General features: G+C 31.6%; 15 protein-coding genes, 1 long non-coding RNA gene and 1 other non-coding gene across 23 annotated transcripts; 7 read left to right on the plus strand and 10 right to left on the minus strand.

Moving 5' to 3' along the window:
* Positions 1–1,915: 1,915 nt before the first annotated feature.
* LOC8285503 (metal tolerance protein 1) lies at positions 1,916–5,908 on the minus strand. 4 transcript variants are annotated; one of them, XM_002515038.4, is made up of 3 exons: positions 5,691–5,906; positions 4,837–4,919; positions 1,916–4,022 (listed from the first exon to the last, which is right to left on the minus strand). In XM_002515038.4, exon 3 carries the CDS (start codon positions 4,020–4,022, stop codon positions 2,808–2,810), a length of 1,215 nt encoding a protein of 404 aa, XP_002515084.2. In that variant the 5' UTR covers positions 4,837–4,919; positions 5,691–5,906; the 3' UTR covers positions 1,916–2,807. The 4 variants fall into 4 exon arrangements, with proteins under 4 accessions (XP_002515084.2, XP_015572426.2, XP_015572424.2 ...); XM_015716940.3 differs by having other exon boundaries at positions 5,683–5,906; XM_015716938.3 differs by lacking the exon at positions 4,837–4,919 and having other exon boundaries at positions 5,691–5,908.
* An 80-nt stretch (positions 5,909–5,988) lies between these two features.
* LOC125370599 lies at positions 5,989–8,144 on the plus strand. Its single transcript, XR_007216621.1, has 2 exons — positions 5,989–6,115; positions 7,082–8,144. It is a non-coding gene; the product is annotated as an uncharacterized LOC125370599 (long non-coding RNA).
* Positions 8,145–9,778: 1,634 nt separating this feature from the next.
* Positions 9,779–10,976, plus strand: LOC8285501 (brassinosteroid-responsive RING protein 1). Its single transcript, XM_002515036.3, has one exon. It carries the CDS (start codon positions 10,312–10,314, stop codon positions 10,834–10,836), a length of 525 nt encoding a protein of 174 aa, XP_002515082.2. The 5' UTR covers positions 9,779–10,311; the 3' UTR covers positions 10,837–10,976.
* A 3,717-nt stretch (positions 10,977–14,693) lies between these two features.
* Positions 14,694–15,667, minus strand: LOC8285499 (NDR1/HIN1-like protein 12). Its single transcript, XM_002515034.4, has one exon. The coding sequence runs from the start codon at positions 15,494–15,496 to the stop codon at positions 14,816–14,818; it is 681 nt and encodes a 226-aa protein (XP_002515080.1). The 5' UTR covers positions 15,497–15,667; the 3' UTR covers positions 14,694–14,815.
* Positions 15,668–18,836: 3,169 nt separating this feature from the next.
* On the minus strand, positions 18,837–19,456 carry LOC125370504. The gene is made up of 2 exons (XM_048376281.1): positions 19,315–19,456; positions 18,837–19,233 (listed from the first exon to the last, which is right to left on the minus strand). Exons 1-2 carry the CDS (start codon positions 19,423–19,425, stop codon positions 18,934–18,936), a joined length of 411 nt encoding a protein of 136 aa, XP_048232238.1. The 5' UTR covers positions 19,426–19,456; the 3' UTR covers positions 18,837–18,933.
* Positions 19,457–19,616: 160 nt separating this feature from the next.
* On the minus strand, positions 19,617–24,982 carry LOC8285498 (two-component response regulator-like APRR9). Of its 2 annotated transcripts, none has more exons than XM_015716928.2 (9): positions 24,789–24,982; positions 24,402–24,611; positions 23,423–23,584; positions 23,188–23,318; positions 22,933–23,034; positions 22,350–22,461; positions 21,850–22,243; positions 20,453–21,248; positions 19,617–20,046 (listed from the first exon to the last, which is right to left on the minus strand). In XM_015716928.2, the coding sequence occupies exons 2-9, from the start codon at positions 24,598–24,600 to the stop codon at positions 19,933–19,935; spliced, it is 2,010 nt and encodes a 669-aa protein (XP_015572414.1). In that variant the 5' UTR covers positions 24,601–24,611; positions 24,789–24,982; the 3' UTR covers positions 19,617–19,932. The 2 variants fall into 2 exon arrangements, with proteins under 2 accessions (XP_015572414.1, XP_015572413.1); XM_015716927.3 differs by having other exon boundaries at positions 22,933–23,076.
* Positions 24,983–32,559: 7,577 nt separating this feature from the next.
* LOC8285494 (conserved oligomeric Golgi complex subunit 4) lies at positions 32,560–41,830 on the plus strand. The gene is given in 3 exon segments (XM_002515029.4): positions 32,560–34,082; positions 37,576–39,161; positions 40,848–41,830. Coding segments are annotated over 3 exon segments (3,654 nt in total). The 5' UTR covers positions 32,560–32,644; the 3' UTR covers positions 41,478–41,830.
* LOC8285495 (31 kDa ribonucleoprotein, chloroplastic) lies at positions 35,246–36,872 on the minus strand. The gene is made up of 4 exons (XM_002515030.4): positions 36,402–36,872; positions 36,124–36,225; positions 35,739–36,044; positions 35,246–35,660 (listed from the first exon to the last, which is right to left on the minus strand). The coding sequence occupies exons 1-4, from the start codon at positions 36,783–36,785 to the stop codon at positions 35,607–35,609; spliced, it is 846 nt and encodes a 281-aa protein (XP_002515076.1). The 5' UTR covers positions 36,786–36,872; the 3' UTR covers positions 35,246–35,606.
* Positions 41,831–42,910: 1,080 nt separating the features above from the next.
* Positions 42,911–45,561, minus strand: LOC8265173 (pyruvate dehydrogenase E1 component subunit alpha-3, chloroplastic). Its single transcript, XM_002515028.4, has 3 exons — positions 45,053–45,561; positions 43,944–44,721; positions 42,911–43,390 (listed from the first exon to the last, which is right to left on the minus strand). The coding sequence occupies exons 1-3, from the start codon at positions 45,296–45,298 to the stop codon at positions 43,113–43,115; spliced, it is 1,302 nt and encodes a 433-aa protein (XP_002515074.1). The 5' UTR covers positions 45,299–45,561; the 3' UTR covers positions 42,911–43,112.
* A 773-nt stretch (positions 45,562–46,334) lies between these two features.
* On the plus strand, positions 46,335–46,406 carry TRNAC-GCA. The gene has a single exon. It is a non-coding gene; the product is annotated as a tRNA-Cys (tRNA).
* A 722-nt stretch (positions 46,407–47,128) lies between these two features.
* LOC8285492 (vacuolar protein sorting-associated protein 8 homolog) lies at positions 47,129–57,658 on the minus strand. The gene is made up of 19 exons (XM_015716884.3): positions 56,138–57,658; positions 55,452–55,763; positions 55,095–55,334; positions 54,851–54,971; positions 54,628–54,785; positions 53,841–54,474; positions 53,471–53,535; positions 53,234–53,335; positions 53,002–53,144; positions 52,212–52,267; positions 50,926–51,590; positions 50,632–50,822; positions 50,226–50,532; positions 49,535–49,819; positions 49,291–49,400; positions 48,653–48,983; positions 48,101–48,508; positions 47,531–47,774; positions 47,129–47,446 (listed from the first exon to the last, which is right to left on the minus strand). The coding sequence occupies exons 1-19, from the start codon at positions 57,488–57,490 to the stop codon at positions 47,421–47,423; spliced, it is 5,751 nt and encodes a 1,916-aa protein (XP_015572370.2). The 5' UTR covers positions 57,491–57,658; the 3' UTR covers positions 47,129–47,420.
* A 472-nt stretch (positions 57,659–58,130) lies between these two features.
* LOC8285491 (pentatricopeptide repeat-containing protein At1g05600) lies at positions 58,131–61,262 on the minus strand. Its single transcript, XM_002515026.4, has 2 exons — positions 61,008–61,262; positions 58,131–59,785 (listed from the first exon to the last, which is right to left on the minus strand). The coding sequence occupies exon 2, from the start codon at positions 59,765–59,767 to the stop codon at positions 58,253–58,255; it is 1,515 nt and encodes a 504-aa protein (XP_002515072.1). The 5' UTR covers positions 59,768–59,785; positions 61,008–61,262; the 3' UTR covers positions 58,131–58,252.
* A 2,518-nt stretch (positions 61,263–63,780) lies between these two features.
* LOC8285490 (60S acidic ribosomal protein P1) lies at positions 63,781–65,132 on the minus strand. 2 transcript variants are annotated; one of them, XM_048370401.1, is made up of 5 exons: positions 64,976–65,132; positions 64,727–64,803; positions 64,307–64,430; positions 64,209–64,255; positions 63,781–64,087 (listed from the first exon to the last, which is right to left on the minus strand). In XM_048370401.1, exons 2-5 carry the CDS (start codon positions 64,793–64,795, stop codon positions 64,034–64,036), a joined length of 294 nt encoding a protein of 97 aa, XP_048226358.1. In that variant the 5' UTR covers positions 64,796–64,803; positions 64,976–65,132; the 3' UTR covers positions 63,781–64,033. The 2 variants fall into 2 exon arrangements, with proteins under 2 accessions (XP_048226358.1, XP_048226357.1); XM_048370400.1 differs by having other exon boundaries at positions 64,209–64,430; positions 64,976–65,130.
* Positions 65,133–66,437: 1,305 nt separating this feature from the next.
* On the plus strand, positions 66,438–68,984 carry LOC107260928. The gene is made up of 2 exons (XM_015716820.3): positions 66,438–66,590; positions 68,465–68,984. The coding sequence occupies exon 2, from the start codon at positions 68,554–68,556 to the stop codon at positions 68,788–68,790; it is 237 nt and encodes a 78-aa protein (XP_015572306.1). The 5' UTR covers positions 66,438–66,590; positions 68,465–68,553; the 3' UTR covers positions 68,791–68,984.
* Positions 68,985–70,187: 1,203 nt separating this feature from the next.
* LOC8285487 (RNA-binding protein 38) lies at positions 70,188–73,844 on the minus strand. Its single transcript, XM_002515023.4, has 7 exons — positions 73,366–73,844; positions 72,360–72,542; positions 72,103–72,235; positions 71,649–71,766; positions 71,496–71,532; positions 71,155–71,398; positions 70,188–71,057 (listed from the first exon to the last, which is right to left on the minus strand). Exons 1-7 carry the CDS (start codon positions 73,417–73,419, stop codon positions 70,921–70,923), a joined length of 906 nt encoding a protein of 301 aa, XP_002515069.3. The 5' UTR covers positions 73,420–73,844; the 3' UTR covers positions 70,188–70,920.
* A 9,333-nt stretch (positions 73,845–83,177) lies between these two features.
* Positions 83,178–84,721, plus strand: LOC8285489. Of its 2 annotated transcripts, none has more exons than XM_048371301.1 (2): positions 83,178–83,263; positions 83,572–84,721. In XM_048371301.1, the coding sequence occupies exon 2, from the start codon at positions 83,832–83,834 to the stop codon at positions 84,441–84,443; it is 612 nt and encodes a 203-aa protein (XP_048227258.1). In that variant the 5' UTR covers positions 83,178–83,263; positions 83,572–83,831; the 3' UTR covers positions 84,444–84,721. The 2 variants fall into 2 exon arrangements, with proteins under 2 accessions (XP_048227258.1, XP_015572311.2); XM_015716825.3 differs by lacking the exon at positions 83,178–83,263 and adding an exon at positions 83,276–83,480.
* Positions 84,722–87,355: 2,634 nt separating this feature from the next.
* LOC8265172 lies at positions 87,356–88,426 on the plus strand. Its single transcript, XM_002515020.4, has one exon. It carries the CDS (start codon positions 87,679–87,681, stop codon positions 88,303–88,305), a length of 627 nt encoding a protein of 208 aa, XP_002515066.1. The 5' UTR covers positions 87,356–87,678; the 3' UTR covers positions 88,306–88,426.
* Positions 88,427–101,082: the final 12,656 nt, after the last annotated feature.

Genomic DNA, 101,082 nt, shown 5'->3' on the forward strand with positions numbered 1-101,082 from the left:
TGATAGGCCCGAATTTCTTTTATTAGGTGTCTTAATACAGTGATAAAATAGAAGGTTGATACTAATATGATGCTTCTTTGAGTTTGAAAAGAGAAGAGGACTACACCAAAAAAGAAAAAAAAAAAAAAAAAGAGAAGAGAGGAGGAAATCTTCCCTGCACTGTCCATTTAGTATGCTGCATCCACTGCCAAAAGAAAAGACCTTTTTGTAGAGCTAGGCTACTCAATCTAACCATTTTGCAGTCTCCTATGCAAAGACACATCCTTGGTTTCACCAACTTTCTGAATAGTTTATTCATATGAATAAACTGTACAAGTGACAACTGTACTTTTACTATTATCTTTACCTTAATCCTTTGTTTGGAAAATAAATTGCAGTGGAGGGAGAAATTGAGGGGAAAGAAAATGAGATTAGAGAAAATCACATCAGAGAATATCATTTCTGAATTATTTGATAATAAAAAAAAGTGAGTGAGTGAATATATAGTATTTTTTGCTTGAAAAGGTAAAAGTAGAAAATGGAGAGTTATATATTTGTTAAAAGGTTTTTTCACTCTTTATTATATAATTTTGTTCTAAAGAAAGAAAGTTCAAAGAGGTTAAATTAGTATGTAATTAAGAATAGTCTTAAAAGTTGGTATAAATTATGAGCTTCTTCTCATTTTCTTCCTAAAATTTGAATGATTGAAATTGGTAAACTCAGAGAGACTTCAACTTCTACTCTCCTCATTTTCTTCTCTTATCTTCCAATCAGGTCAAAACTTCACCTTTCTACTGCCATTTTCTCCCCTCTTCACTTTCTTCTCCTCATTTTCTTTCTTTCCCAAGAACCTAATTTGTTAGAGTTGCAAATTGTCATAAGATAATTATACATCCATAATGGGGCAACATGGTTAAACAAAATACCAAATTTCACGCGATCCTCCATCCTTTATCAGAAAAATGAGAAGGGCAACCTTTGATTACTGTGTTAGAGTAAATGGTCGGGTGTCGAAACCTGCTCTCATTCTAAATAATTGATAGTTTTTATTGGGTCCCATGCCACTGTATACAGGCAAAAAATTTATTAAATGTGTCGGGAAAGAAATTTTTGTCCTAATATAGAGCACGTATGGTTGATGCTTATGAGACCAAAGATTCGTATCATTTCCACTTTTCCACTGAATTTCCTGTGTTGTATCGATCCTCCAAGCCTTTTCTACAATCTTTTTAGATTCCAAATTATGACTTGATTGATGTGTTACACACAAAATAATCATGCTGCTTCTCCCTCAATTTGTTATGTAGTTTGATTATTCAATGATTGAATGCTTTTGGGTTATCTTGATTATCAGAGACTAACACATATTAGATGAATTTTTGTGAATTATAACACTCGGAATGAAGCTTGACCCTTTTCAAAGTGAGGTAAGTAGATTAAATATGAAAGCTGATTTGTTGTTTCCATATTTGTGGAAGTTTCATATCGATCCATACATTACAGACTTGCGTCTTATTATTTCCACCTAAGCTGGCAATCTCAGCTGTTTGTAATTAAAGAAGAACACGGAGAAATTTGATAAACATCTATTTACAGCTTCACAGGCAGGGTCCTTTAAACTGCCAGGTAGATTACCTAATAGTCAAGGAACCATGTCTCTTAATTTCAGAGAAGCCTACCAAAGACAAATCTTTGAAGGGCCACCTCGGAAAATAACCCTTGTTGTTGCTGTCAGACCATCCATCTTCAACACGCCGTCACCAGTTTCATCAGCGTCGACCATGTCCTGGAAGGTGTTATTTGTTTTTTCCCTATGTTACTCCTTCTCAATGATCATCTCTCACATGGCAGCGTCCTTCTCAATAATCATTTCAGACATCTCACCCATTTGACAAATTATACCCGGAAAAACATGCATAATGATAGACTTCATCAATGGAAGAAACGAGCATGGAACTTGAAATTTACAGAAAGGACAATGGCAATGCGATAAGAAAAAAAATGTTCTCCTGCTTGAAAAACACCAAATTTAATTTGACAGTATTTAAGAATCTTATCCATCTTGAAACTGTGCCATCTATCTTTCCCCCACAAAACTATGGCACACCTTTTGCCACAACCACAGGCATTCTCTGAAGAAAACTGCAAGTATTTGAAATTGTCCTGTAGCTGACTGGTGAAATTGTATGTAGCCCACCTAAATAAAAACATCAGTGATAGTGCAACCGTTAACCCAATGGCCCCTTAAAACCTTATCCTCACCTCAGAATCTTCCCTACCATCAACCGCAGTGGCGGGTTAATTTACTGAAGAGTTATACACATCATTTCATGGTAAAAGGTCGAACCCATGGTGAGCAACAAGTCTGTCTTGCTTCATTGGATGACAAGTGCCCCCACTTCCCAACATCATGCCCCCAGCTCTAGTTTCCACCGATCCGTGACACTTGATTATTAATGGCAGACCCCAAATCCCAGTGGCAAGGGCTTGGTGAAGATGTAGCAATTTCCAAGCATGACAGAAATAGCTTCTTCCTAGAGGAAAATATAACGTACGCATCTATTCCTCAACTTCTCAAGGATAAGCAAAAGCAAGGATTTCAAAACACTCAATGGAGAGACATTTTAATAGCAAAATTTAAGATATTGATAAAAAAGCAGCACCCATTCAAAGTAATGAAAACATTTTCCTATCTGCTGCTCACATATCAACTTCAAAAGCTCAACACCTGCGAGCTATCAAACCAAAGATTATATGCACCCACATAACAGAAGAATTGTACGTTTAAGAAACAAGAGGCCCCAATACGAGACAACCCATTGCCTCCACTAACGCTCTATCTGGATGGTAACATGACTTATATTGTACTCCCTTCTGATGTAGTCAATCACTTTGTCCAGAACCATGTCCGCATTTGCTTCTGGTCTGATTTTAACATGACAAGCCAAAAGGACCTTGCCCACTGTGATGGCCCAGATATGCAGCTCGTGAATGGCCACCACTTCATCCATCTCTAACAGTCCCTTCTCTAACTTTGTTGCATCTATCTCTCTTGGAGTACTCTCCATCAAGACTTCGAGTATATTTCGCAGCATTCTAATGGTCGTACCCAAAACAACAACTGAAAAACTGAGGGTGCAGATCAGGTCAACTATCTTCCACTCAGGCTTATACCATATGATTCCACCTCCAATCATTACCCCGATACTCTGGATGGAATCCCCAAGTACATGAAGGTAAGCTCCTTGTACATTTATGTTCCATTTCTTTTTTCCTGGCTTGCCTTTTTCTTTTTCCAGCAATGGCTCAGAATTTTCTTCAGAAGCAGGATAGTGCTCATCTTTTGAGTGCTCCTCATGATAATGGTGCTCATCTCTTGAGTGCTCCTCATGGTGATGGGCATCGTGGTGGTGGTGATGGTAATGATGAGTGGTAATTTTCTTTCCATGGCTGTGTCCAATCCCATGATTGTGATCATCATGGCCATGCCCATGATCATGACCCAACAGAAAAGCCATGATGATATTCACCACAAGGCCAAATGCAGCAACTATAAACATTAGAAAGCCATTTACATTGCCTGTATCATGAACGAGTCTAATAATGGCTTCATACACCAAAATCCCAGCAAGCAACCATATGAGTTGTATGGAAACCAGAGCTCCGAGAATCTCTACCCTAAAAAATCCATAGGACTGACGAGGTGTGGCTTCCCAGCCAGCTGCCCACAAAGAGAATAACGAGATAGCAAAGGCTGCAACATCTGAAAGCAAATGTGCAGCGTCAGTCAATATTGCAAGACTGTGGGCTTTTATGCCACCAACTACTTCAACACTCATGAAGACCACACAAAGTGCCACTGCCATCAAGAGCTTGCGCATGGAGGCTGATCGTTCTTCGGCATCCTTGGAGGCAGCTCCAGCATCTGAGAATCCACAAGGCGCATCCCCACATATCTTACCACCAGCAAGACTGTTCCTTCCATCAGGAACATCAACACTTATTTCAATAACTTGCCCATGTTGAGGATTTAGTGCTTCCATCTGAAAATTAATTTCAACAGCACCATCAGTATCACATGAATACTTACGTACCAAAAGTAGAAATTGCAGGCAATATTTGTGATTTGTATCAAATGACTTCCCATTTGGACATGCAAACATACAGTATAAACTTATCAAAAATCTAAACAACTTTTTGCGCACCATTTCAAGATACTTTTCTGTCAAGATCACTGGTGCAAGCACATTAGCATAGTATGACAAGAAGCAACAAATAAGAAACAGAAAACCAGCGATAGAACAGCTAGAATCTATGCAGATCAGGGTGGTTGAAAAGAGTGACAACCATTGATAATGGCATGTTACTCCAAACTGGGGCACTGAAGGCTTTTAAGACTGGAGCTTATGGATAAGTGGAACTCTGGCAGTCACCCCAGTAAAAAACATCTCTGGAGACCACCAAACAAATGTGTGGTTTCAACATTAGACTATGCTGTGGCAACATGCCAACATCCTCAAGCTCTAAGCTTAATAGATAAATAAAGAAAATCACAGGAAGAGGCCTCCAACTCTCTATATTAAAAAGAGAAGTTGATAAAATAGCTGGCAAATATTCACAATTATATGCTCCATGGAACTCGGTCCTCTATTTCAATAACAAGATTAGTCCTTCCAGATGCAAGGAGCTTCAGCCGTAGGACGGTTTTCTTAAAGAAAAATGATGATTTATCTTATTCCATTACCCTTAAAAGCAGCTCAACTCAACTGCAAAGAATCCTCAAATAACACAGATTCAAGTTCATGACGAGACAATTAAAAAGAAAATAAAGAAGATTGAGGTAAGCTTGAAGGTTACCTTTAAAGGCACAAAACTTTTACTGCTAGAAGCCAACAATTCAATTCACAGTATCAACTCCCAGCATACGTATAAGAGGTTACCTTTGAATTCATTAAGTTAGTTAATTGTCAAAAAAGGATCTTCTCATTCACAAAGGAGGGAAATGATACGTAACAATAGGGATCATAGAGCTAAAAAACAAATATCAAACAGTAAAAAAACAGGCAAATAAAAAATTAAGGTATCTGGTCTCACATTGAAGCAGAACAGCTACTTATATAAAATTCAAGCTATCCATAGACTAGCACTATGTCAGGTTAATTGGTAAAGTTACAAACTATTGCAAGTGGGATTCATGACCTTGACACTGGGACCTTCCCCAAAAAAGCAGGCATATTTGTCTAATCATTTCTGTGAATAAATCATTACTTAGGTGAAGGAACCAACAGAAAATGCTTAATGCTGAATCAAGACCAAACAAAACAGAGACGTGTAACGCTTGTATTCAATTCAATATCAAGTTTAATATTGAATCAAAGGATTGCCGTCATTAAAAGAAACATAAAAGTGACATTGCAACTAAAATGAAAACAGAATTTACATAAAGACGAACACAAAGAACAAAATGTTTTCAATAATTAAACAAAAAACAAAGACATTAGAGAGAATTAACGCGCAACAAATCATAAACATTAGTTACAACTAAAATTAAAAAAAAAAAACAAATACAGAGAGAAAAGAAAAATTCAGCTGTGGCTCACCGAAGCATATCATATTCAACAAAAACAAACAAATGCAAATTCATATTGAGCATTCATTATCTAATAAGAAAAAATGTAAGCCACAAAAAAAAAAAAAACTTACAAACACACCATTGAATCGTTCTCCTATTCGACCAGTAAACTCCTCTGAGTTACGAGTAAACGCCAGGAAAGAAATCTCCAGTGGCAACAGCAGCAGCAGCGACAACTCTTCTCCTTTTTAATTGTTTCTAGTTTTTCTTATTCACTAGTCCCGCGTTCTGGAGTTATCATTGAATTTCTAGTGATAGAAGGAAAATTACTAAAATGGCCTCATCAAATGGCACAGGAAAATACAGCCAGGGCGACGTTTAGTTTAGTCACGGCTTTGAATGGAAAATAGAGCAATTCAATTAATGCCGATGGCAAAGTGCACCGCATTTCACTCGTCATCAAATGTTTGTTTCTTTTTCTTGATTGGCGATTCTGCACGGCCGTTCGCATGCTTAGCTTCATGCTACCTGCTACGAAGCAAACTTATTAATTTTTAAAATTAGGTACGGTTTAATTATAATTTAAATCTTATATTTTATATTATTTAGTTATTTTAATATTTTTCAGTGATATTTTAAAATTTTAAGTTAAAAAAAAAATATAAAAAATTAATTATGCTTACTAAAAGAATAACGATTATGAATCAATAAAAACAGTTTATCTCAAACTTAATAATATGAATATTAAAAATCTAACATATGTCTATTCAATGACATATTTTATATTTAAATATAAGAATATTTTATTAATTTATTAATTTTTATGTTAATAAATAAAATTGACTTGCTACGTCATTTTTCTCATTATAAGATTTTAAAAATTGTTATCAAAAAATATTTTTATAAATAAATTAAATGCATGTATATTTATTTTAAAATCTTGATATCATAGAATAAAATTGTTAAAAAATATAAAGTTAAAGATTTAATTAATAATTATTTATTTTCAATTCAATAATTTTAAATACATTTTCTTTAGTTAGAAAATTATATTTATCATATCATATATGATAAAAATAAATATTTTATTATTAAATATTTTAAATTGTGAAAAAAATAAATATTTCGTCATTAAAAAATTATATTCATCGAAATTCAATTTGAATCAGTAGTTATTATTATTATTATTATTATTATATTATTATTATATTACTCTTAATTACTCCTAATTTTATTATTTAATTGTTATATAGAACTAATCAAATTAGTGCCTAATTCATCAAGATTAGCGGTTAGAGAACAAAGTTAGAAATTATTAAAAAGTTACTAATTGAGACTTTTAATAGAAAAATAAACTTTTATGATAAATTTTATCTATTTTTTTTAAAAAATTACATATTTAAAATTGTAAAAAATAAAACTACAATATGGCTTTTTTAATCTTTCCTTATTTCTTTCGTGGCAAAAAAAGTAAAATTAATATCCATGCTTTTTACTTTGACGTTATAGCTATGTACTTTTTGATATAAGGTCCAAATATTTGCGGAAACCAAGGACAGGCTCTTGAAGGCTGGAACGAGAAAATACTATCCTTGAGAGGTAAGATGCATTATTGATAAAGAGCAATACGACAACAGTGCCTGTGTTTTTCAATGGCATGTTTCAAGTTGCCAAGTTTCCTTTGTAATTAAGGTCATCAACAACATGATGATAGCTAAGTATTGATGGAGTCGAAAGAGTGATAGAAAAAGGACTCACTGAGTGTTATGGGCTAAAATGTGCAAGAGAAAACTTATGGAGTGCTCTATGTTAGGAACTTGAACTGTTAAACTTGGCACTATTACTCAAGCAGGGGTGGCGACTATTAAATTAAGCCTCTCCACGACATTAAAATGCTACATGGAACTGGAAAAGTTTACTCCATGGTCGTATTATTCTTGGGAAGGGAGTGAAGTGGCAGGTGAGGAGTATAGTGAGATGTTTGGCTTTCAAGCTTTGAGTTGGCAAAAGATATGTGTTTATAGTACATGAGTTTATAGATCTTCCCTGGGTTAAGTGGAAAAAGGAGCTTGGAAGAGAATGTTTCCAACAAAATGAGGCTGATGCTATATTGCAAACGCCACTTAGCAAGTTCAGACTAAATAAGAGACCGATTTGGCAAAATCAGGCCAATTCGGTGCCAAATGGACGTATCATTTAGCTTAGAACCTTTTATTTCCCAATGCATATGCTCTGGTCAGTTTGAAAAAGCAAGGAATGCGGCAATGTTTAGAAGTGAATTGTGGTGACCTTCTGAGATTGAGGCTCAAGCTTTAGTTGATACAATAACTGTGGCCGGTTAATTGTTTTAAGGGAATCTTTTATCCTAGCTTGCAAGAGGAAATGTCTTCGGTTACTATTGAGGAGGATGTTAGGAGCATCATTCAGACTATTAGAGGCATCAGTTCCTGGTAGATACACAAATCACCATTAGAGGTTGCAAGCTTCTCTTGCAGCAATTCACTAATCTGTATACTAATAGTCTGATACAATAACTGTGGCCGGTTAATTGTTGTTATTCTTCTTTTTAAGCAATGAAATCCATTTATAATGATATGCTATAACTAATATGAAGTCGGTAGTATATAGAAGTATTTTATATTTTAATATTAAATAATTAATATATATCTAATTATTTAAAATTAATAAATATATTTTAAATTATTTATCGATTTTATTTATAAATAGAGATATATAATAAGTTTAAATTGAAAATACACTATCAAATTATAACATAAAAAATATATTCGTCAACAAAAGAAATTAGATAGTGTCTAGAAATTTTTTAAATAGATGCATTGCTAAATTAATAATTCAATTTGATTTAAGTTTATTTATCAGCATAAAAAAATAAAATTAATAAAAATAATTATATATGGTGTATTTGTTTATATTTCTAACGTCTAATTGGAGGAAGACACAAATTTATGGCGTAAAATGGAGATATTACGAGTCGTCAATCATGCGTGAGAAGTCGCGAAAATCAAATGCAATTAGCTGGTTGTTCCTGCGAATATGCGTACTGAATCACCACCCTTGCTTTTCTCGGTTACTTTGCGTTACGAAGGACTAGAGAGTAGAGACCAGTCCACAGCGCATTTAAATTCCGTAACAAATGATTTTATCCATCAGTTTTATGTTAAGTAATGAAGGTAACAGGTGTCAAAACAAGTTTGACCTATAGTTATGACATCTTACACTGGGCCTTCTGGTAACGGAAAAGTTCAGTGTCGTTACTGGACTAACAGAGCCCATAACTTGTTAGGGTGAACTGGATCTTGGCCTGGGAACTGGCTTTCAGACCTTTAATAAATTAAGAGGCACTGGTGCGAATCGGTTTCCATTATCTTTTTTATATAATTTTTTTTTAATTTTAATAAATTTATTTATAAATTTTTTATATTAGTTGAAAAATTAAACTGATAATTTAATATTACAATTTCATTTTTAAATTTATTATCAAGTATTAAATTCATTCAAAATTATTTTTATCATAAATTTAATAAAATTTTACTTTTAGCACAAAATAACTTTAATATCTTATTAAATTAATAAATTTGATATTCTTTTTTTAGTCTAATTTTTTATTTTAATTAAATTTAAATATTTTTAAACTAAACTATTTATATTTATATTAAAATTATTAAACTATTAAATTATTAAATTTTAGTTACTAATATAAAATAAACATTTCTAGTTTAAAAGATCAATATATTGTATATTAAAAGTAAAAATTAAATTAAATAATCATGTTTTAATCTAGCGAAATAATCGAGGCATTAAATTGATAAGTCATAATAATAAAAAAAACTATAATAATCTTATATTTTAAAAATAAATCTTTTTAATCAACTATTCAAATGAAATTTTAATGAGTAAGATTTTTATTTTTAATATAATTTTATTTTTAATTATTTATATTTAATCTAAAATAATAACTTTTATTTTTAAAATATTTATTTCTAATATAATTTAATCTAAATGTCTAATAAAAATAATGACTTTTAACTATTTATTTTATTTAAAAATTTAAAATTAAACTACATAGTAATTTAATAATATGAAATAAAAAAATAAGTATTTTTAACATGTTTAAAATTTTTAAAATTAAATTATACAAAAAAAATAAAAATAAAAATAAGTGAAAAAAATATGAAATTTATTATTTTACTTAGACATTAAAATTAACTTGTGTTAAATATAAGATTTTATTCTAATTTGATAATAAATTAATTTTGGATGAATTTGATACTTAATAATAAATTCAGGAATCAAATTGTAATCTTAAATCACTAATTTAGTCTTTCAATTAATACAAAAAATGGTAATAGTTAGTTTTATTAAAATTCAAAAAAAAAATTAATATAATAAAAAAATACAGAAACTGACACATGTATTAGCCGAAACTTTAATGATAAATAGTATTTAATTTTTTTTAAAAATCGAGTTAAGAATATTGGTATATAAATTTAAAATTTAAAATGTTAGTGCTAATTAGCCGGTTATCAATCAGCCGATAAATTTTTATTTTAATGATATTAAATCTTAAATTCTTTTCATAAAATTGCTAATGTCAACTCTTTGTTTATACCTAATATATATGTTCTGATCGAATCACTTCAATCTTTCTTCCAAGCTTCTTCAGTAAAATCTCCCAACTTTTCTTATTTTCTTCTCTCTTCTAATTAATCTCTAACTCCTTAAAAGTACCCATCATCAAGATGCCAAAATTCTCACCGCACCTCATAATGTCCTTGCTCGCACACATCAAACTGGCAATTCTTGGAGCACTGTCTTATATCCATCATCACTCTGCAAGGTTGTACAAAGGTTACTGCAGAGCCAATCACGCCAACCATGTTCAAGACTCTGTTGATCAAGAAGCAGAAGAGAGCCGGCCATCCCCTTCACTGGTTCCAGTACCATACATGAGCCACGTCATGTCCAAATTGATAAAGCATAAGCTGCCAGTCATAGCATTCAGCGAGACTGATCCAAGAACAGCAGTACATGAGACATGTGCAATATGCTTGAGTTGCATTGACAAAAGGCAAGAAATAAGATTGCCAGGAAATTGCAGTCATCTGTTTCATAGAGAATGCATGGATGAATGGGTTGATCATGGCCATGGTACTTGCCCTTTGTGTAGACTTAAGTTATTGCCTGCTCAGAATGGGAAAGATCCGTGGAGAGAGGAGAGGATTGCCTATCTGTTTGGTGAGGATTGGGAGCTTGATGGTTTCTAGCTGTACTTGGCCTTCTTTATTTTTAGAGGATGAGATTATGTTAAAGAGTAGATTCTGTACAAGTTTAGCTATTCAGCAATGTAATCAAGCTGAAATTTTAGCTATATTAATTATAATGATCAAGAATCATTCATTACAAAGCTCGAACTTGTTATGCAATTAATTTCACTAAACCGACAAACAAACAAGAATTTTAACGTACGCACTGAATGTATTTCTATAATTAATGTCCAAAATTCCTTTATTTAAGGCTTAACTCCCTTGGAGAAACAGTCCAGAGACTTGTGATGTTGTCATCTTTTGTTGGCTTCTGAGGTTTTCAAAGGGTTCCCCGTACATATGTAATTAATCTATACTCATATCTGACTAAGTTTTGTTACTTCTCCTGCACTTAATGTATATTTCCAGATACTTGATATACAATTTTATATATTTTCTTTTGGGTATTATTATCAGTGTATTTTTATGAAATTTGACATGCCAATCCTGACATTATCCAAAACTTTGTCCTTTAAAGAAAACTCTAATAATCACGATGTATATATATATATATATATTTGTTTTTGAACAATTCTAATGAAAGCTAAGCATACTCTAGTTGTCAATATAAGATACTCAAATAACTGTATTACCATAATAGCCAGGAATACAAGTTGTATAATCAGTGAACGTTACTATCTGTTATAACAAAAGTGCCAATTTGAAAGAAGAAGATAATTAGAATATTGAGAAATGAATTAACGATTCTAATGGTAATTCGCATGACACCACTACATATTGTCCAGTAAGACTGAGTCCAACCGTCGTTTCTCCGAGTCTGGAAATAGGCTTTGACTTTGAGCTTGAGGTTGAGGATGGTTATTGGCCAAACCTGCTGCCGTTGACAACGGCGTGTATATGGGGAATTATCTTCAGAAATTGCATGATCCTCCAACTTCAAATCTTGGAAGGAACGGCTATTCAATTAATACTTTTAAATATTGAAATTTAAAAATAGAATATATTTAATAAATGATTTTAAAAAATTTTATATAAGTTATGAGATATTTAATATAAACTTTTAAAAAAAATTTAAAAGTTGGAAGGTATTCAATTACAACTTTTATAAAATCTTTAAAAATAAGTTAGTGTTTAAAATATCATTGATTTTTTTATATATTTAAAAAAAAATTATATATTGTTATTAATAAAATTTCTCAAGATATCTCGTTCAATTTTCATCAAGAATTCAATAGGAATTTTTTTTTGAGAAAACTCTTTTTTTTTTTTTAAAAAAAAATTTAATTTTTTTTTACATTATCTTCTTCATTTCTCTTTACTATATTCTCTATTTTAAAAGATATAAGAAATTATGAAACTTTAGAAGTTAAAAATTATTTACTAATTATATTTTCTTTTATTCACACATATAAAAAAATTAATTAAAAGATTTTAATTTAATTTTAAAAGGGTCTCATAAAAATATGAATTTAAAATGAAACCTTTTAATGACTTTTTTTGAGCAAACAACCTTACCAAGATTGTTTAGATAATTTTTTTTTTATAAACATAATTTTCGGTTTAAGTATTAATCAAATAATTTAGTAAGCATGATTATTATTGGTTTAAATATTTATCAAATAAGTAATAAACAGAATATAGCGAGTATGACATGAATTTGATGGTTTAATTGGAGAGAAATTATAATATGATAATTTTATTTTAAAAAAATTATTCTCTTGATAAAAAAATAGTATTCAGGTTGTGAGATAAAAAAAATTGAAATTGGAATGAATTTAGTACAATAATGAAATAAAGTCTGTTATTTTACTTATAACATTATGAGGAATAATATTTAAAGTAAACAAAAAAATAAAGAAAATAATAAAAGTAAAATGATTAAATTTATTTTTAAATAATTAAATAATAGATAAATAATGGCCTGTGAAAATCAATAAAATTCTATTAATGCCTATAAAAATATTTTTAAGTAAAGTCTGTGAAAGTAATTCATGAAATCATAAATTCTGTAAAAGTCATTAAGAATTTAAAAGCATTTTAAAAGTAATTTATTTAAAAAAAATCTATAATTTTTTCTTTAAAAGTCTTAAGAATCTCTTTAAAAGTAATTCATTTAAAAAATTCTATAAAAATCTTAATTAAAACACCCTCCGAATTATCCATCGCCCTAGAAGAATAAATAGTCAACCTTGAATATATCAAATTTAAATTTCACACAAGAATTCATAATGAAAAAAATAAAAAAACCCTCCAAGAATTTCAGTTTACTTGAAAATAAATGGAAAACTATACTTTATTTTTACAAAAAATTTAGTTTAAAAATGAAGTAATAAGTTTTGTATAATTAAAACGATTTCATGTCTCTTTCTCCTTCCCTTTCATGATTATGAGCAGAGATTGCTTCTACGACTTGCGTGCATTTGCACTCCAAAGTCCAAAGTCCAAAACAAAAAGTGGATTTGGTCCAACTCCAATTAGAAATTTGTTTTAAAACATATATCAAAGCATAATGTTCCCAACCAAACTAGTACAAAAGTTAACCTTTTCTTTTTCCTTTTTTTTATACTAATTTGTTTTTGGGGTCTAAAAAATGGAGATGATCAAGTGATCAACCCACTTGGTTCCCAACCTGGAAGCTCGAAATCGACAGCAACCTTGATTAGCCATGTCAGTTTCAAGTTAGACGAAAATTCCAGCAAAGTTCATGTCTTATATAAGAGTGTTATAGAAGCTTAATCTTTTTCCTTTTCTATTCCAAGGCATCTATATATCCTGTCATAGACACATGTATAACACATAAAAGTTTGTTAATCTGATACCTCGTGCGAAGCATCCACATAAATATAGGAATCCAAGACAACATATTGGTGAAGATGCGATGCCCAACAAGATGGCTCACAAAGGAAACATTTGAAACAGGAATACAAAGTTAGTGCCTGCCTTTTGTTACCTCTCTTAAGGGAATAAAGGGTTTTATCGCTGAAAGCAAGATGCTTTTCTTATCTTTGAGATTTTACACAAATTCCATTAGAAAATAGATGTTGATATATGTAATGGTAAATCGCCCCCAAACTGTGAGTTCTGCTTGAAGATCATACAGCAATTTTATTTTATTTTTCAATGTTTTAACTTCTGTTTTTATTTGAGGCGAAATTCATCCATATAATTTAATTTAGTAAAATTTGAATAAAAAGTATTTTAAGAATATACTTCATATTAGAAGCTACGACAATATACATTTAAGAAATATTTTAAGAATATACTATATATTAAAAACATTTCATCTGGATTTTTCATATCAATGTTCACATAGGCAAGTTTCTAAAATAAAGCAGATTTTAAAATATTGTTACTCTGAAACCATGTCAGTAAAAGTTAGACTAAATTTAGGAACAACTGTGACCTCAAGTCTTAAGTTGGGTTTTCAACAAGTAATTTTACCCCACATGAAACCCTTTTGCATGTCCCAGTCAAAGCACTTCAAATTGAGTTGATTATTTTTATTTTTATTTCTTTTGGAAGAAAAATGAGTTGATTAATTATTACATCGTTTCGATAGTAAAAAATAGATGTTGGGGCATCACTGGCTGCATGCAGCGCCACGAGTCTCAATCCGAATTTGCCTTGTGGTGTTGTTAATGGAAAGCCATGACATTCAACTCACTGACTATTTGTCAGCATACTATGCTGACAACTATAGAGGCGGAGGAGGAGGAGGAGGAGGAAGAGGAAGAAGATCATTGATCAGTGTTTCGTTATCTTTTGTTGTTCTTCCTTGAGTTGAAGTGCCCGCCTTTGATCTTAAATTAGTCATTTTACAGAAGAGAAGAAATTAAGAATGTACATGGAAGATCAAATTAAAAAACGATGAGACTGAATTTCATCAAAAAGGAAAGCCACCCAGAAAGAAGGCCAAATTTAAGAAAAAGCTTACAAAGCCTTATTACTTTAGTGTCCCTATATGCATGATTAGTAACTTTCATACATCAACTTTACACTGTGGAGAACCAAGCAAAGGCACTTGACCTACAAGACCTCTCTTCAGACCAACCCAAATATCACACTTCACATAAACTCCATATCTCCCTGTTTTTATAACTCCAGCTTTCCATCTCAACCTTCCCAACAAAACCACCCTCAACGCCACCACTCCATAACTCTCATCCATCACCAACCCATTTGCCACCTCTACCGATACCGGCACTTGGGCGCCACCCAGAACTGGAGAGAGCGCCACCGTGCTTTTCTTGTCATGATAAAGTGGAGGCAACACCACTGTAGGAGTTATCGCTTGGTTTCTATATGAAACATAAGCCGAAAGCTTATCATATATGATTGCGACTCTCTTGTTGGGGTTTCTAGTGACAATAGTGAATTGCATGGAAGCGGAGACGAAGGGTGGAGATGTAGTGTTAAGATCATAGATGGCTGCACCGAGTACAGTGAAACGGGGCTTATGGGGTCGATAAATTAACCAGACTATGAAAACTGCTAGGCCTGCTAAGAGGAGAAAGATGGTGATGACTGTACAGATAGTTCGGCGAGGGTCACTTTTATATGATGGTGGTGGAGACATATGCTTTTGAGGTTGATGGTGTTTTTCATCAGTCACTTGGGATTGGGTTTGATGGTTCTCCTCTGGTTTCTGGTCTTCTGCCATTTTTATATGTATATTACAATAAATAAAGAGAAGAGATGTGAAGGAAAGGAGAGGTTAGGTTAGGTTAAGGGAAAAGAGGGTCTGTGTGGTGAAAGTGGAGAGTGAGTGCGTCTAATAATTGATATATAAAATAGAAAAGTGGAAAAGATACGATGTGTCTGTGCAGTCTTCTTTCCTTTCCGAAGGATCTTATAGAAAAAAATTAAGTTTCCATGTCTGAAATGAGTAATTACCAATTACCAAAATAAATTTATACTGTTAATTGAAAATAGCAGTGCCAGAGGATAGTTTTAATAGTTAGCCTAAACAAATCACTTTCCACGTATTCTTTTAGGATTTTTGTCCAAATATTTTTATAAATATTTTTATCCAAATTATGGTTATTTATATATTATTTTACTGTTATTATTATTTCGACTGTAAAATTAGATTTATATTTAAAATATTTATTTATTAATTTTAATTTTATATAAATTAATATTGTAATTATTATTATTATTTTTTAAAATTAAAAATTAATTTATTAATAAATTTGATATTCAAAAATATTATTTAAATAATTAAATTATTATTTAATTAAAAAAATAATTTATTAATTAAATATAATATTAAAATATAATTAGTATACTATTTTAAAAATTATTATTATTTAGTTAAAAATTAATTATTATTTAAATAAAAATTTATTTATTATTAATATGTTATTTTTTAAAACTAAAATCAGTGTTTAATTAATAATATAATTTAATTAATAAATGAATAAAAATATAAAATTTATATATTATTTTTTAAAAGTAAATATATAAAACAAGACAATTATTTTATATATTAAAAATTAAATATATTATTAAAAAATAAAATTTTAAAAATAAATATATAATATAAATATTTATTTATATATTAAATTAATAAATATTTATAATAATATATAAACTATTTAATACTAAAATATAAATAATTAAAATTTTAAAATAAAGATATTTTTATTTTAAAATGGAAGTATCAACTATGCAATTAATACGTCCATATAGTTTTGTGGATATTTTTCGGACGAAGTGAAAAGTAGAGAAAGCCGTGCATTATAAAATGGATTTGGTTCTTATAGTTTTGTAGATATAGGGTCCATTCGGCACTGTTTTGTTTGTCAAAAGATTTGCGTGGTCTATACGATAGGCACTGACCCACATCAGACGTTGTTGATGTAATTTTAAAAAGAATTTATGTGTATTAATTTTATAGTAAATATTTATTAATTTATATTTATTAAACATGTGTTGAATGTTTATTTTTTAAATATAAAATATTTATTTTGTTAACTTAATTTTGTTAAAAATAAATGAGCTACAATATAAATATTTGTAATTTAATAGATGGATATCTATTAACTAACTAATGAATATTATACCTATAAATGATGAATGTTTATATTAATTATAAATTTTTTTAATATGCATCACAAAATAATAAATTTTTTATAAATAATTAATATTTTTATTTAAAAATATTGATGAACATTATATATATAGATAAATAAATATTAATGAATAATAAATCAAATAAAATGAACACGAACATTAACCATAATGAATATTAAATTCACTGATAATAAATATTTTAATACAAAGAAAATCAATTATTATAATCGACATTATACATATAAAAATTGAACATGTTAATATATGCAAATGATCAAAAATTATTAATATGTAGATGGTCTAATAAATTTTTTTTGATGTGTTACTATATTCTGATACATATAATTTTTAATTTTAACACGTGTACTTATTATTGACACGTAAAAGTTAATTTTATATATAATTTTTAATATAATATTAATTTTTATAAATTTATTTTATTATAATTTAAAAATTTAAAAATAACAAAGGAGCGGTAACAAAAGTTCATGCGTTATACACTTTAAAAGTAATACCCATACAACTTAAAAGAAAATGCACCACACATGTGTTACGGGCTCCGGTCCGTATAGATTCACGGATCAGGGTCCATGTTATAACAATTGAAATTTGTATACAAATTATAAAATAGACCCCTGTCCATATAGTATTACGAACTTAGGAGTCCATCCAACATCATTTTACTTATACAAAAATTTGTGTTTTACGTTTTACACGTGCCTGACGCGCGTCAGATGCTTACACAATCTTTTTTAAAATATATTCATTATTTATTAATTTAATTTTGTTGAAAACGTTAAATGTTCATTATTTGTTAACTTAATTTTGTTAAAAAGATATGTATAGTACAATATAAATATTTGTATTATAACTTTAGTCTGATTTTTCTTGTTCACCAATTGTGTAAGAACGATCTTTATTATATCTATATTATATATGTACGTTTAAATGAATTAGTAGATATGATTTTGATCAATGATGAATACCCATTGACAAAATAATGAATATTATGCCTATAAATGATGAATGTTTATATCAATTATAAAATATTTTTAATATGTATCATAAAAATAATAAAAACTTTCATAAATAGTAAAATTTTTATTTGAGAATATTGATGAACATTATATATACAGACAATGAACATTAGAGTACTAGATAATGTATATTAATTTTGACATTGATGAATAATACTTTAAACAAAATGAATATAAATATTAACCGTAATAAATATTAAATTCATAAATAATAAATATTTAAATACAAAAAGATTAATTATTATAGAATACTACATCTAATAGATATTATACATATAAAAAATGAACATTTTAATACATGTAAATGGATAAAAAAATATTAATATGTATCTAGTATAATAAAAACGTTTTGACATGTGTTACTATATTTTAATACTAATAATTTTTAAATTTGACACATAAAATTTAAATTTATGTATAATTTTATAGTTTTTATATTAATTTATTTATAATTTTTATACTTTTGTAATGATAAAATTTTAAAATATAAAAATTTAATAAAAATAATAAAAATATTTAATTTATTATTATTTTCAAATATTTTAATTAATTATAAAATATTAAAAATCTATTTAATTGTATTATTATTTATAATCAAAATAATTACGATGGTCGTACAATAGGCGATTGAACGATTAATTTTTATAAATATATAAAAAAATATATTTAAAATATTATTTTTAATATAATATTAATTTTAAATTCATATTATTGTAATTAAAAGATAAAAATATTAATAATAAAATAATTATAACAGTCATATAATACGTGAAATAAATAATACTTACGAGTATATAAAAAATATTTAATATAATATTAATTTTTTATATTATAATAAAATTTATTTTATTATAATCTAAAAAATCAAAACGATACAATTTAAAAAAATACAAAAAAAGCGAAAAAAAGTCTATGTATTTATATAATTTAAAAAAATTTAAAAAGAAGTGAAAAGTGTTATAGTCTCTCCTTTTTGACAAGCGTGCTATTTATAGACTCTAGTCCATTCTGGTACATATGGAACAATGGACAGTCCGTGTAAGCATTGGAGAAAGGCAGTGTCGTTAACCGACATTTGGATAAGCATATGACCCGACTGTTTCTGCATGGAAAAATGAGGTGGCCCTTCTCTTCCTTTTCGACTTGCTCCATTATTATTGGTCACTGCCTCGTCAGATCCAACATTTATATACAAGCAAGCCCAAGCCCCACGCTTAGAGATTATGCTTCCCTTCCATGCGGATTGTCCCCCTTCTTTCTGTTTTTCTTTTTCTCGTTCAGTTACCTGTTGGCAATTCGAAATTCAAAAGTTCCTACTGATATCGATAATATCAAAAGAATAGAGAAATGAATCTGGGTTCCGAACCTCAAATGCGAATTGCATTAGATCCAAAAACCGAGTCCAACCATCTTTTTTACCAAATCTGGAAAAGACTTCAGCGCTTGATGTCGAGGGACGATTGGGCACACTTTGCATTGGATTGTTCAAAAACCCACTCTACTCAGCCTTCGCTCCGATGATGTAAATCATTTGTACTTTTAACATTCAACAATCAACCAATACTTCTCATAGAAAAAGGAAAGACTTAAGCCGATATAATATTTGGTAGCTACAACAATCAAAGTGGATGGAAAGTGCAATCACTTGATATAAGAGAGCTGACCAACTCAAGAAATCAACCTATCTGGGAATTGAATAACTACCCATGCATATCATCAATATCATTAAACCTTCCTAAACACTAGGAGTCGGTCATCTACTAAACAAACCAAACAAATTAACCAGAGTAGCGGAGGGGTCGGACAACCTCGCTACACAATTACAATGCTATCTTTTCTTTTTTTTCCATAGATACAAAAATTTTAAGTTATAGCCCATAGCAAAGCAAATATTAAAGAAGCATGTCCAGATTTCACATCGTGGTCGCTATAGTATTTCCAATTCCTGCATCTGACGGCCACCAGACATGGACAATGGAGAGTTTCAAACATCATCATTCGCATCAGCTACCGGGGCATCATTTTGCACTTGACGAACAAACTGCCCTTTCACCCTTGGACGCAGCTCTGCTAGTCTTTTCCGGCTTTGATATCGAACCTGTATAAAAATTGTCCACATCAAAGAATTCAAGATGATGTTTATTTAAGGGCCACCAACATTCAATTTTCTACTTGCTTGTAAAGTCATAAAAAAACCTTTTTGAAATCATCATCTTATTTTATAATTAGATATTTAATTACTAGAGAATGTATGGCCCTTCGTCCCTTTCTACTCTTATCAATTAATATAAATTCCTAATAGCAGTGCAGGAGAAATAATTGCTGAAAGGAAAGCTACAAGAAACGTGATATAGGTGCAGAATCAGCTGCTGATGGAAGCAGTCACCTCTTACTTAGAGGATTGTGAGCCTAACAACATTCATGTATAGGGCATTGTTGTAAACGTGGTTGCGTATCCATTTGCATAGGTTAGTATCGACATGCAATGGCATTGACTATTATACCTTTTTCTCATAGCAGCGATCTTTCCGCTTCAGTCGGAACTTTGTCAAAGCTGCTTCTCTTTGGCTGAAGCGATCCGAGTCCATCCCTCTAAATCCATCACAAGCAACGATACCCCCATCATTCGAGCTCTCTGGAACCGTAGGCTTCTCAGTTGGTGCAACAAAAGTGGCATTTCTATGAGTTCTGCTGCTAAAGCTTCCATATGCGCTGCTGTTATTGTGATCTGCAAAGCTATTGCACATGCTACTGCCAGTGCTCTGACCAGCAGCAGGTGAACCATGCTTCAGTTCCTCGGGATGCTCCATATTGTTCTGCTGGTGCATATTCTGCTCCACGGGAGCAGTAGCAGTTTCAGCAGACTGTCTATTATTTCCTTCCGAGTCCTGAATTTCAGGATTTGAATGAATTGAGGTGCTAATAGGAAATGGAGACTGTTCTCTTTGGCTGGCCAGTTTGGGACTAGATGAAGGTAAACCTGTCTGTGCATAATATAAAGGAGAAAAAACATGCCCATATCCATTACAGATATTTTCGAGCCTCAACCCTGAGACAGCAATCAATTTCTGAGAGTCCGGATATGCTAGTTCACATTTCCCAGATTGACCAATGACCAGGTTGGTGATAATATCTTGACTGCCATTCGGATTAGAACCTTGTTGTTGAGAGACGCTATTAGCATTTTGAGAAATTTGATTGGATGACAGCTCAGGCGACTTACTTGAGTCTTCCTTAAACTCTGTATAATTACTGGTTGATGTTGGAAAAAGTGGTTGCAATATCTTACTACTACTATACCTGCACAATCAGAGAATCATTTTAACATATCTTGTTTCAATGACATATGGAACTGAGATATTTGAGATTTTAGAGATTGGGAACAAGGTAGATTGCAAATACAACAAATTGTCCTCCAAACTAATGAGACACATCGGTTCTCTTTTCTTTACAGTTGGGGAAAATTCAAGAAGTATAGAATGCAGCGGACATGCATTCTGGATCACCAAATCATTAAGAATATGAGATAGGTGTACGATTCCTTTAGCCATGAATGTAGAGAGAACCTCTTGATAATCCGTGTCCCCACCTCCACCAAAACCAGAGTCACCTCTATTCCACCACCCTAGCTCTGCTACTGTTTTCTCAGTTATATCCTTATGCTTAATCTCTTTTCATGTATAAAAATATATCTTGAATAGGCATCTAAAATAAGTTAATTTTATATGAGTGAAAGAAAAAGGTAAAGCCCCCAAAATTAGAAATAGATGAATAGGCGGGAAATAGGAAGATATCAGATGAGCTTTATGCTTCTTATTTTTAAAAGAAAACCATATGCCAAAGTTTCACCAAGTCAGAATCTTGAGTTTAAAGTATAATCAGGCTACTAGAAAAGATTTACCGTGAAAAAGCTGAGGCATTAGAATGATTTAGTGCACGCCTTTCCTCAACCACTTGGTTCTTCAAGCTATTTGGAAAGAACCTTCTGAGAGAAAGTTCCAGTTGAGAAGGGAATTCAGACTTGTTCGCACTATCATTTATGCTTATGTCTCCACATGTACGCTTTGGGCCATTATCAAATGTACCAATCAAGTCAATAACTCCAGCAGAAGATCTAATATGTTTGTCATTGTGCAACTGAGTGGTACTGGCATTGCTCCTATCATTCTCTGGTTGTGCTCTCTCATCTTGAATATTTATCTTAGTAAAATCATGTTCTTCTTCAAGTTTCAGAACAGTTGGATTGTGAGCCTCGTTGCATGTTGCATCCACTGGTTGCAATCTGGTTGACCATTCTGTAACATATACCATTTGAGATACTCTATTGCTAAGTGAAGCTGATAAAAGGAACAGTGTTTTTATTAATCACAGAAAACGTAAAGGACATAAGAGACCACATACCTCCAGTTTTACTCTCAGGGATAGCTGACTTTTTGTCCAATGTGACATCTTCATACAATTCTTTCTCCATATTGCTTAGATTTGAAGAACTTCTACACTTTGGCTGTGAACCCTGCATATTATGAATGTTAACACTTCCAGCTTTCAATTAAAGGGTCATATAAGAGCTTTGCAGAAGAGGTTGCAAAACACGTAGTCTCTAGTGGAACTTCATTAAGTCGGCCTATTCTAGACAGACAAATTATCCATGCACTATAACGCTGCTTAACACTGGCATTTCTTTTTGATAAAAAAGAAAATACTAGCATTTCTTCATGACTCCCAGATACATTTCTAATATGCTGCCTTACATGTAGGTTGTAAAATAAATGAGCCAAAAAGAAGAGGGATAGAAAGATGAAGATAATGATTGATTCGCAGCAGATTCAGGAAATGTCAAATTAATTATTCCTTCCCTATTGTGTATCACATTCAGTTGAGGTAGCCATTTAAAAAATTGATGGGCAAACCAACTCCTGTTAACGAACGCTTTTTATCCAGAGATTAAGGATACAAGACTGGTTATAATGTAAGCATTACTTACTTGGGCATCACTTCCTTTGTTGCTGCATTCCTTTCTTTTATGTGAAGAAGTTGCACAATCACTTGAGTGATCACTTGCTGAAGATGCAGCTTCAACTCTATGCTGTGCATTGGGTGAATTTGGAGGGATATTTCCAGCGGTTAGCTGATAGAGAATTTTAAAAAATATATATTCGATTTAATTAGTACAAAACTCAAACCAAGACACAGACCAAACCCAAAAAACGCAGAAGATGAACTGGAGGATGAAACCTACAGTTTGCCTTCTCCAAACGTGCTGCCAGAGGTTCTTCAGTTCATTTCTCCTAACAGGCTTAATGAGAAAGTCAGCTGCGCCTTTTAACATGCACTTCAAGACTTTACTAATTGAGTCATGTGATGACATCACTGCACCCATAAGCAAGTGAAACAAATGTTAAATGCTCAGTTCCATAATGAAAAAGGGGACAAGGTTGTGAAGATAACAAAACATTTTGTTGATATTCACATACTTATGACTGGAATGTTTTTGCAAAAATCATGCTCCATGACCAGAGTAAGCAGTGCATATCCTGATATTAATGGCAAATCTACTTCTGTTAATATGAGATCAATGTTGTTGGGTCCATCCTTTAAGGTCTCCCAGGCCATCAAACCATCAGGAACAGCAGCAACTGCTTGGATACAGAAAAAGAAGAATGCATAGGTTCAGTTAAAGATCATGATTCATAAAAAGACAAATAATGAAAGAAAAAAATGCCATAGTCTCTATTCGTTTACTTTAGGCAATCAACATGTAAAGTTTAATGTCAAAGAAATTAATAAAGAGAGAGATAGGTAAGAGACTCAAATTTAACTCCACTAACTGCAAAACCTAAGTTAAAATTGACAAATAAAAATTACAACAATGAGCAGAAGAACAGAGGATAAATTGCAAAAATATTTTATCTAAAAATGCCTTGCTGAACAACAACACGAACAATAGCTCTATATCCGATCTCGCTGTAACCACTTTAATTTGGTCATTTTGACACTCATGCAGATTCAACATTTCTGTTTCCATATTTTGACATCCTTTCAAGTATTTTAAACTAAAAAAATCCAACTAACTGCCACATATGCCTCAAAAAATATTGAACTTCGATGCAATTTTTGCTATAATTGATTTGAAGATTACAAAGATTAGCAGGGGGGATGAAAACAACTAACAATACATCAAATCTTTTATCAAATTTAAGACTAACGAATCGTGAGGGAAACAAAGACTGCTGATGATTAATTTTAAGCACAGAAAACTGATAATTAACAAATGGAAAATATAACTGAAAACTAATAAATGACAGAATAAGGATAATAAAAAGAGAGAAAAAAATGGCTTGGTAAAATAAAAGAGAGAAAAAGAGCTATATGAAAGACATAAGATGCAGAAAAACACCAAAACACAACATTAAGGAGGAACAAAGAAAGAGTAAAAGTTGAAGAAGCAGTGACCTCTGTAGCTGCATTTACGAAGAAGAGCAGAGATAATCTGGCGAGTAGAATAATCAGCTTCAACTAATAAAACTCGAAGCACCATATTTGGTAGAAACTTCTCCCATCGAACCACCTCCGATGATCCTTCTTTCTTCTCTCTCTCTTTGTCCACCTCCATCCTTCCTCCGCTACTGCTACTCACCACCACCTCAGCCATTCTCAAACACGCTATTATTATTATTTTCAGAGCAAACCAAAAACACAAAATCAAAATCAAAACAAAGCCCTAACTGTTGTAAAATTCCAAGTCCAATTCAATAGTAGCAAACAGTATTATAAGCTAATTGAGAGATATGCGTGTTAAATTTTTTTTCTAATAATTAAAGAAAAAGTGAAAAAATTAACCTCGTCCTTCAGGAAGATTTAAAAAAAAATGAAATATCTGAAATTAGAGTGAGAGAGAGGCAAAGAAATCAAAACTTGATATCCAAACTTTCACTCACGACCGTAGAAACCTCGAAAAATATCTTTAGAGAGAGAGAGAGAGAGAGAAGAGACTTCTTTTTTCCCAAATTTTGTTGTTGTTAAATCTCTACTAGTTGGAAGTTGATCAAAAGGTGGCCCGCTATTGGCTTATGTAGGGTGGCGCTGACGTGGCGAAATATGGGCCACTGTTTTTTATTTTTCTTGTATATAGATATAGAGAGAGAGGCAGAGGCGGAGTATTCAGGTATGATGTTTTCATGCTGTGGGGTCCATGTACGGGGACACGTGTTGGGCCATATTAGGATTTGTTAAGGAGGATATTTTGTTGAGGGTTCGCCATGTTGGCTTTGCGTGTGACCCTATATTTGAGATCTTATGGTAAGGAATAGTGACACGTGGAGTGCTTTGGAGAATCTTCGTTTGTTTTCAACCTTGGCTTTGCCCCCAACTATTTATATCTGTCTGCGTATTATTTTTGCTTTCTTTTCTTTGCTTCAAGTCTAGTTTTGCTTCCAGCCATTACCTTTCAAACTTGACTTTTATAAACTCTTTCTTTCTTGTTTTTTCTTTTTTTCTTATTTACGTAACAGTGATAATAAAAAGATAATTTGACGGGCATAGATTCTTTCACTGCCCGACTCTCAAGCCTTGAGGGTTATGTTGCAATCCGGTAAAATAATTAAAAGAAATTATTTAATTTAGAACATATTTATATTTTTATATATTAAATTTGAATATATATTTTTATTAATTTAAAATAATTCTGTAGACATAAATTATTTAATTTAAAATATAAAATATAAAATATAAAATATATATTATTTTTTACTTATACTAAATAAAATCAGATTTTATATTTGCGTAGTAAATTTTATGAGTGAAACTAAAAAGTAAAATTCATATGAAAATAAGCAGCAGTGTAAAATCACTTTAATTAATTTTTTCTGTGTTGGATGATATGTAATTTTGCAAGATGTATAATTAGTAAAGATAACACAATTAGGTGGATAAATTCAAGAAGTCCATTATGATTCATGGCTAATAATTATTAAATGTAAGAAGGTGAGTGAGGTACTGTCAATACTGGAGTCTAGTTGGCCCTCAGTCGTCTTATCCAATATTCAATGACGAAATCCAAAATTGCAATAAAGAAAATACATACACATTAAAGAAAAAAAAAAAAAAAAGCACGTGAGACTGATCACAACTTCACGGATCAAGGCTCAAAAGACGAACTTATATGGCTGGAAGGATTACAACCCTTTTAGTTTGCCTTTTTTATTTTTAACCAAAGATATATTGCATTACTGAGGAGAAGAGAAAACGCTTTTGGCCTCATTGTGTGTCAAAATGTTACATGCACGAGGGCAGTAAGACACCCTAACATTAGAAAAAGAAGGCAGTGAGGAGAAAATCTCTTGGATGATCATCATAACTGAAGCCCGAAATGAGGAATTTTTGTTCACCATTTGCACTATTGCCAGAGAATCACCCTCGAAAAAGACCTTGTTCCATGCAGACTCGAGTGCCCATTCCATGCTATCTCTGAGGGCAAGACTTTCCAAGACCAAAGGATCCAAGATACCAACGTAAGCTTTAGCCATAGACGAAAGAATTTGATCGCAACCATTGCGAGCAACAAACCCTACACTGCCCCGAGCAAGACCTGGTCTACTCGCCGCATCAAAATTTATTCTAATCCAATCCTTCTGCTGGAGATGGCAAAAGCTTGAGACCTCAGCTGCCTTCGGAGAAAACTGTACTGTTTCGAAAGTTACATCTTTGTACTCCTTCATCTCCTTTATCATGAGAGTGATGATATCCTGCTCAGACTTCCATTGCTGCTCAAAAACTATGGCATTTCTGGCCTTCCAAATATGTTACAGCGTAAATAGCAAACAAGAGATGGAGTATTCATTCCCACCAAGGTGCTGGATATCTTTCAAAATTTTCCCCTAAGCTTCCACAATGTCAGATAAATGAAAAACCCCAGGAATGAATCCTAATTGGGGATATTCTCCAGATTCTTTGAGAGAAAGGGAAAAGGAAGAATATATCTAAGAGCACCCACAGGGAGAGCATTAGAGAGAAGTTTCTAGAGAAATACCTTAACATTATAGAAAATTCTTGTCAAGCTTCTGCTGCTGTAGGGTAAACTGATAGATTATTAAAACAGGTTCGTTAGTTGTAAATGATGAAGTATGTTTTAATCATTTAATATTAAGGTAAAAAATATTTATACATATTAGTTGTGATATATACAACAAATCAAATAAGAATTTCTAAATAAAAATCTCTCTAATATTATTTAGAGCTTTCGTTTTTTAAAGATGCTTCACGTCTCTATCCAACTAGACGGAATTTTGATTGGATATTAGAAGTAGATATTATTTTCAATTTTTGAAATAATATGTCATTGATGGATATATAAATATTTATTTTGGTTACCAAATATCATTAATATTATTTGGCAAAACTCATTTTTTGTTTTTGTACTATATGAATTTATTCTATGCAATCCATGTATATTAATTGTGTCATAAATAGTCTTTTTTTTTTATACATAATTATTCCTTACATAACGGTTTAGTAAAATTACTAACATTCATGTTAAAAGATCAAAACCCTAAAAATTTCATAATTCATTTGTAAAATTACTTGTGCCCAACATCCATATTTATATCTGAGTAGCATGTGACTTTTAAATTAATTTTTCTAAACACTACATTATTATTATAGTAAAAAAAGATCAATATTAATAAAAGTAGCATTTAATCCTAATTTAGCAGATTCAGCAAGAGCTAAACTAACTAGACCACATCTAATGACTGCCGAATCCAATATATCATCTGCAATATGCATACACATTTCTTTAAAACATTTCTTCATACATTATATAGACAATAGAGAAATAAAAAACAAAGTAGCATAAATAGAAAGAAGAAAACCCATAAATCCATATATAAAAAGAAAGGCTACAAAAGAACACATTGGCATTTGAAAAGCAATAGAAGAGAAACAAAGATGTGTTAGTGAGGCTTTATTTATGATAAACGTAACCGAAAATTGAGAGGTTGATAAAGCTACGGAGAAGAGTGAAATTGAGAACAAGAGAATGAGATTGTCGGTAAATTCTAAATTGAATTTACATAGTCTCTCTGTTCTTCTAATTTTATTTTTTTTCAATTATTCTTTTGTTTTTATTGAGGAATGATATTTTGCAGCTCTATGTATATATAAATAGTTCTTCATTATAATTGTGTATTAAATCTAACCATGAAGGTCAACAACACATATATGATGTGTTATGTTGAAAAAAAAGCCATAAAAAATAAAGAAATAGAGAAAAAGCAACGCCGGCAAGTTGGATCTATATGCAAATAACGATGAATATGGGTTATGGCAATTGATGTATAGGGACCAAAGTGAAACAAATTCGAATACTACACAGTAACTAAAATATGGTTTCTGCCATATAATTTCAAGTAAGTGCAGTTTATTCCTTAAAACTTGCAATGCAACACCGGTAAGACTTTATTTTCAATATTACACTAATTCCCTGTTTCAAGAAGAAAGGAAAGAATAGAAAATGCAAAAAAGAAAAAAAGAAATACTATTTCTCTTGTTTGGAAAAGTGAGGATACAAATTATGAATAGGAAACTTCCCTGAGCCCACTGTTTTTTATTCTATTTTTCTTTTCAAACATAGCATAAATCTTTTTTATAGTTTATAATAATATGCTGGTCCTTTTTTTTACTGCTGATGTTGCCATTAATTTTAAAATAAAATAATAAAAATATATTTAATTAACTAAAAATTATTATTCTTCATATAAATTCTAAATATTACATTAATCGGACTCTCTATTTTAAAAATATATTTTTTCTTATTATATTAAACCTTCCCATAATTTGTAATAATTATATTAGTCTTTTCATTAAGAAATTATTTTTTTGTACTTTAGAATTTATAAATTCGATTTATACTGTAAACTCTTTTAGATTTGATAAATATTTTACATTTCTTATTGAAATACTATTTTTTATGAAATATTTAATTAGTTATGTTATATTCATAATGTTTTATAAATTGATTGTACTATTTAAGTTTATAAAAATAATATAAATAAGTAACAAATATCTATATTTCTTCTAAAAATATAATATTATACTTAAAAGATATAAGGTAATTACTAGAATTCTAATTTATTCAAATCTATGCCTATTTAAAGGTTAATTACTAACTACTTAAAGGTTTTGGTCAATAATTTTTAAAATTTATAGTTTTAAATATTATTGACATAGCAGTTACTAATGTGTCTAAGTTAGTACTCGCAAGTGCACAGACCGTTTTTATAGTAAAAATGATAAAACACCTTGGAGTCAATCTTTTAAGAAACTTTAAAACCATTATTATATAAACTAATAATCATGAAGAAAATACTAAAAATAAATCTAAAAATTCTAAGTCAATAATTTGAGAAAGTAGAATATTCATAAAATAAATATACAATGATATGATTAACTAAAACTATATGATAAAAATAGTATTTAACCTAGCCAATTACTTAGTAATCTCTTTATTTTAACCTTGAGCCTATATCTAATGAATGAGATGGTGATGTTTCTTTTTCTTTAATTACTCAAACCAATGATGCAATTAAAATTTCTTGTACCCACATATATAAAAGTAAATATGATATTTCTAATACATTCAATTAAAAAAAATTTATAAGATTATTATTATTAAATTAATATGATATCAACCAATAATAACAATTAAAATTAATAAAGATATGAAGGTAAAAAAATACTCATTAAATAAAAATATAACAAGATTCATGCATAAGTATAAATGCTAAACTAAACACTTAAGAAACTAGCTTATTTAACCTAATGATCATGGTTATTAAATAGAAAGAAATTAAAATAAAACTAAAAGTAAAAATCTCTATTAAAATTCAGAATCCTCCAACATATGAAAATGACTAATATTCACATTGTACTTCTTGAAAATCTCTTTAGATGTTGAAAGAATAATGAACTAAAAAACTAAATTATCTTAAATAATAGACTATAAAGAGAACTGCAAAAAAGAAGAATAATAACTATATAGTTGTATATCCGGTCTCCAATACTCGTAAAGATTTCATTTGCAGAGTCCTCCTCTAAATATAAAACATCTAAGAGTTATTTTCTAATAATTCTTAATTATCTTAAATAAAATAAATAACTAATAATGATCCATAATTATAAAAAGACTAATTCATTCTCCAATTGGGACTTATAATTTTCGGCTAGGCCTATACTTAGCCAATTTATGTGTCTTATAATTTTGAGTTCTGATACAAATATATCCAATTAAATTATTTTCTCAGTATTTTTTTTAATATTTTTTTTTCTTGGCTAATATTATATGAAAATAAACAATTAAACTGAAGTAATGTAAAATTATGTATTTTCATCATATTATATATAAAAAATATACTATTAAAACACTAAAATATTCTAAATATATACATATAATGAGGATCTATCAGTTACTAATTTATATTATTTCAGTAATATGTATAGATATAAATAATTTAATTAAAATTGAAATAATTTAATAAATATAATACAATAAATTGATAATTTTATTTTATGAGTTCAAGAATATTTTTATTCTTTCACTTAAAATAAATTAGTAGAGCCTAGTATATTATAGCACACTATATGAGATATTAAATAAACATTAAGAATTAAAATATATTTTCCTAGTATAATATGATGACCTTTTCTTTAATCAATGCATTTTCCAATATGATGACCTCGACAGGCAAACTTGCTTAATAGAAAAGAAGAAGTAACACGAGAAGCTTATATCTCGGACCAGGCGACGCTCCAGCTACCCCTCACGGCAATAGCATAATTCTGAATAAAGCATGCATTTTATTTGTTTTCTATCGAATGAAAGTCCTCTTTTCCTTTTTTTTTTTAATAGATTTTAATGAAGTCTAAACCGTTGATGATTTCTTTTGATGAGTTTTTTTTGTTTTGTTTTTTTAATGAGGGTTTTAAATTAGCTTAAACTTTTTTCATGGTTAAATCAGATATTACTCACACTAATATCACATATTAATTAATATCTGCTTTTTCAAAGCTAAGAATAAAATAAAATATATAATTTGTAACTAAATTACTTTCAGTAATCAACATGTTAAAAAAAGTTATAATAATACTATGCCACATAAAATATAATTTTATAACAATCTTTTACATAAAAATCTAATACTCAAATATAAATCACAAAAATATATTATTACTATTTTATTATTATTTAAATTTTCCAAAAAGGAGATATCCTTAAAATTATAATCTAATCGAAGTCATTAAATTAGTAGGATTAATCAACTACTCATAATTTATTTTGACAAATCTAAACTATTTAATTAGAACAACCGATCTTATTATTCAATTTAGTCCATTTTATTTATTTATAATTAGTGTGATATTATAATTGAACATCATCCATAAAAATTTAAGTATCCTACTATGATAAAATTAATTTTATTTATTATTGACCTATGGGTATACTCTAGAGGTGGCCAGTCATAACAAATGTAATTGGATAATATAAAAAATAAAAGAATTAAATATTATTTATTTTTAAAATTTGACTCTGTATCTTTTGATTACATTAAAATTTTTTTCAGTTTTAATAAAACTAGTTATCATTCCTTTTGTGTTAGTTTAAAGACTAAATTAGTAATTTAAAATTATAGTTTAATCCTTAAAGTTATTATCAAGTGTCAAACTCATTCAAAATTAATTTTATTATTGAATTAAAATAAAATATTATTTTTAACACAAGTTAATTTTAATAGTTAATTAAAATAATAAATTTAATATTTTTTACTTGTTTATATCTTTTATTCTTCTAGCATAATTCAATTTAGAAAAAATTTAAATGTACTAAAACACTTATTTTCTTTATTTAATATTATTAACTAAACTACATAGTTTAATTTTGAAATTTTAAATAAAATAAATAATTTAAAGTTATTATTTTTATTAGATATTAAAATTAAATTTTATTAAAAACAAAAATTTTATTCGTATTAATCTCTTTTAAATGTTGATAAATGATTTTCTTTTTAACATACAAGATTATCATGATCTTTTTTATTGATAGTAAAATTATCAATTTGATATCTTAGTTATTCCACTGAATCAATATATGATTATTTAATTTAATTTTTACTTCTTATATAATTAATTATAATATATAATAAAAATAATAATATAATGATATTGTTGATTAGAAATTTTTATTTTATATTAATAATTAAAATTAAATTATATAGTAATTTAATAATATTATTATACATAAATAATTTTAAAATATTTAAATTCGTTTGAATTAGATTTTATTAAAAAATTAGAATGAAAAGAAAAATATTAAATAATTATTTTAATTAAATATTAAAATTAATTTATACTAATAATAATATATTTTTTTAATTTAATAATAAAATTAATTTTAATTAAATTTAAAAATCAAATTATAATAAGATTTTACTATGAAAGATAATGATAGTAGTTTTATTAAAACAAGAAATTTTTTAATAATAGTAAAGATGTATAGAGACCACCTTAGATCGAACCACAGGGCTGAATAGTATTTAACCCAAAAGAAAAAGATCACACTGTAAGGATAGGTTAATGATTGGACTTCATTATTTCAGCTGTTTCCATCGCCAGCCAGACCAGAGTAGCACAGTGATTCCAAAAGAATGCACCAACCACTTCTGCGTTCCTCCATCAAAGTCGCTATAGCTGTCACTCGCTCAGTCGTCTTCCCGCCTAACCCAAAACCGGAATTACTCTTCTTCTACTCCTCATCAGCATACCAACGCCACCAAGGCCGAGAACAGAAAACGAAAAAATTATATCAAGAACTTTCGGATCCCAACTCCAATTCTCCGATTGGGTCACCATGTCGAGTCCAAAAACTCATAGCTTCCCAGTCAGATCCTCTACTGGCCAAAGAAATCTTCGATTACGCCTCACGGCAGCCAAATTTTCAACATTCATACTCTTCATATCTCGTTCTCATTCTCAAACTTGGTCGATCGAAATACTTCTCTCTCATTAATGATTTAATTCTTGACCTAAAATCCAAACATTATCCAGTAAATTCCAATCTATTCTCTTACTTAATTAAAATCTATGGAGAGGCAAATCTGCGAGATAAGGTTCTCAAAACATTCTACACGATGCTACAGTTTAACTTCAAGCCTTTGCCCAAACACTTAAACCTCATTCTTGAATTTCTTGTTTCTCATAGAAACTATATCAAACCTGCTTTGGATCTTTTCAACAATGCTCATAGATACGGTGTTTTCCCCAACAAGAAATCTTACAACATCTTAATGCGTGCGCTTTGTCTTACTGGGGAACTTAGTGTTGCATACAAGCTGTTCAATCAAATGTTTAAAAGAGACGTGTTACCGGATATTGAATCTTATCGGATTTTGATGCAGGGGTTGTGTAGAAGAAGTCAGGTGAATGGAGCTGTTGGTTTGTTAGAAGATATGCTGAATAAAGGGTTTGTGCCTGATTGTTTAACTTACACTACTTTGTTGAATAGTTTGTGTAGGAAAAAGAAGCTTAGGGAGGCATATAAGCTTCTTTGTAGAATGAAGGTTAAAGGGTGTAACCCTGACATTGTTCATTACAATACTATTATATCGGGGTTCTGTAGAGAAGGGCGTGCAATGGATGCTCGTAAGGTTCTTGGAGATATGGAGTGCAATGGGTGTCTGCCGAATTTAGTGTCTTACAGGACTTTGGTTGCTGGGATATGTGATCAAGGGATGTTTGATGAGGCAAAAAGTTATTTGGAGGAGATGATTTTGAAGGGCTTTTCTCCACATTTTTCAGTTTCTCATGCTCTGGTGAAGGGGTTTTGTATTGTGGGTAAGATTGAAGAAGCTTGTGGAGTGGTGGAGGTATTGCTGAAGCATGGAGAGGTTCCTCATGCCGATACTTGGATCATTATATTGCCTAGGATATGTGAAGTAGACGATTTGGAGGGGATACGTCAAAGTTTAGATAAGGCTATGATGGTAGAAATCATGGGCGATACCAGAATTGTTGAGGCTGGTATTGGTTTGGAGGACTACTTGATCAAGAAGGCACAACCAAAATGGCGAGCTTGAATTCTTTCTGGTTGCTTACTGATTAGTTCCTTTCACCTTTAAACAGAAGGATTTTGCAGCTTTTCACTTTCAGGTTACCTGTTATTCACTGCATTGAATAGTTTTGTATCGGAAGAAATGGAAATATTATTTGTTCTACAAGCTGAAATTATTTCCCAACAGAAGGCTATCCAATGGTTACACTGCGGGATGGCTAGCCTTTCCTCTTTCACTACTTAGGCTCCATTCTTGTACTTTGAAAACACGCAAAATGTTTAGAAACATGCGAAATGCCCAGAGGCTGTGCCATTAGACCGAAGGGACATTGAAGAAACTCAGAAATTGTCCGCTCTTCTAAAGAAGTTGTATTGTACCATTTTTGGTTCACGAAGGTGGTAATAACAGTTATTCGGCGCACGAATTATTAGCATTGCTCATTGGATTCCCTGCAATTGGGTTCTGCTGGTGGATTTGCATACATAAGCTGGAGGCAGAGAGAGCAGGTATCGATATATACTAGTAACAGAGGATCACAGCTTATGTAGTAGAAGACAATCAGGTTGGTGCAGCAGGAATGAATTCTCAAAGGGGATAATCCAGAAAATCGAAGATATTTATTGAAACTTAAAGAGAGAACTCCTTCAGCTGCAACTGCCCTGTCAATTTTGGATCTAAATGTAACCTTCACTACGAGCAATATGCTTCTTGTGTAAATGGTTGCTCAACTATTTATTTTGAGCATAAACTTATTTATGCTAAGATACTTAACGATGCTCAATTCTGTGGTCGTACAATTTACCATTTTCAAATTATCAACCTTCCCTTGGTACATAATCAACAAACTGTTTAATAAGCAAGCATACTACAATAAGATAAGCTCTTGATGGAGTTTCAAAATAGTATGCCAAATTTACAGAAACAAGCATTGAATAATTTCCTTGTGCAATTAGATTCTAGGCAATAACTAGCATATGTTTTATGCTACAAAGAATGGTAATACCATTTAAGCAACTGAGTAGTAAATTGCTCAGGAAAGTTGCAAGCATGCGTGCAATATCAACATACCATTCCACTAATGTGAGTCATCTGCTAATAACAACAATACAGGTAATGCATCTAGTTAAGACGTTTTTCCCTTTAGTCATCTTTTGTAACTCATAGCTCTTTATGGTCATGAAAACAACAAAACATTACTGATTTCAAACTGAAAGTAAATTAAGCAACCATAACAGGATAACAAAAACTTGCAAATTAACAATCACCAATCTAGCTAGAATTCAGCAATGAGTATCTAAAACTCTATTGGATCAACCATAGCCCGTCTCAGTTTGCAATGGTATTTTAAATCAAAATTGTCTCCTATAAAAATTTCAAGGGTAACTGAACTTCAGTGCAAGACACAAAACTTTGAATTTGTAGAAATGGGGATGATATAGAACTCTTCTGCCTAAGAATTTCGAGCCAAGAACGCTCAAGCTACCATAATTCTAATAAAGAAAAGATGTTGCTCCATTAGCCATTACTGATATGCAGAAAGAAAATTTTTCTTCAAGGCTCAGTCTTCTCTTTCAACACCTTTTCTAACTACTAATATCCGACCACGAAAATCCTGCACGAAAGATTCAAATGAGTAACATGCAAATAAGGAGGAAAAGTAAAAATGAAATGAGGTTAAAAATAAAATGACCTTTCCATTGAAAGAAAGTGCAGCATCACGCTCTTTGGTAGAGGAAAAGGATAAAAAGCCATAGGCACGGTTTTTTCCAGCTTTACGATCATACAACACCCTTGCACTGACTACAGTGCCAAACTTGCTAAATTGATCCCTCAGCTCCTCAGGTTTTACTGTCCAGGCAAGGTTGCCAACATATACCTTAAATGGACTTTCGTAAAAGAGATTTTTTGTGGGTGCTGAACTCAGTGGTTCAGGATTTCTTCTACCGGAATTCATATCGACTGAAAATTTAACCCGCATCTCTCTGCCACCGATATCCTACAAAGTACAAAATTTTTAGGCAAAATGCTAAAACAAGAAGGAAAAAGAAAAAAAGATAGCTAGTTTGAAACTCAACAGATCCATCAAGCGCAGCTATTGCATTTTTTGCAGAATTTATAGAACCCATTGTGACAAAACCGCATCCTCGACTAATACCAGTTTCAGGGTTCCTGGAGACCTGCCACAAAGTCACCAAGCAGTTTTCCAATTGATAAAAAAGATAATCACTAAATATCATTTGAACTAAGATAGAACACATGGATGGCATTATGTTAAAGCAATTCTGATACAAGTTCTTCATACTCTAAAATTAATCAAACACCAGATTATATACACAAAAAGAGAGGATATGACCTCAACCGAAATAACAGTTCCATAAGGCTTGAACAATTCTACAAGCTCCGCAATGTCACAGCTCCTTGGAAGATTACACACATATAGTTCACATGGTCTTGGCTGCTTCTTCAATTGACGCCCCAATTCATCTTCTTCGCTTTCGTTCTCATTCTCCTCCCTGTCAACCTCTTCAGCAACCACTGATTCCTCATTTACAAGAGCTAATATTGCGAAAACCCTTTTACTTTTGTTTGCTGGCCACAAGGAAGAAGAAGAAGAAAGAAGAGGGATTTCACGAGAGTGGGACTGGAGAAAGCACGAGAATTTTGGGAACGGCAACGAAGGTAACGTCGGCGTTCTAAAAGATGAAGGAAGGGAGGGTACTAAGCGAATGGTAGCCATGAAGCAGAGAGAAGTTCTACATTTGAGACGGATAATGTTTCACTCTATAGCCTACTAAACCAAACTGATTTATTTTGGGTAATTGCAAATATCATATTACTATTTGGTATAATTTATATTTGAGTCCTGCTCTCAGTAAGAAGAACAGACAAGAACATAAAAGATGGGCAAAACACAATATGATATAGACATTTAATATTTTATCATTTAAACACTTTAAATTCTTTTATACTAAAATAGTTTGGTAAATCATTTTTTATCTTTACCTATTTTCTTTTTTTTAAATTATCTTTATTTATTTTTTGATATGTAATTTTTTAAGACATTTACCGATATTACATCTAAATTTCTAGATATTACAAAAATAAAATCTAAATTTATTTGCCAAATTAATAAAATATAAAATATAGAGATATTATGAATAAAATCTAAATATTTATTAATTCAAATTAAAAATTAAAATAAATAATTAAATTAATTAAAATTCAGGTTTGTAATCCACCATCATTTTATTAAACTTTAATCCTTTTACAGGAGTAATATACAAAAGCTAAGGAGGTATCTGTCAATTTCATCAAATATGAGTACATTCGTGTAATTTAGCCTTTCTCTGAAATCGGGTTGAATAATATTAACGGGCCGGACATACAAAATCCAAATAAAGGGTTCATCGGGTTAGAACAACCATCTTCGTCTACTTTTGCCTCGTTCTAGTTTACAGATTCGAGTGCAGTATCTCTTAATTCACTAAAAAAGAACTGAAAAATGCCATCAACACCAAACGGATCAGTACAAAGATCTCAAGCAGATGATGAATCAACAACAACAGTATCCTCTATAAAATTCGGCACACGGGAGGCTCTAGATCACGTGCGAAACCTAACCGACGTCGGAGCAATGACGCGTCTGCTCCATGAATGCATCGCATACCAACGCGCTCTCGATCTCGACCTCGACAACCTACTCGCTCAACGCACCGATCTCGACAAGAACCTAATTCACCTTCAAAAATCAGCAGAAGTACTTGACATCGTTAAATCAGATTCCGATTATATGCTTTCTAATGTGCGTTCCACATGTGACCTAGCTGACCATGTTAGCGCCAAGGTTCGTGAGCTTGACCTGGCACAATCAAGGGTTAATATCACGCTTTCACGAATTGATGCGATTGTAGAAAGAGGGAATTGTATAGACGGAGTTAAAAATGCTCTTGAATCGGAGGACTATGAGGCGGCGGCTAATTATGTGCAAACGTTTTTGCAAATAGATGCGAAATATAAGGATTCAGGGTCAGATCTGAGAGATCAGTTACTGGCGTCGAAGAAACAGCTGGAAGGCATTGTGAGGAAGCGGCTTGCCATTGCAGTGGATCAGCGCGATCATCAAACGATTTTGCGGTTTATTAGATTGTTTTCTCCTTTAGGATTGGAAGAGGAAGGTTTACAGGTTTACGTAGGTTATTTGAAGAAAGTGATCTCTATGAGATCTAGACTTGAATTTGAGCAATTAGTGGAGTTGATGGAACAAATTAATAATAACAATCATAATAACAGTAACAATCAGGTTAATTTTGTTTCGTGTTTAACTAATTTGTTTAAGGATATTGTTTTGGCTATTGAGGAAAATGATGGGATTTTGAGGAGCCTTTGTGGTGAGGATGCGATTGTTTATGCTATTTGTGAGTTGCAGGAGGAGTGTGATTCGAGAGGATCTTTGATTTTGAAGAAATATATGGAGTATAGGAAATTGGCTAAATTGTCCTCTGAGATTAATGCACAAAACATGAATTTGGTTAATGTTCCTGACCCTAGAGAGGTTGAGTTGTATTTGGAAGAGATATTGACCTTGATGCAATTAGGTGAGGATTATACAGAGTTTATGGTTTCAAAGATCAAAGGGTTGAGTTCTGTTGATCCAGAATTAGTTCCACGAGCTACCAAGTCTTTTAGAAGTGGTAGTTTTAGCAAAGTAGTTCAGGAGGTCACTGGGTTTTATGTGGTTTTGGAGGGATTCTTTATGGTTGAAAATGTTAGGAAAGCTATTGCGATAGATGAGCCTGTGCCTGATGCTCTTACTACCTCTATGGTAGATGATGTGTTTTATGTTCTGCAGAGTTGTTTGAGAAGGGCAATATCCACGTCAAGTATTAGCTCTGTCATTGCAATACTGAGTGGTGCTAGTGCTCTATTGAGTAACGAATTCAATGATACTTTGCAACAGAAAATGAGAGAACCAAACCTTGGTGCTAAGCTGTTTTTGGGTGGTGTTGGCGTACAAAAGTCTGGGACAGAGATTGCAACTGCATTGAATAATATTGATGTGAGCAGTGAGTATGTGCAGAAGCTAAAACATGAGATTGAAGAACAATGCGCACAGGTAAGAACTAATTCTAATTTGTTTAATGTCATGGCAATTTCTTGTTTGTGACATGAGAAGGTAATATTGAGCTTCTTATGTGGTAATATTTATAGAATCATATTTGTTATTTCCACTCTTTAAGATAGTGGTTCATGTCAAGATATTTATGCTCTTTAATAGCAACTGTGTTTGTAACTAGTTGCTTCATCCAGAAAGACTAGCAATTTGAATGCGCAGGTGATAAGAATGATCTGCATAGGTGAGTGATTATTCTTAATTCATGGAATACTAACAGCAGCATCAAGCCATAATAGACTAATGTGCTTTAATCAATATCTTGTAGCTGCTAGCAGTTTACTGTTTGTCACATATGTAGATTTGTTTTTTATGTGGTAGGTAGTTTTATACATAAATTTGTGAGGAAGTTGCAAATTTTTTCTTTGCTTTCTTATATTACTTATTCTCGTTAGGACAACATAGTAGAATATCTCAACTCTGTAGTTGCTTAATCTACAATGACTTGCAAAAGGATTGCTTCAGCCATAGGCACTTTATACACTTGTAATGGAAAATGTTCTCTTCATTTTCCTAAAGAAACATAGAGGGTAGATCGGTTGGTAGCGTTGCAAGCTGGAACCAGAATCTAAAATATGGGTGGCTTGAGAATGCAGGATTCAACTGAAAGTTCAAGTCTAAAGTTGAGTTTGCATAAGGTTCTTCTCCTGCCTTCTCCTTTTCACAAAGGCATCACCCAGTTATGGGCTTCCTTTGACTAGATTATGGTTGTGCTGGATATACAATTAAAAAAGATTGATCTTGGAGCCATATCCATAACCTCACAAGGGTTGGAAATTGGAATGCCCTTTTTCTTTCATTGATTCTTAATATGTCAATCTCTATTAACCTAAGGGAATGTTAGAATATCTTAAACTGAATAACCCTGGATGTGCTGGGAGCATGGTCTTCATCTGAAAGGTGCAGTGGTGATTGATCAACATCTTATTAGAATGAGTTTTCACGGGCTTAAGCTAGGGTTAGATATGTCTAGCTGGTGTCTTGATTACCTTTTCATCCAAACAGGGGCTTTGTTGAAGATTGTAGGGGATTGTCAAGCTAACTTGATAATTGGCAACTTGCCATTCTCTTTGAGATTCTTTCTATCCTTAACTAGGTATTGGAGACCTCCTTCCAAACTCAGCTTAGGCTCCTTGCTTCGTGTATACTAACCCCACAAACACCTCCCCTACCCCCCAGCTGTTTGAAAAGAACCTAATAGCAGATGTGTATAGCATGTATATAAAAGAACCGTGCAGTTATATGTTTATGCTCTCATCTATTAAAATTAGCATAGGACATACTGTTAATTTGTTTTTACCTCCTTATTAAACTAATATTTGAATAGCAGACAGACATGCATAACATGTCATATAGGTGATTACCTATAACTTAAGTGGGTCAAGTGATACAACTGCTTGTCTAATTATTTTTTGGCATATGAAAACTCTGGGTCTTAAGGGAATTGAACAGTTTGAATTTGGCACAGCCGACTAGATGTGCTCGGATGTGTTTCCTGAGCCAATTTCTCGTTCTTTTTCCTTTATCATGACGTGTCTAATCTGTAATAGCCATTCGGTTGCATCCTCTGCTGATTTGTCAGAAAATTAAGTCTTTGGGCATTTAAAAAATTGCCATCATTTTCTGCAGGTATTCCCTGCATCAGCAGATAGAGAAAAGGTGAAATCTTGTTTGTCAGAGTTGGGTGATATGAGCAATACCTTCAAGCAAGCCCTTAATGCTGGCATGGAACAACTTGTGGCTACTGTAACACAACGCATCCGTCAAGTGTTGGATAGCGTAACAACCATTAGTTATGAGTTATCTGAGGCAGAATATGCTGATAATGAGGTGAATGACCCATGGGTCCAGAGGCTTCTTCATGCTGTAGAGACAAATGTTTCATGGCTACAGCCAGTAATGACTGCTAACAACTATGACTCCTTTGTACATTTGGTCATTGATTACATTGTGAAGAGGCTTGAAGTGATAATGATGCAAAAAAGGTTTAGTCAGCTTGGAGGCCTTCAACTTGACAGAGATATAAGAGCTCTAGTAAGCCATTTCTCCAGCATGACTCAGAGGACAGTTAGGGATAAGTTTGCTCGACTAACCCAAATGGCAACCATTCTCAACTTAGAGAAGGTGTCTGAGATTCTAGATTTCTGGGGTGAAAACTCGGGACCCATGACATGGAGGTTAACCCCTGCTGAGGTCAGGCGTGTGTTGGGTTTGAGGGTTGATTTCAAACCTGAAGCCATTTCTGCTCTTAAGTTATAATACCAGAATTCTCTTTATGCTCTCAACCTGCTTGGCCAGTGACAAGAATCAAAGCCGGGGCGCTGTCCTCCACAAGTAGCTTCTTCCCTCGAGTCCATTGCTGGCATGATTGTTATCTGATTCTTTCATTGTTCTTATTTTGATCTGTGTAATCATCTTTACCCCAAATTGAACAACCTTTGGTTCTTTCTCTGCTATGTTCCGTATCATTCTCCTCGAGTTTGTTTGATATTTGTACTTTTCAACCTCTGGGAAGAAGTGTAAAATTACTGAGACAAATAGGAATTTTGATTGTACACACTTAAAGAAATTTCAATGTTATATAATAAGATAATTAATGTGTTTTGGGATAATGGAGGATCCGATTTTGTTATTACTAACTCTTTTACGTGATTCCTTCAAATTTATAATCTGATTATATTGTCTATAAAGTACTCTTTTATCTTAATTATTTTGTTATTAAACTTAATTGAATAGTGTATGACTAATTTATAGTTAAACAATGATCTTTTCATCTGAAATATAATCAAACTCTTCGGTCAATAACCAACTAAGTTTTTTATTGAGGTTATACTTTTAATGAATTGACAAAAGTAGACTTATTTTATCTGTTAAAATTTTTAAATTTAAATTCAAACAAAAAAATTTATAATTTAAGCAGTTTCAAACATAAATAATAATTATACTGTTTAAACTTTTACCTTATCTCATTAGTCTAAACTTTTTAATTTTTTGGAAAAAAAATTTAAAAATAAAGCAACACATAGTTTTTTTTTTTTTTTTTTTTTAAAAAAAAAAACTTAAATAGTGTGACATTTAACACACTAACTAAATATTAAAACACATGAAATACGATTTGATTTTTTAAGAATATTTTATATATGTTTTTACATGTGACAGAATAAAAATCACGAACTTTCTTGAAATTAACATATGCAATGATTCTCATTTTATTTGAATATCTATAAAATTAAATAAAAGTACACAGAGGACAGCAGACGAAAATTATTAGAAGTCCTCACTAATTATTATCATTAGTCATATTTACTAATTAAAAATAAAAATAAGTTATTTTTAAGGATAAGAATAATTGTTTAATTGAAAAGTAAGTCATTTAGTATTTGAAAGGTACGTCTATAATAAGGTGATAATAGCGTGGTCGGAAGACATAACACATATATAATTGATCAATCCTGACTGAATATGAAAACTACCCACTGTACCCAACAAATAATATTTAGCCATGTTTTGGAGTTGCTAGAAGTGCTGCTTGCAGGTCCAAATATCGAATTGCTGCAACTTCAAAAATGGATTGAGGAGTGCCATAGTTCTAAGCCAAGCAATTCAAACTAATTTTAGTTGAATAGAAATTTCGAAAAGCATGAACCGTGAGCCATTTGGGCATTTTTAATTGATTCCAAACACTAGTCCAATAAACAAGGAGAATTAAATTAGAGAAGAGCAGAACCAAAATTTAAGTAGAAAAGCAACCTAAAAGTAACAACATATCCTGCTTACATAAGACATGCATTGCATTATAATTAAGGGGCACAAGTAATTGCTAGCAACAACACTATTATGGACTCGTGAGACCAACAAATAGCCACAACAGATAAAGTTAACCTGAAATGAAACCTAGACGTGAGCAGTGCCTTGGGTGAATTTGGGATCTTCGCATCTGTAGCGGCCATCAGGTCCAATTCCAAAGCCTTTAGGATCTGCAAATACATTCTCGAGTAGCTGACTGCGAGGTGGAACAGGGCTTTCATCAGCAAACTCGACAGAATCCTCAACCACTTCATCTATCTTCTTCTCAATAGCCTTCAACTCTGCTTCACTGGCTAGACTATTCTCAATAATATACTTCTTCAAGGATGTGATGGGATCTCTAGCAGCATAGTGAGCCTTCTCAGCTGCATATAGAATCCAAAAGATATAATTTTCTTTTTAAAAAAATGCAAATAGTAATGTGGTCTCCTATAACTTGGTCAATCATTTTCACAATGCTCTACCAATAAATCTAAAATATTAAATGCTAAACAAGCAAAACATTTCTCGAGTCGTAAGGTGTCTTTTTATATATCGTAAAACGAGCTGAAAAATTACAATAATTGGCAACTATCAAAGACCATCATTTCATGGTAACTTTGTTCATTTGGTCGGACCATCATATTATAAAAGTATGTCAGTATATGAACACATCAGTAGAAGTAATTCTGACAAATTATGTTGTATTCCACATTCTCACAAAATTGACGAGAATGTGCACCCTAGTGACTAGCCTTTGGATACTATCAATGACTGGAATAAAATGCAGAGGTTAGTGTCAAACATATCAGCTAAAGTTACATAGGCAATAGGTAAGTCACAAAACAAACAGGTGAAGCAAATAGAATGCAACACATTAATTAATAACCAAATAACAAAGCAGATATCCAAACTAGAATAATTAGCTCGATTGCTCACCAGGGTCACGAAGCTCATCAGGATCAGCCAACGAGTGTCCTCTAAACCTGTAAGTCTCACATTCAACCAAAGTTGGTCCTTCTCCCCTTCTAGCCCTTCCAATTGCCTCCTTGGCTACCTCCCTGACCTTCAAAACATCCATTCCATCAACATGAACACCTGGCATCCCAAATGCTGGACCCTTCTTCCAAATCTGTGGATCTGAAGTTGCCCTCAAGTGTGACATTCCAATGGCCCACAAGTTATTCTCCACAACGAACACAATGGGCAATTTCCACAAAGCTGCCATGTTCAAACACTCAAAGAACTGGCCATTATTACAAGTTCCATCTCCAAAGAAAGCTAAAGTGACATGATCACAATCCTCCTTCAGAACCTCCCTTCTATACTTCGAGGTAAAAGCTGCACCGGTGGCCACTGGAATTCCCTCACCAATAAATGCAAAACCACCAAGCACATTGTGATCTTTGGAGAACATGTGCATAGATCCACCTTGGCCGCGGCAGCACCCAGTGGTCTTGCCAAAGAGCTCACTCATGACAGCACGAGCAGGGACTCCCTTACTCAAGGCATGGACATGATCACGATAAGTACTGACAACGGAATCCTCCTTCTTCAAAAGCTTAATGAATCCAGTTGAGACAGCCTCTTGGCCATTATAGAGATGAACAAAACCAAACATTTTACCCCTATAATACATCTGGGCACACATGTCCTCAAAAGCTCTGCCCAACACCATATCCTCATATAGCACCAACCCTTCTTCTTTTGTAATCAACTACATGAAAGAAGAAATAAATAAACGTCCTTTTTGTCTCTATTCGGTTGATAAAAAAGAAAGCATATTCAAAGAAAACTGAAGTTTTATAATTTAGATGCGTGTAACGGATAAAAAAAGATTAATACAGAATTACAGTGTGATTGCATGTATAAATGTGCAAAAGAAGATAGCTACTTAAAAAAGAGAATAAATAGGGCTAAGCTTAGGAAAGGGCGAATTGTCAGCCAACCCAATGGCTAATAAAAATTGCAAATGCAAAGAAAGCAATAATCTTTGAATTGAGAGCAAATTGAGAATAAAGAAAAGAGAGATACAAAGATAGAATTACCAAATTGGAGGTAGATTTGAGCTTCTTTTCCTTAACAGCTTCAGAAACAGCGACGATAGCAGATCGACGGAAAGAAGAGACATGATTCAATTTAGGAAGAGCAGAGAAACGGAGCTTGGAAGTAGATCCAATAAAAGAAGAGGTGGTTTTGAGAGGATCAAAGAGAGGCTGATGCTTATTGTAAGATCTGGTATTATCAACAGGCAAAGGCTGAATCAAGTGGGTAGCAGAGAAAGCAGTGGCCATTATCGTGCCTTCTTTCTAGTCCTTGAACTGGAAGAAAATAAAAAAAAAAAAGAAAAGAAAAGGAGGTTAGAGATAGAGAGAAAAATGGAGAAGAAGAGGAGTATATGAAAGGATTTGGAGGCGGAGGATACGAGGGAAAAGGGTGTGGAAGTAACCGCCTGTTTGAGCTATAATAAAGAACTTGAAAACTAGGCCACCCAACTCTCAACTGTTATATAACATGTCCATTTGGCTTTGTATTTTCTTGTTTCTTGTACCATTTTTCACTCTCTCCTCTCCTTCTTGCCTTCTTTTGGTGGAGTGGATCCTTCATTGCTCAAAACCACGTCGTTTTCCACGCTTTAAGGGCACAATATTCTTCTTCTTTGAGGAGGCTATGTGAACCTTGTCCTCATTTAGTTCAAGACTAACTCTTTTACATGATTTCTATAAATTGAATGGATGCCTTAACTTTTATTGAATAATACAGTCAATTTGGTTCCATAAATGTTAAGAATTTGGAAAATTATATAATTTGAAAACTTTATTACAAGAAAAGGTTAGGAAGAATAAATGATTTCAATTTTAAGATATTATGGTGGCGGGAGACAGATATTATGAATGATATTTATATTTATTTCAATTATAAATTTTCAATTTATTTCATTTTAATTATAAATTTTTAGTTATTTAATTTTAATTTACTTTTTTTGATGCGGAATTGGCATATTGTATATATCTTTTTATTTCTTTTATTAGTAACTTATATAATATGTTAATATTTTTTTATAAACGTTCCTAAAAGAATTAAATTAAAATTTTGGGATAAAAGAAACCAAATGCAAAGTTATTTATCATTATAACAGGGATTATGGCATCCAATTGAATAAAAATACTACAATCCTTCCAAAATCAAGGTCTCCTTTTCTAACATGTTCGACCATTAGTGATGTTGAGTTGTGGTGACATCGATGCTTATAGGGATCAGCCTTGAAACGTGGCACTGGGTGAGCTGGATACATTAATTTATAGATAAGAATAAGAACATTCAACGTGTGGGTCCATAGCTCAGTGGTAGAGCATTTGACTGCAGATCAAGAGGTCACCGGTTCGAACCCGGTTGGGCCCTTTCTTCTTTTAATTTTTTTTTTTTTTTTTTTTTTTTTTAAAGTCTTTACAGTTTGGCGCTAAGCAAATAGGATAATGGCTTTGGTAGAGTGATTTCTATATGGGTGCATTGGTGTTTTTCATGCCAATGGAATTTGTCAAGTACGAAGATGGTAATGTTTATTTTAATGCGGTGCTAATTTTGGGGTGATACTAGCGGCAATGAATTCATCGAATTTGGTATTAGAAAGTTGCAACATAATCATCCCTTGGCATTGATGTATGTAACGTTTTGGCATTGGCATTGACATATATTCATCAATAGATCAGTTATGCATATAACTTCGATAGATTTATGGTACTCAAAAATGACTCGGACTGACATTCAAGAATGATTCGGACCAGTAATTATCTCTTGATGCACATTTTGAATAAACTGTAAACAAAAAATTTTAGTATCTCACTAAATGATTATCAGTCCAGATTACAGAAAAGAATTCTACCTCGCCCAGTACAATCTTACTTTCAATCAATTAGAAATTACAGCTAAATTACTAGAATTGAAAGTGGCTTCTGCAAATATGACAATTATTACTCCTTGAATGAATTATAATTTCGTTTCCGAATCTAGTTTAAGTAGCAAGGGCGATGCCTTTAAAAAGTTCAGATTTCCCATGTGCACTGCAAGTATAAGAAAATGATTGTTCCTTGTGTGTAGTTAACGGTAGATTATGCGGCCCTAAATAAAAAAATAATAATAATAATTTTATTTACGAAAGCCATCTGCTTGCCACTTGCAAAATTTATTAAATGACCAGAAAAGACTTATTATACATAAACATACATGGTGAATATAGCAACTCTATGGACAAAAGGAAAAATTATCTTCTATACATGGAAAAAAAAAAATTACTAAATGAGAGAACGGTCAAAAACTCAGCGAGGTCAAAGGTGCAGTTCGGATCAACAGATTCATCAGCTATTGGACGGCTGGTATGGAATCTCTACAATTGTTAGTCTGTACAAGACAGTCGTATCACCGTTTATTTATCTTCTCTTTGCCTACAAAAACCATCATCCACATGTCAAAAATGGGAGGCAATTGCAAAAGAATTTAAAAATCAAAGGTGTAATCATGAACCTCACCAAATATACTTGATTTTAATGGGAACCGAAGAGATGATCCTGTCACTTTAAGCTCCCTGAGTTGCCTCCTTTTGCTCGATTTTTCAATTCTTTTCGCAATAGCACTGCTACTCTCTCCTGTCAAAACCTCAGGTCCTTTCTTTACCCTTTCATGATAAACAGCTGGTGGGGCAAGTCTCAACTGGGGCATATTTTCTATCTGGACTAATCTCTGGTCTTTCTGAAGATTAGTCAATATCTCAAACTGCAGCATCCCAGTTTAATTTTATTATTCACCAACAACAAAGTATCCTTTGTTACTATAAATGAAAGATCACAATCAGGAATGACATATTCATTCAAATTTCTGGAGTGTTTGGTTAATCAGAAATCAGAAAGAAGAGAATGAGAAAGAGATACTAGGAACGAATTATTATGTTATAAAGTTCATTCCCATAAGAGAGTTAGGTATTTGGAATTAAGAATAGGAAAAAGTCCACATTCCTGTTCCCTTCCTTTCATTGTTGGTAACCAAACAGGACCTAATAGGCAAATGATATATCAGCACTAATAAGTACAGTAAGGACTTACCCGTGACATTTGCTGCAGCCCATATGAATTGTCTGATGAATCTTCATGTGAATGTAAAGTGCCAGTTCCATGTGCTCGTTTCGCTCTTGATGAAACCTTATTCACCAAACCATTCTCACCAAGGACTGATTTATTTCTAGGCCTCTGAGTATTTGTCTTAGGCATACAAATAGGGCATCCAGACAAGGAACCTTTACTTGATGTTTCACTTTCGAGCAGTTCACACTGAAGATGAGTAGCATGACCACAACTGAAAACTCGAATCCGGAAACTAGGGGAATCCTTAGTGAGAGGACAGTTACATATACAACATACAAGACTCCGCGGGGCATACCCATGAGATGCCCCCTTCTTAAGTAAACTCATGGTATAGAACGTATCATCCTCTATCAAGGACTTGGCAGTATCCTAAAACATTGAAATGCACAATTTGAGTCGCAACTCCTGATTGATTTACAATACAAATAAGAAAGAATTACAGATATCACTCAATTGTTAGCACAAATAAATGGACCCTTGGCATGGATACATAAAGCATATTCAATGACTTACCAGAATTCTCCTCTCAAAGCCATATGTTCCCAGCATCCCCAATATTGTAATTTTAAAATCACCAAATTCCTGGTTACCATTATCAGAGAGGAGTTTTGACATGATAGTTGGAAGGTGAACATATCCTATCATTCCTTCAACAATCTCTTTGATGAACTGAGATAACAATTTTCTCAAGATATGAGCACCTTTGTGAGACTTGGAGATTTTCCACTTAATTATGGCCTCGTCATCCTCGTGTTCACCCAATGCTTCAGTTAGCATTCCAGCATGATCATCTCGTTTCGATACCCTTTTGTCAGTAAATGAATCCATCAAAGGCGCACAAAACCTGTATTGGTTGTCAAGGATTGTCAGGGATGAATAAGTCAATTAATTTGTTTATATCAGATACCATTTCTGGTATTTGCTAGAAAATGAAAGGAAAAAAAAAAAAAAAAAGTTCAAAGAAATATGTTGCATGTCTGGGTAAATACAATGGTAACAAAGCACATCAAACACAATGGGAGAACACATCCATCACTCATCAACATTTTCTATAGATATCAGGTGAGACAAATTAGGATATTCAAGAATTACATGAGAACAAATTAACTGACACATGCAAGAAATTAAATCACTGCAGTGTATTGACTCACGAATCAAGTAATTTGAACCAGAGTGTTTCTGATTCCTCAGGTTGCAAACGAGGGGTGTTTCGCTGACACAATCCAATACACACATTCAATATACTGTATATGTCATCAACCTGTGAGATAAAGATTGCAAACTTGCGTAAGTTTTCCAAGAGCCCTAGGATCCCACAATAAGAAATCAATAAAAGAGAAGGGAAAGGGGAAAAGGAAAAAAGCATAACCATAGACACAATTCAGATCTGCTGACCTCTTTTATTCTTAGAACATTGCCATACTGATCTGTGCCAATAGAGCTACTCAAAGATGTTGAAATCAGACTTTCCACAGCTATATCAAGGTTAACAAATTTATCATTGAGCTGAGTAAGAGTGAGCAAAAGGGCGCTCCCAACATCACCAACCCTTTCTAATAAAAAAGCAGCAGCATCTGTTATCTCATATTCCTGGCATAGGCGTAAACAGTTTTCTACCCGGTAGCTTTCAAAAGTCTCCAGGAATTTGAGAACTGAATTACGCTCATACTGACATAACAACTGCAGAGTACATAAAATAATTTAGAATTTTGATACGTGTAAGATGTTAGACAAAGTTTCGTGAAATCAGGAATCAGTAACAAGAAATGCAGAGAAAAAGCAAAAATTGTCAGACATGCAAAGATTTGTCACCCATGACAAGCAAAACAAGCCCAAATATTGAACACACAAACACCCAAGGATTATTTGAGCTTATTTATTTGGCTGATGCTTTTTCATGTTTTGTGTGCATCAGAACAGGACATAAAAAAACACACACACAACACAAACACACAATTAACTTTACATTTTTATTCTTTTGGTTGGGAGGGGGGCTGGGCAGCTGTAAAACTTGGGAGGTAATGTGGAGGGTCACTTGATGGATTGCCACCCATGAAGCAACAATGATGGTGATTCAAGCACTTACCTCCATATAAAGCTCTATCATATCATCAGTCACGTTAACAGGGTTATTCCGAATAAACTTGGGAAAATCAGATATTCTTTCCAAGTAAGCTTCAAGTCCTTTCAACTGATCTTCCACTCTTCTTCCACTAAAAGCATCAACGCTATCATCCTTTTTCAAACGAGAAAAATTGAGGGTTCCAGATAAGTGAACCTCAATAACTGTCTTCAGATACAGAAAAAGGCTCTTTGGATGCGATTGTAGTCGAGAGAGGATGCGTGGACTATCATTCTGAAAATGGTCCCTGATCAGCAAGAATGTCCCCTCTCTACGAAGATCATAAGATTGATTAGAGAAGCGAGAAAAGAAAGTCCAGCAGAACATTCAAAAACTGGAATAAAGAAAGATCTCAATTAATAAAATTTACCTGCTTAAGACAACCAACTCTGGAATCTTAGACATAATAGCTGATTGAAAAGCATTGTGTTCATTGTTAGTAAGCTGTCTCAATATGTTGTAGATATAGGAGAAAGTATGAATGGGTTCATCCACGTCTTTCATATAGCAATCCAATGCAGCAAGATGCTGGTTTCTGATGGTATGAATAAAGCCACAAACCTGAAAACCAAGTTAAAAACTCACAGTATGAAGGCATTAAAAAGGACATTCAAGAAGCAATTTCTCTAAGACAATAACTCAAATTTGAACATGGCATAGATACCTGGTGAAATTGAGCTTTCTCACATAGCTGTAACACATAAGATGAATTCCAATCAGTCTCAGGCACCACTTCCAGAAGCGCAAGCACCTGCTTCTCCCTCCTTTTTGAAGTTTGGATATCATGTGCATGAATACTTGCATAAAAATTGCTCTCTGATGTTAAGTATTCCAAAATCTGACTCAATACACTGCCCGAAACACGAGCTTTTCTACATGCAACATGATATGCTATGAATTCAAACAGGTTCCCTATGTCTTTCTTTGAAGGCCATGCTTCTACTAATCCAGTATCATCAGCACTAGCAGACTCAGCTGTTTGAGGTATATCTTTTTCAATGATTTGAACAAGAGCATCTACAGCATTTTGAGCCAATAAAATTTGACTTTCATTTGCAATATTATCTTGCTCAGCCTCAATATCTACATTGGCATTTTCATCTGAAGAGAAGTCAGACTTTGGATTTTCATCATCTAGAAAAGCCAACCTCAGAACATCTAAAGTAGCTTCTGTATCTAGCTCTAAGAGATGATACAGGTTCAGGTATGTTCGTCTCGATGACAAGGTTGAATCTACTACTGAATTCAGGGCACTGGATTTCTCCAATAGAAACTGAACAAGGTCTGTCCTAAGGGATGGCAAACGTTTTGGAGGAAGAGCTCCCTGTCCTGCAAATACAATCCTTATCCAGTTACAAATCAAATGTGCATTAACAAGAGAAAACAACTTATAATTCAAGTTCAATGCCTGTGCATATTCCAGAACCCAGGCAGCACAATAGATGATGCCTGTTCACTACATCAGAGAGTCATAAGACAGAGTTCCTTATAGTATTATCTCAGTATCTTACATCCTTAGTATAGCTGTGCTTGTAAGGTACATCAGGGAGTCATAAGAAATAAGTTTCAGACATCATTATTTTCCTTTCCTTAAGTTCTCAATTCACAAAGTTCCCAATTCACAAAGGACCAGATGCAATGCAAGGTTAGTCTAATAATTATCCTTATTAAATAGACTATTGAAATAATGTGAGATCGTAAAGGAAGTAATAATTAAAGACTGCTCAGTATTTCACAATGTTCAAGTGTGTAATCCAAGGTTCCAAACTCTGTTCTCACATGCATTAATCATGTAGCATCTTTCAAATAAAGAGCAAGACGGTAATCTCAGTCACTAAAGATTTATTTATTAGAGAAGTATTGTAGTTATCCACATCCCTAGTTGAATCACAAAAAGGTTCTGTAGTAATAATTAAGTTAAATTAAGGCAACGACAACTGGAAAGCATACCTGGCGGGAAGGCAAGACCTGAAAAGCAATACTTCAAGTAAACAAGCATCCTATACCTGCTTATAAGAATTAGTAGTAAAAGGTGACAACTCTGATTCATCAAATAAAATGAGGTAAAATGACGGGAAATAAACTTTTAATAGCAAATTATGGCTAAGATTAATGTGTTCCTTTTTCTTTGGGAGTCAGGGAAGCAGTATGAGGCAGAAAAATAAACAAATTAGTACTACAACAACCCAAATGTTTTTCCTTTGATTTCCACATCCCATAGTGGTGTTAAATATAAGATATAGTACTAGAAGCACCCAAAGGATTCTTCCACTGAATCATTTCCAGGTCCATATAAACTCATAGGTAAAGAAAGAAGTAATGTCAGATGAGATTTCAACTAAGCTATTAATTTTCTAAGGTACCAGACTTCTGTTACATGAGATTCTTCAGTCAAGGTGACTTCTCCTCAATAGCATCGCTCAAAGAAAGGCAGCTAACACCAGGTGCATATGATTCAAGTAATAAAATCACGATGCAATCCTGTGCTTTCACCTCATTTACCATTTTTACTCAAGAAGCTATAATCTTTCACAAGTAAATTTTCTACATAAAATCCTGAAACATGAAATCCCCCTCCGCAGTTTTTTTTTCTTTAATAGGAAAAGCAGAAGTATCATAACTTTTTTTAGAAAAATGTATCATCATTGCATGATAAAATATTAAGAAGAGAGCATATTACTGAAGAAACATTTCACCATTAATTTACTAATACACAGTTAGACATCTCAACACCAATTACCCGAGGGCAGCAGCACTCTCTTTATGACTGTTCCGTGAAGCAATTAGTAACTCCTCCAAAGGTGCTCTGAAATCATCCAATCCTTTATTGAAAAGATACACCAACGCCCCATATAATCCATGCTCCCGGCACAGCCTGACAACCTAAGAGACAAATTAGAATTAGAATTCACAGTTCTTGGTGGAAAAATTAAAACAAGCGTCACTTGAGCAAGGAAACAAATGACAGAAACCTGATTGAAATCCAAGGAAGAAATGTCCATGTGAAGAACACATTGTTCAACTCGCTGCAACCACCCTCTGCTGCTATAATGCTCTACTAGCGCTTGCATAATCTTTTAAAGGAGGAAAGGAGGAGCAGGAAGAGAATAGAGAAGACAAAACACAATTGCTTAGTTAACCATGGTTCATTTTTTCCAACTTTCACTTTTGAACAATCAATAAAGTTTACATTGAGCTTTAAGCAATACCTCAGGGGGTAGGGATCCAAGCATATCCCTCAGTATATATGGCTCCAGAAGCTCCAAAAAGGTATCTAGAAAATAAGGGGTAAAAGAAAACATAATGACTGACAGCCACCCCAAGGAAAAAATTATGTAGCATCACTAAATGGTGCATCGTATAATTAATAAGTAAATCTGAAGCAGGCATAAAAATGAATAGAGAAGGAAAGGCCACTTATACAACCTATAATCTTTCGATTATCAATTTCCAGTATGTTTTCTGTCACTGGAGGTGAAATAGAATGCTGTAACACCCCTCAGTACGAGCATATTGTTAAACATTAATCTAACATGAATATCCAACTAAGCATAAATTCTGAGGACATTGAGATAGTACCTCTGTGTTGAACAGCCATAAACTTAGAGAAGATTTCATCGAAAAGGATGTCAGTTCGATGTATATGAACACAAAATTCTACTGCAACACCACCAACGCGAGTGAATTGTTCTTTTATTTCAGAGTGCACAGAACTGCCTCCGGTCTTTGATTCATCTTGCTGTTCTACTTTTCCAATTTGGTTGCAGAAAGCTACTGATATATAAGAAAATACTTCATCTACATACGACAATAGCAGCTCTACCAGATAGGGCATTATGGTTTCTTGTACAGCATCCACAGATTTAGGAAGGTCAATAACACCATGAGCTTGTCCGTCATAAAGTGTCATTGCCATATTCAAGGCACCCATCCAGTCACCTGCTCTCCGCAGAACCTGAATTCGTTCCTTCCACGGAAGAAGCCGGGAAACGACAAGATGTGTGGGTCCAAGTATGTATACAGAAGCACCTCTTACTGCTAGGCTATTGTGATAGGCTTTCTCAGGATTCCCATAGATATTTATGAAGTGAGTATGATATGCAACAAGATCATCTCCACCAGAACCATCAACAGCAAAGCTAGTCTGGTGAATCACAGTACCATCCTTTGCAAACAAATAAAGCTGTCCTGTCAATGTGAGAACCACCAGCATCTGGTCAAGAATAAAACCCTCATTAGCCTCAATGTGTAGAGATATTGAACTGATGCACAGGGATAACAAGGATATAACTATGTATACACGGAGACCTGGAAGTAATGAATTTATATTTTACAGGTCATTTAGCAATAAGAAGTGAAAACATACATGAGCATCCAACCAAGTGACGCCTATGGCTGCACTGTCAAGAGACCATGTTCCATATACTTTAAGCTCTGATTTTATCAACTTTGCAACTTGGACTTTCCGATCCCATGCAACTGCAAGCAATGAAACTCGTTCTGCTGCATCTGCACTAATATTTTCTGCAACAAATTCATTTATTCAGGGAACTGCTTACTATAAATTAAGAAATTAAGTCACTGCATACCATATTCTGAGCTGTGTGATTGTGAAGTGCATTTCCATGCCGTGTAAGGCATGGAACCCTCTCTGACTCCATCTGGCTTCGAAAGTTGTGCATAGACTTCTAAAGTAGGAGTGAGCCTAACCTGTAACAATGGCATGGTTTGAACACATAGCATAAATTAAATGTAACTACAGAAGCAAACATTAAATAAATTCATAATACAAAAGATACATGGAATTTGGGCAATCGTCCAAGGACTTCATACCACCAAAGCAGTTTGATGGGTGACAAAAATGACCACACCTTCTTCAACTGGAGAAGAGCCTTCATTGAATAGCTTCCATCCTGCATCTCCCCCAACTACACCTCCCATCATGTTACCAATGCTGCTGGATGAAACTGAAGCGTTTCCCTGTGATGATGGCAAAGCACCTCCAGAGGATTCATCAAAAAGAAGGGGTGAAGCTGATAGTACAATACCCGTCCTTTGCCCATCAAGAAGACACTATTACAATCCATTAACAGTAATTAAATTAGCAATTATAGCACCATAATAAAGTATGCCATATGAGACTAGAAAATTCCAGAAATAGACATGCAACAATGAGGAGTAAGGGTTTGCCTGTGTCTTGATGGTGAATCTGTTAAGCAAGGGAACCACTGAGAACGAATGTAAATAAACGTGACCTTTACTATCACCAGTAACTGCTTTAAATTGACGGGTAACTTGAGAATCCTGACCTAGAAATAGTGCATGTACCACTGGTGCCGTATGCTCTCCAGTTATAACTTTGGCTACTGACGCTCTCTGGATATCCCAAACAGTAATGTGACCATCACCATAACCAGCCAACAGGAGGTCCCCTTGCTGATTGAAGCACATGGAAGTTACTGGGGCATAAGATCTATCCCCTTGTAAACCAAGCATAAGCATCTGAAAAAGGCTTTTTATATTTCAGTAAATAATATATCTTTACTAACAAAAATATAATCTAAATAAAGAAGCTTAACATAGTTAGTAATGATCGTCCTACTGAAAATATTAGACACCATACTTCTAATTATGGAAAAAAAAAATGATTTTAACTTCTGTAGCAGTGAAATTTTTTAGTAGTATGATCCGACACTAAGAATATCTGTCAAAAATTCAAAAAAAAAAATAACAATTTTGAAATGTAAAACAGGCCATTATCCCCAATATGCATTTCTTAATAAACCCTCAATTTGCTTTTCTAATCCATCAGGCATGAAAAAAGAATAAATGAAAGCACATTAAAAGCAACAACAAACAAGTAAAAGCAATAGAACCTTTGAATCCATATTATCACCATTATAAGGCGAGTATCTACTTGGAACAACGGCAATGACACCTTTTCCCATTCCTACAGCAATGTGGTTAAGATGAACGGCCAGAACCTGTGGAGAACCATGATCCCGCCGAAAGGTTTGAGACATAATTGTCCGTGTAATGGCGTTATTAGCATCAATATCAAAGTAACCCAAAGTAGTAGACCCTCTCCGAACACCCTCAAGCTTCATCGGCTGAGCAGCTGCACCTTCTTCCAAATGCAATCCAGTAGAAGCTTGTTTCTTCTCAAGCTCTTCAGCCAATTCAAGTGGCTTCATAGTATTTTCTTTGAGCTTCTTTTCAGCATTTTTAATTATCCTCTCACTCTCCAATTTCCCAATTCTCTCCTCAACAAGGTCCGAAATGTCACTTAAAGAACTAGCATCACCATCACCAGACTCATCATCTTTACCTTTCTCCAAATTATCTCCATCTTCCAGTGGCATCTCATTACTTTCATAATCATCATCCCTAGAAGAAGCCGGAATATCCATTGCCATGGCTTCATCTTTTCTATCATAGGAACCTAAAATCGAGTCATCATTCAAATCTAATTTAACATTTACATTGGAGGTCGAAGTATTGTTATTTAACAGATTTTGATCATTATTTGTGATACTTAATCCCTCAGTATTAAGTGGAGCTGCTTCTGTATCTTCTACTTCACCTTCCAAGACTTTACTATTACTATCAAAAACCTCACCCGTTGTACTATCCAAATCATCAATTTCTGCTAATTTATCATCTGACTCCATTCTCTCCGAAGCAACAAATGATGAATTAGAAACAATTTCATGATCATCGCCACTATCCATAACCTTCTGAAGAGTAACCGCCCTCCTCGATTTGATCGCAGCAGCATGAGGTGTCGGTACGGATCTCGATGCTGCCGCAGCAGCCGCAAGAGCAGCACCTGGCTTCGCATTCGATCTCACACCACCGAAAAGAGACGGTAACGGTCTTGAAGAAGACGAAGAGGGAGCTCTCCATACCGGATCACCTAAAAACCCGCCTCGAGTAAAGGAACTATGTCGTGCTTGGTCAAGCCTGTCACCTAAAAGTTGAGATTGAGTGCGATTAAGAGATTCTGTAGAATCCTGTGAAATGGCGTCGTTTTGAGGGAGATTACTCAGGGATGCGGGGGATGAAGGAGGAGAGAGTGACGTGGAAGAATCGGAGTCGTTGAGGATTTCATCGAGTGTACGGTGAGGGACAGCGGCGGAGTCGTCGTCGTCGAAATCAGAGTGTAAGCCTAGGAAGGAATCGAGGTCGAGTTCTGTAGGGAATTTGGTGGTTGTGAGTTTTTTAGTCATTTTGTCATTAGTGCAAAGAGGACTATCGTTTCTTCTTCCTCTTCTTGTTTGTAATTGTGCTTGACGAAGAAGAGAAATGATGTTTTCATACACAACCCACTCTGCTTCTTCTTCTTCTTTGCTCTTTTTTTCAGCTTAGCAATGCTATGCACTTAATTAATTAACATACTTCCCAATGGGCTTTGGTCTTATACACTTAAAATTTACACACAGTAACTCAGTAAAATTTTACATCAAGGTAGTTTTCATATGCCAGTGGGTAAGAAATTCATCAAAACGAAACGCAATGACTAGAGATTTTCTTAAAAGAAAATTTGTCTTCTTATTTACTCGGTCTTGATTGAATCATTTAAACTAGTGTTGCTCATTCATACAATTTGTATGTTTAGTTAATAGAGTATTATGCAAATTGTTCAAGAATATTTTTATAATCAAGCATGTCACACAAAGCGAGTTCAGAGTTTTCTGTTTCCTCAATTAGAAGTGTATCATACTAATTTTGATAAGATGAGATAATTTGTTCCCTTAATCTCATTACTAATGTATGATCGCTTTCTTAATTCAAATGCTTGAGGTCATAAAATAAAACTCATTCCTGTACACAGCCGTGAACCATCAAAACCCTGGGAAAGCTGTAAACTACTAAGAACATATCTTTCAATTTCCCTCTCATGAACACGACCTCTTTTTACATTGAACTTCTCCACTTTTTATATTGGAAAAAAGGATATACACACATGAGAACACTGCAACATAAATAAACTATGAACAATTACTGAGCCGCTTAAACGTCTCACAGCAAGCATCAATGTCAGCTGTGTTGGAACACAAACAAGTTACCAGGGAGTTCCACACTGAAAGTTCTGGTGCCTCATCCAAGCTAATCATCTCCTCTAACCACATGGTAGCTTCATATTGCCTGCCTATGGAGCAAAGCCCTCGTATAAGCATGTTGAAAGTGTCAACAGGAGGCCAATATGATTTAATTAACATCTCTTCCAAAATCCGACTCGCCTCAATAAATCCACCATCTTGACACAACCCATGAACTAAAATGCAATAGGTTTCCTTGTTGGCAACACAACCTGTTTGCTTGGCCATCCTCTTCAAATACTTAACAGCTGTTGCTGAGTTCCTTGCATCGCACAAGCCTTTCAATAAGATATTATACAATCTTACATTTGGAACACAATTTCCCTCCACCATCTCCACTTCCAACACATTAATTGCTTCATGAACTTTACCTTCCTTGCACAATGCTGCCACCTTGGCTTCATACGTTAACAGAGACGGTCTAAAGCCTCTATCTTGTGTCTCATCCAGCACTTTATCAGCTTGACTAAGCTTACCTTCGGCATAGAAATCAACAGCCATAGCAGTATAACTACTCAAACTAGGGATAGCACCTCTGATTAGAGCTTCATTAATCAGATGCTTAGTGGTTTCTATGTTACCATCACTATTGCAATTACTGAGATCAAGACGGGGGTGACAGCGTTTAGGAGCCTTCAGCCCCTTCCTTAAGATCTTGCCGAGAACTTCTAAAGCTTGTTCAACCATACCAATATCACATAAAGCATCCAAAAAAATTCTATATATTACAATATCTTCACCACTTCCCTTCTGAGAAATCCTCCAAAACATCGAGTATAGTAAATGGGTAGCCTCATTTAGCCTTCCATCTTTACACAAACCCATCATAACAATTCGATAACTATCCCTATCAGGGTAGCAACCTTGATAATTCATCTCTTGAAAGACTTGCAATGCAACGTCAGAGCGATTATGCTGACAAAGAACATCCATAAGCAAGTTCAACGAACGAACACGAGACTTCACTTCCCAACCATACGAGCTCTCCAAGAAAAGACGGTGAGCTGCTTCAAGCTTTGATTCTTTGACCATTATTTGTAAAAGGGTATTAAAGGATTCAGTCCAATTCACACAATTGAACTGTGGAATGTTCTTGAAAAGAGATATAGCTTCATTAAGAAGGCCAACTCTTGCATAAGTCTTGATTGCATTTGCAAAGATTGAATCTTTGCACTCACAGGAATCTTCTCGCATTTGATCAAGAACTTCCTTCATCTCAGTGATTCGACCAGAACTTCCAAGGATGCCAATCATGGTGGCATACACTGGACCATTATGACGATAATTCGGATATTTATCCTTCGCTTCCTTAAAGATACGTAGAGCTATTAGTGGATTCTTTTGGTTCCTTATGATCTGAGAGAGATGTGTTGGTGTTAGAAGCCTTGGCCATCTCACAGTCATGGCTTACTTTGTAGCAAGCTGAGTATCAAATATAAAATACTGTCAATCAAAAACCATTACAAGAATCCAGATGTTACATAAGAAGAAAAGAAAACCAGCAGAACAGAAAGCAATCCTCACATTATTTCGTTAACTTGTAACTGATAGATACTGGAAAATGCATGATAAAATATTAATTCAGTCGCATCGAGGATGGATGTCCACACTAATAATCACAAAAGGCTGCTAAAACTGATTTCTCATTAAGACATAGTATCATTTATAATTCAATCAAAATTGTTTTAGAAAGTTTCTTTAGGAACTAAGCCAATTAACCATCTAACAAGACGTTCGTGGAGTACCATCTAACTCTGCCAAATATAGCAGTGGCAATTATAATTTTCCCATTTCAGTCAGGCAATAAATCAAACATCTAGCGAGCGGAACAGTGAAAACAAAACTTAAAATCCCAAAAAAAAACGGCAGAGCTAACCAGCAGAGAGAAATCAATCTACTACACTGTCTAATATAACAGCCAATGTCCACCACCACCAGAACCAACATTCTTTGCGAGATCTTCAATATTACGCTTCTCTGCTAACTTAGCTAACAAGCTTGGCCAGAAGACTCTAATTGGACATTGGCTGCTTTCACCATGCGTGCTATCTTTTCTGCCTATTACCAAGAGTTAAAAGGAACAAAAGTACTATCTCCAACAATAGACTATTCTATTCAAGGTGATAGTAATCAAATTTAAATCAAAATAAAGGTCAATTAAGGAACTCTATATCAAGGCAACTAAAGACTAAATAACAATATCCAGTTTCCAATCTATCAGGATATAAGACAAATTAATGTGGACAATATATCAACATGAAAAAGAAACAATTCTGATTCATGTTTAAGAAAGCAAAACAGAATCTTAATGACCATTAAATTACCTTATAAAAATCTAGAGTAAATTAAACAGTGACCCGAGTGTCTAAAGTATGAAGTAAGGTTATAGCGATGGGATACCATCATAATAAAGAACCATAACAGCGTAAGAGCAAGCAAGTTCTCTCAAATAGAACGCTTATGACAAATAGAACGAACAGCCTAAAACCCCCCAGTAACTATAAATTCCTAACAACAATAATAACAGCTTGACATTATATTTCAAATGTGAAGAAAGGTCGCGTGGCACGAAATAATTGAAGATAACAGCAACAGAAAATGCAAGCATGGGAGGGTAAAACAGAAGACGGAGAAAACCCGTCACCTTGAGATAGAGATCTGTGAATGGAGATGTGCAATTGGCTGCACTGCTGCAAAGAACTTTAGTCCAAGGTTTGATGGTATAGAGCAGAAGGGTTTTAAAGATAGGATGACTCGTGCTTAGAAAGATGTTTAGGGTTCGTCGGAACAAGGGCTATGATTCGTTCCATTGCTCTAGTACGAGAGCGACGTGATTACCGCCCAGAGTTGCAAATTTCTGTTTGAATTACATTAGAAATTACAATTATAATTACAATGTTACACAATTTATAAATTTTCTGACAGAAGAATATATAAAAGATATGTAATATGATAATCAATAAATAAAATATAGGATTAATATATAAAATGATAAAAGCATAATATATATATAATAAATGTATATATAGGTAAATTTTTAGTAAACAATAATTAATATATAAGAAAATAATAAAATATATTATTTAATAAATAAAGATTAACCAATTAAATATACATATATATAATATGTTGATAAAGAATCATTTTAAGCCACTGTTGTGAAATTGAGTTTCAATTCTAATTCTGATTCTAATAAGTGCACCAAACAACAGAAAGTTACCGGGGGAAGTCCCACGCTCAAAGATCTGGTGGCTCATCTAAACTAATAATCTCCTCTAACCATATAGTATCTTCATATTGCCAGCCTATGGAACAAAGGACTCGTATAAGCATGTTGAAAGTGTCAACAATGAGGCCAATCATTATTCAATTAACATCTCTTCCAAAATTCGACCGCCCTCGATAAATCCACCATCTTAACACAAAGTGAGTTCAGAGTTTTTTTTTTTTTTTCTCGATTACAAGTGTAGCAATACTATTTTTGAACTCGAAATACTTTAATCTTGGCCCTTCTTTTTATTATTTTTAATTTTTAGTGATCGATTGTATTTTAATAAATTATTATACTTCTACTTTTGTTATTTTTTTGTCATTCCATTAAGGACGTGCTTAAGACATCGTTAAATATGCCAATAAAATATATAATTTTACTTCCATAGGTTTTTTTTTTTTTTGAGATATCTCTAAATTTTTAAGTTATTTCATAAACGTCGGTTAATTTTAAGAATTTTTTTTAAAAGAAAACTTTAAAGATAAACAATAAAATAAAATAAAATGTGAATAAGGCAAAAAATAAAAATAATATAAAAATATTAAAGTTGAGAAACTAAATAGCAATTTGTCTCTAGCTGCAATATCATCTTTGTATGATATATGCAATTCAAAAAATCACCTCCTAAACTGATATACAACTTATTTCAAAAACAACCTCACTATATTCTTTTTTGACGATGTATATCAGTTTATTAAATTGATAAGGTCGACATTTATTAAGAAAAATTAGCTTGAAAATAAAAATAAAATAACACTATTGATTTGATATTATTATATTTGAAATTTTATAAATTTTTAAAATGCATTAAGATAAAGGGAGTTTTTATAAAATAATCTAAATTAACGAATAATCTTGTATTGCAATTTTATAAAAATTATTTTTCGCATTAAATAAAAGAAATAGATAAAATAAAGAAAATGAGATAGAATAAGTGCACGACAATTCTCTTATAGAAATTCAAGATTTTTTATATTTAATCTAATGACATATAGCAAATCAAAACCCAATTAATGTTTGGAAGCGGAAAATATAATAAAATATTATATAAACTTTTAAGAACCTAATGAAGCAAAATTAAAAATTTCAGAGATTTTTTAAAAAACACAATGAACTAAATTTAAAGTTTCATTATTTTGTTGGTATAATTTTTCTATACCTACTCGCATTAACGGCGTTTGTATGGACGCTCTTAGCAGAAGGATCTAAAAGTTATAAAAATAAAAATATAAAAATTTATTAAAACGCAATCGATTATCAGGGATTAAATAAAATAAACTCAAAAGGTACAGGGACCTAGAGATGGGTTTTGCCATTCATCAAATATGGTATAACTGGTCTTACAAGATAAAGAAAGAGCAATTACTAGGTGGAGAAGAACAACTTGACATCTAATTGAACTAGCTCTAGTTTCGATGGAACCACCCACTCGCGTTTTCTTTCTATTAAAAAGAGAATACACCATGCTTGAGATTTTTAGAAGGGACGATGGAAATTCATATATATGAGATAATTTACGAATGTATGACTGTTTTCTTAATCCAAATACTTGAGATCATCAAATAAAACTCATTTTTGTATACTGCCGTGAACCATCAAACCCAGACCTCAAGAATCTATGGAAGCCGTAAACTGCTAGGAATATACTCTTCAATTTCCCTATCGTGTTTTAGCTCATGAAGTTAAAAACCCGACCTCTTTTTACATTGACCCGACCTCCAAGAGATACACAGCAACCATTATAGCAATGGAAGTAACGATTATATTTACAGGTTCTCTACTGTACCTACTAGCACCAGCAAACAATATTTCCATCTTTACCATAACAGAATTCCTAGTATATATCTTTGAGAATTGTATGACTGGGAGAATCCGCATAAGCCTAACAAAGCAATTGAAATTGTAAATGCAGGAAAATGGAGACTTAACATCTAGCAGTGATGCATTATCACAGAATGAACTCCAACCCCAGAAAACAACAAAAGAAGGAGATAGAAAAAATCCATGACCCCAAACCACCATATGCATCGCAGTGTTAGTCCAAGGCATCTAAATTTAAATGCCAATCAACTATCTCCTTGAGTTTCTTAGCTGAAACCAACCAGACATAAATTATATTTTTGCAGACATGTACACACATATGAAGTGGCCAAATTTAAATCCATTGCACGGTCAAAACACAACATCACAAAATTCAGTAACAAGTGAAACAATATTCATCTCAAATACTAATTTATATCTAAAATCGGAAGGATATGATGTTTAAAATCATTCTCTCCAAGTCTACATCCACAAAAAACAAGTATTTATACTGACACAGAACTGTAAAAAGATCCAAAAATAAACTACTCTTGAACTAGTAACACCAACATAGGGCTTGTGCATACTGAAAGGAGCTCTTAATCAAACAAGCTGAATCCCATGTCGTCATCACTCTCTTCTTGAGGCTCTTCCTGTAAAATCCATCGGCCATATACACACCAATCAAAAAACACAAATCACAAGAGTAAACTCCACTATTAAACATGCACCTGATACAATAAAAACAGTGAAGATAGTTACAATTACAATTACCTTCTTCTTCTCCTCAGGCGGAGGAGCAGCAGCAGCAGCGCCACCAGCAGCAGCGCCGCCAGCTGGGGCAGCAACTGCTACTGGAGCACCACCACCACCAGACCCAACATTCATTACGAGATCTTCAATATTACGCTTCTCTGCTAACTTAGCAAACAAGCTTGGCCAGTAAGACTCTATTTGGACATTGGCTGCTTTCACCAACTGTGCTATCTTCTCTGCCTATTACCAAGAGTTAAAAGGAACAAAAAGTACTATCTCCAAAAACAAAACTATTCAATTCAAGGTGATAATCGTCAAAATTCAAGGCAACTAACACTGAATAACAATCTCAAGTTTCCAAAACTATCAGAATACAAGACAAATTAGTATGGACAAAATATTAAATTGAAAAATAAACAATTTAGGAATATGTGTAAGAAAGCAAAACAGAATCTTAATAATAATTAAACTACCTTATGTAAAAGTTACAATACATTAAACAGTGACCCAGTGTTTAGGGTTTGAAGTAAGGATACAGTGATGGGGATACCATCATCATGAAGAACCATAACAGCGTAAGAGCAAGCAAGTTCTCCGACCGACATCGTTTAATCTGCATCAATTATAAAGCTCAGTAACTATACATTTCCTAACAACAATAATCACAGCTTAGCATAATATTGTAAATGTAAAGAAAGGTCGCATGCCACGAATGAATTAAAGATCACAGCAACAAAAGATGCAACAATGGCGGGGAAAAATAGAAGATGTAGACAACGCATCACCTTAAGATAGAGATCTGAGAATGGAGACGTGCACTTGGCTGCGCTGCTGCAAAGAAATGTAGTCTAGGGTTTGATGGCATAGAGCAGAAGGGGTTTTAAAGATAAGAGTGAGTTGGGCTTAGAAAGATATTCAGACTCACTAAGGCTCCAGCCCATGCCCTCGTCAAAGAGCAACGGCGTCGTTTTGCACTAATTCACATTAGAAATGAGGATTACAAATTACAATTTTACATAGTTTATATTATTAACATATATAATATAAATAATCAATAATAAAATACAGAATGAATAACAAAATTATAATATACAATAGATAACTTCTTTTGAAAAAAATAATTAATACACAAAAAAAGAATTACAAATTATATCTTATATTTATTAAATAAATAAAGATGAACTGATATTATATAGTTAAATTTCCATAGAAGAACTGTATATGAAAAAAGGAGGAGGAGCAGGCGGATCAGTTAGTCAAGTTTTCCATTAAGAGAGCAGGTTGCTTCCAATCTCAAATCATTTGAAATTGAATAGCTATTCTTTTTTCGTTCTTGTTATTGATAAAGTGGTATTATTGGCCCCTCCCAAATAAAAAAGATGGAGAAAACTGGAAATGAAAAAGAACAAGAGCAAAAGATTTACAAGTCTAATGAGATAAAAAATAGTTGACGCGCTAACTGCCTTTTTGAATTGGATTTTAATAAAAGGAAATTTCATCATTTATCCTTTTTTTTCTTAAATAATTATAAAAAATATTTCTACTTTTTTTTTTCAAAATATTTCCTACTGTATTTAGAAGTATTAATTTTTTTTATATCTTTCATCTTTCTAATTTTTTTAAATTAGTTTTAAATATATTACAAATACCTAATATATACTAATAAGCCCACTAAGTTAAGAGAGTACCTTAGAATTATTAGGCAACATTAATTATAGCCTCAACTTGACTACTTAATTGACCTTTATCCCATCTTTTAATAAACACGAATGCCGTAAAGTAAATTTTTATGAATTATCTATTTCATTTATTATTTTTTTAAAAAATATATAATTTATTGTAACAGGTAAAAAGAGTGTTGTTAATATTTTTTTTTTATAAATATCAATATATTATAAATATTTAATAGTACAAAAGTAATATTATAAATATTTAAATCTTACTCAGCTTATATGATATTAAAAATAAAAAAATTAAATTAAGTGAAATTGCTAGATACTAAAAATAATTTGTATTAAAATGAAATTCATACTATAATTTGACAAAAAAACAACTAATTTGGATGAGTTTAATTCTTACTAATAAATTTAGGATCAAATTATAAAATAAATGACTGATTTTTGGTTAATTTCGTAAAAAAAAAGGAGGTTTGCATGTAATAAAAGAAGAACATAAGGGTAAAGAGTGTTGAACCTTAAAATATATATATATATATATATATATATATATATGTATTGACTTGTCTGCATTACCTGCCAACGCTGACTGACTATCCAGAATAACAAACGTTGCCGTTTACGAATATATGTACCTATATAGACACACGCGAGTAGTAGTTCGCACCATTCTCGCACCATTCTTGCATTCGTTTACGCGCTAGGGATTTCTTGGTCAAATAAGGTACGCTCTTTCTCTCTGCATCTATGATCTTGTGGATCCAGTTATCTGTAATGTGTTTGTATCGATTTGAATTAGGTGTTTTGCTTTTTATCCTTTGTTGTAGAATTGTGTAGAATTAATGGAAACTAGAAGAATTACATTTTAAAATCCCTAGCGAATAAAAGAAGAATGAAAATCAAGTTGTTAAATCTGAATACGGGGGCTAACCTAGGTGCAAAAATTTGGTTATACTTGGAATCTGTCAAAAGAAATATTATATCAAACTGGTGATTGTAGTTTCTCTCTGATGATCACAACTGTAATATATTTTTAGTTTCCAAATTATATGGTGCTGTGGCCGAATGCTTATGCCTGCAACAAACATTCCAACAACAAGCTCAGAATTAGCTTTGTGATATTTGAAGATTCTTCGTTTATCCACTTGGTTGACAGACAGAAACAAATAGAAAATTTCAAATTAATGAATAATCATGTGTGGTAGGGTTTGGTTAGAAAAGCTGCCGTCTGTGATTTAATTTTGGACATGGACTACCAGCATGGCTATACTGTTAAAAGAAATGAAAGTCCCAGCTTTTTAGCTTTAATGCTTTTTGTGTTGTACCTTGTTGTTTTGGAGTACTAGTACCACGTAAAAATGTTGAAAAATATTTGGGGGCTATCTGCATTTGAATTCCAAAGTTATGGTTGAAAATTAACTAGAATGACTAAAGTGTCAGAGTTCTAAAATTTGGAGGAATGAATAAAATAGGGTGATGGATAGACAAGTGTATAATGAAGAAACGGAAGAAGTTGATGGTGGTGAGTGTTTTAGCTTCCCTTTTAATGATTCAAAGAGTTTGAGACGACCTTTAAATCATGTTGCCATTTTGACGACTCTTTGACCATCTCCAGATTTCTCTTGTGAAAGTTTGATTGTAAATTTATATGACATGATCATATTTATTTTATTTTATTTTATTTTTTGAAAGAAAAAGGAAAATAAGAAAGCTAATAATCTAAAGAAGGTGATTTATATAAGAAAGCTTCAGCTCCTGGTATATGAAGTGTTCTGAATGCAGAGAAGCAGGCATTTGCCCCAATGTTTCTACAGTTTAACGTTCCTAAGACTGGAAAATAGACTAGCTGGAAATAGAAGAGTTGTGATACATGGATACAGATTCTGCTCCATGGAGTCGAAGAGTGGTTTTTCTTACTGGCCTGTTGTGGATTTTTTCTGTCTCACATACTGTAGCTTTTTAAGCTGAAAATGATTTTTCTAGAGGATGATTCTTGAAAAGGAAAATGGCAATTATTGCTATATTTTTCTCTTTAGGGGAGAAACTGGAATCTGAATAATGTTCTGCATCTAGATGGTGTTTTGATCTTTTTTCCCAATAGCTCGGGTTAACTTTAAATTTTTTTTTCTTTTTTAAGAAAAATTAGGATATAGGTGCTTCATTACCAAGAGTTGCCTAAGAAATTAGGTGCAGCAAAGCACTCTCTCAAAATAAATAGTTCTGATGTTTTACTTCTTCTGGCAGAAACATGCACCACGTTCTAATAGCATAGACCGACTCTGCCATTTGTCAGCCTCAACTAGTGACAGGGTCATTACTTTTAGCTAGTATGTGAACTACCATGATAGGATTTTCAGATTTGCAAATTGCTTACATGCTTGAGTCTGAAAATATTGATACTTGATACAAGAATCCATTGCCACGCTTCTGAATGCTTTTCTGTATCTGTTTGATATCATATCGGTGATGTTTGAGGATTTTGGATATTTCTCGATAACTATTAGGAGTTAGCATTTCTTTTCTTGAGAAGAAGAGTTAGCATTTGCTTGAGAGATAGAATTTACATCTTCTACTGAACCTGTGTTGTTTATTTGGCAGCTTTGTGTCCCGCTATCTGCATCAATTAGAGGAGTAAAATAACTGAATAATATATAACACAAACAGCAATCAAAGAGTAAGGTACATAGATGGGCAGGGAGATTAGCAGGCCAGTCAGGGTGAGGGAGAGCAGGAAAAGGGATGAGTCGCTGTTGACTCGAATGGTCAATGCTATCTTTGCTTTTGTAAAATATGCAGAATTTGAAATATTCTTCCTGTTCTTCTTCCTGGTTGCGTTTATCATCTTCAAAGATCTCACATCGAGGCCAGAATACAATCAAATTCTTGTGAAGAAGCATGGTGGTGTGGACTTCTGGGCTTTCTAGAAAGCCACTGGAAGGGTGATGTCCTGCAAAATTTTTCTTTACTTATAGAATGTTCTTTTATCGAACTTTCTGTGAAAATCTGTGTAATTTCATATGAACAATTTTTATGTGTGTAATTTCATATGAACAATCTATTTTCCTGTAAGAATCACACTTTGACTTATTTTTATAGAAAACATTTTGTTTCTGCTGCATTGGAAAAATGCTTTTGATGGAAAAATTAATATTAAAATCTTAAACTAAAATAGATGTTAAATATAACTTCATATGATCATGGATAGGACCTTCTTTCTCCAAAATTTGACCATGATATGTGCTATAATTGTTGGGTATCTCCTACGAGTAAAGATGCTATGGTGGGCCTCTATGAACTTGAATTCTAAGCTGAAATTCAATTCTGAGATGAAATTTGAAAAGAGTGTTTCTTTTTGGAATTTGGATACTTGAGAAAAAGAAATTAGGCAATGTAAAACTGGCTTTTTTCGTCTTATATTATGAGGTATATGTAGATGTTGGGTTTGCAAAAAACTTTGTAACTCATCATCTTTCCTTAAATGATTTAAGAGTAACATTTTCTTCTTTTTTTTTAGTATATTTTATTATTTTTTTCAAATTATTTTTCATCTTTTTTGTTTAAGAGTCATTTTTTTTTATTTTATTAATAAAAAATTAATTAAAAATAAAATAAAAAGTATTGTCAAAATATACACCCATATTAATATAGAGAAATTATTTATAATTTAATAGGAAAAAAATATTAAGAGTATTGTTGGGATATTATAAAATCTTCTGTAGCATGCCAGCCTAAGTATGTACCTGAAAGAGCTGGAGATTAAGTTTGGGTAAAGAATCAAAGATACTGTGCTCCAGGGCCAAGAGACCCCACTACAACAAAATTACCCTACGTAGAAGACACAATCTCTTTAACGGCTATCTGACTCGAGTGCTACATTGATTTAAAAGAATGACTTTTGTTCTTCAAAACCAACTAACCTTCTTAGGATTCTATATCAGTACTGCTCAATGCAAAGCATTTATGTTTTAGTACTCTTTGGACAGAAGTAATTAACCCAAAGAATGATGCTGGTGATTTCACAAAGTTGGAGCATCGGTCTTAATGATGTTGTTGGATTCATCTCGTCATGATTTGTTTTACAGAAGAAACTTCTCTCCCCACCGCTTGACATGGAATTCCACCTATCACATGCATACCCGCATGCCCAACTTTGAAACAGAAAAAAGTACCCCCAACACAGCACCCCCTCTCCATTTGACTCCTCTTTTTGTTAGTCCCCTCCTTGGATTCCAAACTATAAATATATTACAGACAACAAAAGATGTGATCATGCAAAAGAAGGATTTGAATAAGAAAGAAATGGATAACTGAAAGCGAAAGATGATACTTGAAAGGGTGAAAAAGAGATGAATTGTTCCTTTTTTTTCTCCAATTAAGCTTCTAATCCTATCATAAAAATTATCAATCATGAATGAGAACAAAACAAAAAAATAAAATAAATAAAATTACAAGTTAATAGCTGAGGTATCCAAGCTCAACTTTTTTTTTTTTTTTTGTTTCTCCTTGTTGACCAATTATGGGTTGAAAGACATAAAATCAATCTTCTAACCCAATTACTTCAAATATAGACACCATTATGTCATCGGATGCTCTCTGCGACCGAGACATACTCATCTGGTATTTAGTATTTGAGGTAGAATCCAAAGCCAATATTGGTTTCCACCTTATGCTAATAAATAATACATAAAATGAATATGATTTCTTCTCCTAATCCTAACTACCACTTAAGACTGACTCCCTAATCTCCTAATTAACCAAAGCATGTATAATGATTGATGAAGTTGATAATGTCTGGGAGCTTGAATGGAGAAATTAATTGAAGATGGTTAAGTGGAGTGAGCTCTGCGTCTCAAATGCCTGTTCTCCATGAATGAATAATTTTAGATGCTGATTCCTTGGATTCCCACTGTCTGTCATGCTACGCTATCTGATCAGGCAACTTCTTCTGTTGAATCAGTGACTTAGAATTTTTCCTAACTAATTTCTTCCATTTTGCTCTCGACCCTTTTAGCCATTTGTTGATGTTGTTAGTCTTGTAAGAAGACGATGAGTGTTCAGGTAGATGAATTCTGTTCAGGAGCTGTTCCAGAGGCTTGCAAAGCAACTGGTGCTGCTCCTACCACCCCTGTTGTTACCGTGGTCGTTGTTGCTGCTGTTGTAGTTATTGGACTTGCAGTCATTGTTGTTGCACCTGTTGCAGTTGACGTTTTTCAAGTAGCATAAAAGAGAAGGGGATGTATAATATTGTCGACATGAATGAATTTGGAGAATTGACTAAAAGCAATTACCCGTGGTAGTAGTTGTCATTGCCATTGAAGAAGGAAGTTGTAAAATTCCTGTAGAGCCATAATTCTGAGGTAAACATGGGTACTGTACCATTTGGGGATACTGAACTCCATAACCATGAGCCTGACTACTCTGTGCATACTGTGTATAAAATGGATAGTAGTTATGAAACATTCCTGGTGTTCCTGATGCTCCAGCAGAGTAATAAGGTGAAAATTGCTGACCTCCATATACCCCATAATAATTCTGTAAACAATGCCATTGAATATATCGTCAAGAGATGCAGATAAAATTTGGTATTAGACATAGCAGAATATGCAATACATATCATGTCTGTACTGACCAAAGGGTAAATGGTGTCTTGTGAATATCCAGAGTACCTGACCCCAAAAGAAAGGTAGAAGAATCAATAAAGAATTGAATGCATATTGATAAAAGTGGGGAAGAAAAGGAAGGAAAGAATAAAGAGGGTGCATTTTATTCTTATTATCTGTACCCATAAGCTGAATAAGGAAATGTGTACTGCCCAGTGGGTTGATGAACGTAAGAAGATGAAGAACCATGATAAGCAGGTGGAGCCACCACTCCAGGAGCTGGTCTAAACCGTCCTCCGCCTGCAAGTTTTAATTGAATATCTGTCTCATTATGCTTCGGTTAGATCCACTTTTCAGTCTGTTTTCTTTTAAAGAAAAAGAAAAGATTATGAATTTGTTCTCCTTTGATGGAGTTGTGCAAATTTTAGTATATGAAAGTGGGTTCAGAAATTGAAAATCTCTACATTTTTATGAAATGATAAAAAGAGAAAGGCTTTTGGGAATTTGACAGAATCTATTAACCAAAATTAATGTTCAATGTGGGTGAATGTTCAATTGAATCATGAACTTTTGCATAGAAGTAGCAGGAAATATAAAAATAGATAAAAAGATAGTCAGTGTGAGAGATATATGGACCATGTTGAGGAGTTGGCGAACGAGTCTTGTGCGCACCAAGTGATGCAAGATTGCAGTTTGCCCTCCTTCCATCAATAACTGGAGATGGGTTTTGACAAGCTCTGATGGCTGCCTCTGGGTCCTTGAATGTAACCTGCATTATAGAACATCAACAGAGACCCACCTTTTAGAATCAAATAATCCAAAGAAAAGCGAAAGAAAAAAATGGGATCATCAAGGTTAAAGGAAAATTTAAGAAAAAAGAAAAAAAGCCTTACAAATCCATAGCCCTTGGATCTTCCAGTGTTCTTATCTGTAATAACAACAGCCTCAAGGATCTCTCCAAACTGCTCAAAATAACGCCTCATAGTATCTCTTTGTGTTTCCCAAGCCAAACCCCCAACAAAGATTTTTGTAAAAGTTGTATCATTGTACTGTCCAAGATTGCTGCCGCCCATCATCTGAAATTGCCTTTGTTGAGACATATTGGTTTACAATATATAGGTAACACCAAAAGAAACAATACAAAAAAAAAAGCCCAAATAAAAACAACAAAAGAAAAAAAAAAGAATGCAAAAGAAAGAACCACCGAGACCAAAAAGAATTAAAAACCAATCCACTCTCCCTCCAAAAGAGAACAAATATAGAGAGAAAAGGGAAAAAGAAAAAAAAAAAAAAAGAAAGAAGGTAAATAAAGGCCAGAAAGAGCCGTTTGTTTTTGATGATCACATCAATCAGAACATAAGCAATTTTTTTTTTTTTTGGTGTAGCACACTCGTGTGTGTTTATTGTTGTTGTTCTTGTATGGTTTTGTAATGTTATTATAACTGCCACTTTTTTTCACACCCAGAGCTGCTCAGATTCCTCAACAACGATACCCGTAACGAGAGAATCATTACTGTTAAGGGCGCGCCGTGCGCATATAGATAAATAGGTAGAATATATTAAGAACAAGAAACGGAAAAACAAAAAGAAACCGACCCAAAAGGAGAAATCTATATATATTATTTATATGTACATAAATACATGTAGCACAAGAGAGATGGATCATAAAAGATGAAGAAGAAGAAGAAGAAGAAGCAGAAGAAGAAGGAGGAGATGATGGAGACGAGGAGAAAATAGGGAGAGAGACAAGAAAAGCTGCAAAGTGGCACCCACAACAACAGTAATAAAGGCAAGCTTGTCCATTGAAATATCAAGAAACCCAAAACGAAAAGAAAAAAAAAAAAAAAGAAACGACCTTTCTTTTTAAGTTTTTGGGGTTACGAAAAAAAAAAAACCAACCTTTTTCGCTGTATCAGCACTTTTTCTCGCAAGCAGTATATTTTCATTAAGCATATCGAAATTAAAGAAGAAGATTAAGGATTGGATTTGTTTGATATAATACGATGGTGGACGTGGGTCTACACAAAAACATCTCTGCTTCGCTGTACTCAACCTTCCATTTTTTCTCCTCTCTCTTAATATTGCATGTTCTGTTTATGGCAGTTGTGGGTCTTCAAATATATTATCATTCTCTCTCTTTCACAGTTCCGTTCTCTCTCCCCCTATCTCTTATCTATTTTTGTTTCTGCAAGCTGCAGCTACTCTCCTAACCCAAAAAAAAATAATAATAATAATATTAGAAAAAGAAAAAAGTACAGGTAATGGAGGTTCTGTTTGGTGGGCCAAAACTTTCTGGCACGACCTTCTATAACTCGTTTAAAACAATTATGTAATTAAGAAAATTTTGGTGTTTTTGTTTTGTTAACAGGAATACGGTTCACATTGGCCGCTGAATTCTTTGCCGATACTGTACAGTCCTCTTTAAGTTTTCCGAGCCCTTCTAACGCTAAATTCACCCATTTTTTAGCTACGTATAATTTAATAATAACAAATGGTTAAAAAAATTATTAAATATTTCATTTTATGATGAAACTCTAATTCCATAATTTTATCCATGTTTATCTTTTCTTCATCTTTGTAATAAAATAGTTGTTCTTAATTGAAGTGGAGATTGTGGGTTTTGACAAAATAAATAAATAAATAAATTTGCTAAGTTTTGGATTAAAATGAATGAAAAAAGCCAAGAGCCAAATTGGGTCTTATTTTTTATTAAAACCCCATAACTCCTATTTATTTTATTTATTGTGAAAAGGAGAAGAATTAATAAACGCTAGGTAGCACACACGAGGGGAAGTTAGAAAGAGACATAAGAGTACAAATTTTGGTAATGTATCCCTTTGCCAATCAATATTGCATTGTATATTGTGGTGTTCAAATTTTATTAAACTAAAAAAAAAATTAAAAAAAAAAAGGAAACGTACGGCTGCCTGCTACAGAACACGGATCCTTAAGATCCCTCTAATCCGCCACCACCATCATCATTAATTGCCTAAGCTACAGCTGTGATGTGCTGGGGACAAAATCGTCTTTTGACAGGAAGGTCGTTATCATTTACTAGCGAGAACAACAAATATAGTAATTTAATTGAAAATCAATCAAGAAAAAAAAATAAAAATAAAAATTAGAGGAGAATAAAAGCAGTGGGGAAGCGTAGTAAGCGGCGTCTATGACGGGTCAGAGAAAAAGGGTAATTAGTTAGTAAATAAATTAGATCTAATTAAGACTCTGGAAACAGAATCATGACTGTCGCTACCACCACGCACAAACGGCCTTCGTCTTCTTGGACTCTCGTAGAAATCGGTCAAACCTAATATTTTTATTAAATAATTGTTTATTTTTCTTTTTCTTTTTTGTCGGCTCTAATGGCGGCTGCTTGTTGCACTAAGCTTTCAGTTTTTATAAGAATTGGAAATTAGTAGAAAATTTTATTTTTGAATCTTTGGGAAAGGAATTGACGGTGATTGTGGATCCGGATATAAAATCTTAGACACACCCTGTTTGGTTGGAAGAACTGAGAAAAAAAAGATATAATAAATGATATCACATAATATTTTAAAATTTTTATTTTCAATAAAAGATAAAAACTTAAATTTTTTTAATTTATATAATTAGTAGGATAAAAACACTTAATAGAAATTTTTTATTAATTTAATTAAAAAATATATTTAAAAAGTGATGAAAATATATCTTTTATCTTCTTGATATAATTAATATTACTGAATATTTATGTATATTATATGTAATCGATAAAAAAATAATATTTATTTTATTAATAAAATATCTTTAGTTAAATAAATTTAATAATTTAAAATATTTATGTCACTTGAATTAATTGTAAAAGAATAAATAGTAAAGTAGAGAAGAAAATATTAATTCAAGTATTAAAATAAAACAAACTAAGATTTTATAATTAGAAAAATTAAATATAAAATACAATAATTATTTATATTATTTTCCGACAATATCCCTTAATTTTTACATAGAGGACATATATCACTTAATGGAAAACCACGTTCATGATTGAAAGCAGCAATAGTAAGTCAATTTACTACCTTAATAACTTTTAGAGGGGTATATATGACAAACCAAAAACTTTCAATTTCTTTGAATCAAGCAGCAATTGAATTAAAGTAACAAACCCTAGCCTCATGTTCTTCTCCAGCTGGCTTATCCAATTGCGCAGAAAATAAAATCTGGAGTGCAATTCCACTGTAACTTTATTCAGCCCCATTTCTTTAGCCATCTACCTTCCAATAGTGCCTGCGAGCTTTTGATTATGCCCAGGAGGAAACACTTATATTCATAATGAAATCTGCCAAAGAAAATTTCTATACTGGTATTTCAATCTGAAAAATCTAAAATATTGTGTTTGGAAATTTATATAATTTATTTACAAATCTAAAGTTTGTATATTTTTGAATTGAGTGAAAGTTAATTTAGTACTCTACGTAATCAAATTTTGTATAAAATTAGTTATTGTTAAATTAAGTTCTAAAAAAATAAATAGAATTTCTAAAATGAATTCTATATTAATAAGTCAATATATTTTATAATATTGAAAAATCTCTTTCAACTTTATCATTTCTATTTTACTTTCTCTCTTTTATATTTTTTTTGTCAAATAAAATAAATTTTTTTATAAATTTTAAATAAACACGACATAATAAATAAATTATTCAATTTCTTTATAGGGAGGGAATAATCTTATAGCCCTATCCTTTTTTCTTTTTTTTTTTTTACTTCTTAATCCTACTTTAATATGAAGATTAAGAAAAAGTTACAAAAGCATAGTATATGTCTATAAAGAATTGCAAAAACAATTATACCCGAAATAGACAGGACAGTTGTATATAAATATATTTATTTATAGACTGAGAATCTGTAGCTAAACTATTAATGTCCTGTGGAAGAGTTTAATTGATGAGCAATAATTAGTCATAGCATATTCCCTTACAAATACATACTCTAACTCTTTTGTTTTATGTCCAAATCATTTTCCCCATTAAGGTTTAAGTTGTAATTTAATTTCATTTAACATTCATCCTTTTAGGTCATATAATTTGTTACGTGATCCCAACTTATTTCTTCCTGTCAAGCTCATCATTGAGCAGCGTTTGGTTCAACGGTTTTCTTTTTTTTCTTTTTTTTCAAAAAAAAGAAAACTTAATTTGACATTCTTCTAACTCTTTTTTAATTCGTTTTTAAAGGGGTCTTTCTTTATCTTATTAATTAAGTGAATGAAATCTAAGTAGATATATTCTGATATTTATTTAATTATTGCTTGCTTTTCTACATAATCCAATTGATTAATAGATTGGTTGTTATATACCAAAAGATCATATGATGGAATTAATATGGTATTTAAAATACATTTGCAACTGGAATCCCATATCTCAATTATAAAAATGGAACCCATGAACATTTTCCTCTTAAAGAAATATATGTATATATATATATATATATATATATTTATATATATGATCTGTTACTCACTTTAATCATTTAATTAGGTGGAGTCCATTAGTAGTTGGGTTTGTGAATAATGGATAGAGCATTGGTGTAATAATGAGGAAGAGTGATATATCAGAGAGAATCACTCATCTGGGGTCCAAAAAAAAAAAAGAAGGAATTATTAGGTGAAAATTCAGAGAAGAGCTGAGGTCTTTGATTAACTTTTGGGAACAATTTCTTTTCTAATAGCAGTGGTTTGTATGACCATTATCATATGGTTGACCAAATAAAAAGCAGTCAAAGAAATATCTTTCATTTGAATTTGCCATTGGATTTCTCCAAAAATCTCATTGAAGATCATCAAAAGTATATATGGTGTGCTATTTATATTGTTTTTTTTTTTTTGGTCTTTACATTTCTTTTTTCTTTTTCTGTTAATGGGATTTTGGAACAATTAGATTGGTTCTTTGGTTACAGTGTGGGATTTGAATTTGATTTGGAAAAAGAATTTGATTTATACGTACGTTAGACCGTCAAAAGCAAAAATGTAACCAAACATGGTTTAACGAGTAAAAAGAATGATACCAGCCGCATGCATGATTCATAATTAACCTGGCTTTGCAATTAGCAACTCCATTATAATAAAGGAAAAGCTTTTACCTAATCCAAAGTGTATTTACTCCACTTTATATTTATATAGTCAATACAATGTTACACTATATATATATATATCTTATATAGAAATAATTTTTATGGATCCCAATTTAGGTCAATTTAAAACAGAAATAAACAAATCTTCTAAATTTAATTTTAAAAAGATAGTCATCTATATATTAATATTTTTAAAATATATAATTATATTATATATTGTCTCACTGTATTTTTATTTTTATTTTATAACAGTATTCAAATTTTTAATATTTTTATAGTTGTAAATCTTATTTAATTTTGAATACATATTAAAATTTGATGTAAATTTTAATTATGATTTTAAATTTTTAAAAGAATAGTTAAAAAAGTTAGAAGAAGGTAGCTAGAGTCGAAGAGAAGCAAGCCGAGCTGATGAGAAATAAAGAAAGCAGAAGAAAAATAAGGGAGAGAGAGAGTTGTCGTACTATCCACATGAAGGCTGCAAATCCAGGCAGGCATATGCACCCATCCGAACCCAAAGCACATGCTTTTGCCAGTCCTTTCCATTATTATTATTATTATTTCTCTCTTCTTTTTCTCAAATTTTTAAACTCTTACTAATTAATATTATTCGTTCTATTTCCTCTTTACTTTCATTTTAAGACCATCCAACGGTTCATACGCAAGGATAACGTACTCCAAGTGTTGGACATTGTTGGGTTTGGCGTGCTGCACTCCACGTGATCAGTCAATGGACAGAGAGTTTTACCCTGAGCTGCCCATGGATATGTTTCCTTTTGGACTTTCAACTGCTGCATTATCCATTCTATTAATATCCCTTTCTCCTTGTCCTTTCTTTGCATTACTGTCATAATATTTATGAGTAATTACTATTTATTTTATATTACTATTTACTATTTTTTAATATTTAAAAATATATTTTTTAATTTTATAATTTAATACTAAAAACTACTCCTATTAGAGTTTTAATCAGAAAATCATTAATTAGTTTTGATTTTTTATAATTTATTTTCAAATTTTTTATATAATATATAAATTTTAATTATATTTTATTTATTATACTAAAATTTCTTTATATTTTTAAAGTCAAAATAATTAAAATATTAAATTAATAAAAATATATAATTTGATCCTCAAATTTTTTATCAAAATTACGATTCTATTGTAATAAAATTAATAATAAAAATAATACCTATTTTATTTAAGAAATAATATCTATTCTATTTTAACAAGTTAAAATTAAATTATATAAATTATTAATATTTTAATTAATATAAGTGCTTTTAAGATATTTAAATTTTACTATAATTAGTTATGTTAAAATTCAGAGTAACTAAAAAGACACTAGTTAATTTTTTTTTTATACATATATTGAAATTGATTTTTACATAAAATAAGATAAGGAGATTTTAGTATTATATATAAACTATAAAGAGCAATTTGTATATTATACTAAAGATTATGAGTAAATAATATAAAATTAAATATAATTAACTATTATTTAACTGAAATTTTGACGGCCATGATTTTTAGTATAAAATTATAAAATAAAATAGTAAAAGAATTATTTTTAAAAAATATTATAATATGAAAAAAAAATATAAAAGATAAATAGTAATTATATTTAATATTTAGGACAACCAGTCTCATTTTCTTCAATATAAAAATAAATTAATGAGTTTTAAACCTCATTAGTATGAGTTTTCATGAGAAGTTAAAATTAGCAATTTCTATTTGTGATTACTAAAGAATTTTGATTTAACTTTTTTAATTATTAGCAGTTGAATTTAAGTTTAACTCATTAAAGATGATAAATAAGTTAAATACAAATGAAATTCAAACTTTCTTTAGAATCAAATAAAATATAGCTTTATTATATTATAACTTTTAATATATATTTTTTTTAAGTAAAGAAAATATATAGTTTGAAGTATAATAAATATCTCCTGGTTAAAAAATTCTGATTCTTAAAAATTTAATCATTTTTACTTTGTTCAAACATTATTATTATATTACTTATATTTTGATAATAAAAATATTTAATCGTCAAATCGATATCATTATATTAAATAATAAAATTAGAAGTTTTTAACATGTAGGCTCATAAATTAAATGTCTAAATCCTTATAAATTAAATTTTTTAATAAAATATATTTTTTTTACAATTTATATTTATATTTTTTTTATCTAAAAGTATACACACTAAAAGTCATAAAATAATAAAATCATATAACGGATATGTATCCTAAAATTTAAATAAGTTCGAAATTAAAAAAGAATTCTAATAAGTTAACTTGAATTGTTTGTAGCCTCAATAATACTTAATTGTAATTTCAAAATCAATAAGGTAGTCACCAATGAAGTCCAGCAGTTATCTTACTCGCTTTGAGGGTATCGAAGATGGAAAAGCAAAGTTGAAAATTTTAAATTAATCATTATTCGCTGGAATTAATAAACTTTTGGCGATAATTCTATAAAAGGATAAAGGGCTTCTTTGTATTATATATCTTTAGAAACATCTCTAGATGGAAAAATAAAAAAATTGAGGGGTATTTCTTTTAATACTAAAAGTTGAATCTCACTCGGTTTGATAACAACACCAGGATAGTGAAAGATATATGTTTCTTTTTAGGTAAAAACATGTATATATATATATATATTTATTACACCTTCACCATTAGAGGTTTCGAATAGGGATGGTAAAATAATACACATATATATTTCTATATATACATAAATGTGAATATGTTAGCATATTTAGATTTTACTTTTAAAAATAAAGTATTTTTATCTTTTATTGCGGTCCTATGTAAGTATAAAATACAGTCTTTTATGTTAATCACATATGAGATAATACATGAAACTTCTATTTTTTTTATTTATGTATTTTTTCACTTTTTTCTTAAAAAAAAATTAGTTAACATCCACAAATCCAAAATTCTACTAAGTAAAAAAGATACAGTAAGGTTATTTTAATAGGTCATAATTATATAATATTGAACATTGACTCAAAAATCAATGGTTAAAATTTATTATTTAATAAAAATTACACTTATTTTCTTAAATAAAATCTCAAATCAATTAATTTTAATCTAAATATAGAAAATACAAACATGTCTTATGATATTTATCTCTGCAAGTGATTAGAAAATGCAAACAGCGTTATGTCAGTTTTAGTTTAAATCTACCATCTCTCCTTTTTCGATGTTGCAAAAGCCCTAAACTACGGACAGGAAGGAAGCTAGTTGGGGTCAGTAAGTAATAGGATGTACCGCCTAACAATTTGGTCTTATGGGCCCTGATGCTGGAACACAGGCTTCCCCTTCGTTGTGGTTGTCACGATTCGGAAACATTCCCTTGTAGGCCTTCCTTACTCATTCGGCTACTTTCTGGAACAAAATTTAACCTACTTTGGCATGCTCTTTTTTTTTTTTTTCTTTTTCATATAGTTAGGAAATACAGGAAGAGATTTTCTTTCTAACTCTGAAATAGATATCCCATAATCTCGTTTTAATGCCTGACTCCCTAATTATGCTGCCGAATGAGGCTACCCCTAGATGGAACTTCACAAAGCCCATTGTGGCTCCAGTTCTATCCTTCAAATTGGTCATAGATGTTTTACTGTTCAGGAATGATGTAATCTAAAAAGGTCCTACGAAACAATATCGTGTTAGTATAGTGATATGCTGATTAGACACCAAAGTGTTTTCTGATTAGAGGTTATGATTCGCATATGTTGGTTTACAACGCTCCGGTTCGGATAGAAACACTCTGATTAACAAGAAAAAAAGTGACTCGAACAACCACTGGATTACTACAACAGAAATGGACAGATGTGCTTTTGTTGTTGTGATTCTAGAATTAAATACCTTCTAAGAGTAGGATTTAAATCTAGACAGAAACGAAATTATCCATCTCTTGCCAAACATACATGCAAGAACCCAACATCAATATGGGATTAATGTAAAAGTAAGCAGCTTTTATTCTTGATAACTCACAAAGTACAAATCTACAGGTACTCACTCTTCCTTGATGGTGGCCAATCCATTTGCATATTCTGATGCCAAAACCGAATCTTGACGGCCAACAACTCTAGCAGTCAACCTACCATCCAAGCATTCTTGGAGAACAACACGGCCAAGCTCCGAGTCCCCTTTTCTCAAATCCACCCGTGACATAAACTCTTTTAGTTGCCTTGCACTCATCCTCACCTTGATTCTTAGCTTGTAATCTGACGTGCTATGTTCCAACGGGTGCACCACCTGCTTCCTACCTAAACAATTTCCCATGATCAGTTCTTTGATCTAGAATTTTGAACTTGAATCTTGATGTATGTGAAGTTTGGGGAATGGGGTTTCTATTTCGAGCACAACAGAGGAAAGAGCTAAACGTCTGAGGTGATATTAAATAGTTATTACACAGCCAGCGCCCCATGGATACTTCATATTAATTAATGCCAAGAGTTATATATGTATATCTATGGTCTAGATGTTAGTTTCTGACTAATTAATCTGGCAAGCAATTAGAATTATAGTTTGTCAACTATGTTCGGTTTTCAGTTAGTAGCTAGCAGCTAAATCTCCAGTTATATGTCAATTAATTCTTCCCTCGAAATAATAAATGGCACTAAAACATGGTTCATGCGTTTTGGTTGGTTCACTTCGTGATCATTAATTCATGCATATGATGTAAGGTATGCAGATTTATATATGAGTCTGATGTCCTCGTGAAAGCAAAACCTACATTCTAGATGGTAACGTTTATAGTATTTTATTCATCATATAATTAAACTATACAATCTGAAATTAAGCTTGTGAACAGGTTAATGGGAATGGCTTTTGCTCCAGAACTCAAGAATCATGCGGCTTCCATGTTTTTTTTTTTCTTTATATATAAATATATTTATCTTATTCTTAGTAAAAGAAATATAGCTGAAACCTTCTCGAACTAGAGCATGCTCATATCAAACTGGTTGGGGCGGTCGGTGTGGCTAAGACTATCAGTACAGGATGAACTATAATATAAAATAGTCGGCCTAATATATAAGAACAAAGGGCCGAAGGCTCAATAAGCTATAAATATAATAAACTTTAGAAATAAGGGTATGAAGCCCAGTAGACCTAGCAACAAATGAAAAATAGCTAAATAGTACCTACTTTAATTCCTCCTCCCCAAACAGATCTTTATTCCTCAACATCTGAATTGGCAATGTAAGTATCAAAACATAATCTGACGATTAGAGTTCACACCACATCCACAAAAGAGCAAGTATATCTTCTGATAAGCACATTAACCAAAAGGACGCAACAATAACAGGGATGGAGCAACAAAACCACCTAGCTATAACACTTCTGGCTCTATAGGAGAACATAAGACAATGGCACAAGGTTCACTTGCTCCTTCATCTAACCAGCAACTCTTCTTTTTCTTTCACCCATTTCAATAAGTAGACAAAATTTCAAAGGACAACGACATGACATGCGAGGAAAGCAGACGTCGCCGTACTAACAGACCAAACACCGGCCCACTAAAGATAATAACTGCAACATAAAAGCAAAACTAAATTAGCAACCATTTGGACTTTTATTGAGACAACAATAGTTGAAAAGAGAGCGACATTAGCTATCGGTGACAGAAGTCACTCACAGCCACCTCTTTGAAAAGAAACCCTATGCTCAGGGAAAAAAGTCTACAAGTGAGTTTTTTTTCTTCTTTTTTAAACTAAAATCGCTACAGTTTAAAATTTCTCCTCTCATTCATGTTTTATGTGTTATTACATAGAATATATTAGTTTAGAAGCCTACGAGGAGCATCTTCTTGTATAGGCATCTTGCTTTTTCACGATGTTCACTCCATGTCTTCATCAAATTGCTTTTCTGGTCATTTTATTTTTTGAAGTTTTTAGAAGTTTGGTAAGAGTTATGTATTTATAAAGTATTGTTAGTTTTCTATTTAATATACTTTTTTCATATTGATTAACATATTGGGGAGGACTTTCGGTAGGTGAAGCTTTGGCTCATCGCATGCCTCAAATGGACATGGTATGTAAACGTTGTGTGCTGTGGAATCTAGTGTCCATCTCTTCTTTAGGTGTGACTTTGCGCGACAAGTTTGGCTTCTGTCTCGGGTCCAGCTCCGCTCAGATGCAATGCCAGATACAAGCATCCTTGAACTTTGGATAAGGCTCAACAATGACCTCCAAGACTCAGCTGAGAAAGACCAAACGGTAGCTTTCATGGTGGGGACATTATGGAAGGCACGAAATGCCCTACTGTTTGAGCAACAACCTTGGTCTGTATCCCAGGTTCCTTGATAAAGCAAACACTTATTTCCAGGAATTTGGCTTGTGTAAGCCGCAACCTGACCGAAACACTGCAACGAATCATCTCGTCACGAGTGAACGGTGTCCTCCTCCAATTGGGACTCTCAAGTGTAATTTTGATGCGGCGTTTCACAACCATGATAAGCAAGGCGCGGCAGGGGCAGTCTTCCGGGATCATCTAAGGAGATTTCAGGGCTGTAAAGCTGAATTACTACAAAGCTGTGTGAGTGTCGCCCTCTTAGAAGCCTTGGCACTAAGGGGGGCGACGAGGCTAGCGGAAGAAAAAGGATGGCGGAGCGTGTCTTTTGAAGGGGATGCTGAGATGATAGTAGATATGGTAAATGGCTGCTACTCAGTGTCTCAAGAGGTTGCAACTGTAATTGATGATATTGTTTCTATCAAAGAATTTTTCAGTCACTGTTCCTTTAAGTTTGTTTCTAGGACTATCAATTGGGTGGCAGATATGTTTGCTAAAAAAGCCCTTATCTGTAATGGTTTTGTCCGTGATTCAACCAGCCAACTGAAATGGTTGAATGAGCTGTTGAACTTGTAACCCTTTCCAATTGCAATGAATCATAACTTTTGTCAAAAAGAAAAAAAAAAGAAAAGAAAAGAAAAGAAAACTACAATATCATGTATTGATAAAAAAGAGAGATATTTGCTAAAAATACATAACCTTCACATTAGTTGTATTACCACACAACCTATAACATCACTAACTTGGCCATTGCTAATCCTCTCCAGAATCTCGATCAAAGCCAATCACAATCTATTATTCATCTATCACCTAACTTATGAGGAGGTCATGGCTCACTGAATCAATTATCTCATATAACTCGCTGAGTCGAATCGATTCCTTATTTGTTGATTTTCGTACGTACATATTTGTATGTATTTGAACATATGTTTGTGGGTAATTATACAGTAAGCTTTCTATTTTACGGAAAATATTTGTCAAATTATCTTTTATTTGGAATGCTTATGAAAATAAATTAAAGTAAAATATTTTTCTAGTGAATAGAAATCTTTTATATCTTTAAAGAAAAATGACTCTCCATTTTAAAAATAATAAAAAAAAGACATTTTTTTCTTCTGACTCTTTAAAAAGCACACAGCTCTTTCTCTCCACTTTTATCTTCATCTTTAACTCTTCCTAATAAATTTTAGTATTACAACCAAAGATAGAAAAATAAGTTTTTTCTTTTTCATAAAATATTTTTCTTACAAATTAATGAGACCAATGGAGAGCACCTAATACGGAGCCTATTAATCCAAACTCTGATTGACATGTCACACCAGTTATACCATATTCTGAATTGGTAAATTAAACTGTAAAAATTACTGGAAAAAAAAAAAAAGTGATTAAATCATAAAAAGTGCCATCTTTTTGTCATTATCCCTGTGCTTTAGCATTTCCATTATTCATCTTGATCCTCACATTCAAATGATGCAATACTTTTTCTGCAATAAGCTATATATATATATATGTTGAAATTCATCTTTTACAATTCACAGTATTTCTTTAAAACTACATGATTTATTGTCTTTACAGATTGTCATCCTTTCTAAGCTAATTTTAGCACTTATTTGCTTCCAAATTTTATCCTAAGCTACCAAAATGCAAATATAACTAAAAATAGAAACATAATAAAAACACCTGAACATTTTAAATCAAGAATTAGAGAATGAATAAGCACAAAAAATACCGATCATAACCCGAGTAAAAATGTGGATTAAAGCATAAGCCAAAGCCAAGTTTAATTAGATAACGATAATTACAATGTCTTCAGCCACTTAAATGATAAATGATATTTTAGTACCGTTGGACGTAATTAACTGATAAATGATGATGATTAATCATCTGAGCAATCAAAGTTTAAGTAAAATTCCCACTCTTACTTTCAAACGATAAATCACTGCAGTTGTTGATGAGCTGAGGTTATTGCCTTTCCGTTAAACATTGGGCTGATGACAGGATTTGTGAACTTCTAGGTAAATGTCTCCACTCCTCACTTGTCATATGTGGTTGCTGGTCTCTCTCTCTCACTACATGCTTTACTCCAGTCCATCATCATCAACCAATACAGCAATTCCAAAACATAACTGGGTGCCACCGAAAGAGGTAAAGATATGATACAACTGTCAATATATAACACATTTGCAGTAAATGGTATCCATAATGTATAATGTAGCTAGCCTTCTTGGTCGGCACCAAACATATATAAGAGACTTGTAAGTTTCAACTCTCCTGAAGTTTTGGCCCATTTTATCAAAATCTAAATATTATTACAGTCAAAGTGATAAAAGGATCCTACATTTTAGTTATAGCTCGAGTGGTAGCTTCCAGTCGATTTTTTGCATAGTCTACAACTTATTAATTCTTTTTTCTGGAATATTTCTCTCCTTGATATTTAAAAAAAGAAAAAGATGATGACATGCTTCAGACAAACAAGAAATTGCAACCAAAGTTGAGTATCATTGGCATATTTTGATATTTCCATCTTTTTTATAATTTCTTAAACCTTTTATTTAATCTAGCAGTCTTTTAATTGAAAAAAAAAAAATAAAACTGAAATTACAAGTTCAGTGTATAGATGTGTGATATTTACAAGTCCTTTTGTTTAATTTCCTTGTTCAGATGAATAAAATATTTGCATAAAGAAATGCCCATCTTATATAGTATATGTAATCAATGCTGATATCAATTTATGGATGCATTTTATAGTTATCTTAATTTCTTACCATAATATATTAGGATGTGCAATGACTATTGATTTTCTAAAAAAAAATAAAATAAAGTTACCATATAAAAATGTGTTGCAAATTAAGAAAACAAACAAGTTGGTCTAATAATATATTCGAACCAAGAAAAAGGACAAAAGAAAAACAAATAATTGGGTCTTTTCTCCTGCGGACAAAATCGAGAGAACAGTATAAACCGAATTGGTGAAAAAAGGAAAAAGGGAAGTCACGAAGAACAAGTCAGCTATCGCTTTCATGCTCTAATTATTTCATCCAATCATAATACTATTAGTTAATTAGAATTGCATATGCCCAGCTCTCACCCCATCCATCCTCTTTTATTTTTTAATAATGCCAACGGTGTCGTTTCCTCTCCTGCCTTCAAAGACAAACCAGCAGCACCCTTTGCATTTCTACAAAAGAAATGCCTAGGACGACATTAGCCCCAAAAAATTTCCAAACCCTCTGTCCTTTTCATGGCTTTATTTTCCCTTTTTTTTCTTTTAAGAAAAAAGGGATCCACTTGATAAAAGGGAATGACCTCACCAAAAGGCAGACACATTGATGGAGTCTTGGACCTTAAAAAATAACCATAATGATCGTATTTCACTTGTTAGTCAAAGAATTGAACAATTTTGACCATTGGATTCTGTGATTGCAAGTAATGTCTTTCTCTCTCTATCACCGCTTCTTAAATCAAAGGATAGTTAATCAAGCCGAGAGAAAAAGCACGGTATCAATCAGTCTAACCTTCAAGAATCAAGAAACGTATATGGGCCATCCCTCTATAAAACCACAGGATATTGTGATTTTGGTTAGCCAAGGAAAGGATTCTTGTGTCGGCTAAATATAACCGGTCCCATCAAAGAAGAGCAGCAAGGAAGAAAGAAACCATCAAGAAATTGCCCACCGACGCCTAATCTTAGTCGCCCTCGTTATAACCCCATCATACTCTTCCCTATCTTCATATCCATACATATCTCCACCGCCGCCGCCGCCTGCAAGGACGCTGTGATATATATAATATATACACACACCATCACTTTATGGGGAATTGCGTGTTTAAAGGATTTGGAGTGATGGAAGTTCAAGAAATGGTAAAAGTTGTAACCACAAACGGAGGCATCATGGAGCTCTTTGCACCCATAACCGCCGAGTGTATAACCAACGAGTTTCCAGGCCACGCCCTATACCGAAGCCCCGACCTTTTCTCTCCGCCTCTCCTCCACAATGAAGAGCTCCACGGTGGCCACCTTTACTATCTCCTCCCTCTCAAAACCAATAAAAACTCCTCTACCACTACACGTAACAATAACATAAACTCCAATGACATGATCGCTGTAAATTCTTCTTCTTCTTCTTCGACGTCCAAACAGGTGCCTTACCGCATGTCGTTTGATAATCAGAGAGTAGTGAAGCGATCGGCAGAGGCAGAGGTGTATCCTAGGTACAACAGTAGTGGGGTTTGGAAGGTGAAGCTCGTGATAAGTCCTGAACAGTTGGCGGGGATACTGGCGCAAGAAGCAAGAACAGAGGAGTTGATAGAGAATGTGAGAACTGTGGCCAAGTGTGGACATGGGTTCTCTTCCTCTGTCGCTAATTCTGATCAATGGAGTGTGTCTAGTAGCTGGAAAGGATCGGCTGAGCCTGAGAATAATGGGGTTGATATATAGTTACTAGTTACTGTATTTTCTACATAATTATAGTTTGTTATGTGTATCTCCAGACTAGGATTAGTTAATTAGCAAGCATATGACAATAATATATATATATAACTCTCGATTAGATGTCTAATTTTATTATTAGTTCATATTTAATTTGTTCGATAAGTGCAAAAGAACGGCCAAATTCTATAACATATTTTCGGTTTTGAGCCTAAACAAACAGTACTTTACTCGACTGAAAGAGTACGTCGCAACGTATTACTTAATTTTCTTTTCAATCTTTTTTAGATAAACTCGTATGTATTACATTTTCTTTCTGGTAATTAAAACACAGTTTTTTAATAGTTTTCTGATGAGTATTAAATAGAATTAAAAAAAATAAAATAGAATTCTTAGACACATTTTACAAAAGCATGTTTTCCTTAATATCAAATCCCCATTTTTTGCTCACTATAAATATTGAAGAAAGTTCAATTTACCTCATGGATTTAAATACATACAATTTAAATTTTTTCAATAAATAATTTCTTAAAATTGTATTCAATGGTCAAATATATTCAATTTAGATTTTTTAGAAATTTTTTAGTAAATAGTCTTCTAAACTTATGTCCAAAGTGTCAAATACATTTAATTTAATTTTTTTTTATGAAGTGAAATAATATTAGATTTTTTAGATTTTAATTGAATTATAAAAATTAAAAATAATTTTATTTTATTAATTTTTTGATACATAGAAATCTAATGTTATTTCATTTTTATTTTTTAAAAATTAGATTGATTGTATTTGACGTTTGAACACAAGTTAAAGGAGCTATTTGTTGAAAGAATTTAAATTGGTGTATTTAATTATTGGACATAAGTTTAGAGAATTATTTACTGAAAAAATTTAAATTTAGTATATATTTGATTTTGGATACAGATTCATGAGTGAAATTGAACTCTTGTCCCCATAAATATTGATAGGAAATTCTTACCTAAAGCTGGTGTATACATTACAAGAAATAAAAAAAAAATTGATATATATATATACACACTACACTATTATTTAAAACTAATAAATATATGTCAATTATTTATCAGTTTAATATATATATAGATATAAATATATACACCAACACTAGACAAAAAATTTCAATTCACAATACAAGCAATATTGAAGATTTTTAGGTTAATTAGCTAATTATAGAATATATATATTCTTATAAGAGCATATAAATTTCATCTCATATCAGTTTATAAATGAAGTATTTTTTTTTTGTCAATATAAGGAAAAAAGCAGTGATTAGGTCAAAGGAAAACTGTTTTATTGATAAGTTTTAATAAGAATAATGTTGTTCAAATAAATATAAAATCAAATCAATTAGTTTTAATAAGAATAAAATTGTTTAACTAAATAAAAGAATTAAATCAATTATCAATGGATAAAGAGACCAAAATAGAGTAGTTGACCCATTGCTAAATAAAAAATAATTATTAGCTGCATAACAATCAAATAGTAAAAGTATGTGAGAAGGTAAATATAGATGATAAAAATTATTGGCCTAATGTATAAAAAGAAAAAAACAAATAGTTGATTATTAAATCAACTATAGTATATACCAAATAGAGAAGAACTCAAAACAATTACACAAATAAAAAATAAAACAACAAGAAATTAACAGACGGGAGAAGGGTGCCTCCTCACAAAAGAGGTCGCAGTGACCAAGCCCGGACGCTCAAGTGACAAAAATTCACAAATTCAAATAATACCCGTTGCTTTTTCTGAAATCAGTCACAGACAATGGAAGCACCACTGGTACACCCTTTCGGGAGGTCTAACGGGCCTATAGTCATTACTTTAATTTGATTAGGTGACAGGCCGTGATGGACGGAATCTAGATCCAATTTCTTTCAAATGGCAAAGCCCAAATGTCTTTCCCTGGGACAAACTCGAGAAGCAAAAGAACTTCAAGGCTTTCGATCCGGTGCCCAATCACACTCGGACATGTAAGAAATAAGAAGCTTTATTTATCTTTTTCTAATTTCTTTTAATAATTAAAAGTTCGGCATATAAAGGCTATGAGTCAAAGTAAGAATTATAAAATAGGCTTTCTTGAGTTGGCTTTTTTTGTTTCTTTCTTTTGGTGAGGAAGTAATTATCGGTCCTCAATCACGGCAACTATTTTATTGATACTCGGAGAATTCTTTTTTGAAAAAAATAATGTTGTATAGCATAAATAAATGCATTTAAATATTTATGTGGAGCAGTCGCACGAAAAAAAAAAAAAGATATTTGATCAAATATTTGAGGATTTTTTTAATTACAAATAGTGAAAAAGAAATTCAAATTTAAAATCTATGCCACTTAAACATTGAAACAGTTGACAATCTTTTGTTGCTTTGTAATGCATACTAGTCTCTATGGTCTAAAATATTCGACCGGTGGGGATGTTTATGGTGTACCCCTAGGTCAATCTTTGAACTGTTTGAACAGTGGTCCTTCTTTGCTAATGGTCGCTTTCAGCTTCGTTATTGGAACTACCTCTTCTTCTCTCCACTTTAGAGTTTGTGGGTTTATCGGAATGACTTAATCTTCAGCAACTGTCCCCCTGACTGGAGTAAGTGCTTCAGTATAATCATAATTAAGGTCTCCTATTGGATTTCCGTTGTCGAGCCCTCTTTCCCTTTTCAAGGTAGCCAACTCATTCTCTCCTCCTTTGGGGTGAAAGGCTAGAAAATTTTAAGAAAGCAACCAACCAATGTAATTTGGTCAGGTCCTCCTACTTCTTCGGTTAAGTGGGATGTGTTTTTTTCATGTCCTTCTGGGATCAAATATTCTAATGAGAGTGAACTACTAGCAATACTAAAAGCGCTTCAGCTATCCAACTCACACAACATGTACAAAAGTGCCCCCATTATTGTAGAATCAAATTCTTCAAACACAATTGGCTCAGTGAACGAGAAAGTTGAAAGTAGGCTTTGGAAATACTGAAATATTGTGGCCGAGGTCGGTGATCTCAAGAATTGCATGCCTTCTCTCATCAACATTCACATTTCCAGATTAGGTAACCAAGCTGCAGACTTGCGATTGAAAGATCAACTGACTTCATTGCCTGGCTTTAGAATGTCTCTAATTCTCCTATTGAATTTTCTGAACTGTTGCGTCTTTCATTCGGTGCTTACCCTGGAAGTGAGGTTTTCACATGCAATTGGTTGGTTTAGGACGGCTATTGGGTGTAATGGGTAGCCTCCTCTAATTGCATGTCTTTTTCCTATTCAAAAGCTATAATAATAAAATTCACATTTATAAAAAAATAAATCAAATTAAAAAATATATATAAATCTCATTAGACCAAGTCTATATATTAGCTTAAAAATAAAAAAGAAATCTATACATAAGGCTATAAATAAAATATTGAGTTTTTTTATGGTACTACAAATAAAAAAAGGAATATCCGAAATTGATACATAGCTCAAATTAAAATATACATCTATCATTAAATTAAATTTACAAGTGCATTAAAATATGAAATGCCTTTAATTTAATGAGATTTAGTTTATGATGGTCATTACCATAAAATTAAGTAATCAACAATTTCAACCACGTTTAATTGCATTATTATCAATATTTTCAGTCAATGTATAAATCTATGATTAGATGACATATCTATTTCAAGTATATTATTTTTAAAGATAAGATAATCTGTAGCATCAAAATAAAACTACACAAAATACAAATATTAGTATTAAGAATAATGAATCACATGCACCATAAGTCTATGAAAAGAATAGAAATGATAAAAGAAGATGCTTTATGGGGTAATTTGTCTAAAACAATGTAATATTATTTTATTTTAAATATTATTATTTTTTAATTAGTATTTTTTAAATTTTATAAGTAAAAATAACTAGTAATCCTTTGAATCCTCTATAATTCTATAATTATAAAAATAATTAATATTTTACGAAATATGATTATACATTTTATAGTTTTTTACAAATTATGCTAACTTTTCGTAAGTGTCAGTAGTTGTGAAAAAAATGAGTGATATTATGAAAAAATAATTATTTTTGTAAAATTTAATAATTTATAAAAATTTAAAAAAATACTAAATTTTTTGTAATTGTGAAATATATTGTTAAATTATAAAAAATGACAATATTCTTCATATTTTTTTGTAAATTATACTAATTTTTCATAAGTATTACTAGATACGAAAAAAAATTATATTATTAATAAAATGATTACTTTTGTGACAAAATAATTACTTTTGTAAAATTTAACGATATACAAAAAATGTTAAATTTTTCGTAATCGTAAAATATAGTTCTAAATTACGAAAAATGATAATCTTTTTCATATTTTTTTCATAAATTATACTAATTTTCATAACTGTTACTAGTTGCAAAAAAATTAATGATATTATGAAAATATAATTTTTGTAAAACTTAATAATTTACAAAAAAATTGACAAATTTATGAAAAATATTAAATTCTTTATAATTGCGAAATATATTGCTAAATTATAAAAGATGACAATCATCTTCGTATTTTTTTTTTTTATAAATTACACTAATTTTTTATAAGTGAAACTAGTTATAAAAATATAAATGATATTACGAAAAATAATAACTGTTATGAAATTTAATGATTTATGAAAAAATAATAAATTTATAAAAAATATTAAATATTTTTATAATTATAAAATTTATTACTGAATTATGAAAAATGATATAAATTAAATTAATTTTTCATATATTTTAAAGGTATACGAGTTCTTAAAATGATCTCATATTACTTTAGCAAATTTCATTTTAGTTAGTAATATATAATTACAGAACATTAAAATCTTTTAAAGATTATATAAATTATTATTATTTTTGTTAATAAATTAAAATAAAATATAATTACTTCATTTGAAAACAATGTAAACATAGAAATAAAAGAAAGACAAGATTAGGAAGTAAAACGATAACCGATATGGGGCCGTTGAATGTTTTGGGAATATCTGTAACAGTTAAAGAAATTGCAAATTTATATTTATTACAAAACAGACAGCCGACTTGAAAATTTAATAATGCCTTGACAAATACATTGCAATTATTCCCTTTTGGCACATTGAAAACGTTCTTGAAAAAAGAAAAAGAAAAGAAAACACCACTGTTATCATTAGTTTCGCCTATTTACACTAACTGATTTGGTTCCGTGGCAAATAGGTTTAAAAATAGAAATGAGGAGGAAGAGAATAAAATGAAAATCCACACAGAAATTATTATATTTTATATTTTTTTATTTGTACCTTTTTATTCTTCTCAAATTGATATAGAAATGAGTTTTAAATTATTATTTTTATTTTTAGAAATAACTTTTTTGATTTAAGTTTTTTAATTGATTATAAATTTACTTTTAATTAGTCAACAACCTATTTCTTAGTTAAATAATATCTTTCATTCTAAAAAGTTTCATCTAATTTTATTTTTAATACTGATTAATGTAAATTTAAGTAATATATTAATTAATATAATGCAATAGTATTTTGTTTCTATGCAATTACTCTGTGTCCTTAAAAATAATATCTTCTATATAAGTTAAATCCTAGTTTATTATTATTATTATTTTATCTTTAGATGGTACCGTTAATTTCTTGATAAATAATAGTTTTATCCTAATTTGTTCTTAACTTTACTTTATAAAAACATAACTAATATATAGTTAAAAGATTATTCAAATAACCTAATCAAATAAGAACATATAGTAATAATTGAATACGAACTCAGTAAATTTATTTGCTTCCTCTCTTGCTTCTATATATATATATATGTATGAAAAAGTCATAATAAATGTGAGTTTAAGAAGTTTTATTTTCTATTACTTTATTACATATATAATTTTTTTATCAACGAAATGGAAATTTAGCAGGATATTTTTCTTAAGCTGTTATATTAATTGCAGTAAAGTTAATATTAATAAAATGTGCTGAAAAAAGTAAAGTGAGGAAAATAATATTAATTAATAATTTATTTGGATGTTAATTTTAATTTAAAGATAATTTTATTTTTGTAAAAATTGATATTTCATAACTAGTTTATTTAATACTTTTTAACAACAAATAATTCTTTTAAATTACTATATTGATTAAAGCAAAAATTAATAGATTAAAAAAAAAAAAAAAGCTAGTGCGTACCCGCCAATAAATTCTTTTTCCTTTTGCCAAAAGATCATGAAATTTTTTATCAAACTGAAAAAGCCAATCCCACCATAACAATAAGTTGAAGCCACATGACTCGGGCTTGAACGCCTGAACTGAGCTGCTCATCATGAAGGGTTTCGTTGGCCAATCCATGACGATTAAATACAATACACACCAGTTCTCAAAGTATACAGTGATTAACTCCAAACCAAAAAAAAAAAAAACAAAGAAAAGAAGAACTGGGCATCCTTGATAATCCGATGCCAGGGAACAAGTTGTTTCACTATCAGCTGGCCAACCTTGTTCTGTGATGTCTGATGATCGATGTTTTTTAGGGTAACTGTGTGGTGTGGGCATATATTATTAGTCTTCTTCTTCTTCTTCCTGAATCTATCCTAAAGGAATCGTACGGGAATATGGAATGGAGACTCTGCTTTGTATATGGACCCGGCACTACAAATTCAAACTTCGAAGTGCCTTAAGTGCATGAGGAGTCATACCCATTTATTTTGAGATGAATTCCTCTCGTTCTTTGTCATTTTTTCTTCTTTCTTCCAATAATTTGGAAGGCATGGTTCAGTAAGATTATACCATATAGGGGAGTTAATTTCGTTCTTTCTTTTGTTATTTATAGTTTTTTTTCGTAATGTGGATGGTCTGGTCTCCCTTTAAATAGGAAAAGAAAAAGAAAAAAGAAAATATAAAGCATGAAGGTTATCCCTGCTGCTATCTACAGAAATAAGAAACTATATATATATATAGATTTGGTAAGCAAAGTTTAAAGCTGATACAATGCATCCAGGGACGTCAAATTGATACATGCAGATAATGGTGATGAAAGGGGAAATGGCTGGCATAAAAGGAGCACGATTTGATTGTTGTATGAAACCGACAATTACATAGTGCTGTCAAAATTAAACTTTCTCTTAAAAATATAAAATAAAATGAGATTACAATCTCCAGCCAAAGTTTACGCCTTTGAATGGGAAATGCTGTTCAGCTACATATGCACCATTATCTTTTCCTTTATGGGTAGAAATTATATAACTTTCATTAATCTACTATAAATATAAAGGACACCAAAGATTAAGTCCTTTCTTCCTCTTTTTTTCTTTTTCTTTTTTATTAATATTTATTATTTTTGGTCTATATATTTATTTTCCCTAAAATTATATTAATCTGATTTGATTTAATAAACATAAATTTTTAATCTATTTATTTTTAATGGGACTTCTTGAATCTTTCTTTATGGAGTCTTTAATATCTTTTAGATTTGTGATAAAACCTTTTATGCATGAGATTGGAATCTTTCTTGATATTTGTGAAATTTAGTGGAACATAAGTTTTAATAATGTTCTCCCAATCCGATCATTTAAGGACCAAAAAAAATAAGACTAACTTGAATTGTAATTAAAAAACTTTTTCAATGTAACTTAAACAAACATCAATATAAATTTTTACTGTTCAAGTAAGGCTTCGTATCATATTTATTCATTATACTTTGCCTTAATGTAATCATTGATCAATATATTATTATTTCTCAATTTAATTTTTCATGATTTTTTTTGCAAAGATTTCATGATTTTTTAATACAAAGATAAAAATAAAATTTAAAAATCGTATATAAGATATAAATTTAAATTAATTATTTTTGATAATTTACAATTATATTGAGAGCATCTTCAATGGTGCTCCTTATTTTAAAAAGCATAATTTCTATATTTAAATATAAAGAGTGAATTTTTTTATTTAAGTCCAATAAACTTTTCATATCTTATTTTTTTATTTTATTTTTATTTCTATAGCATTAATAGTTTTAATTTCTATTTTTTTTATAATTTTCATCAATAGAAAAATAATAATAATAAATATCAATTAAATAAAATGTATTTACATTTGAAATGCATTTATTAAATGTAAAGTAGAGAGTAAAATTTAGTTATCTATATGTAGCTGTTTGGCTTTACATACTTTAGAATGTCATTTTATGCTGTGATTGTTTAAAATAAAAAATTTGACATATATAAAAAAATATATTAAAAATACTTTGATAAGACTATTAAATTTTTTTAATTTAATATAGTTCCATCAAGTTGTTGAAAGAGAAAAATTAAAATTATATTCAGATTAGACTTATAAATGAAGTCGCATGCCCCGCAGTAAAAGACCAAAGTTGATGTGGAGTCAAGAACAAAGAAGAAAAATGAAACAGTTCTTATTCCATTCGACTCTATAATGGCAGACATTAGATGGTGTTGATCATTGTAATGTCAATCATTTATTTGCCTGCAGTTTCATCGCAATTATAACAATAACTATGATGGGATCTTCATATAATATTTATACTCTTGATAATGACTTCTTAAGATATATAAATCTTCGATCTTTGTGATTATTAATCTAATTTTGAAATAAAGCCAAGTATGTGATGTTCCTATTATTAATATATCAAAATTCTTATCGTATAGCTTAATATTATTTCTCAGCTTTTGTTATAACTATAAATCGAAAAGAAATAGTAATAATATGAGCACAAAGCAACCTAGCGAGGAAAGACTGAGCAAAATTTGAAGTATGTGAACACACTCTCATACATATGCTGCTTACGAACACAGGGAAAATAAACTAAACTATAGACAAGTGAAATATTTTGACGAAACACTAGATTGCAATATCATGAGAAAAATATTTCACTGCACGATAATAAGCTATATATTGACTTTATAAGTATTTTTCAATGAGTCCGATTGTTTGAATGTCAGATTGAGATTTTGTTCTCTTTATAACTTCCACTGAAAAAGAATTCAATACTCTTATAATGAAGAATTATAAAACTCCTATAAAAGAAATAATTTAACGTTTTTATAATGAAAGACCACAAAACTCTTAAAAAAATATTAATATTTACTAATTAAAATTAATTAATAACAAAAAGAAAAGACCATCGCCAATATAAAATGATCGATGGTAGCTCAAAAAATTAAACTTAAAAAAAGAAAAAGAAAAAAAAGGAGATTTGCTTTTTTTTTTTTTTGCTACGGGTAACTCTTTTCTCACTTTAAATAAAAAGAGTAACTTTTCCAATAATCTTTTTTACCTCTCCCTGTCTTTCCTAAATTTTGACTCTTCAAAGTTCAAATATAAAACATTTCCAACAGCATTCATATTTCATTCATTCTTTCAATTTATTGTTAATTAAATTAAAATTATATGATGGTCCAATTCATTTTTCAATAAAGCCAATATTTTTCCTTTTATTAATAAAAGTTCATCTTCAAACTCTTTAAATTTTACTAGAGAGATTATGACTTTTTAAAAAATTTTAAAATAAAAATCATTCTAAAAGCATCTATGATGTACACTTTACAGATATATTTAATTTTTTATTTAAATAATTATCTCATAAAATAAGATTTCATTAAACTCTTTTCTAAAAGTATAATATAAAGAATTGGTTGACTCTTTAAATCTTATCAATTAATGTTTTTAATTATATTTTATTTATCAAAATTAAAAAGGATAGAAAATAGAAATTTAAACATTAGTAGTTTCATTAATAAAATATTGTATTACATCCTTATTGAAACTGTAATTTGAGCTCATAAAAGTATACTAGTAGTTTTATCGCTAAAAAATTAAAATAAAAAGTAAAATATAAAATATTATTTAAAAATATACATAATTTTAGAAAAAATCAAAATACATTTTATAATAGGATAAAAGTGAAGCAAAAGATGTGGTTGAGATCTCTCGAAAGCTGCTGAATAAGTCTCCTTTTAATTTTTAAATCCCCTATCTATTGTCTTAAATCATTCAATATAAAGTTGATCACATCTATTTCACATATCAATTAAGATTTATCTTTTTATTACAAATATAAATGGAAGATTCCAATTCCAAGTCTACGTCAAGAGCTGCTTTCAGAAAAGGCAATAATAAAATAATTTTCATTTCTTTTTAGGAGCGTCAGATTCTTGAAAACAAGATTGAAATTTAGGTTTTCAAAAATTAAAATAATGAAAATATTGACAGAGAAAAAGAAAGAATGGAAAGAATAAAGGCCACGTTTTGTTTTGTATCTTTTCTCCTGTTTCATCGTGAATTTTCTTGTGTAAAACTTATATATTTAAATTATAATTAAAATTAATAAATAATTAATATATATTTATTAATTTTAAATAATAAAATATATCAAGTATTAAAATAATATATTTTATATATATATATATTATTTTTTATTAAACGTATTGAATAATTAAGTACTATAAACTAACTTGTCCCATCCGATTTAAAACTCTGCTAACAGACAATAAAATAAATTCTAATATAACTAGAACGAGCTACGAAAGGACTTGAAAATTTTTAAAGACATCACACTTAGAGGTACATGTTATTTTACACTCTTACATACTTTAGCCATTCTCTTATAAATTGATGACTTTATCATTGGAGTGAGTGACCGGACAATTTCATCCAACACTTGCTAACTATTCTTATAGATAATCTAGAGATTATATCAGTCCTCAAAAAATTTTATCAATAGTTCGCCCTTGTTAACCGAATTATCAGTAATATATATTTCATTTTTAGATAAAACAATTTCATAATCGAAATACTCAAATTTCTAAAATTAATACTAAGTCCACTCTGATGTCCCTAGTATTTCTGGATAATCCTCATGGGGAAATCAAATGAAGAAATATATGATCAACTTAATTTAAAGGTCAAGATATATACAAAATTAATAATATTTTAAAAATAATAGCACTATAATATTATAACATTATTAATAGTGTTTTTTATTTTATTTTAAAGAATATAATTTTTATAATAAAGAGTATTTAGAAAATATTTAAATATAAAAAATAAAAAAATTTATTTAAGTAAAATATAAATTTAATAGACTTTTTATATTTTATATTTATTTATATAAATAGTAATAATTTTAATTTTTCTTTTGTTTTTTAACTTTTACCATTAGAAAAATAAGAGTTATAAATATCAATTTTCTTGTTGTTTTTTTTTTCTTTTTATCTAATTCACTTTCTTTCTTTTTTGAGTTTCTCTATTCATATTTTCAATATTTTTCTATTATAAGTATTATATCCATATAATTATAATATTATATTATATAAATTTATATGACATAATTTTTTATAATTAGATATTATTGCTAAAAAATAGGGAATATTCATAAAATATATGGTTGGCTTCGAAAAGGACATCCAAAATGGGGGCGCACTTCCACGTAACAGAAAAATGTTTGGTATGTCACAACCACCACCATTCTTAGAAAATATGTTGGTCCTCTTGCAATAGAGAAACTATATATATATATGATTGTTCTTTGTTTTTTTTTTTTTTTTATATGACTAATTTACTTAATTAAGAAACGACTTGATTTTCTTAGAGTTTTTAAGATTTGAAACATTATTAAAAGGTAAATTATTAACGTAAAATTTAACACTTATGTGCTTACAAACAAGCAATTAAAAAATGTTATGCATGATTGAAAGCAATTTATGTTTCTTGCATGTTCAATTAAAATAATTTTTATTATTATAGTCATTGTATTCTAACATTTAATGATAACTGAGTATTATAAATTCAGCTTGTCCTAGAGAATGAGAGAGTAGTCTAGAGATTACTTTCCACTATAAAAAAAGACTTTAAGATATTGTATCTTAGAGAACTTTAGACAGAAAATCTGGTCCGATCTTGAACTATATTAATAAATAAGAGTATAAATTCTAATATGATTGGGACGACCTACAACTATAAAACTTCTCTCCTAAATGGATTAGAAAACCTTCAAACGTTTATATAAGGAATGAGTTACCATACTCCCAGATACATGCAATTTTATACAGTTATACATTTTAGCCACCCTTATACATATTAGTAACTTTATAATCGGAGTGAGTAACCGGACAATCCCATCTGGCGCTTTCTAATCATCCTCATAGGTATTCCCGAAATTAAATTCAGCCTTCGAAGATTTGTATTGGTAGCTCGCATCTGTCGACCGAGTTATCAATATATAATTATCAATCATCCGTCGTAGCCAAATTCGGAAGATTGCATCCATATAAAACTAATTAAATATAAAATATAATATAATTTTAATTAATATTTATTATTTAAATATAAATAAAAAAATTCAAAATGTACACTATAATTTTTAGAACAAACAGAAGATGGAAAGAAAAGAAATTCCAGTACATAATACCAATAATGTATAGTTATCGTACAAAATTCAATTTCTCTAGAAGAACTTATTAGACAGGTTATTTGATGTTAGATTATTACTTATTTGATGGCTCGAATCTAATTAGTTTCTGGAGAATCAGTAAATAATGATGATTCATGTCTCTGTTGTAAGACATTATTATAGAATTTAGTTCAATTTGTTGATACATTTTTCTATGCACAAGACATCTTGCCAATATGGGAAAACATGAGAAAAACGGATGGTAAGACAAAATTATAAAATCTTCACTGGAAATGGTAAAAAGGAAGCAAAATACTAATGAGACAATTAAAATATTATTATCACTTAATGAAGGTAATGAGTGGAGTATATTTTTTATTAAATTGTAATTTATACTGCTCTGTT

The sequence above is a fragment of the Ricinus communis genome, chromosome 1 (genome assembly GCF_019578655.1).
Source record: "Ricinus communis isolate WT05 ecotype wild-type chromosome 1, ASM1957865v1, whole genome shotgun sequence".
Lineage (NCBI taxonomy): Eukaryota > Viridiplantae > Streptophyta > Magnoliopsida > Malpighiales > Euphorbiaceae > Ricinus > Ricinus communis.

Excerpts from the sequence above, each read along its gene's own strand:
- LOC8285501 (XM_002515036.3), top strand. The coding sequence starts at position 10,312 with ATGCCAAAATTCTCACCGCACCTCATAATGTCCTTGCTCGCACACATC.
- LOC8285499 (XM_002515034.4), bottom strand. The coding sequence starts at position 15,496 with ATGGCAGAAGACCAGAAACCAGAGGAGAACCATCAAACCCAATCCCAA.
- LOC125370504 (XM_048376281.1), bottom strand. The coding sequence starts at position 19,425 with ATGCAAAGTGTGCCCAATCGTCCCTCGACATCAAGCGCTGAAGTCTTT. Across the intron at positions 19,234-19,314 it reads TAATGCAATTCGCATTTGAG|GTAACTGAACGAGAAAAAGA; the intron begins GTTCGGAACCCA and ends AATTGCCAACAG.
- LOC8285498 (XM_015716927.3), bottom strand. The coding sequence starts at position 24,600 with ATGGCTGAGGTGGTGGTGAGTAGCAGTAGCGGAGGAAGGATGGAGGTG. Across the intron at positions 22,462-22,932 it reads ACAAAGGAAGTGATGCCCAA|GGTTCACAGCCAAAGTGTAG; the intron begins GTAAGTAATGCT and ends CATAATATGCAG. Across the intron at positions 22,244-22,349 it reads CCCTGAGAGTAAAACTGGAG|AATGGTCAACCAGATTGCAA; the intron begins GTATGTGGTCTC and ends TATATGTTACAG.
- LOC8285495 (XM_002515030.4), bottom strand. The coding sequence starts at position 36,785 with ATGGCTACCATTCGCTTAGTACCCTCCCTTCCTTCATCTTTTAGAACG. Across the intron at positions 36,226-36,401 it reads GAACTGTTATTTCGGTTGAG|GTCTCCAGGAACCCTGAAAC; the intron begins GTCATATCCTCT and ends ACTTTGTGGCAG. Across the intron at positions 36,045-36,123 it reads TAGCTGCGCTTGATGGATCT|GATATCGGTGGCAGAGAGAT; the intron begins GTTGAGTTTCAA and ends TGTACTTTGTAG.
- LOC8265173 (XM_002515028.4), bottom strand. The coding sequence starts at position 45,298 with ATGGCCACTGCTTTCTCTGCTACCCACTTGATTCAGCCTTTGCCTGTT. Across the intron at positions 44,722-45,052 it reads TCAAATCTACCTCCAATTTG|TTGATTACAAAAGAAGAAGG; the intron begins GTAATTCTATCT and ends TCTTTCATGTAG. Across the intron at positions 43,391-43,943 it reads TGATGAGCTTCGTGACCCTG|CTGAGAAGGCTCACTATGCT; the intron begins GTGAGCAATCGA and ends TTCTATATGCAG.
- LOC8285492 (XM_015716884.3), bottom strand. The coding sequence starts at position 57,490 with ATGACTAAAAAACTCACAACCACCAAATTCCCTACAGAACTCGACCTC. Across the intron at positions 53,536-53,840 it reads TATGGCTGTTCAACACAGAG|ATACCTTTTTGGAGCTTCTG; the intron begins GTACTATCTCAA and ends CTTATTTTCTAG. Across the intron at positions 50,823-50,925 it reads AGAAAGCTCAATTTCACCAG|GTTTGTGGCTTTATTCATAC; the intron begins GTATCTATGCCA and ends CTTGGTTTTCAG.
- LOC8285491 (XM_002515026.4), bottom strand. The coding sequence starts at position 59,767 with ATGACTGTGAGATGGCCAAGGCTTCTAACACCAACACATCTCTCTCAG.
- LOC8285490 (XM_048370400.1), bottom strand. The coding sequence starts at position 64,795 with ATGTCGGTCGGAGAACTTGCTTGCTCTTACGCTGTTATGGTTCTTCAT. Across the intron at positions 64,431-64,726 it reads ATGATGGTATCCCCATCACT|GCAGAGAAGATAGCACAGTT; the intron begins GTATCCTTACTT and ends TCTTGGTAATAG. Across the intron at positions 64,088-64,208 it reads CGCCTGAGGAGAAGAAGAAG|GAAGAGCCTCAAGAAGAGAG; the intron begins GTAATTGTAATT and ends TGGATTTTACAG.
- LOC107260928 (XM_015716820.3), top strand. The coding sequence starts at position 68,554 with ATGGGCAGGGAGATTAGCAGGCCAGTCAGGGTGAGGGAGAGCAGGAAA.
- LOC8285487 (XM_002515023.4), bottom strand. The coding sequence starts at position 73,419 with ATGCTTAATGAAAATATACTGCTTGCGAGAAAAAGTGCTGATACAGCG. Across the intron at positions 72,236-72,359 it reads GATCCAAGGGCTATGGATTT|GTTACATTCAAGGACCCAGA; the intron begins GTAAGGCTTTTT and ends TCTATAATGCAG. Across the intron at positions 71,399-71,495 it reads AAGACACCATTTACCCTTTG|AATTATTATGGGGTATATGG; the intron begins GTCAGTACAGAC and ends CATTGTTTACAG.
- LOC8285489 (XM_048371301.1), top strand. The coding sequence starts at position 83,832 with ATGCCCTACTGTTTGAGCAACAACCTTGGTCTGTATCCCAGGTTCCTT.
- LOC8265172 (XM_002515020.4), top strand. The coding sequence starts at position 87,679 with ATGGGGAATTGCGTGTTTAAAGGATTTGGAGTGATGGAAGTTCAAGAA.